This window comes from Sinohyriopsis cumingii, chromosome 10 (assembly GCF_028554795.1).
Source record: "Sinohyriopsis cumingii isolate HCF-2022 chromosome 10, ASM2855479v2, whole genome shotgun sequence".
Taxonomy (NCBI): Eukaryota; Metazoa; Mollusca; class Bivalvia; order Unionida; family Unionidae; genus Sinohyriopsis; species Sinohyriopsis cumingii.
The window spans coordinates 17,808,902-17,953,080 of record NC_142970.1 but is presented as its reverse complement, the minus strand read 5'-3'; the positions used below and the strand labels follow the sequence as shown (position 1 = coordinate 17,953,080).

The following is a 144,179-nucleotide window of genomic DNA, read 5'->3' as shown; positions in this document are numbered from 1 at the left end:
GTCAGTTTACGTCTGCCAATACAACTCCACCTAATCCTTCAATAGCCTAATGTCAGTTTACGTCTGCCAATACAACTCCACCTAATCCTTCAATAACCTAATGTCAGTTTACTTCTTCCAATACAACTCCACCTAATCCTTCACTAGCCTAATGTCAGTTTACTTCTGCCAATACAACTCCACCTAATCCTTCAATAGCCTAATGTCAGTTTACGTCTTCCAATACAACTCCACCTAATCCTTCAATAACCTAATGTCAGTTTACGTCTGCTAATACAACTCCACCTAATCCTTCAATAGCCTAATGTCAGTTTACGTCTGCCAATAAAACTCCACCTAATCCTTCAATAACCTAATGTCAGTTTACGGCTGCCAATACAACTCCACCTAATCCTTCGATAGCCTAATGTCAGTTTACTTCTGCCAATAAAACTCCACCTAAACCTTGAATGGCCTAATGTCAGTTTGCTTCTGCCAATACAACTCCACCTAATCCTTAAATAACCTAATGTCAGTTTACTTTTGCCAATACAACTCCACCTAATCCTTGAATAGCCTAATGTCAGTTTACTTCTGCCAATAAAACTCCACCTAATCCTTGAATAGCCTAATGTCAGTTTACGTCTGCCAATACAACTCCACCTAATCCTTAAATAACCTAATGTCAGTTTACTTCTGCCAATACAACTCCACCTAATCCTTCAATAGCCTAATGTCAGTTTACGTCTGCCAATACAACTCCACCTAATCCTTAAATAACCTAATGTCAGTTTACTTCTGCCAATACAACTCCACCTAATCCTTCAATAGCCTAATGTCAGTTTACTTCTGCCAACACAACTCCACCTAATCCTTCAATAGCCTAATGTCAGTTTACGTCTGCCAATACAACTCCACCTAATCCTTCAATAGCCTAATGTCAGTTTTCTTCTGCCAATACAACTCCACCTAATCCTTCAATAGCCTAATGTCAGTTTACGTCTGCCAATACAACTCCACCTAATCCTTAAATAACCTAATGTCAGTTTACTTCTGCCAATACAACTCCACCTAATCCTTCAATAGCCTAATGTCAGTTTACTTCTGCCAATACAACTCCACCTAAGCCTTCAATAGCCTAATGCCAGTTTACTTCTGCCAATAAAACTCCACCTAATCCTTCAATAGCCTAATGTCAGTTTACGTCTGCCAATACAACTCCACCTAATCCTTCAATAACCTAATGTCAGTTTACTTCTGCCAATACAACTCCACCTAATCCTTCAATAGCCTAATGTCAGTTTACTTCTGCCAATACAACTCCACCTAATCCTTCAATAGCCTAATGTCAGTTTACTTCTGCCAATAAAACTCCACCTAATCCTTCAATAGCCTAATGTCAGTTTACGTCTGCCAATAAAACTCCACCTAATCCTTCAATAACCTAATGTCAGTTTACTTCTGCCAATACAACTCCACCTAATCCTTCAATAGCCTAATGTCAGTTTACTTCTGCCAATACAACTCCACCTAATCCTTCAATAACCTAATGTCAGTTTACTTCTGCCAATACAACTCCACCTAATCCTTCAATAGCCTAATGTCAGTTTACTTCTGCCAATACAACTCCACCTAATCCTTCAATAGCCTAATGTCAGTTTACTTCTGCCAATACAACTCCACCTAATCCTTCAATAGCCTAATGTCAGTTTACGTCTGCCAATACAACTCCACCTAATCCTTCAATAGCCTAATGTCAGTTTACTTCTGCCAATAAAACTCCATCTAATCCTTCAATAGCCTAATGTCAGTTTACTTCTGCCAATACAACTCCACCTAATCCTTCAATAGCCTAATGTCAGTTTACTTCTGCCAATACAACTCCACCTAATCCTTCAATAGCCTAATGTCAGTTTGCTTTTGCCAATACAACTCCACCTAATCCTTCACTAGCCTAATGTCAGTTTACGTCTGCCAATACAACTCCACCTAATCCTTCAATAACCTAATGTCAGTTTACTTCTTACGTCTGGTCATGATATTCAGGGATGATCATCCCTACACAATTCGCCCAAGTTTTTAATGGATTGTAAAATCTGTATACGGTAACATCTAGTTGGGGTTGGGGGATGGTTGAGAGATATGAATTTTCATTTTGAACGTCTGGAGTTTTGTATATGTAATGATAAACAATGCTTAATCTCGTCGATTGTTCCTTTCAGCAAAGATGGCAAGAAGATAATATCACTGTCTCCCTGATTTTGATATTCCTTTTATCTTTATTTTCAAACGATAACTAATTCAGTGGATATGATTAAAACTATGGTGTAGCTTAATGCAATCCATTGTCACGAACAGAAAACTTGAACCAACAGATCCGTCGCCTTTAAGTGTAATATGAAAACAGTTCATATGTTATCTATCTATCTATCTATCTATCTATCTATCTATCTATCTATCTATCTATCTATCTATCTATCTATCTATCTATCTATCTATCTATCTGTCTGTCTGTCTGTCTGTCTGTCTGTCTATCTATCTATCTATCTATCTATCTATCTATCTATCTACCTATCTATCTATCTATCCACATATGCGTGTGTGTATGTGTGAAACGCTGTGTAAGAAATTCAGTTCCATATATATTACGATTATTTTCATCTTAAAATATTTCATATCGATTGGTTCATGTTCTAAGTGAACATTTGAATACATGCAAACTGGCTATATCGGTACATCAAGCTTTAAAGGGGAGATAATCTGTAAGAGTTGCTTCTCTTTGTGTGATGTATATATCAATGGAGACCTCAAGTCTTTGGGACGGTTAGATTGCAAAGGTAGAAGTAATTTCTAAAATAAGTGTGACTGGGTAAGTAATTTTGTAGAAACAAGTTAACTACAAATATGTATTACTTATATGTAAGAGGATTGCTGATCACATCTTATTCTTAAGGGAAAATAGAATACGTGAGTAGCCATTAACTGATAATTGTTTTTGTTATTCTTGAAAGGTACCACTATAATAATTATATGCATTTGCAAAATAATGCTTTTATGTAAAATGTACGCACAGCAGTACTGAAATATGCATGGTCATGTTTTTTATTATTTTTTTTTTTTGGGGGGGGGGTCTCATTGACAGCCTGCCCCAATACGCCCAATTCGCCATGTTAGTGGCTACTAAGATCCAATGTATCAGCAACTCTACCAAACAGGTATGGACAACTAATCTAGCTGCAGAGCAGTAGATACCCCAGTACACCTTTCCCCAACCAACTATTCCGCCAGGTAAGTGTCTAAGTGTATAACATTTATTACGCTGTATTTAACCGATGTATTTCATGCAGATAACTATGAAAACCATTATCAACATGTAGCCTACAAACTAATCTGCTGGCACCCGATAAACTGTTTGCAGTGTTTGTGCGTACTAATCACAGGAACTTATGGTGTTTGATTTTTTCACATACGAAGTCCAATATGGTCACCATTACTAAATATAGAATACAATTTAAACAGTTCATTCTCCAAAACTGCCGAATAGAATTGGACCAAACTTGACAGACAGCATCCTGGCACGAAGACCTTTTAGTTTTGAACCACGAAAAATGACAGTCTGGCATAAAATATGGCCAACGTTACTATGACAAGAAAAACTTTTGAACACACTCATAGAATTTGAGCAGAATTGAGAGAAACTCTCCTGTCATGGAGGACGTAAAACCATATACTAATGAGGCTGATGCACCTCTAAGAATGCTTGTCATTACTAAAAAAGAAAACCATGAATTTCCCTCTTCCCAAAAATTGTTGATTAAATTTTGCGACAACAATCCATGCATGGTTTAATTAAATTGTATGGCAATCTGATATGAGATCTTTCTAGTTGCGAAAAATAGAATACTTTAATAACTTTTGATAAAATCTTCAGAATTTGACCAAAGGTTTGAAATAGCATAATGGCATAAAAGTCTTTAAGAATTTTTTCAAATTATGCCAATCAACTTTCGAATACGGCCTCTTAAGATTTTGCACACAGATTTTTATATCTTTTACAATTTCCAGTGACTATCAAGTTTTATTTCATAAATTTGTACCTTTGGTAGTTTTGATTATTCCAAGGTGAAACTTAGTTCATGGAAACATATCTGAGAACAACAATGGTCTGTACCAATTATGTCTCTTTTGCCTCATTGGCTTCAATCGCTCCGGTGGCCTAATGGTTGGAGCGTCCGCCTCGGATGTGCAAAGTCGTGGGTTCAATCACCGGCCGAATTATACCAAAGACTTATAAAAATGGTACTAACAGCTTCCTCGCTTGGCGCTCTGCATTAAGAGGTTAGTGTTAGGACAGGTCAGCCTGGTATCAGGGTAAAGTGACTGTGCGGGACATGATGCTCATGTCTGCTGCATGATGCCCCAGTGCCAGACATTACTAGAAACTGCCACAATGCAGATACCGTAGCGATATGACTGAAAAATTGTTAAAGCTACGTTGAAAATCCAAATTACACACATACACAGACACACACCTCATTGGCTTCTGGGATTCAAGTGATCTGGTTCTTCATCCGATACCTATATTCTATTTCATGTTTTTTGTGGGTTTTTTTTTAATTTTTGTCCCTCAGGCCATTATTTTTCAATAAATACAGTGGTTTCCATTGAAAAACTGCCCTACCCTTATGTAATGAAAATCTGACGCTATAGCAAAAACTGCCTGACGTAAAGTGAACATATTGGTAAAACTATATCATTTTGGATATTAGGCAAGTGGCCCTGGTCAGGGGTGGTGTCCTTTGAGTTTGGCATCTTATGATGGAAACCAGTATATAAAGCTTTATACGACTGAAAGTCATGTTTATAAAGTATTAATAACAAACGCAAGATCACATACATGTAGTTTTTCACTTCCATATAATAGAATGTATTGCTGTAAATATATGTGTACATGAACACTTTATGAACCATGTTAATTTACGGTTCATATCTCCATCATTGTAACATTGTCCATAGATATTATAATATAATTTTATTACAATCCCCCCACCGTCTTATAAGGTCATCTCTTCTGCAGCAGAAAGTGGTATTATAACAGAGGTGGTCCTTCTTGAGGGGTATCAAATAGGTATTAGTAATTACTTAAAAAGTTAAAAATATATAACTGATTTTTAAATATTGAATGTTTAAAAATCACGTGTATGTTATGGAGTTTTTAATAAACGTCAATTAATATTATTTTAAACAATTATGTACAACCATCAATTGAAGCACAGAACTGTTCGACATCCTTGTCAGTTAATAATGATACAAACATCTGTTTGATCTATCTATTGACTGCTGCAGAATTTACCATATATAAAAGATGTTAATTTTAATCTTGCTTCAAATCAATTTTCTCAAAAGTATCAAAGATCGCCCATAGCCAACCAAGTTTACTTAGCCATAAGGAAACAGTGCAGACCCGGAAAAATGACAAAATGCTTCACTAAACAATGTTCAAATTCATGTGGTCTTCTCAGATCACATTGGGCAGTACACATGAACAATTTGACGTTTATTTATTATATACCCTAATTAGAAATATAAACTTGGTTCCTACTCCATCAAAAGGCTTTGAAAATCCTCCAACAGATCAAACAATTAACAACATATTTAGTAAGTCTAGAGATAATCTGCTTCCGCAGAGAGATTATTAATGGTCATTCTGGAGTGAGTGTAGAGATAACCTGTTCAATATAGGGGTAATATCAGTAATGAGTATAGAAAGAATCTGCTCCTGGAGAGGTAGTATTAGTGGTCATTTTGAGTGCGTGTAGAGATAAACTGCTCATATAGGGGTAATATCAGTAATCATTCTGTAGTGAGTGTAGAGAGAATCTGCTCACATACAGGTAGTGGTAGAAAACATAAACCAGGAGGGGTTTGAGTATTGCTGCAATAAAATTGATGATATGAGGTGAAAATACATAATTGGTAACCTGGGTTACCGGGATGAATTCGAAATGGTGGTGATTCAGCTCATCACTCTAAAATGAAGACTGTAAGCAAAGAAAAATATATTACGGTGCAAGATTATAATTAAACTAATAACTTGTCAATTTCATCAAGAAGACCTTAAAGCAAAATATTATATTTAAAATTACTGACTGCTTGTCAAAGATCAATTTTTCATAGCATAAATAAGATGTTCATTTAATTTTAAACTATTGTATAACTAATTTTTCTTATAACATACATGCACACACATTCTCTCTCTCAAATCGTCAGTCTATTAATTTTCGATCATATGATCCTGCAGCTGAATATAAATATGGAGCATTGTTTTAAAGTGGACTATGGAGATGATGCAAAAGCCTGCATTGGTCATATAGGTTAATCTTCTTGGCAGTCAGTGCAAAGCTCAGCGTTTGTGATGTAGGGATTTGCATGGCAGGTAGTGGAAGCATAAATGACGCTTTGGTCATGGGTTAAATTTTCGAGCAAATGGGCAGGATTAGCCCAATCGCTGGTGCTCAACTCCACAGAAAATTTGGCATGGCGACGAAGATGAAGTATGGCAAGGTCATGGTGGTAATAAGTGTGATGCAAGGCGCAGCATTGTAGCCCAGACAGAGGACTGCCATTACAGAACCTACCATGATGGGTCACCCTATCCTCTTCCACATGATTAGTCAACACTATCAATGCAGTAAGCCATACAGATGACCTTTATCGTTTCAAAAGCAAGTCAGCTCCTTTGACGTGATTATCACCTTAGCACCATCTCTTTTATTTCTTGTATGGGTTGATGTCTGCTGCTGGGCTTCCAGATTGATAATGTTAGTCTCATTGGCACCCATCGGTAGCTGCATGCTGTTCTAGGTGATATGTTCTGAAGAAAACGTGCGTTGGTTGTTGTCTGGGAGATCCGTAGTAGATGTTGGATAGGTTATAACAGTCCAGGTTGCGTGACGGTGTAATCTCGAGGTTGTGTCCATGACGTGCCTTGATTGGCATTGGAAAGTTGTCATCTTACGCCAGCTTCTTCGAGCTCACCATCTGCATTGTCCATGAGCAATCTCCTCGGTGTCGAAAGTTGAGTCATAGTACTTGTTGTGAATTTTTTAAATCAGCACATCGAATTTGGTCTGAACAAGATAGTGTCTTTCAGCAGTTGCTGACAGATGGCTCTGGCCACATTGACCATGTCACGGGTTTTGTTGCCTGGTAACCCCCATTAGCATTTTTAGGTAGCTGGTCAGCTCGTTTTCTCATTGTATTCTCTGCAGGGCCAGATGCACAGGAAGCCATTTTCCCATGTTAGTGCTTAAATTAGGTTCTTCTCTTAACTCTCCAGAACGCTTTCACCATGTATTAGGCTTAGTGTAGCGTGAGACCTCAACCCATGCAAGAAATATAGGAGAGGGTGCCAAGGTGAGAATCACATCAAAGGAGTTGACTTGCTTCTGTAACGATACAGGTCATGTCTGTGGCCTACTGCATTGAAAGTGTTGACTCAGCATGTGCAATCTGCCGGGTGATATAGCCTCCTGAAAACCATGGCATTTTGGACTAATGGCTAGGAAGCACACAAGGTCCTTGAACCTTGTGCCTGGTGGCTATTGTGGCTTCCATGAACTAATCAAGATTTTGGCATATTGCCTGTCTTTTACAGCAGGATTTATGCCTCATCCACGTTGGCTTGCTTTCAAGAGGCGTCTTTTGTGTAATCTGCCAGTTTCCTTCAGATTACGTTTTGTTTCATGTTTGTTGTCAGCTGCAGGTATCTCAAGGTGTCTTCCCATTGATATAATTGGAAATATTCTCTGCAAAATGTTTTAGATTTGTGGTTATTTTTATCTTGCGCACAGTAAAGGTGGGGATAGCAGAGTGACTCTGTTTATTTTGTGCAGCATCCTAAGCGGCATTAGTTCCTCCTTCTTGGCTGTTCGGCTTCCTTGCATCCTACTCTATAGGCTGCCACTCGCTCCAAACATCCCAACAGACTCCCTCAGTGAGTCTGACTGGCTTTATTACTTTTTAAGTATAGACTAACCCTCATAGGCTATTTGCATTGCTCCTCAGAAGAGGACACCTATGTTGGCGCTATGTTGGATCAGTTTTAAGATGTAAGCGTAGCACTGAATGATAGGTGAGCTACCCACATCAGTGATATTCTTCATTGCTCTAGTATCATTTGTCATTGTGTAATGAGTCTGACTGGCTTTATTACTGTGTAATTATAGTCTAACCCTCATAGCATTGGTCCTCGGAAGAAGACACCCATGTTAGCGCTTTGTTGAATCAGTTTTAAGATGCAAGCGTAGCACTGCATGATAGGTGAGCTACCCACATCAGGGTTATTCTTCATTGCTCTAGTATCATTTGTCATTGACTAAGATATTTTTCGTCCCATCCAGGTCGTCCTGTCAGACCGGCTCTAAAATAACTGTACTTTAACTGATTCAGGGAGTTATAACATTTCTGCCAATCCATGCTGTAGAAGATTCGTCAGCAACTGTATGCATATATGCTTGGGGACAGTGTACGGATGCGATCCGGCAGCTGGTCTCGTTGTGTATGTGGTCTTTTGGCTTTCTTGTGAATGAGAAGTTAATAACATTGATATTATTGGAGTCCCGGATCACTGGCGCCTTCCGGGCCATATTTTAAGGCAAACACACTACCACTCTGACCCACAAGAACACAACTGACAATGCCATCTACAGCAATAACACCATGTCTGCATGCAAGATCACAACCATGAAGAGTACCGACTTGATGCAGGCTATGGCGATGACACTAGTGACAAAATGTGGCATATTCAACTTTATCCTTCAAGTCTTTAACAAGCAGAGAGTAGATGGCAGGTGAATCTCCTGGCTTCTCTGCACCTTGCCAGATCCTTGTCGCAACAACCATGAATGCAACTCAATGAGGTACAACAAACTCAATATCACTGATGTGACTCAGAACCTCAAAGGCAATATGGAGCAGGCCGAGGAAACCAAATACAATTTGGCCTGCAGTTACCACCAAATCCAGAGCTACATGAGTCATGACCTAGATATAGCATCCAGCACAGGCAGAAGGACTTCACTTTACCAGAGCCACTTATTCAACCTGGAACACATTAACCTGGTCATGGAGTTTGTTGAGGACCTGATCTTTAAAGACCATATTACGAGGATGAATTGCTGGGCCAGTGTCTTCATCCCCACGTTGAATATATATGCTGGATGCCATGTCTTAATGTAGAAGTATATAATGCTGTGACTATCTCTGGTTGTCCATACGTATTTCACTTTTCTACATGATAACCAAAGCACGTACCTTTACCAACCATTCCAGGTAAGTTCTTGACGAATAAATGATTCAGAGGATGTTAAAGTCTAAAGGTTAAAATCCAAGGTCACTGACTGAAAACAAATGTTTCCACAGACATAGCACGCATGACTATATACCTTCATCAAGATATGCAGGTCATCGCATGCCTGGTTTGGAGTGTGTTACATACTTGGCCAGTTGCCTGAAGTGTCCAGTGGATCAGTTTAATCACTTGGCTACCTAGACAGGTATATGCCATTGTAGAGGGGTAATTTATAACCTGAAAATCGGCAATCAACCTTACAGACATATAATGGAAATATGTGGAAGTTCCAGGTAACGTTATGATACATTATGAACCTGTCGATACCTTTAAGACGGGGCAATCCATTTCCATAAGTACTAGAGATAGGCAAAGGTTTCCGTTACATTTTACTCTGGATTATAAACTCATCGATTGTGGTGGGGAGTCCTCCCATTATGAGAATTGGCAATCCAACTGAATATGCAATGAATATTCTATGCATATTTTATGCTAACTGTGTATTAAGTATTCGCTTATCAATACTCATGTGCACAGTCAAACTTGTCGTGAAGGCTCTTGTACAAGTAGTTACTTGTACCAGGTACAATTAATAGGACCCCATTTCCTTGTCACACAACACTTCAATAATGTACAGTCAAACCTAACTTAAAGACCCTCGTACAAAAACACTTTGTTAGCTACTGTGGTGCGTGGCAATTGTGTCTGTTTGTACTTCGGTACAATAAAATATCAGAACACACTTAATATATCACCCCATGCATCTAAGATCTCGCAAGCTTCTTTAATTTTTGTCTAGAAGAATGGAAGGAATATTGTGACTGATATTTGTACAGAAAAATGATATTGCTTATTGTGAGTAATGCCAGAAAAGTAATAACTTCAAAGTGAATACACATTTTGATGAATGGACAATTTGTGAAAGATGATGCATGATCTCTGAACAAAGTCATCTTATCTTGATAACCGTATCACATTATTAGAGATTCCTAAAGTTATCAAGTCAGTTTTATCCATACAATAAAGCAACACAGCCTAATGACATCACCCATACAATAAGGCAACACAGCCTAATGACATCACCCATACCGTAAGGCAACACAGCACAATGACACCACCCATGCAATAAGGCAACACAGCCTAATGACATCACCCATACAATAAAGCAACACAGCCCAATGACATCACCCATACAATCAAACAACACAGCCTAATGACATCACCCATACAATAAGGCAACACAGTCTAATGACATCACTCACACAATAAGGCAACACAGCCTAATGACATCACCCATACAATAAGGCAACACAGTCTAATGACATCACCCATACCGTAAGGCAACACAGCACAATGACACCACCCATACAATAAGGCAACACAGCCTAATGACATATGCAGCTCAATGACTTGATACTATCTCTCAACTTTATATAATTATTCTAAATGTTTTGGGCCAATTCAGATGACCACAATTATATCTCCCACCACGAGACATATTCATCTGATGTCCAATAAACATAATGTTGTCTCTTCGTGTTTTTATTCACAAGATTCTGCATATTCCTCTTTTTATTTCATCATTAAATTGCCTCGCCCGATTGACGCCATTTTTTAAAATATATATATAGTCAACAGCTGAATCAAGCAGACGCTTTGCATGGCAACATATGTGCAGTTTAAAGCGTCTGAGGTACTGCTGTTAATTTAGTCAGTTTCCCTGACTAATTCCACTAATTTTGATACGGAACCTGGATCCAAATCAAACACGGATGAACAAATTTGCCGGAGTTTTCGGCAACAATTGCTTGTCCATAGTATTTGCTTTTATTCGGTAAGTCCATATTTTAAGGGTCAGTTACATAAGCCTTAAGGCATAATTGTAAGGGTTGGCAGGTCTGCTACTATATGACTATCTTATGATGAATCAGAAGAATCTTTGTCATTGTAAAAAGAAACTTCATTTTGTATTTCAATGCATTGTTTTTTCCAGATGTGCTTCATTGAGATTTTTGATTATATTTTTTTACATATGGACATATAACGTATGGCCTTGAGTTAACATTTTTCTGAATAAATGCCTTAATTACTTACATGTGTGTACACTATCTGTTTCATTTGGAAACATCATTCACATTAAGAACTGTGATCATTTGTTTAAACAATCGTGGTATGACTATGGTTTGCATAATACTTATTTCTTTTGTAACTTTGGTATTTGTAATAATATTATGTCCATATCAGATGGGTTGCTGCAAAGACAAATCATGTGTTGACTGCTTATCTCTTGACTGTATGTATGTTTTTTTCTGCTTGGTTTTTGTTTGTCTAATACAACGTTGGTATGTCTACTACATCGTGTCTATTCTCGGTATGTCTATTACATCGTGTCTGGTCTCGGTATGTCTATTACATCGTGTCTGTTCTCGGTATGTCTATTACATCGTGCCTATTCTCGGTATGTCTATTACATCGTGTCTGGTCTCGTTATATTTCAGCAAGGTAAATATGTATGTTAGGTTTTTGATGTAATATGCAACAATTACTTACATAATTCTATGAATCAATGTTTTGGTCATTGATGGTTTATAGCATTGATAGAAGTTTGAAAATCAGGAGTGTTTGTGTCTCTTTTGACCAATTTGATGTATCAATATCAGCACTCATATCTAGATTTCAAACAAACTGACGTGTTAATATCAGCACTCATGTCTAGATTTCAAACAATTTGATGTATCTATATCAGCACTCTTGTCTAGATTTCAAACAAATTGATGTATTGACATCAGCACTCATGTCTAGATTTCAAACAAATTGATGTATCAATATCAACACTCATGTCTAGATTTCAAACCAATTCATGCAATTATATCAGCACTCATGTCTAGATTTCAACTAAGTTGATATATTATTATCAGAACTCATGTTATGATTTCAAACAAATTGATGTATCAATATCAGCACTCATGTCTAAATCTCAAACCAATTGATGCATTTATATCAGCATTCATCTCTAGATTTCAACTAAACTGATGTATTAATATCAACACTCATGTCTAGATTTCAAACAATTTGATGCATTGACATCAGCACTCATGTCTAGATTTCAAACAAATTGGTGTATTAACATCAGCACTCATGTCTAGATTTCAAACCAATTGATGCATTTATATCAGCACTCATGTCTAGATTTCAACTAAATTGATATATTAATATCAGAACTCATGTTATGATTTCAAACAAATTGATGTATTAACATAAACACTCATGTCTAGATTTCAAACAATTTGATTTATCTATATCAGCACTCATGTCTAGATTTCAAACAATTTGATTTATCTATATCAGCACTCATGTCTAGATTTGAAACAAGTTGATTTATTAATATCAGCACTCATGTCTATATTTCAAATAAATTGACGTATTAATATCAGCACGCATGTCTAGATTTCAAACAAATTGATGTATTAACGTCAGTACTCAGTTCTAGATTTCAAACAATTTGATCTATTAATATCAGCACTCATGTCTATATTTCAAATAAATTGATGCATTTATATCAGCACTCATGTCTAGATTTCAACTAAACTGATGTATTAATATCAGAACTCATGTTATGATTTCAAACAAATTGATGTATTAACATAAACACTCATGTCTAGATTTCAAACAAATTGGTGTATTAACATCAGTACTCATGTTTAGCTGTCAAACAATTTGATGTATCGATATCAGCACTGATGTCTAGATTTCAAACAAATTGATGTATTAATATCAGCACTCATGTCTATATTTCAAATAAATTGACGTATTAATATCAGCACGCATGTCTATATTTCAAACAAATTGATGTATTAACGTCAGTACTCAGTTCTAGATTTCAAACAATTTGATCTATTAATATCAGCACTCATGTCTATATTTCAAATAAATTGATGCATTTATATCAGCACTCATGTCTAGATTTCAACTAAACTGATGTATTAATATCAGAACTCATGTTATGATTTCAAACAAATTGACACATTAATATCAGCACTCATGTCTAGATTTCAAACAAATTGACGCATTAATATCAGCACTCATGTCTATATTTCAAACAAATTGGTGTATTAACATCAGTACTCATGTCTAAATTTCAAACAATTTGATGTATTAATATCAGCACTCATGTCTAGATTTCAAACCAATTGATGCATTTATATCAGCACTCATGTCTAGATTTCAACTAAATTGATATATTAATATGAGAACTCATGTCATGATTTCAAACAAATTGATGTATTAACATAAACACTCATGTCTAGATTTCAAACAATTTGATTTATCTATATCAGCACTCATGTCTAGATTTCAAACAAATTGATGTATTAACATCAGCACTCATGTCTAGATTTCAAACAAATTGGTGTATTAACATCAGTACTCATGTCTAAATTTCAAACAATTTGATGTATTAATATCAGCACTCATGTCTACATTTCAAACAAATTGATGTATTAACATCAGCACTCATGTCTAGATTTCAAACAAATTGGTGTATTAACATCAGTACTCATGTCTAGATTTCAAACAAATTGATGTATTAACATCAGTACTCATGTCTAAATTTCAAACAATTTGATGTATTAATATCAGCACTCATGTCTAAATTTCAAACAATTTGATGTATTAATATCAGCACTCATGTCTAAATTTCAAACCAGTTGATGCATTTATATCAGCACTCATGTCTAGATTTCAACTAAATTGATATATTAATATCAGAACTCATGTTATGATTTCAAACAAATTGATGTATTTAACATAAACACTCATGTCTAGATTTCAAACAAATTGGTGTATTAACATCAGTACTCATGTCTAAATTTCAAACAATTTGATGTATTAATATCAGCACTCATGTCTAGATTTCAAACAAATTGGTGTATTAACATCAGTACTCATGTCTAGATTTCAAACAAATTGATGTATTAAAATCAGCACTCATGTCTAGATTTCAAACAAATTGATGTATTAACATCAGTACTCATGTCTATATTTCAAACAAATTGATGTATTAATATCAGCACTCATGTCTAGATTTCAAACAAATTGATGTATTAACATCAGTACTCATGTCTATATTTCAAACAAATTGATGTATTAACGTCAACACTCAGTTCTAGATTTCAAACAATTTGATCTATTAATATCAGCACTCATGTCTAGATATCAAATAAATTTGCCACAATGTTTCTTCTTGAGTAAGCTCTGTACATCTTCTACCACATTATATATTTTTGCTATTAAAATCAGTAAGGGGTGGTACAAATAAAACGGAAATTTATGCAATAACTAATAGTAAAATGACATTTACATTAGTGTATAAAAGGTAATTACATAAGAGGGAACAGGACAATCAGTGGAAAAAGATTCTAGTTTTATTTGTTGAACAATTGTAGTTGTATTAGTGGGTAAATGTTAATTATATTAGTGGGCATAAAGGGAAACGAGAGAAATGGTTTAAATAATAGTGTGAAGAAAGGAGAGTCATGCCAATATATACTGTGAATGGAATTCGTATAATATATGATCTACAAGTCTACATCTAAATATCGTATTTAGCAAGCTGGCAGCAAATAGGTCCAATGAATAATGCTATTTGGGATGAATCTGTAAATGTTTGCATCTGTCGGTATGCATGAGTATGTTCTCTATGATCTGTAAAGGAGTTTACATATCATAAGCAATAGTATAGTACATTCTAATATATAAAAACTTCGCATGTGTCAGCAAGCAAGAATAAGGGCCATTCTAGTCATCTGTACAAGTTTGCATATGTCGGTATGCAAGAGAATGGCACATTCTAGTAATCTATAATAGTTTGCATCTGTCAGAACCCAAGATCATTGTACAGTCTAGCAATCTGTAAAAGTTTACATCTCTCAGTATGCAATAGTATGGTACATTCCAGTAATATGTAAATGTTTGCATCTGTCAGTACCCCATATTTTTATAAATTCTAGTAATCCATACAAGTTTGCATTTGTCAGTACCCAATATATTTATACATTCTAGTAATCTATACCAGTTTGCATCTGTCAATACCCAAATGTTTTGTACATTCTAGTAATCTATACAAGTCTGCATTTGTTAGTACCCAAGAATATGCATCTTCTATTCCTTTATAAACGTTTGGTTCTGTCCGCAAGCAAGTGTATTGAATATTCTCTTTGATTTTATTTGATAACTTTGTTTGGTACAGTAGCAAAAAGCAATGATGGAGGGTATAAATCTCAATTAACAATGGAAAGTTGGCACTAGCAAATGGAGACCTTCCAATGTTAACTTGACATTTTACCTTCTATTAGTGTGCAATGGTAAATAATTGATATTGAGGCATCCATTTGTCTGACCATTCCGTGTTGCTTTTTTAATATTAATTGTAGGCAGGGTTTGAACCATATTTAGCAGTATGGCTGTCTTACTATAGTTCAATAAAATTTGTGTTCAAGCAAGAGCTAAAACTGTATGCACCTAATTTTAGGGAAAGTGCATTATGTTATGACAATGTATGTCCATTACATTTCCTTTTCCACACAATAGCTTGATTTCTGCAGCAGGAACTATTACCAAATGTTTTGTTTATTAATCTAACTATGGAGTCCTAATGACTCCATGAGACTAGGATCATATCATTGAGTAGAAATACAATTTTGCGTAATAAATGCTGTACAGATGTTTTGGATAATGCCAACCAATTGTCTTTCAATATTCTTCAATAATGCAGATATTCTATATAAGGACCACATAAGCAGCATGATACAGTGAGTATTATTAGCCATTATTAAAACATTTATTAATTCCAGTTTCTTGAGGACAGAATGTCTAATTATGATGATAATGATACTGGTCAGGACCTATTACAGCAAGATCTTTTTTGTACTAAAGACAGCTGATATTACCAAAAGGACTGGAACTATTGACAACGTCAAATGTAAACACTTGTAAAAAAAATGATGAATAGAAACTCTGAATATCAGTACTTTATGAAATTGACATACCGCATATAAAGTTGTTATTTTTGCTGTATTTTTGACTGCATTTCATAAACTTGATGACTTAATGTTTCACTTCGTATTAATTTGGGGCCTAATGAATAAGAAAACAAATTTAACATACGTATATTTTTTAGAGAGTACCTTTATCAATATGTTTTAAATAGGTTTTTGTTTGAGAAAGATCAACACATAATACGGTAGATATCAGAATGTCATGGCGCATCGCAAAATAACCCTCCCTCTTTGACTCTCATTGCACAACATGCTACGCATGTCTGGAACTTTCCAAAACGTTGCGCAAAATTATAAGGGACTTGCCCTAAGGTTACGTAAAATTATAAGGGAAACTTACACAATCAAATCTACGTAATTCTTGTTAGTGAAACCCTGTAATCAAGGAGAAAGCTCAGCGTGAACCTTGAGCTTGCAACAGATCTTCCAGAACTAACGGGTTCATAACGAAAATATAACAATGGGATATTTATATTTTCAATGTGATTTTTCTACCGGGCTAAATGACACAGATGATATAAAGTTTAATACCCTGTACAGACGCGATGTTGGGTTTGGATTTTACGTTTGTCAATAAGGTCACAGGGAAACCTAAGCAATAGCAATAATAAAAGTATATGGAAGTAATTATTAAGAAAATAAAGTACAGGTGTAAGAAAATCTTAATCAACGTGTAACAAAATGAAAACTAATGGCTAAAATAAACACAAGCTACAAGGGAATCCAAAGTTATATTTTAACCAGGACACCCCCATATTTTAAGTCATCTTACATGCAAAGGCAGAAACAATGATGGATATAAGGCAAACTCGACCTCAAAGGCAGGTGCATCTAAAAAAGGGACACATGTCCCTCTCTGCCGCTGTAAGATATCAATATTTCCCCCTCCATATTTAAGCAAATAGAATGAACGCAACAGAAAAGTGACAGTGTTTTCATTCACGTCCACGCACAAATCAAAACATCAAAATGACCCATATATATATATATATATATATATATATATATATATATATATATATATATATGACCTATCAAATCAGTACTCGCTCGAACTAAGCAACCTACATGTCATTACGTAACGTAACTTAAAGAAAACCTAGCAAAGCCTAAGCCAAAAATCAAAAGCAGTTTAGATAGTACTCTGATGGAGAATAGATGCACTTGTTTGATATTCCAATATTTTGAAAACTTACAATAATAATAAACATACCGCCAAAGTAAATTATACCTCCCGCACAACAGAATATAAATATTGCCACATGCACAAAGCTTTTTAAAAAAATAAGCAAATCCACAAACAAAAATCAAAATCAATTTAGATAATATTCTGATAAAGATTATATGCATATATTTCTTTTCCAATTCTTTTTGCATCTTTTAGTAATACATCCAAAGAAATTGTATATTACTTGGGGATCTTTTAACATGTTAAACAGAACACAATTTTTTTTATTCTTTAAATCGAAAGATCCCCCCAAAAGAAATTGAGATTGTAGCATCAGAGACAATATAGGCATTTTTATTTATTCCACACTTTTGACATATCATAATATTATCTAAGGATATGACTTCCCCCGCAACATGGAGTTTACAAAACACACAAATTAACTTGAGTGCAGTGGCACATGCCTGTAAAATGTTCTTAAAAAAGTTAAACATGAAAAGCATATGAAAAGCACGAGAAAGAATGAAAATGACCCAATAAGGAAAAGTAACCGAAAATGTGCATTCTAGTATCATGCTTGAAAATGCAACTGGTTTGAAAATTACTTATGACATATCTGGGCAAACGCCCTAGGCAATATTACTAGTGTTCTTTTCGAACATGTTTTTCATTTTTCGTTCCATTTTTCAGTTTCATTCATTTCATCATATAACATTTTTGTATCAAGAGACACCAATAGACACCAGTAGTCCAACATAACTCAACATTCGGGTATTCAGCCATCTCTATCCCGCTGTAGAATAGTGCACACTTTCAGATCCCTCCCACAACCACCACCAGCAACACTACCATCAGTATGCACTTCTAAATCCGGTATGAAATCAAATACAAGTCAGCGTAGATGATATCAGCAAGGTAAAGAATCAAACAACGATTTACACGTGACGAAAAACGAGAATACGGAACACTCTTTTGGTAAATGATTCTTAAACCGTGTCAACAAATACGGTGTATAGAACAAGTGAAGACATACAACAGCCATCTTTGTAATCCAGATTAAACTTGATTGAATGTTACGCGCTTGGAATGAAAGCGACACCTGGACGATAAAATGTACAAAAGGTAGTCTTCATCTAGTCGTTAATACATTTTGTCTATAAAAGTTGTAATAATTTTAAATAATATTGAATGGAAATATTATAAATAGTAAAAATAAATGTAGACCACTTAACAATATGGGAGTGAATACTATTTATTTATCTCTAACTTCATGTCAGCATTATAACTGTGCATGACGAAACTGTCATGTTGACATTTCCTTTTATAAATTAAAAATAAAATCTTTGAGATTTGTCAATAAATTAAGTTTATAATTTTATTCATGACGTCATTAAAAGTTTTAATGTCGATAAAATATAACAAATATGAATTACCGTGATAATCGGGACGGAAAACAATAATGTCATGACTCCCATGGCATGTGACCTACGTCCATGGTCCGAAAATATGGCATAGGGTAACATCCATGATGGAATTCCATGTGAAAATGGAGACAAGTTGGCATGAAGCTGCAAGTTGATAAATACAGGGATCATCATGGAATCATCATGAAATCCAACGTTACATGCGAAAATATTCCCGTCTATTTATAATGATTGATTTCGGCCATTGTTGACGTTTTTGATGGTTGTAACTATATTTACAATGACTGGGATTCAAAATGTGGAATCCATAGACAACTATCAGGGGATTCATAACCAACATTACACGAGATAATAAATAATGTCTTTTGATGTCACTGAACTAGTGTATCCTTTACAGATCGGGTGAATCGTGTCAACATGTCCGTCTTCAAGTGACACGATGCACCAGTACATCGTGCTCTGTGTTACACCACTGATAACAAGATTATTCATGAATCTGACAACACCATAATATTCATCCAATACTTCCTGTAGACGTAAAATCCTTGCCATTGTAAAAACAAGTGACATCCTGGCCATTGTAGAAACAAGTGACATGTCTCTAGAAAATGGACATCATTTATATCAGACGTTCGCCATCACATTTTCATATCGGCCCTCAGACACATGTCGCGTGGTTCTGACTTCAGTATGTCTGACGTGACCAGGAATTTTCCGTCATGGAGTCGATGAATCTAGACATTAGACGCATGCAAGTCTAAAACGACGATCTTGTCTTGGCAGACGATAATACATCTGAAGCAGGGGGACTCGTTGTCTGTGAAAAAACTGATTTAAACTTTAAACAAGGAACCCAAAAATATTAAACATATATGTCTATATTAAAATATGAAGAAAAAATCTAGTCTTATGTTCGGCCAATGTGTGTATGTGAGAAAACTTGCCCGTAGTTTCATGTGGGTCGGTGGTTCTTTCCTGGGATTTTCCGGGTTCTTCCTCCACCATTAATACTTGCCGCCATGTACAACCAATCGTACGTTAAACCGACAATAACAACAAAGACAACGATATTAGCCCAGCTACACGATGGGAGGGGAAGAGAGATACACACTGAAATAAAACTGTCCTAGCACAAGATCCTTATCATGCGTCGAAGTGGCTCGCTCGTCTGTGTCGTTCAGTAACAATTCGTACGTGTCAGAAATGCATTAATAATTTATCATCATTAATAAATAGTAATTTGTCAGTTTTCTTGTATTTCTATATTATTTCCAATAGCCTCATTAAAGAACTAATGAATGCAGTAGTGCATATAAATTTCGATAAGAAACCAGCTATGTACTATTTATATCGCACATGCAAGATTAAGAACATTAGAATATTAATATATCCATGTCATAATTAATTTCTAAGTTTATGCTACAAGAATAAACATGTCGTCATATATTAAAATAAAACAAAAACACTAACTAAACTACGAACATTTATTTTATCTGCACTTTTATTCTTAAACTTTGAAAATATCATTGATTATGAGAGAGGTACGGCATTTATTTTAGAGTCACGGAATTATGCACTCTGTATTGCCTGTGTCACTCTATTAGTCACCATTCATGCCATGAACAAAATGATTTAAATAAAGAATACCAAGTTATTTCTCTCATTTGTTCCATGAAATCTACATGCATGGCCTGGCACTGGCATAAGGAGTCATGCTTTGAAGTCAGCCTATCGCCTGTTCCTGTAGCTTCCGGCATCAAACCAGCATTAAGTCAGGAGAGTTAGTACAAGTACAACTACTGTTCACTGTCGCTCGTGGAAATTTCAAGATGTACAATGAAAGAAAATATCACAGAACCACACACCTTGAAACTAAACAAATGTTAGTACAAAAATGGACTGAGAAACGCACCTTATGTTAAACTTATCATATCGCGTAAAACTGGTCTCTAGCATTATATGAAAAAACTAAATATCAGGGATGGGAGAAGTACACACGCACACACTTAGTCACTTGCCACTTGAAGTTTCACCATCCTTTTATTTTTGTGCACGTTTGTTGTGTATTATGCACACTTTGAGTAATTAGACACTTGTCCATTAGTGATCTTTCGAGGAAAGTCGATGCTCTTATTAAATATTGGACCCCACCGGCAACATTTGACCTCATCGGGCCCTGACTATAATTATTGTTCATTTTCTCAGAGACTAGCGAGGCAACTAGATACATGTATGACCATTTGTATTTCTTTGGTATGACTCGGCCAGGGTTCGAACCCGCAACCACCCGCATCCGAGGTGGACGTTCTAACCATTAATCTATTGGAGACATCACTTGTGTTTAATACCAAACAAGTTAAACAACGGGGTGGAACGATGGAGGGGTGTATGCAAGAATTATGAAGGAGAAAATAAATTCCACTTAAACCAACGCGACGTACAGAATTATGGAGGGGGATTAACGCCATAATTATATGCGTGTATTTCCCAATCTATGATGCATTATTGTAAGTGGCTGCTTGCAAGTGCTACTTTCATAATTCTGTCAATGTATTTTGTATTTTCATTGATGCAAATTGTACGTGCAGTGTGCAAGTGCTACTTTCCTTCTTCATTATTGTAAATGACTATTTGCAAGTGCTACATTCATAATTCTAGTCATGAATTTTCTATTTTTCATTGATCAAAGCTATAAATTGTTGCTTGAAAGTTTGTTTCGACCTACTTTCCTGCTGCGTCATTGTATCTTGTGATTTGCCAACTACTGAATTGATTCTGTAGTTTGTCGTATGACAAACGCTATGTCAAATATTACAAGCTTTGTATATTCTGTTTATAAACTTTACAATTACATCATTCCATCTGTTGCTTTCATACAGATTTGATCTTGCGACAGTGTAAATACTAAGTTGTATCAGTATCGTCTTAGTCGTCCAACTTGTGTCGCCATCTGTTGTCATAATGGCATACTAGAGATGAGCATGGCATTATGACAACAGACGGTGGTGAGAAATAATCAATGCTCTCTACGGAGCTTTACGGCATTCATTTTGTGTCGATAACTCTTTCAGTCCTTTTTTTAAGGTGTACGTTAGCAACACAGTTGGAATCGTCTCTAAAACCATATTTGTTCTCGAAGATCTAAATAATGTATAACACCTTACCTACGAAAACAAAAACGCATACACTTCAGCAGGGTGGTCCATCTTTTTCAACCCCAATTTTGACGCATTTAAGTAATTACCTTTACCGTTTAAGAAATCTACTTCTTAGTGATATCTCTCATTACTTTGGAGACATTAGTTAATTTAGTATGGATCAGAAATGACAACGGTATATTCCCTGGCACTCTTATTAACCAGCTTTCATCAGACAAACCCTGGTTGTAGGGATTGTGTTGTACGTCATCCATTTTGATGCACCTCACAGGCATCTATCTTTCCTGTGATACTCTTGTACATAAGCTACGCGAAATAAAATATTTTAGAGCAACATCAATAGTACATAAAAAATGTTCATAGGTAAAATGATATAAAAAATTAAGCATTGCATAAAGGTGTTCTTATTCTTATCACGATCTTCATTTTGTAACATATTTTGCCGCAAAAGCGGAAATAATGAAACTATGGAAAATCATGTTCGTGTCATGATACAAATGTTTACTTGCAATTAGAAGTATTAGATTAGTGTACGGATGTTTCCAATACTTAATTTGCATTGTTTATGTACAGAACCTCAAACTTTGTATATATTTATATTTAAAAAACCCACAACGGCTTTAAAACCGAGTTGCATCCTTTAAAACTTTTGTCTCTAAAAGTGAAAATAATCAGAGACAAAAGATGTTACAGGAGATTTTACTTGTATTTACTGTAATTCTTACCATTATCAAACCAATTAGAATTAATAATTTGATTCAAGAATTTTCAAAATATAAAAATAGCACCCTTAGGTTCTAATTATTCAGCTGAACTTTGTCACATTACAGATTTACAATAAGCTTTAAAACACTTTTGAAATATGAATGTAGTGACGCATGATTCTGACTTGTTAATTGTGCTGTTCTTTGCAATATGAAAGTGGTTTGGTGAATTATATATGATCAAAGAAAGATATAAAGAAAGAGAGATAATGCACCAAAACTGCATATTTCATTACGTTATTGTAATTGTATAAGTGTATCCTGGGTCGATGAATGTGTTTTTGGACAGTCTTCAGCAAATTATCAAGGAAACAATAATCTCTACTGATCTTACTTGATAATTATTCAAAGCAGGATTTTACTGATCACTGTCTTTTTTAAGGTTTGATGCAATATAATGGTATCCATGTATCCCGGGTAGGTGAGAGTGTTTTTGGACAGTTTTGAATTAGCCCAATAACTTTCAGTGTGACAAAAAAAAATTAAACTGTTGGATGTCTATTTGATTCATACGGTGCTGGAAATAATCAAACATAATATTTGCTGGATAGATTAGGGACAAACACGTGTTAAGAACATTGTCTAAACTTTTAGAACAGTTTTCGCATTAATATTCTTCAAAGGAATAGACTAGATAAATCTCGAGTACGCACACATTATCGTCAAAAATTACTGGTTGCTTGACTTGTTAGGCAAAGAACCGACAGTCGACCATTTTTTCTGTTAAATGACTTGTCCAATGGTCAAATGCAGGAATACATTGTAGATGTGCCTTAGATATCTTCTGATTGGGATTTCCTACCATTTGACGAGCGTGACAAGATCTATGGTATTTATAAACATCACTTTTAATTTTCGGCAAATAAAAATGATTGAGAATATTGTGATCAGTCTTATTGACACTAAAATGACCAGCTTAAGGAGTTTTATTGGCTAGACTATGCATTTCCTGTCTATATGACTTAGGAACAACAATCTGATTGTTCACTGACCACTTATCAATAGCAGGTACATCATGTGTCTTCATTTTCACGTAAGGACCCCGCTTTTCACAAAGTAACAAACTGGTACTTGTGTGGCTCTAATTTCTAAAACCCAGTCTTGTGTCTTCTCTCCGGAATAGTACTTGGGGCCTATAACTAAAATTAAAATGACTTGCATGCTTATCAAGTAGCTGTTACTTTCTGCTCAGATATCTTACAACTACAGTCAGAAATTGGCTAGCGGTTTCTATTATTCTGTGAAGAAACTAATTTACTTATGAATCTCTCTCTCTCTGTCTCTCTCTCTCTCTGCTGAGAGATTAAGACATTTAAACTATGGAATTTACCTTATCCATTGTTCCAAGGGACATACATTAGGGATAAGAGGCCAAATTTAAAATTTCATCTCGGGTTTGTAAATATAATAATTTTGTGAAGGTCAAAATATCAGAGATAACAAATTAGCGAATAAAATACAATCCATTTCATGTGTTTTGTTCATAGCAAATGCTAACAACTTTTCGTACTACCCGCAAAATAAATTTTCCAAAAAGTGAGAATTTTTTTTACAGTGTATATATTGAATACAGATCCAGTAATGAAATGTTTTGGGGAAATAATTCTTGAAACAGACACTAGGGAACATAACCTGACTGTTCTTGATTCATAATTTACAAATATGTGTGGTAAACAAAAGGTAATGTGTCTTGGCCAATCGAAAATTTGCAGTTTTATTTCCTCAGAATTTGCAATGATGAGCGTATGTCCAATCCAAAAGCCAGATTGCGTGAAAAGTTCGTCTTCATCCATCTTTTATTCATGTGAAAGTGAAAAACAAAAAGGATGGGCAAATAAATCTATAAGAATGTAACAAGACAATCCAGGTATTTGTTCCTTATAATTGCTTACCTGTATGATAATTTTTGTTTCAGACTAATTCATCTAACAATATTGTTTTTATGAATGCCGGTTTAAATTAAACTTTTCTTTATGTTATATTTCCTATGAATTTGGTTTTAAATCATAAACACATGTAGTTTCATGTTTGATATCTATCGAAATAAAGCATATCATAATTGTATGGAATTGTTCTTTATGTTTACATATGTAAAATATCTTTTATACTCTTAGAATTTCTTTTCTTATATAATAAAATTAGTTCATATTTTGCTGCATATATGCTTTGTATGTGATGTCTTTGTTTCAATTCATTTGCCTCTTGCTATTGTATTGGAATTTGAGATTTAAAATGAAATTGGAGATATGACATACTTGTCACAGACAACTAGTGACAATACCTGCTGGCTATTGCATAATCATCCATGCCCTACATATACAAGAATTCTGTATAATTTGACTATTTACCTTACTTCTTGTTATAAATATATATATATATATATATATATATATATATATATATATATATATATATATATATATAATAAAACTGCCACTGCAGATTAACTGTAAAATGTAATTACATAGGGTTGAGAGAATAAACAATCCTCATCTCTCTAATTTACTCTCTCTCTCTCTCTCTCTCTGTCTCTCTCTCTCTGTCTCTCTCTCTCTCTCTCTCTCTCTCGTGAATAAAGAAGAAATGAAAGTATGGCATCGAGGTGCAATTATCTGCAATTTGCTCAAACTTTATGAGGTCTTTACTGCTACAAAAAACAGAATTCGCACTGCACTCTAAAATAATAAATATGCTCTATGTTAATAACATGGTGAGTGAGAATATATAAACAAGTTAGGGCCTTAAATCTTGCTTGTAAGCGGCTACACTATTCTGCCACCGTGCGGCAACGGTAAACTAAACAGACACAATTGTTCAAATAAAATGGGGTGGAAAGGGTCAGCGGAAATACAACGTTGTGTAAATACATCTAACTGTATACAATTTGATATATTTAATTTGTTTTGTGCTACTTGCAGATCACCTCTCTTCCGAATGTTAATGCTCTGAGACATCAGCTGCTGTAATTTAATTCGAATGATATTTTAAATAAGAAGCCCAAGTCAGGGGAGTAGTCGTATTGTAAGAAATTGACGTGTCACAGCGCCATCTGTTGTCCTAATGAGGCATTATTTTATGCTACCTTCCTTGATTCAAACTTGCAACGTGCTTGATGCTACGTTACAGTCATGATCTTGGAAAGTGCAAGTTATGTAACTTATGATATAGCAAGTTTATAAATAGAATGTCAAAACTTTAATAACTAACAGGATTTGCCATACGACAAAAACTAGAGATTCAGTTCAGTAGTTGGCAAATTGCAAGATACAATGACGCAGAAGGAAAATAGATCTAGGCACTTTCAAGCAGCCATTTACAGCTTGCATCAATGAAGAATAGAAAATTCATGACTAGAATTATGAATGTAACACTTGCAAGAAGCCATTGAAAATAATGCAGGAGGAAAGTAGCACTAGCAAACTGCCACGTACAAGCTGCGTCAATTAAAATACAATATACATTGATATAATTATGAAAGTAGCACTAGCAAACTGCCACGTACAAGCTGCGTCAATTAAAATACAATATACATTAATAAAATTATGAAAGTAGCACTTGCAAGCAGCTATTTACAATAATGCATCAAGTTTGGTTAGAAAATACATGCATATAATTATGGCGTTAATCCACTTTCCTAAAGAATTGGGGGTAATCGTATCAACTGCAGATACCAATTTCGCAACTAAATTTGCACAATAGCAGTTATTGTTGCTGAATTGTAAAATATGGTGTGATGGATGCTTGGAGAAATTAACTTCTGTAACATGGCGACAAGATTTACGAAGAAGAAGAAATTCCAGTTAGATAAAGCTTAAAAAGGTAGATATTTGTTTTACTGTAAGTTCAATCGTATCTAACGTAGATACCCATTTCACAACTAAGTTTGCATTATATTATGCATTTGCGTTGAATTGCAAAAGATCTGATGTACATGTATGCACTGAAGAAACTAATCGCTACTGCAATAATTTCGATCTACCTCAGTTTTCATCTGCATTAACTGAAAATAATACATGCAAGGTTATTTCCTAATGAAGATACTGAAGTCATTTAACTTACTCACACCTTTCCCACATCCATATCGTAATACATGTAGCGGCTATATGGGAGAAATAATAAAGTTATGTCTCTGTGGATTCTTGTACTGTAATCAGACTTGATGATGTCCAACTAAATCACCAGAACAAGAAGACGAAAAAGAACACCTTCAAGATATACACATGAAATAGATATATAATTAAATGTTAACGAATCTATCAAACACGGATAATTCACAAAATGATAAGGAGCATAATAATGATATACCCGGGATCCTGGCCCACAAGGGGGCCATGCCTGAACAACACTTTTTAATTTTTATAAAAGAAACATTTTGTTTTTAATAAGAACTAGGAGAGGCTCGGGTGTTTCTTACGTCAGGGTCTTTGATCGCTCTCTACGGCCCTGCACCAAAATACTAAACGCACACAAAAAATAAAACTAATAAACAGCGGTTTACATAATATTACATGAGAACTCCTTAGATAACCCAACCAGCTATTGTAAGTAAATTTATTAAGCTATTGTGTATAGAATGTGGCATCACGTGTCTCGTTGAACCGGCTTAAAAACAATAGGTAAATTGGAAAAGTAAATACGTCTCTAGTTTCTGAGAAATGGTTACGCACGGACGCATTTATATGGGTTGCATGTACTAAACAGTCTGGCCTAGCAGTAGCCGCATACTGGATAGCACTGTATATATTTCTTTGTGTGGGAACATGTCAAAACGATTGCTAGAGTCAAACCAGGGAAGACATACGCTGTTTTGTTTCTTCTTTCTTTCTTTCTTTCTTTCTTTCTTTCTTCCTCTATTTTCCTTAAAGCAAAATCTCTCTCATACCGCTCCGGTGGCCTGGTGGTTAGAGTGTCCGCATCGGATACGGGAGGTCGTGTATTCGATCCCCGGCAGTGTTATAGCAAATACTTATAAAAATGGTACTTACAGTTGCCTCTCCTGGCGCTCAGCATTCAGAGGTAGTGGTAAAACTGGTTGGCCTGGTGTCAAGATAATGTGATTTAGTGGGACATCATGCTACATGTCTGCGGCATGATGCCCCAGCACTAGACATCAATATAATTTTCCACACTGTAGACATCGTAGCGATATGACTGAAAATTGTTAAAGCTACGTTAAAAATCTAAACCGCACATGCACACACACAAACATACACTCTCGCTGATATTATTAAAATTACTATAACAATTTGTATATGTTGTCAAACATCTAAACTGTCCCCATATTCTTTGTTCGGAAAATCTGTAATCTCTGATAAATGGCATTGTGTACAACGTTAAAAGAGGAACCTGCACTATGTACTGCAATCGCTGTAGTGGATGCATTGTAGTCCATTTGCTACGACGTCTGAGTCAATATGGGGCCCCGAGTGGCCGACTGGTCTAAAGCGCTCACAGCTACGGATCACTGCTATCTCATTTCTGTCTGTCCGGGTTCTACTCTCGGGCTCGGCCAATGTGGATAAGTGGAAAGCTTGCCGGTAGAAGCTCGTTGGTTTCTTCCTGCATCATTTATACTGGCCGCCAGGTATAGCCTATCTTGTGCTAAAAAATGGCGTTGAACCCTATAAGAACAAAACCAACAACTGAGGTTATACAACTTTACCCGCAACAAGCCACAGCGTGGTCAATCCACGACGATCACGAAGATCTTACCGTGACGGACACATCATGAAACTAATTAAGGGCCACAGTGGGAACGTGGACTTTCCAAAACACGTGTATGTATGTAGGTTTGTAGATAGCTATGTAGGTAGGTAGCTAAGTGTGATTGCAAAGATGTAACTCAGTATTAAGAGGTGACACATGATGACAGTGGTTTTGTCATACGCTCGAATGCCACAGTAATAGGCATGACGCGGTAATAAGCAATGGGAGGTGATATGACGTCCTAGTATCAGCCACATCAGCTTTCATCCTTACCTGCAGTTTCTGAGTTACGGGACGGATGTTAAACATTCGCGTTCAGCTGACGCCAATGATAAAATCTGTTTGCTTAGCAGTAAATATCCTTCGCTGTTTTGAGTGCTTAGAACAGGCTTCTTCCTAATTATTAGAATAAGATTTGTTCACGAAGTCCTAAAAATTCCTTGGAAACAATGGAAATACTATGAGTCAATTACAAGAAATGATTAAATATATACAATAGCCAACCAATACCTTCCAAGATTCATTGTGTATACCTCAATTTAATGACACAATATGGCTTCAGTCTTAATTGTCAGCCCAATGGTTTTGGTTGACGATAGATTACGATTGTGTCTTCAGAGCTCATTTTCAGCCCTAGGATTTTGATTTTAGACAAATCACAATAATGGCTTAGAGATAATTACCAGCCCATGGACCTTTAGTTCAGACATGATATAAATGTGGCTTGCAACTCTCTTGTCAATACCTGTACCTTTGGTCATGATATGTCATGATTATAGCTTCTAATTAAGTGACCTTTTGTCATATGTTATCATTAAGGGTTCTTACATATCCCAGATAATCCCCGGCCGAGTCATACCAGAGACTTAAAAAATGGTACTAACAGCTGCCTCGCTTGGCGTTCAGCATTAAGAGGTTAGTGTTAGGACTGGTCGGCCTGGTGTCAGGATAATGTGACTGGGTGGGACATCATGCTACATGTCTGCGGCATGATGCCCCAGTGCTAGACATCACTATAAACTGCCACAAGCGACGTTAAAAATCAAAATCACGTCACATCACATCACATATCCCAGATATCTTGTGATGGTAACATCTAACTTATTTTTCGGCACTTGGACCCTTGATCTAAATTTTTCGTGTTTAAGGTTTGCGTCTTAAATGTGAGACGTTTGATCTTTAGCTCAGATATTCTTATGTGTTCTGTATTGCTGATTATATCAATGTAATATAAGGAAAGGAGTGTATATTGTTATGACCCTTGTTCAATGTAGGAGAGGCATTGTTAATTCACAAAACTGTGAACTCGGTCGCTTCTACATGTGGTATTACATTTCAACCAAATCGTTAATGAAGATTCATCTCAGCAATGTTTAATAATGATCACATTATAAATATATATGTAAACATCTTTCCATGGCAGCATTGTGACCATTACTTATTCCAAGCTTATTACTTTGTTTTGGATATATTTTATGTTCTACATTGGCAGGAAAATTCCTTCGAACTCGAAATGACATTAAGTTGTATACAAGTTCAGATTTTGCAACAAATCCTCTTTTTCACGTGTTATCCATTGGACATTAGCAATATCAGTGGCAACGTATTTAAACATTAAATAACAAAGATGTGTTATCCACTGGACATTAGCAATGCCATTGGCAAGTTATTTGAGCATTGGATAAAAAATGGGTGTTACTCAACGGAACATTAGCAAAGTCAGTGGTAACATATTTTAAGATTCAATTTACTAAGAATTTTAAAACTAGAATACTAGTCATAATTAGGTGATTCTCTCATACCTTATATTTCGTTTCTGCCGGACATATTTTGTATGGTTCTTTTATTTAAAGTCTTGCTCTTTATACTCCTTTACAGTGGATAATCATGAATCTGACATATATACACCTTGTTAAATCAATATGGAAGATGTAGAAGATGGGACTTATAAATCGAAATAACCTATTTCTTTAAACTCCAATGAAAAGGTCCATATGTATAAACATAATTATTTCCTACCTATCTCTTAAAACTCCAATTTAACAGGTCGAAATGTAAAAACATAAATCTGACCTACCTATGTAAGTTCACTACTATATAAATGTTTTAGGTAAGATTTGGCAATATGCTTGTATCTGTCATAATCACTAAATTCTGGTATCAAAACAGTTGTGAGCTGTACCTGTGGTATAACATATCCGACATCATGAGTGAATTACAGAGAGAGAATGAGAGCGAGAATACACAAGTAGTTATGAAGGGTCTGAGAAATAAGCCAGTGGAGAATTACAGAGAGAGAGAGAGAGAGAGAGAGAGAGAGAGAGAGAAAGAGAAAGAGAGAGAGGTTCTGATACGGGTTACAATATTGCTCCAGTGGTTGATGTCAGTTGGTATTGATCTCACAATGGTTATATTATACTAACACATCATTGTTTCTTAGTTGCTGAAAGTTGTATGGAACCATATTCCAAATCTCACAGAAAAATATGACTGACATAAGGAAAAAGATGTTTTGTAATTTGGATTGATGCTTTATTCAAGTATTCAAGAGTGTCGTTTCATTAAGTCTTAAAAATTATTTTCATTCAAAATAGCTTTTTCATCAATGATTAGCTAAACAGACCATTAGGTCAAAGGAGCTTATATCATGGCCCAGCATGGGTTGTCGTTTATCAATGACTTGGAACATAAACTTGTATCATTTCAGACAAATTTAAGAATGAACACAATCCTTACATATTGTTGAGGTAATATTTAATGTAATGCCCAAACGTGTTGCCAATCTTTCTAATTTAATATTGTCACGATCTGACATAAATTGAATAATGAGCAAGTGGGAGGTATAGTTACGAGAAGATATTGCATTTCATTGAACGAGCTTGATATAATTCAGTAAACCCTAATTTTCTAATCTGGTTTTGTTCATACTTGGAATAGTGACTTGTATTCTCATGACCCAGACAATATTGATAAATGAGCAAAATCTACACATTTTAATATTGTACATGACCTGCTGAGTTCCTTACCAATTTTGCCCAGCGGAATCCAATTTGAAATATACACTTAAAACATCCCTATAAATATTCCACCCAAGGATGAAGAACGAGCAAGAATTTTTCTGTCAAAGCCCCAAAGAAGGAAAATGATAATATTGTTTACTGGATTCATATTATTGTACTCTCATATGAGAGGGGAATTACTTTTCCTCCAGATGTCCTGCTTACAAATAAACAAAGACAAACAACAATTTCGTTGCCAGATTGGCACAAAACTGGAAATAAGTAGGATTCTATTTTACAAGTAGCAGCAATTGATTCATCTCACTGTAAACAAATGTGAAAATAATGATGCCGTTATCACGCCAGGTCTCCATTTCATCATCTCTATGTCTTGCCAAGAACAGTTCAAAATACTAACAGACGGGCCTTAAATTGTAACTTATCTAGTTACCCAGCTGTTGATTGTTCCTTAATGCAACGTTTGACAACTGCCCAATAGCTGTATATCACATATATGGGTATGCTATTCCCATGGAAAGAGTGATTTGTGTTATTAAGTGATAGTAGTGAAAGTGAATGTGTTACATGATCTCATAAAATAAAGCTAACATTCATGCTGATATCAGCTGTCCAAAAAATTAAATTTGGTTTATGATTTAAGATGAATTGTATGTTACAGAAGCGTTTAAATGATACGGAATTTCTGTTAAGCTTTTAAATGATAAGGAATTTCTGTTGTTTTTTTTCATTTTCTTTTGGGTATCTTAAAATACAAATGTTTGTAACAAATACATAATTATCAAAGTAATTCAGTATATTTATATGAAAATTGCTTTGAGTATGACAGGCATATAATTGTCATAGTAATTCAGTATATTAAAATGAAAATTGATTTGCGTATGACAGGCATGTAATTGTCATATTAATTCAGTATATTTATATGAAAATTGATTTGAGTATGACAGGCATATAATTGTCATAGTAATTCAGTCTTGATTGCTAGATCAGGTCTTGCGATTAAAATCAGAATATCCATTTCGTAATGTTCTGGATTGTCCGATGCTAGCAACATGATGTTATCTAGCAATGAAGACCTTATTACTGTGATATATGTCACAAAGGCCGCCCCACGTACGTCTCATAATGAGATCCATTTATATTAACTAGGTCATTATGTGTTTGATTACCAAATTTTGTAAACACTCTGATGACTGTGTGGTGACCTAATCTTGTAAACAATAAAATGACTGCATTTGATTATCCAAGCTTGCAAACACTCTAATGACTTTATGTGATTACCTAAATTTATTAACTCTCTAACAACTTCATTTTCCTTCCCAAGCCGGTAAAAAATATCATGCCTCTTCTTTTAGTCAGGCTATAACAAAAGTTGCTAAATAGTAATGTATTGTCATGATATCCGATAAGTTTGATTCCAATAAAATCAATACTTATTTCCAATGTTATCTTTTCCTAATTGACTGGGATTGGCACAAATCTTTAGACTGAATTGCATTGGATTTTCCACGTACTTGTTACATAAATCATCATGTATTTTACCAGTTTTACAACGAGTCAAGTCTGACCATGATCGTGAGTTGATCGTATGGCAGAAAATGTTACTTTATTTACATGTTTTGTTTCTTATTTCTTTCTTGTAAAACTTAGTTATTGGGTTTTATAATATCAAGATTGTAGATGACATTAAGACGAACCTGATTTACTGCATGGAAAGAATTCAAAGTGTAGGCTTATTAGTACCTGTTGTGTAAAGTTGTGTTGATTAGAAACATATTACAACTGTTTAAACTAGGTAGCGATATTAAGACCATACGGGCGTCTTTGATATAAATGAAGAGCAAATTTGAATGGGAAAATCGACTGGTTATTATTGATTTTATCAGGACCAATGAAATTTTGGTTGGATCAGTAAAAAGATCGGATATTTAAAATAAATCCTTATTTATTATTATTTTATTTTGCAGTGTTTTTAAGTATTATGATCTTTTCGTGAGATCATCAGATACTTGTAATGTTCCGAAAATTATTTCGGGTGTAATTTAAAAAATAAGTGTTTGCTATTAGCAATACTGACGTAGAACTGGAAAGCTTCAGAAGCATTGGTATCAGTTCCTGCATGAATAACACACCGTGAATAACAAAAATAAAAAAATAATTAAAAACAAAACAAATTAAAAATTTGTCCTGTAGAATCTAGCTGTGAGAAAAAGGTATTATTATTATTATAATTATTGTGCCACGTTAGCTTATTTTACAATTTATGTTGTACTTTGAGTGTAACAATGGATTAATAAGATTGTCTGATACACATATGGTAAATGCCGTGCTCCACCAATGAAGACGTTTTACAAATAAAAACAAAATTGTTCCATTGATTGATTGTTTCCTCTGCATTTTAAAATTTTAAATACATAACATGGCAGAACTTTGCAAACTCTCTTGACCAAACGAAAATGATACTACAGAAAATATACGTAACAATGTAAATAAATTCTATGCAAAATTCAGATGTAGAATCATTGTACAATTTTACCTGAACTTGTCATAGGTGAGAAGATTATATGAAACTGCTTGTTGTCCAACTGTCGATCATCCATCCGGTAGTAAAATATTGTTATTATTACTGCTTCTCCTATTTCGAGACTTGCCCTTAAACTCTGTAAACATATTCAAATCAAAGTCTAGCTGGTCCAAAATGAAATTAAGCCATACTGTACACATATTCATCTGAAATTTCGGTTGGTCCTAAATGAAATTAAGGCAGGCTGTACACAGGTTCAACTGAAGGTCTAGCTGGTCCTACATGAAATTAAGCCATGTTGTACACATTTTCAACTGAAAATCTGGCTGGTTCTAAATGAAAATAAACCATACTGTACACATATTGAACTGAACGTCTAACTGGTCCTAAATGTAATTAAGCCATACTGTACACATATTAATCTGAAATTCTAGTTGATCCTAAATGAAACTTGGTCATTTTGCTACATATATGCAAAACTAATGACTCTGTCACTAGCCTGAATATACAAGTACACAGCTACGAACTTTAGTTCAATTCTGATTGCATTTATACTGTATGGGACTGGTAATTTAATTTATAATTCTTTACAAATGTGATATGTTTAATTCCTTCATTCATCACAAGATCTTGCAGTATTTTTCTGAAAAGCTTGTTTATATTTTCCCATACAAATACAGTAAGCAATAAATCCGTGCATTATGATACGCTAAATGTCTTCTATCCAGGATATCAAGTTCAAGGTCAAGCTATATATTTATACCGCACTTACATATATATTGCGAACATGTTAAATCAAACACACAATACTAAGTTCGATATATTGAAGAAGTTGAATAATAACAGAAATAGATTCAATATTCGACACAAAAATAAATTTAACAAAGCTGTCTTAATATCAGGGAAGTTGCTGTAGTTTTAGTAGAGCATCATTACTTTCGAGGGACACGATAAAGTAAATACAATACATAAAACAAAACAAAATTAATGACTCTTGATATTACTCGATGAGGAATGATCAGCATTGGTTGTCCAAGGTGTGCTACACATAAGTAACACAAACGCTAAATTAGAAGCATTCTTGATACATATAATATCACCATAAAATCTAAATTATAGGTACGCCAGATACACATAAGTCGTCACAAAATCTAAATTACAAGTATGCTAGATGCACACAATATCACAATAAAGCCTAAGTTACAGGCATGCTAGACGCACACATATAAAAAATAAAGTCTAAATTACAGGCATGATCGACGCACAGAATATCACAATCATGTTTTAAATTACAGGCATGCTAGACGCACAAAATATCACAATAAAGTCTAAATTACAGGCATGCTAGACGCACACAATATCACAATAAAGTCTAAATTACAGGCATGATAGACGCACACATTATCACAAGAAAGTCTAAATTACTGGCATCCTAGACGCACAGAATATCATAATAAAGTCTAAATTACTTGCATACTAGACGCACACATTATCACAATCAAGTCTAAATTACTGGCATGCTAGACGCACACAATATCACAATAAAGTCTAAATTACAGGCATGCTAGACGCACACATTATCACAGTCAAGTCTAAATTACTGGCATGCTTGACGCACACAATATCACAATCAAGTATAAATTACAGGCATGCTAGACGCACACAATGTCAAAATCAAGTATAAATTACAGGCATGCTAGACGCACACAGTATCACCATAAAATCTTAATTATAGGCATGCTAGACGACACACAGTATAACAATAAAGTCTAAATTACAGGCATGCTAGACGACACACAATATCACAATAAGGTCTAAATTACTGACATGCTAGACGCACACATTATCACAAAAACGTCTAAATAACTGGCATGCTAGACGCACACAATATCACAATAATGTCTGAATTACAGGCATGCAAGACGCACATAATATCACAATACAGTCTAAATTACTGGCATTCTAGACGCACACAATATCACAATCAAGTCTAAATTACTGGCATGCTAGACGCACACAATATCAAAATCAAGTATAAATTACAGGCATCCTAGACGCACACAATATCACCATAAAATCTTAATTATAGGCATGCTAGACGACACACAATATAACAATAAAGTCTAAATTACAGGCATGCTAGACGCACACAATATCACAATAAAGTCTAAATTACTGGCATGCTAGAAGCACACATTATCACAATCAAGTCTAAATTACTGGCATCCTAGACGCACACAATATCACAATAAAGTCTAAATTACAGGCATGCTAGACGCACACAATATCACAATAAAGTCTAAAGTACTGGCATGCTAGACGCACACATTATCACAATCAAGTCTAAATTACTTGCATGCTAGACGCACACATTATCATAATAAAGTCTAAATTACTGGCATGCTAGAGGCACAGAATATCACAATACAGTCAAAATTAAGGCATGGTAGACGCACACAATATCAAAATAAAGTCGAAATTACTGACATACAAGACGCACAGAATGTCACAATACAGTCTAAATTACAGGCATGCTAGACGCACACATTATCACAATAAAGTCTAAATTACTGGCATCCTAGACGCACAGAATATCATAATAAAGTCTAAATTACTGGCATGCTAGACGCACACAATATCACAATCAAATCTAAATTACAGGCATGATAGACGCACACAATATCACAATAAAGTATAAATTACAGGCTTGCTAGACGCACACAGTATTACCATAAAATCTTAGTTACAGGCATGACAGACGCACACAATATCACATTAAAGTCTAAATTACAGGCATGCAAGACGCACATATTATCACAATCAAGTCTAAATTACTGGCTTGCTAGACGCACACAATATCACAATAAAGTCTAAATTACCGGCATGCAAGACGCACAGAATATGACAATAAGGTCTAAATTACTGGCATGGAAGACGCACAGAATATCACAATTAAGTCTAAATTACAGGCATGCTAGACGCACACAATATCACAATAAAGTCTGAATTACTGGATTGCTAGAGGCACACAATATCACAATAAAGTCTAAGTTACAGGTATGCTAGACACACACAATATAATAAAGTCTAAATTACAGGCATGGTAGACGCACACAGCATCACCGTAAAGTCTAAATTACCGGCTTGCTAGACGCACACAATATCACAATAAAGTCTAAATTACTGGCATGCAAGACGCACACAATATTACAATAAAGTCTACGTTACAGACATGCTAGACGCACACAATATCACAATCAAGTCTAAATTACTGGCATGCAAGACGCACACCATATCACAATAAAGTCTAAATTACAGGCATGCAAGAAGCACACAATATCACAATAATGTCTAAATTACAGGCATGCTAGATGAGATAAAAAGAAAAGTGTAACCATAGTCTTACACATATTATCAAAGGAAACTATACTTAGCCTAATTACAGACGATCTAGATTTGAGATAAAACTAAGTTTGTCAGGGTAACAACGTCAGCATAAAATAATGCCGTAAACAAAAAATACCTAATTCGACTCTAAAAAGAAAGACAAACATGAGATAATATAATACTCAAAGTTATGTAGATGAAAAAATGATAAACAATCCGAGTGGGTGGGGGTACGCTGTCATGACATTCGAAATTTTCCTAACAAATTACATTGTATATGTACATTATACCTTAAAACATTTTAAACATCTAGAATGGTCAGTATGAGCGAAATATTTGGATGCAACTGAACAGTGGTGCATTTTTTTACCCATATTTAAGTCAAGCTGTGGACCTAGACTTAGAGAGGCATTTTTGCCTTGTCGATGAAAGTGTGAGCTAAATGAACAACTTCGTGTAAGGAGTCAACATTCTTGTAACTTGTAATTGCAGGGTTTTTTAAAGTAACATTTGAGAAAATTATAAATACAAGACCAAAGGTTGTTTTATGTAATCAATTTAAATGGGTTAATTACAAATACGAAGTGGATAATTCCGCCTACACCAAGTGAGTAATTCCGACCAAAACAAGTAAGCAATTCCGACCAAAACAAGTAAGCATTTCCGCCAAAACAAGTGGGTACTTGCAATACATACATTGATGAAGCAGTTCTGTGTATTTTAATTTTCCTTTCAGTTTAGTGACAGTTATTTTAGTTAATACACAGTCCAAGTAGATGAGAAAAAGAGGGTTGAACGGGTGCATGGGACACACACTAAATATATTAAGAATGAAATTTCACATTAATTCATGAGAAATCAAATGACTTTTCAAATTATTTTTTTCCATCTGAAATTAATCATTGTTTCTCATTAGTGTTCCTATCTGGCCGGAATTACCTAGCTAGTCAATACAGCCAGGGACATAGTCAACCTCAGCTGAAATCGTGAAAACATTGTTTTAGTTGTCTGTTCCGTTTTATTTCGCATACTTATAGAAGTTTATATCTGATGATTGTATGCACACATCATATAAGGCACGGGCTAAACTGCCTTTAAAACTTGTTTTCATAAAATTACACCATCATCCTAGGTAAGTGACGATATCAGAAAAGGAAATGATGATACGATGACGAAATCTGAACCCTGGGAATGCCCTCTGTTTGAATTGTCGTACAGATCAGGGTCTGAGGTACTCGGACATCTAAGCCATTTATAAAGTGTATCTGCAAATATTTCTGATACACATGTTATGACACTTTAGAAAGAAGTTATAGCATGTTCTACACTTATAATCGGAAGTGTTTGCAGTCTTTGTCAGAATTGTTCACGCAATTATCACCCCATCGCATTCATATTCTCGGCGTCATAGCCAGACGGTTTCTGGTGAAAGCGGACATGAGGTCGTGCAACATAGGATATATATTCATGCAAAAAGAAACAAGTCATATTACATGAACATATTAAGCAATAAGTGATCTCAGGAACAATTATTGAACCAGTTGTCGGATATATATACTTCTGGTCGAGATTTGACTATATCATCCTATCGATAAGCTGATAAAGCAGAGGAGTTAAACAGGAACCAGTTGAATGGAACTGTGGTGTTTAAAACTAGATTATTCAAGAACAAAGCTAAGGTTCACTAATTTCGAGTGAACAGCATTGCCTTGCAAAACATCTCACTCACACACACACACACACACACACACACACACGTGCGCGCACACACACATACACACAGACACACACACATATGGGCATTTGAGAATGCTTGCCGGTAATATTTCATAACACGATAATGTGGCTAGAAAGGGCGTTCTAAAAGTTCTCTGTTTCGTCTTGGCCTCGGTCAGCAAACATTATCCAGTACAACTGCTGTTTCAACGGGTCATCTACGGTCTTTTAAACATTACACTAGCGTGCATCATTTTGTAACACTTCGTACCTGATTTGATTATACAATTTAACTCTCTAGTGTCGTTTTCCAGCAGAGCGTATTTGGAGTAATTTTGTGTTACTCAACTAACTGATTGTAAAGATATAATTATTTTATAAAGTTGTGACCCAAAATGTGGAGTTCATGTTTGCGGTCCTTCCACATTTGTATATAATAACTTTTTTATTTCACATTATTTTCCGTCTATATGTAAACAGAGGTTAAATATTTGTATTTACTGCTGATGACTCCATTCGTTTGTTGATCAATCATGACAAAGTAAACATTTAATTTTCTTCACTTTGTATCATCAGTCTTCATAATCTTAGATACAGAGAATGAATTTCCATGGCACACATATATATACATAATGATGACATTTCTTTCAAAACTAATAGCCTTAATTCACTGTTTTAATTACCTGCAAAATATTTGTTGCTGCTTGATTTAATGGTCCACACAACGCCTGCTAACTTACTTGCAAAACAAAAAACCTTTGGCAACTATATTTGTTATACTAAGCTTTAATGTTCAAATTTACCCTTTGCGATCCGGTCAAAATATGCTACATGGACGAATATAAGTGACACCCAATTTAATTATTCCACCACAATCTTTGTATTTAAGTATTGTTCTTGCTCCTGCTTTATATTTTTGTACTCTCCTCGACATGTGCTTTATTTCAATATAAAGACAGTTTTCATAGCTGGTCACGTTTTTGGTCTTTGAAACCTTGATAACGCAGACAGGAAATGGCATCTCCACTAGACGCGCAACGTCTTTTCCATAAGGACCAGGCGAGACGATTATTTTGAACTATGCACATGTATACACTTTTGAGAGGGGCGATATGATACACTATGTTTGATAAATCGTTAAACAAAGCTAGAGACACCCACGGCTAAGGAAGAATCTACAAAGCTCGGTCTTCGTCAGTTTCGGTAGTACTATTGTGTTTACAGTCTTGGTGGTGGTTTGTCTCTGTCAAAATATACAGAACTGGTTGTGTATGCTTTTAGAGTCTTGGTGGTTGTGTGTCTCATGCAGGATATACATCACTGATTGTGTATGATTTTAGTCTTCGTAGTGCTGTGCATCTGTCATGATATACAGCACTGGCTGTGTATGCTTTTAAAGTCTTGGTGGTGGAGTGTCTCATGCAGGATATACAATTTTTGATTCTGCATGCATGTACGGTCTTAGTAGCGCTTAATCACGGCCAGGATATACAGCTCTGGTTCTGTATGAATTTACAATCTAGATAATTTCAGGCGGGATAATCATGTTTGACTTTTCGGTTCTGTACTGACATTGCCTGATACTAAATCTCTTAATTTCAAGATTCAGTTCAGAATTAATGAGAATCTTATAGGTGTGAATCTGATATTCTGATTGATCAGCCGATACATATGTAAATAATTTTGCAAACTAATATTCTTTTTCAAACAAAAGCCTTGAGCAATAGCGTCTACTTTAACATTTGAAAAGATTCACCATTGACAGTGTTTTTGTCCAGGTAAAATAATATTTCTTAGGATCATTACTAGTTCGCTAATAATTTGCATCTAAAGCCTGGTGCCTGTATTGTGTTATGAAGTTACGTCATGTCAGTATCGCTGTTACAGACTGTATTGTGCTATGAAGTTACGTCATGTCAGAGTCACTGTTACAGACTGTATTGTGTTATGAAGTTACGTCATGTCAGAATCACTGTTACAGACTGTATTGTGTTATGAAGTTACGTCATGTCAGAATCACTGTTACAGACTGTATTGTGTTATGAAGTCAATTCATGTCAGTATCACTGTTACATACGGTATTGTGTTATGAAGTTACGTCATGTCAGAATCACTGTTACAGACTGTATTGTGTTATGAAGTCAATTCATGTCAGTATCACTGTTACAGACTGTATTGTGTTATGAAGTTACGTCATGTCAGAATCACTGTTACAGACTGTATTGTGTTATGAAGCCACGTCATGTCAGTATCACTGTTATAGACTGTATTGTTTTATTAAGTCACGTCATGTCAGTATCACTGTTATAGACTGTCTTGGTTATGAAGTTACGTCATGTCAGAATCACTGTTACTGAATAAAAGTGAAAACAATTGTCCTGGAAGAGCAGCAGAATAGCAGCCTGAACAGCAGCTGCAGCTATGGCAGATGATGACATTAAACTTGTCAGACTTGGCAATCTGGAACCAGCAGGTAGTGTAACAGATTATTCGCTTATTTAATCAATAATATGTTTCACATTTATTTTAACGATCTCCTTAGGTGGCTAGAGAACAACACGTGTTATCCTTATTATCAATAGTTTGACTTGTGATGGTTTAAATGATAGATTTATGTTACATTGTGATTAATTACTAATAATTCTCCTGGAAAGCCAATACTAATATAATTGATATATTGAATATGACAAAGTTCGTGATAATTATAACAATGATGAGGATAATAATAATAATAATTATACTACTACTACTAATGGTAATAATAATAACAATAATAATAATAATATTAATAATAATAATAATAATAATAATAATAAGAATAAGAAAACGAAGAAAACGAAGAAGGAGAATAAAGTCCGTAATATCTAGAACAGAACTTTAACTTTCATCGACTTAAGAGCATCAACGGACTGAATAACTAACTGAAAGGCAGACAGATGAAATTGTCGCCATATTAAAAACCTGTTATGATAATACCACAACAACCTCAAATTTAGACATTATGAAAGGCAGACAGATGAAAGTGTCTCCATATTAAAAACCTGTTATGATAATACCACAACAACCACTAAATTAGACATTGTGAAAGACAGACAGATGAAAGTGTCGCCATATTAAAAACCTGTTATGATAATATGACAACAACCACTAAACTAGACATTATGAAAGGCAGACAGATGAAAGTGTCGCCATATTAAAATCCTCTTATGATAATACCACAACAGCCACTAAATTAGACATTATGAAAGGCAAACAGACGAAGGTGTCACCATATTAAAAAACTGTTATGAGAATCCCACAACAACCACTGAATTAGACCTTGTGAAAGGCAGACAGATGAAAGTGTCGCCATATTAAAGACCTGTTATGATAATACCACAACAACTACTAAATTAGACATTATGAAAGGCAGACAGATGAAAGTGTCGCCATATTAAAAACCTGTTATGATAATATGACAACAACCACTAAACTAGACATTATGAAAGGCAGACAGATGAAAGTGTCGCCATATTAAAATCCTCTTATAATAATACCACAACAGCCACTAAATTAGACATTATGAAAGGCAAACAGACGAAGGTGTCACCATATTAAAAAACTGTTATGAGAATCCCACAACAACCACTAAATTAGACCTTGTGAAAGGCAGACAGATGAAAGTGTCGCCATATTAAAAACCTGTTATGATAATATGACAACAACCACTGAACTAGACATTATGAAAGGCTGACAGATGAAAGTGTCGCCATATTAAAATCCTGTTATGATAATACCACAACAGCCACTAAATTAGACTTTATGAATGGCAGACAGATGAAAGTGTCACCATATTAAAAACCTGTTATGATAATAACACAATAACCATTAAATTAGACATTATGAATGGCAGACAGATGAAAGCGTTGCCATATTAAAAACTTGTTATGATAATACCACAACAACCACTAAATTAGACATTATGAAAGGCAAACAGATGAAAGTGTCACCATATCAAAAACCTGTTATGATAATACCACAACAACCACTACATTAGACCTTATGCAAAGCAGACTGATGAAAGTGTCACCATATTAAAAACCTGTTATGATAATACCACAACAACCACTAAATTAGACATTATGAATGGCAGACAGCTGAGGGTGTCACCATTTAAAACCCATGTTATGATAATACCTCAACAACCACTAAATTAGACCTTATGAATGGCAGACGGATGAAAGCGTCGCCATATTAAAAACTTGTTATGATAATACCACAACAACCACTAAATTAGACATTATGAAAGGTAAACAGATGAAAGTGTCACCATATCAAAAACCTGTTATGATAATACCAAAACAATCACTAAATTAGAGCTTATAAAAGGCAGACAGATGAAAGCGTCGCCATATTAAAAAATTATTATGATAATTCCACAACAACCACTAAATTAGACATCATGAAAGGCAAACAGATGAAGGTGTCACCATATTAAAAACCTGTTATGATAATACCACAACAACCACTACATTAGACCTTATGCAAAGCAGACTGATGAAAGTGTCACCATATTAAAATCCTGTTATGATAATACCACAACAACCACTAAATTGGAGATTATGAAGAAAACGTTTTCTACTCGACTTGCTCAGTTTAAATTCTGTTATTAGCTTTGAGCCTTGTTTGTATAAAATAAATAGTTTCCACTAGTCTTCCTCAATTTAAATAGTGTTATTAATCCTAACCTCAGTTTAAAGATACATGAACAGGCAAGTGGATTACATTTGAGATAAATATGGGTTAAAACAATTGTTTCTAGTACATTCGTTATCAACTTAACACCTCTTTTAAGCTTTATAGTCATCCGGTCGGTTCTGTTTCATATTCATACCGGATAGCACAATCAGGTATGTAGGTTTAATGATAGGGAAGTAGAACTTTTGAAAACATAAGGTATGACCTTTGAGATAGAGTGACGAAATTAATATTGTTCCAGATTTTGGGGAATTTAAAATTTTCATTTTCGATAAATCATTGATGAGCAGGAAGATGAAGCGCGATTTATACTTGTGATTGTTCTTATCTATGCATATGTGTGCATTGTTTGCTTGATCGTGTTATACGAGCTATATGTCTTATATATGCATATGTGTGCATTGTTGCCTTAATCATGTATACGAGCTATATTTCTTATCTATGCATATGTGGGCAGTATATTCATACGCGTGAAAATTGAAAGCTTGTGCCATTTTGAATATTTTTGTTTTTTCTCTGTGTATTAATTTCTGTAAATGTAGTAGCAAATGTTTGGAATATGCATTACTTACCAAACCTTCTTTCAAACATATGTTAAAAGCCTGACTTAAATATAATAATGTATATTTGTCATATTTTAATTTTGTATTATTCTTCCAATTGCACACTACAGCGAATTCCTATGTGTAGATCATATTTCGTTATAAAGTGTACGATTAAGAGCTCTTGTTTCATCGGTACCATTGATGGTGGTGAGGTTCGATGTGTTCCTGCACTGTAGAGTTATTTGGCACATACAAACTTTTTTACTCATTGTATTTATCATAGACATTAGGTCAGGGTGCTAAATCAGTTTCCATAGTAAACCTAAATAACTCCATGATATTCAAAATGTAATAACTTTACATTTCTGACTTCTCATCATCAAACCTATATTCGTCAGTGTAGACGAAACCTGGATTACAGATTCTGTGTAGAGAAAATGATGAGTCGTGGCATTTTATTACGGACATGTGTTTGAAATATTTGCATTTAATTTCGCACAATAGAGTCATATACTAATTTCAGTAACCATTACCGCTCCGGTGCCCTAGTGGTTAGAGCGTCCGCCTCGGATGAGGGAGGTCGTGGGTTCGATCCCCGACCGAGTCATACCAGAGACTTATAAAATGGTACTAACAACTACCTCGCTTGGCGTTCAGCATTAAGAGGTTAGTGTTAGGACTGGTCTGCCTGGTGTCAGGATAATGTGACTGGGTGGGACATCATGCTACATGTCTGCGGCATGATGCCCCAGTGCTAGACATCACTATAAACTGCCACATTGCAGACATCGTAGCGATATGACTGAAAAAATGTTAAAGCTACGTTAAAAATCAAAATCACATCACACACATCAGTAACCAGGGTTCCAAACTCAAGACTGTTCAAGGACTGATATTCCATCACGAAAACAATGTCTATTTCTTTTAAGCTACTACTAGGATAATCTCTCAAAATATTATTTTTCCTACAAATAACTTTCATTATCAGCCAATCCTAGCCACCTATTCCCATATATAAAATATTTCATGGTCACCAATTTCCACGCTAGTTCCAATATTTCCTTACAATACCGCGTGTCCATATGAAGTAGTGAGGCATATTATATATATATATCGTCCAATTTAGTATGAATAGCAATTACACCAGTCGAAATGACTCACAATGTATAGCTTTGTTCTTATTATGCAGTGCATAAGAAACCACACATATGATAAAATGTATCTCACTTCATCCCCTAGGTGGCCATGCTCAGCCCTGGTACACTGCCATAATTTGTTTATCCTGCAACCGTCTTTTGTTGATAGACAGCCATGATACTGCATATAATGTACGCATGTATCACCGTGATACTGGAATTTTGATTGCTATATCCGAAAAACTGCGGGCAAGACCCTGGGATGTCTGTGTATTGGATGGGAACGAATCTGAATTTGCCGTGTCATTAGATGATGGAACTGTTCAAATAATGTATGTTGAATCAACCGAATCATCGACTGTCATTAAACCGGGGAGGAGAATACAAACAAAGCTGGAAGAATGTTATGGAATGCGATCCCTACTATCTCAATGTAATCTTGTACTAAGCGGTGTATACCAGCAGATGTTTTGCTGGTGTCTTCTCTCTGTTTTAGACGGAGAGGTTGGGACCATACGAAGGGTATGCGAATACAAAGGTTTTGGTGGTTTCTTGTGTACAAGTAATGATCAGTGTGATGTTTACATATCTTGTTATGCTGGTCTGAATACCGGAGTGTACGGATATCAAACGAAGACTGGGAAACACAAGTTTACCTATACCCATAGTGACCTAGCTAACCCCAGGGGGCTTTGTGTGGACAGCAAGGGCTACATATATGTTTGCAATTGCGGTTACCCTGCCTGTATTCACCTAGTGTCACAAGAAGGAGAACCAGTAATTGTGTTTAAAGAAGGGATTTCCCCATTTCCTCTTGCTATTTATTTGGAAGGAAATCAAGATGAATTCATCGTAACAAGCTTCAAAAGCAATGACCTCTCGAGATTCCGCATAGAGTGGAGGGATACACAAGGTAATCAACAGTTTTTACTTAATGTTTAACATTGACACGCAGAAAGATAAATACAAATGTATACTTGTTTCCAATTACCTCGCTGACCTCATGAAAAGGAAACTAGAAATAACAACTCGTGAGCGTTGTTACTCATGTTCGCTGAGTTCATTCTTTCGAAGTCTTTTAATTGACAGAAGCAATAGCACAATCCTTCCATAAAGTTATTTATTTTTACTTTATGGTGTGGCTGATCTAGAATTTTATGTATAAATGTAGGCTATGCTGTTCTTGTTAAACAGAACAATACGGTATTTTTCATATGCATGTGCATTTGGGGTATAGGGTTTTTGTAGTATTAATTGGATCCCAAAAATACGTTATCGGTTGATTTAAACGTTTGTTTAAAACTACTGCTAAGATTATTTTCACAAACATGACCAAATAATCGTCTGTTTGAAAAGTGACACGAGGTATTATATATTGCATATATTTATTCGTATAGTTTATCGTTTCTTTGAATCCTACGCGTGAAAACTTTAGTGAATACACATGCATTGCAACATTATATTTAAGGTGTTGTGGCACTTACATTAACTGGCTTGGCTTTTTGTATAAACGCCTACTGAATGGAGACGTAAAGAAGGTACATCATTACAATCCAACATACTATCGATTATAATTGTAGGAATCTTGACATTTAAAAACGGTTGACCTAAGTGGATACCCGCCAAAATCTTTATTGGCAAGACAATACAAAACCTTAATTAAACTGCGGTTGTAGAGTTTACGACAAATGAGGTATATAAGAACCTAACATGAATTTAGCGTGTGATGTAACAGCATAATTATTATAGGTATTACAAAATACGGAAAATATACTGAAAACATGAAATTTGTCAAGGGTTTGTTACATGTACTAATGAATTGATAGCGTTTATGTATATTAATCGCGGAAAAGTAATTACATTCATCAAAAAAATAGCAACACGGCAAGAATCATAATTAAGGTACACTTAAATTTGATTTGATGAGCAGTTAAAATGAATATTTCTAGTAATTTTGTATTGAATAAAATACGAATTATGAAAAAGATGGATCCGGATGTTGTGAAAATCATGAAGGTGTATATGTTACAATTTTCTGCAAACAAAGCATACTAGCATATAAACTGAACAGCAAATACTACAAAAAAAACGTACAAATTGAAATAATGAGAAGTATTAAATGCGTCCTTTATAGCTTTATCTTCAAAGGGTCAGATTAGTTAAGGCATGGTTTCAGAACTTGTAAATTTATAAATAATAATAATATTATTATTATTATTATTATTATTAGTAGTAGTAGTAGTAGTAGTTAACGCAAATAACATCAATGAAGACAATGTTACAAATGCAAATACGGTAATTTAACACATAAAAACAAGCTGTAAATAATGAATGGTAAAGACGCATTGCTAAATCTGTTCCTAGAGCCAAAAGAGGTAAAGTTTTAGAACACTATTGTATGGGATCACTCTGTCACTATGTCCAAGTTCAATGGACACTTCGTTCCAGGACGTTGGACCCTGGTATTTTAAACAAAGTTATCCATATGATTTCGATCGTGCAAATAATGAGTATAATGAGATTACAATTGTGAGGAAAGGGACATAGTTATCTAGAAGGGTGATGTCAAACAGGTATTTTGTACTAGAGGCAGTCAGCGAACGGTAAGATGCAAAAAATAATGTTGTTAACCGTCATAGCTATAGAATCATGTGAACTCGATTCGAGTCAGACGCCATGGCTGCTTGAGTGCTTAGAGTCAATATTTCCTCGTCTAACCTCTGTTATCAATACTTCTCTCTCATATGGGTAATGCCCATAATTTTACAAAAGTTTTGCATTTGATACTGAAAATGTTACAATCCTCACCCTCGTGAAATTGTCTGCGGCATTGTACGTAATATATCATTATATATTCCTTCACTACCGTCTTCAGTATATGTTTGATATCCACGAAACAGCCTTATTATGGTTCAAATCCTACGTAGTGAACAAAAACCACAACGTGTATGCGTTAAAGGAAAACTTTCTAGCTCAGCTGATCTGTGTTTTGTGTTTCCTCAAGTCTTTGTTCTCGTTCCATTTCTCTTCATTACAAACACCTAGCCGCTCTCAAGTGGCAGAAAGCGACCTCCAGAGTCTCACGGATGATACTCAAATACACAAATCGTGCTGTCCAACTGAAGCTGAGGCTACCATATAATGCGTTTCTGACATGAAGTCATGGTCTACATGTAACAAACTGAAAATGAATGATGATCACCACGCACAGACTTTCATATCCTTTACCTCAAATAGTAGTCATCAGCAATACTAACATTCAATTTGCACAGTCAGTAAAAAACTTTGATGTCACTCTTGACAGTAGGTTCTCATTACACAAACATATAATGGACATATACAAGGTTGCATGCCTTTAGTTGAAACGCGTCAGCTCCATTCCGTTCCAAATTTTCATTGGGCTTATGCCATTAAAACAAATGCATGCCTTTAGCACTTTCAGGACTAAACTATTGTAATTCACTTATATCTGGTTCGTCTCAACATCAACTACAAAAACTTCATAATTTTAAAATGCGGCTACTCGAGTCATCATTTAGGCACGAATAACTGAGAATCGCGACCCTTTCTGTATCTTTCACTGACTACCAATTCGACCCAGACTCAACGAAAATTCTGGCTCCGATCCATTTTAATTTCCTAATGAACACCCCATCTAGAGACTCGCCTTCCTTTTCGAACACTCAACATTTAATCACTAACACTATTTATGCGAAATCATACTGACAGCGTTATTTTGCGTACTAAGTCTCAGCTCTTTGGACCGAATTGCCCGTAGGACTTAGATAGAAGTGCACTATGATCTCATTCAAGAGTGTTCTTATAACCTCACTATTTTGAAAACAAAATCAAACTTAAAGACTTAATATATTTTTCTTCCTTCCTTATTATTGGCATTTGTTGTTCCGTAATTTTATTATATATATTTTGTGTATTCTTATCGGTATGAATGTTTTCATGTGTTATTTAATACTGCTTAGAGCTTCTAAAGATAATGCGCTGTACTGAGTCCAGAATATTATTATTATTATTATTGATGTTTTTGTTTTTGTTGTCGAAAACGTATATAAAAAATTATATGACATTTTTCTCTTTCCATGTTTTGTTAAATCATTGTACCAGTAAAAGTATAAACATGTATACAATTAAATCATCGTTTTCTCTGTCTCATAAGTAATGCAAAAGAACATAATGTACGCATAAGAAGACATATTATTCACGGTCTTTCTGTGGTAACTACCAATGTATTTTTGATATCCTTTGGCATCACAATAATAAAAGCAGGAGATCACCAGTGTAGAACAAAAGACACACAAATACATCTAATATGTGTCTTTGGTCTGTAATTTTAATGTAGCTTTACTAATTTGTTTCGGTCTTATCGCTACGATATATGCAGTTTAGCAGTTTAAAGCGATGTCTAGCACTGGGACATTTTGTCTCAGAGATATATCATAGTGTCCTCTCCAGTTACATCATCCTTAGACAAGGCCGACCAATCCTAACACTGACCTCTTAATGCTAAGCGCCAAGAGAGGCAGTGGCTAGTACTACTTTTATATCTCTTTGCTATGATTCGGCCGGGGTTCTAACACGCCCCTTCCCGCTCTAGCAGACACACGTAAATACGTAAGTCACCAACAAGCCAACCCATTTCCAAGCCTAACTCAAAGTAAATCTAAACCACATTACATATGTAGCGTATGTGTGAGATTATAAATGCTACGCTTGTGATAATTAGGTTCATACCATGTACCTTGCAAATTAGGGGGTGTCAAAGTACGAAACTATCCAGTGAGACCTTATGTGATGACTCTGATACCAGTTCAAACAATGTTTCTCTTTTAGACACTGCAGCGATCCCAGTAGAAATTTTGAGAATGGACGCCCGATCAATTCGTTTGTTCAAAGAGGCGCTGAAAGATGGGGAAGTAAGAGTCTACAATATTCGCATAATGGTTGTGGGGCACTTGGGTGTGGGTAAAACAACCCTGATTAAGCGTATCTTAGGGGAGGAGGTCAACATCACAGACAGAAGAAGTACCGAGGGCATTATAGTCCATGTTCATTGCTGCAGGGTATCACGGGATACATTTAAATGGAGTTTAAATAAAGGAGGTATGCCTTTTCAATTTGAGTCCGATACCTTATTTTCATGTATGAAGATTTGTAATATTTTATATTTACCTCTTGGTCTTTCTGTATGTCAATCTGTATGTTCCTAATCGCTCAAACCACTTGGTTTAAAGTAAATAAAAGTTATTTTCCCCATCTATAAAATATCATTTTTGGCTATCTTATCTCGTATAGTGGGTGGGGGAGAGCTAAGGTCAAATCCACTAAAGTTATACGATAGCAAATTGTGTATTCTTTGTTTCTTAAACACATTTTTAGTCTATTTAGGCATACGTTAATACACAGTTGTTTTGGTTTTAATCCCCTCGACAACTATCTTGATGTGAGAGTATGATTATTAAAATAGAGGGCTGGTTATGTTATTATGTATTTTTCCAAAATTCCGCTTTTGTTGAAAAAGGACGGAATGTTCACCTTTAGATAAAGTTGCATCCTTTGGAATTCTTCATATAATTTGAACAACTCTAAATATCGTAACCCAGGTGAGCATTTATATAGTCATCATACAATAAACGATTCCTGCAAGAGAGAGAGACAGGTAATTATAATACATTCGAAACATTTACAACCTGCGTGGGGTGTAGGTCAACGGTAAGGGTGAGATAATGGAGTGGGTTTGTTATGTAGTCCTGATAACGAGCATTATTCTTCCTACAGAGATCCAAATAACTATAACGCATTCAGTGCAATTGTAATTGTGGTTCATTTTATACTCACTGCACATTATATCAAGTGTTTGGTGTTTACTATTGCGTCGTGTCAGGTGGTATAGCTTCTGTCTTAATTAAATCATTTTGCATTTGGTTGCTTGTTCTTTAAATATTTGTCTCTCGGCTGATAGTTTTATGTTTTATATCTTCCTAGATAAGTTATACTTTTGTAAGCCTTGCCACTGGTGACAGGACGATGCTCTTTCATAATAACACCTTCACCATGAACTTGATGCTGTCACACTGACTACAAAACTTTGCAACCAATATGTATCTGAATGTGATGGATCATTACCATAATCTACGCGTAACAAGTTTTTGAAAATCTTTTGTTTCAGTTAAATCACTAATTAATTAGGAGACTTAAAAATAGCATGTTTCATTAACAATTACTTTGCTCAGTTAATATATTATTGTCATCTGCTATTGCTAGTTATCTCAACAATTTCATCAGAAATTATGTAATTTTCAAAAATTAATAATATTTTCCTTCATCTATTCGGCTTTCCCAAAGGATGATTTAATTATCTATTTATACATTTATAAAGTTGCAGTGTGCTGGAATTTAGCATATCTCTTATTTAGTGTTCAAATGTCTTTTATTTCACAGCTTCTAGCAAATGGTTCAGATAACGAATTCATTCTTTGTAAATGTGAAAAAAAGATTATCTGTGTTGTGTTGAAGTAAACAAGAGAACTATATAGTTCTGTTTTTTGCTCGCCCATTTATATTGTTGTGACTGGATGTTGAAATAAATGTTATTTTATCACCTTGAGAACAGTCAAGTATTCGCCTATAAAACTCTTTTATCATTTATTTAATCCTAGAAAATAAGTGACTATATCTCGAAAGAGACTTAATTTAATTGATGTCGGAAAGCATTCGACTTGATTGTATTTACCTTTCACTCTGATGTCATCGATACAAGCGTATTTGAACACTAGGCTGCCGTAGTAGTTCTGTGTTCTAGTATCTCATATATGTTACATGCATATTTGGAAGTTAGTAAACCAGATTCAAGAATGTAAACAGGGCAATTAACCGTCGTTAAGGTATCAATACCGAATTAGGACTTTGTTGGGGAAAACCACATTTCATTTTGAGTGATTTTATTAATTTACTTCTTTCTTTTTAACAAGCGATATTCATGAAGCTTTAGACTGCTGCCAGAATGAATTGGGTCTCTCTCTCTCTCTCTGTCAAAGAAAACAATTATATGATGTTTATTTTGTATTTAATAGGAAAAGAACTGCCAATTGTGTTTTCTTCTGCCAGCAGATACTACTACTAGTACTTCTACTACTACTACTAATCTTTTCATAATTATATTATTTCACACTATTCACAACGGCACTTACAGTAGTAACAAAAAGGACAGATAATAAGGTAGGAAAAATAAAAGTCAGAACTATTTAATTTTATTAATAATATGCAACAACTTTAGATACGTATTTATTTGTATGCACATGTATAAAAGAAGCAACCTCTGATATTACCTCTCTACACATATATCTCCAACAAGAAGCAACCTCTGATATTACCTCTCTACACACATATCTCCAACATACTATAGCTTATTAAAGAATACTTTGTTTTATTGTCATTTGTAAATACGTTTGGTATACATGTATAGGGCCAGAGTCGATATACAGTATCCTTGGATTGAATAGAATAATTCAATATCGTGTGGCAAATTGAAAATCACCAAGAAAACCACCACGATAGGCATATGGTGTTTTATCGATGCAATCGATGTAGAGTCCCAATCCAATAACACTGTTTGACATATTATGGACACATATTTATTTTATTCCTGCAATCAATGTAATCATTGTAAAGCTCTATCAAAGCACATACCAAATGAACGATGCTTACATACCAAGTTTGGCTGATCAGATACTCGAACTCGGAAACATTGTTGAGATGTGTGAGTGAGTTGTTCAGGCTATCGCCTTAGATACACGGCCACTAGCCCTCCACAGAAAGGAACTGAAATTTAGCCACTAGCCCTCCACAGAAAGAACTGAAATTTAGCCACTAGCTCTCCACAGAAAGGAACTGAAATTTAGCCACTAGCCCTCCACAGAAAGGAACTGAAATTTAGCCACTAGCCCTCCACAGAAAGGAACTGAAATTTAGCCACTAGCCCTCCACAAAAGGAACTGAAATTTAGCCACTAGCCCTCCACAAAAGGAACTGAAATTTAGCCACTAGCCCTCCACAGAAAGGAACTGAAATTTAGCTGATTTACTCAACATTCAGTATTGATCTTGTTTAAAATTGATATTAATGGCATCGATCACAAATTTGCTTTTGAAACAAAAGGTGAAACAAACATGTCACGTAGGACTCAAAAAAAGGTAGAGATACCTTTTCATTTAGCTAGAAATTAAGAAGTGAATGAAGTCTAGGGTAAATTGTATCAGGAAATATTAAGTTGATTTGATGGAGACGTGAGTGATCGTGAAGGAAGAGAGAAGCTAGGATAGTGAACGCCTGGGAGAAAGCAAGTGAGGGAAATTGGTTTGGAGTGAAGTCTGTACATTTGAAGAAGATATGAGTTAACTTGAAGGAGAAGACAGCGAGAAGTAATTAATTCGTGTACGTGTAATTGTGATATGACTTATATATAATACATCATGTATTTAACGTGTCAGCCCCAAATTATTGCACGATCTACTCGTGTTCTGACGTCAAATATTGGTGTGTGATCCTGTAAATTTATTAATAATGTATTTTAAAGAAAAAGAAACCTTTGGAAAGGTGTATTGGAGATACTGTTGACAAACGGTAATAATCAAAGCAATACATATGCATATTTTGTGTAGAATTTTCAAATATCGATTATTTACAGAATCTTTGAAAAATATATACACAGTTATTTATTGATATATTTATTTACTTGTTTGCAGTCTTGTTACTTAATACTTTTGTATAATTCCGGATTTGAATGTGATTCATGGTTGTGCAATAGGGAATATAAAAAAAAAATCATATTTATTCGGGAAAGTGTGATTAAAATCTTTGCATAAACTTCAAACGGATTGTATGATTCTAAAATATGTATAGGTAATACACAAAGAAGATAATACAGCAAAGCATAATTTGTATCAATTTGCCTTCCACAGAAACATATAGTTTTGTCAAGTGCTCTCTGGTGAAAGGTAGAAGGCTGTTCGAAGCAATAATTGTGTCAATGTTCCTTACAGAGAAATTCATGCCGCTAGCAGAAGCATTAAATATGTCACAGAGAAAGACATGCGACTGGCCAAATCATTGAGTCCATGTACTTGACTCAAAAGGCATATGAGTGCCTAAGCAATAATTTTTTGGCTGAAGTATTATTTGTGTCAATGTGTCTTTATCATATTCAAACATCTGAAGAAACTACATGTTCAAACTATTTTAAATAGTTATACATATAACATCATATTAGAGTTTCTTTTAAGCGTCCGTCTTTATCCCCTCTTACATGTACACATTATATTTTCTGATAACATTATTTTGAATGCTTTATCATATACAAGCTTAGCAAGCAAATCTTCTTAATAAAATATTAAGCAAGCCTTAAACTGTCATCATGAACTGCTGATGAAACATATACTCAAATTTATACATACAACATATTTTATTTGAAGTCAATATTGATTCGGTTCGGTGCTTGATTAATTTCAGATTCAGAGCAGAACTTGCGGCTAAAGCGTCTGGCTGATGTCATGAATGATAAATTACAGAAACTGAACTCGATGGACAAAAGTGAGGAAGCGGTTGCAGGCAATTTACATCGGGATGTAACTTGTGAAATTGATAAAAAGCCCCATTGGCAGGATGTTGGTCAAGATATTCCATCTGGTTCTACTTCAGATAAACTCACTTCAATTAAAAGCAAGAATCAGACTAAGGTGGAAGAGCCCGACTCACTAATAAGTGAGGTAGAAGATGAGCCAGCAGTGGAACTTTTGAAATTATTGCGAGATAAGGCTGATAAATTGAAGCAAGAAACAGATGAAAATGTGCCTGTCACAATAGCCGACTTCGCTGGTCATTACTCATTCTACACAACACATCAGACATTTCTAACAGAACGGGCAATATACCTGCTGGTTTCGGATATCAGTCAGCAAGTTACTGATCCAGTGATAGATGAATACTATTTTGATATTGAGGGGACAAAATTATGTAAAGTGTACGGTAAGTTTAACCATATACAATATTAGGAAATGAACACATAGAATGTATTTCATCCATCTGACTCACGATGGGAATGTTATTATGTTCTCCCCTCAATATGTTTAATGTAAGTGCATATCGAAATGTATTGAACCACCTGAGCTCTTGACAGCTTTCTGCCTTGTGTTTGCCATTTCATACGAGTGCATATCGAAATAGTATTTAACTACCTAAGCTCTTGACAGCTTTCTGCCATGGGTTTGCTTTAACGTCCACGCTTATAATTATATTAGAACCAGATTAGATTTCAACTAAATTAGTTTTGAACTATTAAACTAAGCAAAGGCGTGAACAGATTTGATAACACCCATTTTTGCTGATTTCTTAGAGCTTTGGATTCTGATTATCTTAGTATAGGCATGGTTCATGCAAAACATTTTTCACAAAGATAAATATGTATAGTATAACTCGACTTAAATGTTTATGAATCGTCATCACATAAATAGCTTGGAAGTGGTCAGTTATTAGCATGATACCCACAAATTACGCTCTTTGAAGCATAATTACAGCTAATACACTAGCGTCAGTACACACTAAATTCGATATATATGGACAAGCCAACGTTAGTTGCAAGGAGAACATAGCAGTCACTTTTTCAGTGTAGTAGTTTACATAAACCGGAATAAGACATATCATTCACTTTCCTAGTGGAGACATTGACATCAACTGTTTATTAACGTCCATGTCTTATCGATACACATTTTCTAATGCGTTTTCATTTTCAAACCAGCACCATTGAATCGTATCGTTCACCTCTGATGCAAGAAAGTTGCATCTGCGGCACCTGTATAGCACCCCAAAAGGATCACAGAAAATAAAAAAATGAAACCATTGCTATTCTAAACTGATTGAATGATGGTTAACCCGGTTTAATGAGAAGACCGCACTGATGAGCAAAGCAAGCAGGAGCTTTGAATTTCATTTGCAGTCATATATGTCTTAATGATTTTGATTAGCTTGGGTACACTTCTAGAGAACATGGTCAACCTCAGAAAAAGAAAACATGGAAGTGATGAAATATTCAAGAAGAAACGTTACGTTTATTTTCAACGAAACGGTAGATGAAGGTAATTCTTCTTGAACTAAATTTCTAAAATAAATTCTAAAGCGGAATGGTTATTAAATTATGAAATAATCAAGAAAATATTACTATGAATAGGACAAGAAATTGTTATGTTATCATAAGAGATGGTATGAATCATCATATATAGGACAGGAAATTGTTATGTTATCATAAGAGATGGTATGAATCATCATGAATAAGACAAGAAATTGTTATCATAAGAGATGGTATGAATCATCGTGGATAGGACAAGAAATTGTTATATTATCATAAGAGATGGTATTAATCATCGTGGATAGGACAAGAAATTGTTATATTATCATAAGAGATGGTATGAATCATCGTGGATAGGACAAGAAATTGTTATATTATCATAAGAGATGGTATGAATCATCGTGGATAGGACAAGAAATTGTTATATTATCATAAGAGATGGTATGAATCATCTTGGATAGGACAAGAAATTGTTGTATTATCATAAGAGATGGTATGAATCATCATGGATAGGACAAGAAATTGTTATGTTATCATAAGAGATGGTATGAATCATCATGGATAGGACAAGAAATTGTTATATTATCATAAGAGATGGTATGAAACATCGTGGATAGGACAAGAAATTGTTATGTTATCATAATAGATGGTATGAATCATCATGGATAGGACAAGAAATTGTTATGTTATCATAAGAGATGGTATGAATCATCATAGATAGGACAAGAAATTGTTATGTTATCATAAGAGATGGTATGAATCATCGTGGATAGGACAAGAAATTGTTATATTATCATAAGAGATGGTATTAATCATCGTGGATAGGACAAGAAATTGTTATATTATCATAAGAGATGGTATGAATCATCTTGGATAGGACAAGAAATTGTTGTATTATCATAAGAGATGGTATGAATCATCATGGATAGGACAAGAAATTGTTATGTTATCATAAGAGATGGTATGAATCATCATGGATAGGACAAGAAATTGTTATATTATCATAAGAGATGGTATGAAACATCGTGGATAGGACAAGAAATTGTTATGTTATCATAATAGATGGTATGAATCATCATGGATAGGACAAGAAATTGTTATGTTATCATAAGAGATGGTATGAATCATCATAGATAGGACAAGAAATTGTTATGTTATCATAAGAGATGGTATGAATCATCGTGGATAGGACAAGAAATTGTTATATTATCATAAGAGATGGTATTAATCATCGTGGATAGGACAAGAAATTGTTATATTATCATAAGAGATGGTATGAATCATCGTGGATAGGACAAGAAATTGTTATGTTATCATAAGAGATGGTATGAATCATCGTGGATAGGACAAGAAAGTGTTATGTTATCATAAGAGATGGTATGAATCATCGTGGATAGGACAAGAAATTGTTATATTATCATAAGAGATGGTATGAATCATCGTGGATAGGACAAGAAATTGTTATGTTATCATAAGAGATGGTATGAATCATCGTGGATAGGACAAGAAATTGTTATATTATCATAAGAGATGGTATGAATCATCTTGGATAGGACAAGAAATTGTTGTATTATCATAAGAGATGGTATGAATCATCATGGATAGGACAAGAAATTGTTATGTTATCATAAGAGATGGTATGAATCATCATGGATAGGACAAGAAATTGTTATGTTATCATAAGAGATGGTATGAATCATCATAGATAGGACAAGAAATTGTTATGTTATCATGGTATGAATCATCATGGAGCTATGGTAATTCATTCCACATAGCTCAGGTTTTGACAGCCATATACAATGTTTCTTTCTGGCTTCATCAAAGTACTTCTTTGAAGATTAGGTGTTAAAAATATATATTGGCATATGTTTCATAAACCATTTTATGTATTTTTCTCAAACGTAAGCTGAATCTTTAAGGAGTTATGCCAATTTTATTCGGCAGGATCATTTCTGGAATCTTTGATATCGGGAGAAATGTCGAAGTCACATGAACACACCCATTAAAGTTTCGATAACATATGTTCTTCCTTTTTATTTGCATGTATGTCCTGTACCTCTAGACGGATTTCCTTTACACTTAAAATGAAAGAATTATAAAACTATACAATTCATGTTTTGCACATGTTATTGCCTTTTTAATCTTAGGGTAGCAGTCCAGGTTTTATATCAATGTTTTGATGATAGGTTTTACATGCAGGGTTTAATCGCTTGTTATGAAATCCCTTAACATACGTTCACCTGTGAATATACCCTGCTTAATGTACATATACTCTGTCCAATGTACATAATAAGTGTCCTTCGTCGACTCATAACAACCTCGGATACCTCGGAGTTGTCAACAATACAGAGGATCACCATTTCTTTCTTCATTAGAAGCAAACTGATTTTGTAGCTAGACCTAAGCATGTCTCGTTTGATAACAAAATTGATCCGGTTTGAATATTTCAATGACATAAGTAAATGACTCTGGAAACCTACCATTGTATTGCTTGGGTTTATTTGTATGAGTGATTAATCTTCATATTTAGCAAGAAGGTATACTTTTACTTAGGAATTCGTTTTAATTGACTCTCTATAATATTCAGTCCCTAGTGCTAACACCTTAGTGCTGTGAACAAGGACTATAGAGGCAAATTCTAGCTTTGTGGATGTTTGTCCTTTTTGCATTTTAGAAATAATATTTTAGGGACACCACATAATGGGTGTTAATCTTCTATTTTGTTTAAATATGCTGCAGTCTTAACTTAAAATAATGTTATATACTGAGCACATGCATACGTTAATGGATGCATACTGCTAGTGCATATATGTTACACCACACTTTTAAATATATATTACATTATAAGACTTTATAGACAACATGCCAGAATTAATTCCTTTAATCTCAAAGAGCTGTGCAACGTCCAACATTCGCTCGACATGCGCCAATAATTGCTGCTTGCAACTTATCAAACATCCCTAGACCAATTTGATCGACACTTGACACAGTCCATCATCCAATAAAGGGTCTTTCAAGTTTAAATACATATTGCCGATCTGAAACCAATTATGACCGAGGTTACCAAAAATAGATAAAACATAAATTCCAAAAACCGCTGGTCTTTACTTGATTCACTTATACAGAATTATTATTGCAATAAGGCCTTTAAAATGTTCATATATATGATGGCAAAATAGTTCTTCTTGTGAATACAATATGTCAGTGATGCAATAAGAGACAGTAATTATTTGCATTCTCTTACTAATAACATTTTTCTTGCTTATCCTCCTTCTTTAGAACTTGTTGAAGTGTGGATGAACTCCATACATTCTTGTGCATCATCACCCGAGGCAGATACTCCCCCTGTGATTCTGGTGGGAACTCATGTGGATAAAATTCAACAGGTATGTCTGGTGATATATAATCCCAAACAGTTACAGTGCAATTATGGTTAGAATTCATGTAGATACAATTCAACAGGTATCTCAGGTGATACATACTCGCAAATAGTTACACTTTAATTATGTTGCGATCTCATACAGATAACATTCAACATGAATGTCTGGTGATACATACATGTAGTTACAGTATACTAATGGTTGGAACTCATGAAGATAAAATTCAACAGTTATATCTGGTGATAAATAATCTCAAATAGTTACAAAATAACTATGGTGGGAACTGATATAGTTAAAATTCAGCAAGTATGTTTGGTGATACGTAATCCCAAATAGTTACACTATAATTATGGTGGGAACTCATGTAGATAAAATTCAACAGATATGCCAAGTGATAAATAATCCCAAATATTTACATGATAACTATGGTGGGAACTGATATAGGCAACATTCAACAGGTATGTTTGTGACACATAATCCCAAATAGTTACACCATAATTATGGTGGGAACTCATGTAGATAAAATTCAGTAGGTATGTCTTGTGATAGATAATACCAAATAGTTACACCATACTTATGGTGGGAACTCATATAGCTACCATTCAACAGGGATATGTGCGACACATAATCCCAAATAGTTACAATATACTGGTGTTAACTCGCTATGAAAATGAGATGGCCGCTATCGCTTAACCACCTTGAAGCAGCTGTTCCGTTTTTATGGCCGCTTTAACAATATTTGTGCTTGTTGCCTGTTTTCATCTTCGTTATTGTGTTCATTATGTATTGGCTGTTAAATTCGTATGTTTTTCTTCATCTCCTTGTTTTGAAAACGAAAATAATTGGACTTTTTCTCAGCTGTCTTGCTGTCACACTACATTGTGCTCTAGACTAAACGAACTGGGACTACATTCATCATTACCTAATGTAAACAGAAGCACAAAAGAAACGTTGTTTCAAAGCTGGCCGGCGTAGAACAGGAAGAAGAATTCCAGTTATCTTCCTTATTTTGACGCAACCACTTTACAAAATTTCGACCGTTAATTTAGGTAACCTAATTCAAATCCCAATTAATTCGACAACCTTTATGTCAACTATCCAAGAAATGCTTATTCAATGCTCAGTCAGTAGGACCACCGGAAAAGCGCACATATTGACATATTATTCTTGACATAAACATGGCTAAAAACATCAGGCGATGACCCCAAGTGTGTGGATCTAACACCCACTGGTTACCCAATCAAGTCGTTCCCCCGTAATTCTCGCGGAGGTGGAATTGCTGTCATCTCAAAGAACTCCATGATAAAACGTCTGAACTACACCACAACATTCGATTTCGACCACACATCGTTTGAACTAGTCCAAACCACAGTCACACTGGAGCAAAACTCAGACCATTTGTTCTGCCTATACCGGCCTCCTCCTAGTGGAAAAAACAAGTTGGCTGACTCTCTGTTTTTGGAGCAGTTTCCGAATCTCCTGGACTATGGAAATTCGATAGGTGGCAACCTGATTATTCTTGGAGATTTCAACTTTCACCTCTACTGTCCCGGAAACACAAATGCATCAAAACTCATAGATTCCATTAATGTTGTCAACCTGAAACAGTCAGTTAACCAACCCACCCATAAACATGGTCACATTTTAGACTGGATACTTCATAGACCTAATGATAACATTCTACGGTCCTCAGTGGTATCCCATGACCTTGCATCCGATCACCTCTGTATTATATGCCATCCTGACGTATCAGCCCTTAACCCTCCACTTTTATTTGCTACTAAGAAAAACCTCCGTATGATAAATAGAACCAAATTAATGTACGACATCCAAGCTAAGATAACAACTGGCTTACATCCTACCGCAGAAGAACTCGATAACTTCTGCGTTCATTGCTTGACAAACATGCCTTAGCTACCAAATGCAGAGAATCAATTAAAAAAGTGTTCTCCATAGTATAGCGGTGTTAGGGACCAGCTTCGCACTGCTAAATGAGACAGCCGTAAAGCTGAGAGGCTCTGGCTTTCCACCTGACTCACTACTCATAAGCCAATCTATGAAGTCTCTAAGAAGAATGTCACAAATATAGTCCATGCAGCGAAATCAGCACAGTACACTACTAAGATCATGGAAAGTTCCAGCTGCAAAGAGCTCTTCGGGATTACAAACAAGCTAATGTCAAAGAACAAATCAACACCACTTTTAACTACCTTCTCTCCAGTCGATCTTCTGGACATGTTTGCAAATTTTTACTGTAACAAAGTAAAAACCATTAGAGATAAGCTTGACACCACAAGTTCAATTGACTTGTCGTCACCATACAGTTGGGATACAGAATTTGAGCGGCAACCACAGCATTTGAACCTGTCTCTGTGGATTTCGTACGTACAATCGTGATGAAGTGTGCACCAAAGTCATCGGAACTGATCCAATTCCAACATCACTGCTGCTTGAATGATTAGATCCAGTATTGCCTTCTCTAACTTATGTTATTAATACCTCTCTCTCATCTGGGGAATTTCCATCATTTTTGAAAACTGCCTTTGTAAAGCCTCAGCTTAAGAAACCAACACTAGACCATAAGGATTTAAAGAACTAACACCCAGTTTCTACTCTCCCATTCATTTTAATAATCTTAGAAAAGGTTGTTCTAACCCAGCCTGTATCTCATCTAAATTCGAACAGTCTTTTTAGCAATGTACAATCTGCATCTCTCCCTTGCCACAGTACTGAAACTACTCTTCTAAAAGTAGTTAATGACATTATTTCTGCATTGGATAGCGCACAAATTACAGTCCTCACCCTCCTTGATTTGTATGCAGCATTGGACACAATAGACCATCATATATTACTTCACCGTCTCCAGCCTTACTGTGGTTCAAGTCCTACTTGGTCAACAGGACACAAATTGTATATGCAAATGGAATACACTCTAATCCAGTTGATCTATGTTGTGGTGTTCCACAGTGGTCTGTTCTTGGACCTTTTCTCTTTATTCTATACACTCAGTCGCTCTCAAGTGTCATAGATCATCATCCAGTGTATTATCAATTGTGCGCTGATGACACGTAAATATACAAATCTAGCCACCCAACTAAAGTTGATGCTACCATCTAAGGTGTAGAGAGGTGCATTTCTGATGTGAAAGCATGGATGACATGTAACAAGCTGCAGATGAATGATGATAGAACTGAGGCCATTCTGATCACAACACAAAGACTTTCTCATTCACATCCTTTACCTAAAACACTATATATCAGCAACGCCAACATCAAATTCACACAATCAGTACGAGACCTAGGTGTTACTTTGGACAATATTCTCACATTGCACCAACATGTCGTGAACATATGCAAGGCTGCACATCTTGAGCTGAGACGCATCAGCTCCATTCGCAAATATCTTTCAGTTGATTCCACTAAAACACTTTTGTGTTCAATAGTACTTTCAAAACTGGACAATTGTAACTCAGTTCTGTCTGGTTCAACTCAATATCTACTCCAGAAGCTTCAGAAAGTTCAAAACACAGCTGCTCGGATCATACTAAGAGTACCACGATCAGAGCACACCTCCCCGCTATTCTGTACCCTACACTGGCTATCAATTCGATCCAGAATCAAACACACAAATGGTTCTCTGTGCTACGTTTCACTGTCGGACTCTAGTCCAACATACCTCTCTGACCTCACGCATGTGTACACACCAGCAAGATACTTACGCTCCTCTTCTGACAATCGTATACTCATTATTCCAAGTATGTAAACAAAGTCATATGGACAGCGTTATTTTACATACCAGGGCCCAGCAACGTGGAATGAATTGCCCACTGTACTTAGACACAAAGACACAGTGATCACATTTAAGAGGCCTCTCAAAACTCACTTATCTTGACAGCAAGAACAAATTTAAAGACCTAATAATGTTTCCTACCTGAAATATTTTCAGCATGTTTTTATTTTTTTTATTTTTTAATGTTTTTCTAATTTCACGTCTTTTTTTGTAATAATATTATTATGTTTCTTATCTTATAGGTGTTGTCTAAAGTTGTAAAGCGCTTAGAGCTGCTAAAGATTAGGCGCTATACAAAGTCCTCATTATTATTAGTATTACTTATTATGGAAACTGAACTCACGTAGCTAAGATCCAACGACTTGGCAGGGTTATATATAAGTCCAACTAGTTATACCGTTTTTCTGGTGTTATCTCGTTATGTCATGTGACACACACGCCCAAATAGTTACACCGTACTCCTGAAACATACACATTTCTGGTGATTATGGTAAGTCCCTATGCGGATAAGGGTTGGATATCAACCACTAATTCAACTTTAGTAGATTATACTGCTAACGTTTATCTAAACATATCATCCTTGTATTGGTAAAATTGGCAAAGCAAGCTTTCATATTTATCCATTAGGACAAAATTGAAAGTGATGAAACTTATGTGCTGCGTGCCTCGTATTTGAGAAAAATTCTTTCGTAAATGCCCATTATAAAATTTTATCCGATGGTATTCGTTCCGGCTACATTCAGTAGAAAATGTGTGGTGAAAGTAGCAATAAATGTTTTAAGATTCAAGCATACTAATATGCACAGAGTTATGTTCTTGTGAATAATACATTAATCAATTTCATGATAATTATTTACAGCTATTAAGAGATGTTTATTCCTTAAATGCATAGTTTAATATACTACGACATATATACTTGACTGTGATCCAAATTCAAATTGTACTTGCATAATAATAATCTTATTCAAAGTACCATTCCTTACAACCAGCACACTGTCATTTTGTACCTCAATTACCAATTTGCTTTCAATATAGAAACCCGTTGTAATAAACATTGAGAATATATTCTACTTCGACACTAACCTACACATTTTAAAAGAAGTATTTTGGATATGCATAAGAAATATGTAGTGCTTGCCTAAAGTGAATACATTTCCACGTATATTGCAGCAGGACTGTAATAAAGGAATCATTATTTAAGCTCTTAGACGATTCGATATAGTTGATATTATTGTGTTAATGAAATAATGTTTGATGGTCAGCGAGAGTCGATACATGTAACAGGTAGCGTTTGCCTGTCTTATTTCAAAGGGTATGCATGACAAATGTTTATTTGAAAGGAGGGTGTGCACAGCGACGATTCCAATTGCAAGGGGAAGCAAACCTTATAACTTACTAATTTTGCATAACACTTTAGCGTCCTTGAGAGACCTAGCTGTTAAGTATCGGAAGTAAAATAAATTGTTAGTTAAACAATCTTTTTTAATATCAAAGAAAGACGTTTCATCGATAGATTATACTACTGTATTTTTCTAGGACAATACTTATCAATAATCAAATAAAAAAAAATTAGCTATTGAAAGAAAATAATTGAGAAAAAACAAAACAAATCAACTGTCAGGTTATAGAAGCAAATTCCCAAGCGTAATGAATATGATCATGTAGGAAAGTTTCATGGACTTTGTATAATATTGGTAGATGTACCCTTTTTGAAAAACGGGACCAATTCAATTCTTGTAGATAAATATCAGTTCAAAGTCTTAAAACAGTCTAATAAGCTATTAGTGGGTGTTTGGGTGCTTGTTAATACGTTTTGTTTTTGTTTTCTTTAAATGACCGATAACACTGTGATGAGTGGGTTGTGTGAATGCTATCATGACTCACATTTGTTATCTCTGTCGTAAACGTCCACATTCTATTAATGACCTAAAAACATAAACACTGACAATCATGTATCATATGCAGTGTGTTTTCCGCATTTTGTTAAATGCCCCTGTAAGTGCTCACACTAAAATCCAAACTTGTGGTGTCTCTTGCCAACGTCTAGTAGTATCTTTGGGACGACAGCAATGGAAAGAAAACCATTTTATGGTTAAGGGCACAACTTGATAAAATGTTCCTACAGATAGGCTTCTCGTGAATTCCACGCTAACTTATTCAGTAATTATATTTCAGGCAATCAACGATCATATTTCTTTGAAACAGGGTATTTAACATACCGTAATGAAAATGCTGACCCTGTAGCCATAATTAATTAGGTGTCTGCTACCATAAATACAATATTTACTTGCATTACGATAATGCTATCCATGCGTAATATGTTCATTATCTCAGGACTCAAGAAAAGAGGTGTGTGAAAAATACTTCCGGAACATTAGATGTGAATATCTTGGTATAAAGCCAACCATAGTTCACCTTGCTGATGAGGACTTTGCTCTGGACAATACCGTGATTGACCCAAAGTTGGATGATTTAAAAAAGAAAATTGTACAGCTTGCATCTAACCAGCCATATTGGGGAGAAAAAATTCCAGCGAGGTGGCTTCTGTTGGAGGAGCGTCTGATGAGACTTAAGCATGCAGGAGTCAAGGTATATATGATGACCGCATACATGATATCAACTTTTTATTTAATCATTCAACTTGTAATACAAATGAAAGAAAGTAATAATTTCAACTAACGTGCATAGTACAAACAGAAGAAAAAACAAGAAAAGAGGAAAATGGATATCGGCAATGAAACAATGTCATTATAATCACCATTATATTATGACATGATTGAGGCATAGGTACTCTTACATTATGTCTTCCAGCCACTGATACACTATTACAATACTGACGCGATCAAGGATGACAGGACAATTGCAATCTGTGATTATAGCCACTGATAAGGCATTATATTGGTGACAGTGATAGGATGACAGGATAATTATAGTCTGTCATTATACCCACTGAAGTGTTATTGTAATACGGACGTAGTTAGGTGTGCAGATAGTTGCACGTTGTCATTATTGCAACTAACATATTGACAACAGACCATTCTTTCCTTTCACATTTCTTGCAACTCACGATTTCTCCCACATATGCATGTATTATGGTAGTAAGGATGTATCTATGTATGTAAGTGAGTATGTATGTATGTATGTATGTATGTATGTATGTATGTACGGACCACATGTGTTATCATTAGTACTGGTATATGTCATATATATTAGATAATAATATCCATTACATATTTTAAATAGATTCTGTAGCTTTGCGATAGGCTAACCATTGTTCTAATATTATTGGTAATAATAATGCTAATAATACATGGATACATTCTTCATACTCTCGACCTGACCGTTGGGATATGTATCTCAAATGAATAAGTACCTTGCATCCATCCAGCCATAATCCATGCGAAATGTTCGTCTTAAATTTACTAGAATCCAGCAATAGTCCATATAAAATGTTCGTCTAAATTTACTAGAACTGCAACCAACTTGTTATAATTTACTTTTGTTTACCTATTCTTAAAATAAAAATCTGGTGAAAGAGTTTCTAGATCTGTTTTAAAATGACAAACATTGTTTCCACTTTTAGGTCTAGTTGTCATAGACCGCGGCTGTTTATCGAACGCCTTGTTGTCCGTCGTCTGTCAGTACGTTATATTTTAAGTTTGTTATCAGGGGTCCTGTCTTCTTCATATCTGAGATAAGTGGATAGTTAATATTCACTGTATCACAAAATATTTCTAAACGAAACGTTTGCCAGAATGTTGTGTAAGTTGGGAACCTGGCTTACAATAGGAAACGCATCAAACTTTCTAATGTACTATGTAGCTCAAAACCATGTTTCAACTTGTATACCATCTTGTGACATTATTCGGTTGGCAAAATGTCACCGAATATGCTTGATACAGCAGACATTAGTAAACACGTTCTCTCGTATCTTTCTGATGTAATCGTACATTAATAAGTGGTAGCGAAGTAATGTTTGTGTCCCAGAACTTTCAAGACATATGTGAATAGTAATTTAAGGAATGTTTGTCTTCTCATATACAGGTGATTGCATACAGTCTCCTAGAGAAGATAAACCATGAAGGAGCCGTGAAAATAGAGTCGAGAGAGGAATTGAATCTGTTTCTAAGGTTTCAGCATGATATTGGAAATATCCTTTATTTTGGGTAAGATAAATCATTTCTTGAAGGAGAGATGTATGTGTCTGATGCTTCAAATTCAGACAGCTTCATAACTATGTGGTGGCTGGAGGCGTAAATAGTCCAATACAGGCACGAAATACGTAAATTCAACGCAGAGGTTTGCCAAATTGTAAAGAAGATTATGGTAATGAGGGGCTCTTGGATTGCAACTTGGATTAGTATTGAACTGGAATAATGTATTAAAAGTGTTGTCTAGCTTAGAAAACATTACTCTCAAGTCATTGCTAAAGTTATTGTGGGTGCATATTGATATGCAATCTTCCGGGTTTTGCAAATGTTATTGCTATCAAACTAGAAATAAAATAGTCAGATAGATCATATTTGCAGTCGCCGGGTGGCTGAGGGATTTAAAGCAATCGCTTTTACCGATGACTATTATTTCACCTTCGTCCCATTTAGTTCGAGGCTCTGGTTCGGCCAATGATGGTATGTGAACAAATTGTCAGCAATATCCCGTGGGTCGGTGGTTCTTACCAATGTTGTTCCTGTTTTTTACTCCATCAAGTACACTGGTAACTATGCATCATGTGTAAAATGACTTTAAAACCAAACAACTGCAACAACAACAACCTCATATGTAGCCCCACGTGACCATTGGTAAAACGTTAATGAAGTCAAACACCTTTTGTAATTTTGTGCAGCAGTATTGCTTGTAATGAGGAGCTGTAGAAATCATTTTGATTTGCTCGCCATAAAAAATTGTCTTTCCTTTTTCTATTATGTTATCCATATGTAGTACTCCAGGGCATTACAGTTGTCATATAAATGCTCTATTGGTAGAAACTTCATGGAGTTAGACTGTGATCATTCAAATGTTCTACGAATCAAGACGCGTAAGGTAACATTGAAAACCACTGGCAGAGGAATGAAGCAGTGCAAACATATGAATGGGCTTGACTCGGACATTTATAGATAGGAATCGTTAGTTCAATTTAGGGTTATATTTCAACGCCTAGATCAATGTAATAAATATGTGTTCTTCAGTTAGAACAATGCATTTAATATTCATATAAATTATACATATGTATATTAGCTTTATTTGTGTCACTGGGTCTTAATATTCATTAAATAAATATTCGTGTATGAGAAAGAGTTTATAATTCCTATGTATCAACAAATGTTGAGAGTACAAGTCTCAACTCCACAAATATTTAGTGATTACAAAAACTTTACTTTATGTCACCTTCTCAGATTTGTTTCTTGCCTGCTGTCGACTTTAAGGATCATTTTCATCGCGAATTATTGAGTGATTCGTGTACATTTATTATTCTTTGAAGTTAAGAAAATGTCCTTCATTAATCATTGTGGGGAAAAACAACAGACACTAGAAAGATATATTGTTAGAAGTTGGGAATGATGTAAATTCCTGTAGTGGTCACCTTTTATGGCTTTTATAGACATCAATATTTAACCTTATGCAATTTGTCAAAGGCTCAAATTAGGGCAGGTAGTCGAAATGGCTAGGCATGGCATACGTTTCCAAATAGATGAGCTTATAAAATATATTAATCCTATTATGGACATTTTGATTTTCTATGCATTATAGAGGATAAAGTGTTTCATTCTATTTCATTCATTTGTATGTTTTCTCATCAATCATTCTCTTTTTTCCATGTAATGAATTAGGATGATGGCCATGATAAGTTATCAAACTGTATCGATAGTTGGGGTTTGAAAGAAGAATCGAAGTAATTGATTTTGAGGCCCAAATATAAAAGTCAAAGTTACCGTGACTGGCAGGAGATATTGAGTTCTGTGAGATAGCTTATCCTTTATACATTATACATCCGATAACTTTGATGGTTGACTTCCACTTATGGTGAAGAGGGCAAATGTTAAAGTCACTCAGAGCTTCAAATACATCATGAACTACTTCAGAAAGAAGTCTATTGATTTGCAGATATCAAGATCAAATGTCAGGATCATAGTATAATAAACATCATGAGGGATTTCTGCACAATAACTTTATTGAAAGATTTAGCATCTAACAGATTTCATGGCTTACACATATAGGTAAGAAAGAAGCCTATCGATATGCATAAATAACGTATAGTTTACAATGATTCAGATAATGAAAACATGACTATCACACAGTACGCTTCGTACTTTAATGATTAGGGATTGAAATAAGCTACATCCGGTGAGATAAACAGCTGGACAACTTAATTATATGGGATGGAGATAGGCTACAACTGGTGGGGTAAAACGCTGAACAACTTAATCATAAGGGATGGAGATAAGCTACAACTGGTGGGGTAAACAGCTGGACAAGTTAATTATTAGGGATGGGGATCAGATACAACTGGTGGGGTAAACAGCTGGACAACCTAATTATAAGGGATGGAGATAAGCTACAAACAGAGGGTTAAATGGATGGACAGCTTAATTATAAGGGATGGAGCTGAGCTACAACTGTGGGGTAAACAGCTTATCTCTTAATTATACGGGATGGAGCTAAGCTACAACAGCGGGGTAAACAGCTGTACAACTTAATTATAAGGGATGGAGATAAGCGACAACCGGTGGGGAAAAACAGCTTACAAGTTAATAATAAGGGATGGAGGTAAGATACTACCGGTGGGGTAAACAGCTGGACAAGTTAATTATAAGGGATGGAGATAAGCTACAAACGGTCGGTTAAATAGCTGTACAACTTATTTATAAGGAATATAGATAAGCTGCAACCGATGGGGTAAACAGCTGGACAACTTAATTATAAGCGATGGAGATAAGCTACAACTGGTGGGGTAAGCAGCTCACAACTTAATTATAAGTGATGGAAATAAGTTACAAACAGCGGGTTCAAAAGATGGACAACATCATTATAAGGGGTTCAGATAAGCTACAAACAGCGGGTTACACAGCTGGACAAATTAATTATAATGGATGGAGATAAGTTACAACCGGTTGGGTAAATAGCTTACAACTTAATTATAAGGAATGGAGATAAGCTACAAACGATCGGTTAAACAGCTGTACAACTTAATTTTAAGGGATGGAGATAAGCTATAACTGGCGGGGTAAAAAGATGGACAACTTAATTATAATGGATGGAGATAAGCTCCAACCGGTTGGGTAAACAGCTGTACAACTTAATTATAAGGGATGGAGATAAGCGACAACCGGTGGGGAAAAACAGCTTACAAGTTAATTATAAGGGATGGCGGTAAGATACTACCGGTGGGGTAAACAGATGGACAACTAAATTATAAGGGATGGAGATAAGCTACAACTGGTGGGGTAAGCAGCTCACAACTTAATTATAAGTGATGGAAATAAGTTACAAACAGCGGGTTCAAAAGATGGACAACATCATTATAAGGGGTTCAGATAAGCTACAAACAGCGGGTTACACAGCTGGACAAATTAGTTATAATGGATGGAGATAAGCTACACCCGGTGGGGTAAACAGCTTACAACTTAATTATAAGGGATGGAGATAAGCTACAAACGATCGGTTAAACAGCTGTACAACTTAATTTTAAGGGATGGAGATAAGCTATAACTGGTGGGGTAAAAAGATGGACAACTTAATTATAATGGATGGAGATAAGCTCCAACCGGTTGGGTAAACAGCTGTACAACTTAATTATAAGGGATGGAGATAAGCGACAACCGGTGGGGAAAAACAGCTTACAAGTTATTTATAAGGGATGGAGGTAAGATACTACCGGTGGGGTAAACAGCTGGACAAGTTAATTATAAGGGATGGAGATAAGCTACAAACGGTTGGGTAAATAGCTTACAACTTAATTATAAGGAATGGAGATAAGCTACAAACGATCGGTTAAACAGCTGTACAACTTCATTATAAGGAATGGAGATAAGCTACACCCGGTGGGGTAAACAGCTTACAACTTAATTATAAGGGATGGAGATAAGCTACAAACGAGCGGTTAAACAGCTGTACAACTTAATTTTAAGGGATGGAGATAAGCTATAACTGGCGGGGTAAAAAGATGGACAACTTATTTATAATGGATGGAGATAAGCTCCAACCGGTTGGGTAAACAGCTGTACAACTTAATTATAAGGGATGGAGATAAGCGACAACCGGTGGGGAAAAACAGCTTACAAGTTATTTATAAGGGATGGCGGTAAGATACTACCGGTGGGGTAAACAGCTGGACAACTTAATTATAAGGGATGGAGAGAAGCTCCAACCGGTGGGGTAAACATCTTACAATTTTATTATAAGGGATGGAGATAAGATACAAACGGTCGGTTAAACAGCTGGACAATTTAATTATAAGGGATGGAGATAAGACACAACCGGTGGGTAAACAGCTGGACAACTTATTTGTAAGGAATGGAGATAAGCTACAACGGGTAGGGTTAACAGCTGGGCAACTCAATTATAAGGGTGTAGATAAGCTACAACAGGTTGGGTAAACAGCTGGACAACTTAATTTTAAGTAATGGAGATCAGCTATAAACAGCGGTTAAACAGATGGACAATTTAAATTAATGGGAACTAGATATGCTACAAAAGGTGGTTTACACAGATAACAACTTAATGTTAAGGGATATAGATCAGCTACGGATGGTGGGATGGTGAACTGATAATTTAATGTTAATGGTTGGACATAGGCTACTGATGGTGGGATAGAGAGCTGACAATGTAATGCTATGAGATGGCGACAAGCAGCAGACGACTGGTTAGGTAGCCGACAATTTAATGCTATGAGATGGAGATAAGGTACAGACGACGGGTTAGGCAGATAACAATTTAGTGCTATGAGATGGAGACAAGCTGCTGATGGTGGGTTATACAGCTTACACCTTAATGTTAAGGTATCGATATTAGCTAAAGGTGTCGGGATCGACATCTGACACCTAACAGATAAGGGGTTAAAATAACCTACTGAGGATGGGTTAGACAGGATGACAACTAAATGATGAAGGATTAAAAGAGCTACAGATGGCGAACTAGACAACTTAACAACTAAATGATAAGCGATTTAAACAGGCTACCGATAGTGGGTTAGACAGATTGACAACTAAATAATAAAGGATTAAAAGAGCTACCGATGGCGAATTAGACAACTTGACAACTAAATGATAAGTGATTAAAACAGGCTACCGATGGTAGGTTAGACAGCTTGACAACTTAGCAATAAGAGATGGAAATAAGCTGCATTTGGTGGGTTAGACAGACATTCTCAGAAACACAAATAAAAACAACAGGTGTCATGGACAGTACTGTTTAGATTTAGCCATGCCCTGCTACTATCTACATACAAATGCATTAAACACAAAAGAGGCATATTCTATATTGGTTATAATACCTCATTGAAATAGAAAGGCGTGTTGCATGTAATTATACATATTTCAGCAGATGTGTATTTTTAATGTATACCCGTGTCTATATTTATGCAAATTAGCTAGCAATGTAACAGTTACAACTAAGCTGATATCTAGAAGAAAAACATTCATCCATATATTGAACTGATAGAACCGTACAACTAACTATAAGAATACAATATTTTCAAGATGTCGACTATTTGAGTAAATAATTAACATCATATGTTCTAAAGTTTAAAATATTCTTACAAAATTTCTTTTTAGTGGATGTCAGAGCTCTTTTTATTAGAATAAGTGACAAGCTGAAGTACTTCAACGATCAGGAAAAATAATGAATCATTCGTTTAGACTCATGTGGTATGTGTTGAGTACAGTAACTAATCCGCATACTCGGTCATGTGTTATGTGCTGGGTACAGTAATTAATCCGCATACTTGGTCATGTGTTATATGTTGGGTACAGTAATTAATCCGCATACTTGGTCATGTGTTATATGTTGAGCACTGTAATGAATCCGCATACTCGGTCATGTGTTATGTGTTGGGTACAGGAATTAGTCCGCATACTTGGCCAAGTGTTATGTGTTGGGTACAGTAATTGATCCTCATACTTGGCCATGTGTCATGTGTTGGGTACATTAATTAATCAGCATACTTGGTCATACGTTATGTGTTGAGTACAGTAATTAATCCGCATACTTGGCCATGTGTCATGTGTTGGGTGCAGTAATTAATCAGCATACTTGGTCATGTGTTATGTGTTGGGTACTCGGTCTTGCTGTTTAGTTTCCCAAAGCTATAGCACCAGACGGATGTATGCTGTGAATAGTTACATAATCAAGTGTCATGCTAACCTATAATTGTCCATGTGAGATCATCATTATAACTACTTCTCTTCTCAGTGGGGTTATATTATAATAAACTGAGTTAGGGCGGTCATAAGAGGGCATTTCTGGAATTAAAGTTGGAGAGGGAGTATGCTAATTTATAAGTGAATGCAGTAACAATAATGGGAAAGATTTATAGATTTAGGAAGGATATTCAAAGTCAGGTAATTTTAAAAAATAATACATGGTACAGGTCTTAATTGTTACTAAAATTATGTGTTGATATATGCGTTGAAAGTTGGATAAATGGTGGGTCTTCTAAGACATTGCATTTACATTTACCAACTAGATGCACTTCTAGTGTACATTGACATCAATGTAAAGGTCTTATCAACTATAAGCTTCATTAGTTCTAAACTTTGGTTACGTTGGCATAAATATTGAAGTATACCAAGGACTATTATTTTGAGTCTCACATACTCCATTGTTTCATTATATATTTAGTAAAACCTAACGTATTTATTTAAAAGGTGTTCAATGATGTTCAATTATTGGTGTCAATTTCAGGACAGAAGAGCTGAAGAAACAGATCATCCTTGACTCGCAATGGGTGATATATGCCTTGAGAACCCTTATCACGGCTGAGGATTTCATCCTGAAGAAAACAAAAAAGCCCAAGGTCGTTCAAATGTGGCGTGACTTCAGGAAAACCGGAAAGCTCAAGCAAGACTTGATTGGTAATTTGATCAGCCAGAAGTTAAAATGGGGTTCAATACAAACATTTTATATAATAATTACAAACCATTTCGTTTGTAGGCTTATACGCTATATTTCCGTTAATTCTGCATTCAATTTATGTTTCCGTTTATGTATCGTGTCATAATTTAATGTTTCCATTTTCGAGCTTCGAAATGCATTCATATTTGCATTTAATGTTTTTATAGATTGTTCGCTTTATTTTCGCTCTGTTGAAACAACTTGGAAAATAATGGAACAAAAAAAGTCGGATTTTCCACAAACGAGATTTAGTTGTAAAAGGAGAGAACTATAGTTTTGATTTCTTTCCTTATTACAAGTGCACGTTTTGACTGTCAATTGCTTCAAATGGTAAAAACAGGATCGAACTTGTTTCAGACCAATAAGAACAGGAACTAAAAACATGTAAATATAACTGAGTATTTGAGAGCATATTTCTGTCAGCATGTTGAGTCTTTGTGAGCACATAGAGTAATTGACAGCACATTTTTGTCAGTGTGTTGTGCATTTGTTAGCACATATAGCATATATGAGCGCAGATAGGGTACTTTTGACGACGTTTATATCAGTGTCTTGAGTAAATATCAGTACACAGAGTATTTTTCAGAATAGTTGTGCCAGTATGTTGGGTGTGTATCAGCGCATACAGTATATGACAGCATAGTTGTGTCAGTATGTTGGGTGTGTATCAGCGCATACAGTATAAGACAGCATAGTTGTGTCAGTATGTTGAGTGTGTATCAGCGCATACAGTATATGACAGCATAGTTGTGTCAGTATGTTGGGTGCGTATCAGCGCATACAGTATAAGACAGCATAGTTGTGTCAGTATGTTGAGTGTGTATCAGCGCATACAGTATAAGACAGCATAGTTGTGTCAGTATGTTGAGTGTGTATCAGCGCACACAGTATATGACAGCATAGTTGTGTCAGTATGTTGGGTGCGTATCAGCGCATACAGTATAAGACAGCATAGTTGTGTCAGTATGTTGAGTGTGTATCAGCGCATACAGTATAAGACAGCATAGTTGTGTCAGTATGTTGAGTGTGTATCAGCGCACACAGTATATGACAGCATAGTTGTGTCAGTATGTTGGGTGCGTATCAGCGCATACAGTATAAGACAGCATAGTTGTGTCAGTATGTTGAGTGTGTATCAGCGCATACAGTATAAGACAGCATAGTTGTGTCAGTATGTTGAGTGTGTATCAGCGCATACAGTATATGACAGCATAGTTGTGTCAGTATGTTGGGTGCGTATCAGCGCATACAGTATAAGACAGCATAGTTGTGTCAGTATGTTGAGTGTGTATCAGCGCATACAGTATATATCAGCACATGGACTATTTGTAATGACATGGATTATATGTCGGTGCATATAGTATTTGACTGCTCATTTTTTGTCAGTATGCTGAATGTTTTAACTTTAATAGTACAGATCGAATTACCAGCGATAATATCGAGGTATTTCTACGAAGACTGAACTAGCAGTGATAATATAATCATATCGATAGTTTTTATATGCAGATATAACTTTAAGTTATAATGTCGCCATATCGATATCTCCTTACAGACACCCAAACCATTGATAAAGTCGTTACATCGATATTTCTATACCGTTGCAACTACCAATCATCATATTTTCACACTAATATTTATATGCATATACAAATGCAAGTTCTAATATTGTAACATCAATATTTTTACACAGACACCCCTACCAACAATAACGTCCTTATATCGATATTGTATCGCTGCATATACATCTACCAGTTATAATGTCGTCACTTAAATAATTGTATGCAGATACAACTACTAGAACAATGTCACATCAATATGTATATTCAATTATCAGTGATAGACTAGTCACATCTATATTTTATATTCAGATACAACTACCAGAAATAATGTGGCCAATAGATCTTTACAGAGACAAGTAACATATAGTGTCACATCCTTATGTCTATACAGGTACAACTACGGCTGATAATAATGTCACATCACCATTTATATACAGATACAAATACTGTCAATAGAGATACGGCTAACAGTGATAATATTGTCACATCAACATTTATATACAGATACAAATACTGTCAATAGAGATACGGCTAACAGTGATAATAATGTCACATCAACATTTATATACAGATACAAATACTGTCAATAGAGATACGGCTAACAGTGATAATAATGTCACATCAACATTTATATACAGATACAAATACTGTCAATAGAGATACGGCTAACAGTGATAATATTGCCACATCAATATTTCATTACAGATACACCCTATCAATGATGTCACATGGATGTTTTATATGCAGACACAACTACCAGTTAAAATGTTGTCACTTAAATAATTATATGCAGATGCAACTGCTAGTGATAATGTTACATCACTATTTATATGCAGTACAAATACCAGTAATACTGTTGTAATATTATTGTTTATGCACATATACAACTACTAGTAATAATATTGTAGCATTCTTATTTATACATAGATGCAACTACCAGCGATAATGTAGTCACATCAATCTTTACATACAGACACAATTACCAGCGATAATATAGTCACATCAATCTTTACATACAGATACAATTACCAGCGATAATGTAGTCACATCAATCTTTACATACAGACACAATTACCAGCGATAATGTAGTCACATCAATCTTTACATGCAGATAAAATTACCAGCGATAATATAGTCACATCAATCTTTACATGCAGATACAATTACCAGTGATAATATAGTCACATCAATCTTTACATACAGATACAATTACCAGCGATAATGTAGTCACATCAATCTTTACATACAGATACAACTACCAGCGATAATATAGTCACATTAATCTTTACATACAGATACAATTACCAGCGATAATATAGTCACATCAATCTTTACATACAGATACAATTACCAGTGATAATTTAGTCACATCAATCTTTACATACAGATACAATTACCAGCGATAATATAGTCACATCAATCTTTACATACAGACACAATTACCAGCGATAATGTAGTCACATCAATCTTTACATACAGATACAATTACCAGCGATAATGTAGTCACATCAATCTTTACATACAGATACAATTACCAGCGATAATATAGTCACATCAATCTTTACATACAGACACAATTACCAGTGATAATTTAGTCACATTAATATTACTGTCCCGAAGAGAACAATACTACGATTTGCAAGGGGTGAAACAAAGTATGATTCAAGAGTGTTATGAACAAAGGATCTTCTTAAGCCTAATCGATTTTAAAATCAATTTACGGAAATCGGCGCTGTCCGATGCATCATTTATTGGTATGCGTTTTGCGGTTGTGTTAGCTGTTTCATCAAAACGCATTCGTTTTGTATTACCTCTTTCGCATTAATTATGCATTCATTTATTTATTTTTTTTGCATTACTGGACAAGTCGCTAATTTCAGCGTCTGCATAATAGGCAAATTTCGTTGGATACAAGTGTAATAAGTTATATAGATCGCTATATTTAGCCTAATTGTTGTAATGATAAAAATAGGAACCAATGTTTTTTACATGACAATTTGCATTTTTCTCCATCTTTAAAAATTAAAATAATTCGCGTTGTGTGCAAGAAAGAACCATGTGTTTACAGGTTACACATTAATTGTCAATGTTGTTCTTATTAATAATCGATGCTGTTCAGTGACATACATGTCCTATACATGCTAAACTACAGGAACAAAAACTATTATACGTGGGACAAGTGTATATCTACCATTCATTGCATCATTTATAATGTTAAACACGCTAATTGCTTCCGTTATCAATAGGCGTCTTCTTTCTAAGGTCTCTTTTATCGATCGAGACACCTTCATAACATTTACAAAATATGTGCATTTCTCTTGCAGAGAATAATAATATTGCAGTGAGCGGGACCTTGTCAGACAGTGTAGTAATTTAACATGTTACAGAACTCATAGTGATTCGTAATGTAGCAGACATCAAGAGTGGAATAGATTCTATACACTGATAGTATTGAAGTCAGCGGGACTGAGATAGACTGATTTATGAGCGATATAAAGTATACGACTGATGCATATATGGAGAATAATGTGGTGAGGAGGGATGTTACTATTTAAAACTAACCAGCAATGTATTCTTTAGGCAGAAAATGTTTACATGTTATTTTCTAAGATAAGTCTTGTTCAGAAAATATAACTTAAGCAATGACATATTCTACTTCTAGATGCCGTCTGGACAAAAGAAAATAATTCTGATTTTCACGACAACAAGGACCTGCTCTTACTGTTGATGGAAAAGTTGAATATAATTACCAGGTCAAGGGAAATCATTAAGGTTGGAGATGAGGTCAAGGTAACATTATGAAATTATCTGAATTTGCAAAGTCTCAGTCGTAAGGGTCTTTTTTTAAATGGATTATAGGGCATTGATCTATGTCATGTACAACGAGGACGTTTTACATTTTTTCTTCGGTCTGAATATTTACTAATTTCTTGATAAATATAAAAGCAATACCAATATTTGAAGTAGAGTAAGAAATTGGCAAGAAAGATTATGGTCGGAAGATTTAAATGTGTGAATGCAAGTAAAATAAAGGAAATTGTAACTTAGACCTTTCACTAGGCCAATACGTCCTAATTTGTGCATTATCATTACGCATGATTAAAACGATTTCTGGGAAGAACTATCAAATGAATTTGACAATATAGCACTGCCGTTTCTGTCAAATAATATCTTGAATTATTTAGAAGTGATGTTAGTATTCCATCCCAGAGGACTACGCTGCATAGACTATATCAATAAAATCCTCCTCATAATTGCTTGCAAAATGTAATCATGACCGTTACACTACCCTTATCTTTAACGCAAATTAAATAGAAAACATCCAAACTGAAGGACTTTGTTTTATAATGTTTTCTATTTATGACACATATGGCTTCCATTGATAAAAACATAAATATAGTTCGTATATATCGGTTGGGGATACTTTAGCAGTACAGGTTATGCTCCAATTCTGGGATTTAGGCTAGTTATGCTTATGTGCTTCTTCAAGTCTCCAAAGCTCATAGGCACTAGCTCCAGTATGGTTTAACGAGTCGAATATGGGGGTCGGCAGCTAAAGGCTACGTCTGCTTTGGCAAATCTACAATTGGTGTCATTATCTGTAGGGAACGCACGTGACAGTGTACTGCCGTTGTATATAAATTTATCCGCTTTCTGGAGGATTCTGCCATTCACTGTGATGGTAGGCTCTACATTAGATTGTTCTAGTGCTAGCTGGTTCATTACTCCTGTCTCATAATAATATAAACGGAAGAGAACTGGTATGTACTCTATTGTGTGTCAGACACATATCTGGCATCCAGGAAACAGTCGTCAGCGGAGCATGATCATAAACATTCACTTCATGGAAGCGCGTCTCCACAATTAGTCGCATTATATTGACAGGATTGTTATCAATATGGTATCTTCTTTAGTTTCCAGAGTGATAATCATGGAAGGCATAAGTAAGTATGACGTAGATCATCATAGTAAAGAGGGATTAAGTCAGGACGCAACTCTTTTGGTGTCGAGGAAATGTTCAGATGACTCGACGTCGTTTATGACCCACGTGAGCATGCCATCATAGATTTGTTGAATCAGTATGATACATTTATTGGGATAACCAAATATTGTCATGATATTCCAGTCACCCTTATGACCGACTGAGTCAATACCTTTTGCAAGGTCAATGAATGTCATGTACAGGATGGAGATGTGCTTTTGGAAATTCTTATGCATCTGCCGAGGCGCAAACATCTTGATTGTGGTCCCTCGTACTTTCATGTAGCCATACATGTCCTCAGGACTGAGCCGTTGTACCATGTGATGCACAACAATTAAATTGCTGCCTTTTTAACAGCACGGAAATCGTTGGTTGTCGCATGGTTGTCATTTTGCTATATACATATATACTTGGACTACTGATCGATTACCATATTCCTGGGGTATAGTTGTTTCAGTCCATACTGACTGGCAGGGTGCGGTCCTTTCGTGTGCCTCGTGCAAGCCTACGGCTCTGTAGACAAATGCTAGCATATATTCTGCTTTGGATGATTTGCTTATCTACAACATAACAATTGTATTTCAAAGTTAAATCTTCATCGGAGGCCAGCATAACTATATATTGACTTCAGCATGGTACAAATGTTCTTAACCGATATATGATTGTTGATTGACGATGCAGTTGAAATGTTCTTCCAGTTTTGTAGTACTTTGAGTGTTAATTGAAGATGGCTTTCGTTCATTATTTAATTTGTCATCTAAGCATGGTTTAGATCTGATGTTTCTCGTTCAGTACACTTTGTATGTCAGAATCATTTTCGTCAAGACAATCGCGATCTTTGCTTCTGGAGGGACAGGGAGTATTGTATGCAATTGGATATATAGAGATTATGAAGGAGGCCTAGTTTTCGTTGACGTTCTCGGAGTTCACATCACTTGCATTAGTTAGCTGGACAGTTCAAACGTCAATGCATGTTTCACCTTCTGCTATTTTCGTCAAGACAATCTCGATGTTTGCTTCTGGAGGTACAGGGAGTATTGTATGTAATTGGGTATATAGAGACTATGAAGGATGCCTTGTATTCGTCGACGTTCTCGGAGTTCATATCACTTGCATTAGTTAGCTGGACAGTTCAAACGTCAATGCATATTTCACTCTCAGCTATTTCAATTTCGATATACGGAACTTAGTGGATGAAACCGGATATTGCCTTAGAGACAATGTGATTATAATAAGGACACCATATTGCATTTGTCATGGCATTAGTAATTCAAAACATTCACCTGTGTCTGACCCTGACGATCCAATAGTCGATCAGATCCCGCATTTGGAACGCAAGCGAATCAATGACGTCCTGTTTCCACCTGTTAGGAGGTAGACTTTGTTAGTGACTAAGATGCTGTTTTCTTCGCTACTTCAGATTTGTCCATTTCCAATTCAAAGATGAAGGCTGAAAGTTTGAAAATAAAGTGTTTGCTCTGAAATTATGGTGATAGTTTATAACCATAAACGCCATATCTAATATTGCTATGTTTGGAGTTTATACTGTACATCCACACATAATAATGGGAACGAATAAGGAAACGCATTGATATATACCCATCAGAAACCAATATTATATTCATTGAACGTGTCTAGGTTATTACTAGTTACATTACTGAAGTACGAAGAAACTGCTCGTACGATATATTCAGTTGCTGATTGTAAATGGCAACCTTGTATGAGGATGCCATAACGAATCATACATAAAACTGTTGAAACAACATCAAAATAAGAGTGTAACTATTTATACGTTTTTCTTCAGTGTGTCAGTTATTCGATATGAAAATATGCAAACCAGAAGGACGTTTTAAGTGCACATTTCTTACATGTTCATAAACGGATATTTTATATTCACTGTTTCCTCTTTCCACAATGTCGGCAGTTTGTAGAATGAAGTCATTGAACTACATTATCTCAATCCACAATGGAACCTGCTGAACAGAATAGGATTTTACTACAGTTGAACGATTGCAATTTTTCATGAAGACCTCGTTTAACTATTAATGATATTATACACGCTACTGACCATGTATACAATTTTTGTATTGTCTCTTGCATAATGCTATTTGTTTGATGCGAATATGGTGTGTGACATCAAGTAAATGTTTGCGTCTTATTCTCCATCTAAATATATTTCATTAGACTACACAGCATCTCAAAGTATCTTTCTCAGATTAAAACACTTATATAGCAACATTATGATTGTAATACCCTAGCATAATGCTAATCTTGTCTCGTTTTTCTTTATACGTTTAGGTTGAGAATTGCTTCATTGTACCGTGCATGCTTAGCGAAAAAACACCAATACAGATTATCTCCCCTGAACGCCATCCTGAAATGGAGAGCTCGTCAGTCCTTTGCTACGTCTTCACTGGAAAATACTTGCCGTCTCCAATTTTCCATAGGCTCCTTGCTGCTTGTGTGTCCCAATGGCCTATTGCTAAGAAGAAATCAGAGAATCTGATCTTCTGTGGATGCTGCGTTTTTGAAGTCGACCCTTGTCATAAACTAACTTTACACTTGAAGGACTATGTTATTTTCGTAAGATTGACAAGGATGAGTAAAATCTGCAAGCTTCCATCATCCGATGTTTGCATTCAAATTAAGAAATTCATTGATGCTAATTTGGCAACATTCATTGGATACATGTGCCAAAACCTGACGTTTGAGATGTATATACAGTGCCCCCAATCCCCAGCAGAATGTTTGGAAGCCATGATCCCCGTTTTGCGACTGCAAGAGAGTGAAGAGCTGACCTGCTCTTCCCATGAAAATGAACACACAATTGCATCATATGACTTATTGAAGTTCTGGTTCCAATTTAAGGTGGGTGATTCTGGTGTACCCAGCAACAAAATGATAGGATTATATAGTGATATATTTGCCTTTTGGTCAATATCTTTGTACACAAATAATTCACGCCTTCGCTAAAATTTGACCATAGGTCATTATAGAAATCATAGGTGGGTCTCTATGATCCATTGAAAGGTTTAAATTGATGGAGGGGTAACTTTGCTATATGCATATGTTGATAAAGTTCCACATTCCTCACACTGTAACCATGATGACATATGTAGTGAATATTTCGAAAACATAAAGTACTAGATTTTTCTAACGGATCGTATGTAATTGATACTTGGTACAAATGAGGACCTACCATAACCATGATTTTCACATTGTACTCCCATTAAGTATTAGAGTCTAAATATACGGTATTTTGGACTATGTAACTACATAGGAGAATTGTAAGATTTTTCTCACAAATAAATCATTCTTTAAAAAACTTTTCATCCTCATGAGTAAGAATTTACTAAACGGTTTCATTTCTGAATAATGTATTTGATAAATGTTACGTCCTTAAAATAAAGGTAAAATAATGTATGATTTTAATTCATAAAATATCAGTGAATATTGATTTAGGTATGCTATTGGTTAGAAACATACACTCATGTTTATCGGTTTCATCTAATTAGGGTCATTTCTTGTGAATGATCTCTTCTCAGAAAGTATGTACTGTAAAACATTTGTACTTTTAAAGATCACAATATCAATAGATTATCCCATAATGTAAATGAAAATGTTTGTGACTAAACATTTTGTGAATGATAACAATCTTTAATGTAAACGTATGTTGCTCTGATAATGTGTGAATAGACTTTAATGAATTCTGGAAACCATAATAATTCCTCTCTATAAACTGGAATTACAACTAAGTATAGTAAAATAAAGTAAAATATCTGGCAAGCATTGAAACGAAAAGGAGAGGGATAAGTAGATTACAAACCAATCGAGTGGGATAAATACATAAAATAGCAGTCGAGTGGGATAAATGTATTGAAGAGCAATCGAGTGGGATAAATATATTGGAGATCAATCGAATGGGATCAATATATTAAAGAGTAATCGAGTGGGATAAATAGATTAAAGAGCAATCGAGTGGGATAAATAGATTAAATAGCAATCGAGTAAGATAAATAGATTAAAGAGCAATCGAGTGGGATAAATATATTAAAGTGCAATCGAGAATAGTTGTAAAAGGTTTGAAACACTAGATCAGCTAAAATATAAAATTCATTGTCAGGTGCAACAATATTAGGTATAATATCTCTGATTTGGCCAACTTCTTCCAGCTCGCGACTTCAGCAAATATCATCAACAAAAATCGAATTATGTTGACATATAATGTACCAGTTTTGGTATTAAGTAGTAGTTTAATAACATTTAATTACATTATCCTAAGACTAAAACCGAGCATGTTCTAGTCAACCATGTCCTAATTACAGTATAAGGTAATATACATTAGATATTAAAATATATAACTGGTATTCATCCAAGATCTATTCATGATTGTCAAAATTATAATTTTACTGTCATTGTTGCGGTTCTTAGATGGGATCGAGATAGATTCTACAGCTCTACTGCACAAGGAAAACATTTTTATTTAATTACTTTTTACATTAAGGCAGTGTTCTGTTTTTTCCAATCTGGAAAATATCTGCATGAATTTCATTCTAATGCTTTCAGTTCATAAACGTGCTAAGTGAATAACAACTTTTCGAGGACCATTTTGTATATACGTTTATATTCTGTTCGAATTTTGCACTTAAATAGTGAAATATTTCTTGAACGTTACCTTCAGTTTTTTTTACGTTACTTATTTCCTAAAGTTATATTCTACTAGGGCAATATGCAAATGATTCATGACAGTCTACCAGAGTGTCTCGTTTGAGATTAATAGAACGACCAGTTAAGTGAACGAACATACATTTGATACTCAGTTTATTTCAATAAGGATGGTGCAACATTTTACAAAAGTAAACTATGCAAACTATATTCACTAGCATGTCCAAAAACAAGTGTTTTACCTTTCCTATAATAATTCCTTCATTAGGTTTATACTTAATTCGTTTCATCTATTTTGTACTTGGAGTTTAACTTTTAATCTCCTCTCAGGAATTACACCAATAGCTTTACTATGCAATTGTAATACTTTTTAATTAATTCGAAGATTCGGAGAAAAAGCATCCGTAATTTAACAATTAGTTTAATCTTTTCAGAAGTAATCTGCACTACTAATACTGCTGCTAACATTAGATCTACAACCTCCACAAGTTATTGATGTTTTTTCTACTAATGTTTTCACTACTACTGCTACCACTACTACCACTAATATTACTATAACTAATACTAGAGTTACCACATCCATAGTTGTCAATATTATTATAATAATCATTTCACTATTACTGCTGCCAGTAGAGTTATACCTCCACATCTTGTCAATATTATTCTAATAATGATTTCACTCTTGCTGCTACCAATTCAATCACTAACATGTATTACTAGCATTGTAATTGGTTCAATTACTACTGATAGCACTAACACTGCTATCTCTGCAAGTTATTACTATTAGTATAATAATGTTTCCACTACTATTGATACCACTAGCACTGCTATCTCTACAAGTTATTATTAGTCTAATGATGTTTCCACTACTACATATAGCGCAAAGCACTGATATCCCTACTAATTACTGATATTAGTCTAATGATGTTTCCACTACCACATATAGCATTAGCGCATGCTGTCTCTGAACGTTATTATTAGTCTAATGATGTTTCCACTTCTACATATAGCACCAGCAATGCTATCTCTACAAGTTTTTAATAGTAGTCTAATGATGTTTTCACTACTACTGATACCACTATTTCTACAAGTTATTAATGTTAACTTAATGATGTTTCCATCACTACTGATCCACTAGTAGTGCTATTAACATAAGTTATTAATATTTGTTGAGTGATGTTTCCACTAATACAGATAGCACTAGAACAGTAATCTCTCCACATTACTAATATTAGTCTGATGATGTTGCCACTACTACTGATACCACTATCACTGCTATCTCTACAAGTTATTAATATTAATCTAATGATGTTGCCACTACTTATGATACCACTAGCACTGACATCTCCACAAGTTATTAATATTAATCTAATGTTGCCACTACCACTGATACCACTAGCACTGCTATCTCTACACGTTACTAATAGTAGTCTAATGTTGTTGCCACTACTACTGATACCACTAGCACTGCGATCTCTACAAGTTCTTGATATTAGTCTAGTGATGTTTCCTCTGCTAATGATACCACTAGCACTGCTATCTCTACAAGTTATTAATATTATTCTGACGATGTTTTCACTACTGCTACATACATTAGATATACTACCTTCAACTGTTATTAATATAATTATAACAATGCTTCCACTACTACTGTTACTATACACATAATTTATTAATGTAATGTTTCCACTATTGTTGTTACCGCTAGAACCATTACCTCCACAATGTATATATTTAATTATTAATGTAATGTTTCCACTATACTCTTACCGCTTGAGCTTATACTAGCTAAAGTTATCAATATTATTCTAATAGAGTTTCCACTACTACTGTTACTACTTGGGCTAATACTTGTGAAAATTATCAGTATTATTCTAACTGAGTTTCCAGCACTACTGTTACTTCTGGAGCACTTTCTACACACGTTTATAATGTTCTTTTAATGCTATTTTCACTGCCACTGCTGACACTGCAGCTACTAGTTCCAAATGTTATTATTAATCATATTCTAATTGTTTTGTTAATCATGAATGTTACATATACGATATTGCTGGTATATGATACATCTAAATGAGAATTATGCTAAAATAACCTCCCAAAATGTAAAGAATTATAATGTGACCTCACAAAATGTAGACCGCTCCGGTGGCCTAGTGGTTAGAGCGTCCGCCTCGGATGCGGGAGGTCGTGGGTTCGATTCCCGGCCGGGTCATACCAAAGACTTACAAAAATGGTACTAACAGCTGCCTCGCTTGGCGCTCAGCATTAAGAGGTTAGTGTTAGGACTGGTCGGCCCGGTGTCAGGATAATGTGACTGGGTGGGACATCATGTTACCTGTCTGCGGCATGATGCCCCAGTGCTAGACATCACTATAAACTGCCACATTGCAGACATCGTAGTGATATGACTGAAAAATTGTTAAAGCTACGTTAAAGATCCAAATCACAAATTACAAAATGTAACGTATGTAGCAAACGCTGTGTGTCCGGAATGGATATCCAGATCTAAGTTTTGAAACTACTTCTTTCATGCAGGAAATGGTTGTTTCTGTACAACCTCTAAAATGCTTGATTTATGACCATCTCAAAAATCTTCATACCATTACAACCTCTAAAAGAACGGTCGTCTCGTCATAAAGGGGTCATTAAGATTCTCTAGGCGCTGATAAAAGCTCTCGTCTGCCCTCCAAACTAAAACCATAGACAAAAAGAAAACCTTGTGTTCACCAGTCTTTTTGATTTAATGTCTATGTGCCATTCTTACTATTTTTACAATTCAGTATAAATAATCTATCAAATGTTATCAAAAAGGACACAATATTTTTTAAACAAAATATAAATGAAATAAACAATTATATATAACATTTAGGTGTAATTAAACAACTGCCATTGTACGATGCAATTTCTAATTTAGTTTTCGAAAAATTACATACCATTTACAAAGTCCGGATGACATACGTTTTATTTACATTTAACTACCCCCACCCCGTAAGAAAAAAAAACAAGTTGCTATACATTTTAGGTTGCCTATCCATAATATCATGTGGTTTGAATGGAATGAAGATACCTGTGTCCGTGATTCCATGATACATATTATGGCTTGTGTGATGATAATACTGAAATGTCTTTACTTTGTAATTCTCTGAAAACGTTTTATAAGCTACAAGTTAATAAATTGCCTCATCGCCTGATCAACGATTTGAAACTTTATGTAATTACAATACTGTATGCTACATACTCTCATCTGTTGGATTTATTATAATGTATAGTTTTTACTGTGCTCATTGGACGTTATATGGCCAAAACCCATGGTTTACTGGTACAAATTCACAATAAAATACACTTGGCCTTTAATACAGAATAGTTTATGTGATTACTGTAATCCATTGTACGTCATCCGAAAGCATACCTTTGTTATCACTAGTCTTCGTAAGTTTATTTAGTGGGTTACGTTGAATTGATCGCACTAACATGTATCCTATTGCCTATTTGTGTCCTAAATCAAAATGATGCCTCTCAGATCTCTGCCACGGCGGTCTCGTTCACATGTGTGTTCAAGGAACTTCTCCTGAACGGAAAGCCATATCGACTTTATTTCACCAGACGACTGTTTGTCTTAGGAACATGGTGTTAATATGGCGTCCATTATGGCTGCTATGGCTACACCACCTCAACAGAAGCCACATCACATGGAGACTTTCACCTGAATGCTTATTATTGTGCATATGTCTTTGCTACACCACCTAACATAATTCACATGAAATGGAGGCATTCACCTAAGTATTATTATTGTGTCTTGTTCTCACTGAATGAAAATAGTGATATCTGATATCCAATACGGTCACTAGGAAGATCAGTTTCAAACATTATTATTGTTATTTCTGCTAACTAGGTATCATACAGACGTTTCAGTTCACCAGAATAATTCTTATGCATTTGGTCTTAATTGAAATTGTGCCGATTGCATATTTGATTTAGCGGAAATATTGACAACATTGTTACATCTGAAGTGCATTGAGGATAGATTCAAAACTCAAGAATTAAGAAGATGAAAAGGATTTTACCTTTGATTCCTTGAAACGTTATTTGGTCAGAACACAGCATTATTATTGAAGGAGTATTATTTTTGCTTTCTTTGTAGCAAGCGATGGAACCAGCTCAGCAAGACCGGACATATTCTGGACAAACAGACCTGATCACAGCTGAAAAATGCCAAGCATCTTTATGGAGAAGATCTTTGCCACCAGGAAAGAAGTATCATGTCTTTTTCAGTTATTCTAGTTCAGACATACATTGGGTAAAAGAAACTGTCGAAAGTCTGGAAAAAGACTACGGATTTGTTTGTTGTGAGTATGATCGAGATAATGCTCCAGGAACACCGTTGTTGCCATTTGCTGAGAATAGCATCAAATACGCGTGTAGAACTGTTGTAGTAATGAGCACGGAGGCGTTTAAAAGCGGTTTTGTTTTGCACGAAATTCAAATGGCTTTAATTCAGGGTTTCGACGAAGGGAAAAAATGTGTTGTTCCATTATTATTGAAGGACTGTGAAGTTCCAGGTCACCTGAGTGTCCTAAACTATATTGATGCTCGGAATCCCAACAAGAGAGACATTTGGTGGCCAAAGTTATTAATGGAGCTGGAAACCCAAGGTAATCACTACTGGTTCGAATTGAAGTAAGAGAAAATAATATCTTTATTGACTGTTGATGAGTTGGCTTGATACAATGATATGCTTTGCAATGCTCTTAGACAAAAAGGATCCGAAGTAATTTCACAAATATCATCAAATTCTTTCAGATGTTTAAAACACTTTCCATCATATTTAAATTGATATGGAGCAAACTATGGAAAGGTTTATTGCATAAAATGAAATTGCATGGCAAATATAATCATGCATATAGGCTTATGGCAAGACGATGAATTTCAAATATTAGACTTTCAGATAAAACTGAAAGTACCTCCTCAGAAACCATTAATGATAACCGAATCGAAGTTCATAATCAGCATCAGAGCATCAAGACCTGTCATGTCCGTATATTAAACATTTGTTTCTGAATTATGTATGTACTAATCAGTAGAACTTGAAAATAAACTCTGTAGCATTCCTGCATCAAGACCTTTTAGGCCTGTATATTTTAATTTGTACTTAATCATAGGAACATAAAGATATTGAGATACTGTTACAGTCACCTAAAAACGACAGAAAATGCAGCTTAGACAATCCTGAAAAGACAGACCCAATTTCAACATCAGCAAACCAATGAATCAAAGTTGTAGGATCTGGAAACTGAACATTCCTTACGTAAATTTCGAACCTAAACATTATGATCTGGGTCTTCAGTAGTTATATTCGCTGGGTTCGTCACGCAACCTTGCACCCATTGCAGTTATAACAAGCCATGATAATATATGCAAGGTAATATGACGCACATTTTGATCAATGTTTAATATTTTAAATAATACAACAAATTGGGAATTTTATTTAAAACCCATTGAATTAAATGCACCTTCCACACAATTAAATGCACCTCCCATACAATTAAATGCACCTCCCAAACCTTTCTTCTTCAGTTTGTGAGGACAAAGTGTCTGAGGCGATACCAACAGAAGACATGAACCATTCAGCTGAAGAAAGCAAGACCTTGGTCAAAACAAAGAAAGAGTTTGTATGTTGTACTCTCCGTATAGCTGATTACCATCCTTCTATAAATAGTCAATCACTCTAACACAAATTAAAGTGTATGCGTTAGCAAAATAAAACTGATGGGAAATTACCTCAGATCGGAAGGAATGACGAATAGTGCGAATGATGATTCGGAATTAAAAAGTGAGAATATTATTGTTTCATTCAATGCGCAGGGGAACATTTTGGGTAGTTATGTCATTGTTATTGTTGCTGATATTGTCGATTGGCTTTATTTGACGAAACACGTTGGTCATTCATTGTATGCTCACTCCCTGCGGACTCAAGGATGTAGAATATATCCAATGTACTTTCCCTGTACTCCATGTGGACTCAATCATGTAGAATACACCGATGGTACCTACTGAACTTTCAGAAGAACTTTTAGAAGACACCTAACGTACCTTCCTGTAATGGGTTCAGATTCAGGGATGTATACTACACTCACTGTACCCTTCTGCACTCCCTAAGAACTCGTGGATGCTGTATGCGCCCAAAGCGTGTCGCAAGAGTTGACTAATGGAGGCAGTAGCTAAGTGGTGAGCGAGCTTTACCAGTAACTGAATGTACGGATTCAAACCTTACAATCAGATGTACAGGTTCAAACCTTACAATCAGATGTACAGGTTCAAACCTTACAATCAGATATACAGGTTCAAACCTTACAATCAGATAAGTCTGGATAGTTGATGTTGGTGTGTACATAGGCTCGGCGATTTACTCAAATTGCATGCTTTAGCATGCACTATGCAAGTCATCATATCCTACATCATTTATAAGAGACTCTTTCGAACTTGAAAGATGACTGGAGAGTACCTTGACTATATGCAAGGCAGTTTCTTATGATCATTTTATATCATTATAGGATCTTTCAAAACTAAAATGACTGTCAATTTGATTTAATACAAGCTTTTTGAATGTAGACCTTAAAATTTATCTAAATATCGGTATTATTATTATTGCAACCATTGCTTCATCAGACTTCCATTTTCCTAGTTACATAGCGTAGGTTAGATGAATAGTTAAAATTGGAAAATATGATTTAATTTGTTTTCTTCCATTCAAAATACTTCCTAGATTTATGTTTATAATGTATATCGAAAGATCATATGTAACGCATGTAAGTGAACTCGAGCTAACACTTGCCGCTTGAGTATAGATATATAGTTGGTTTAACTGCTTTCGACATACGTCACCAGCAGAGTGCTTATCGTTATACGTATGTTCCACTCAGTATCTAGGAACAAACTCCAGATGGCGGGACGTCAGTATTAATCAGGTACTGCTCATCTGTGATGGCCGTCATATGTTGTCTTTACATCTGAGACAGAGCCAACTAGACGCTCTCTCTCTCTCTCTGTCTCTCTCTGTCTCTGTCTCTCTCTCTCTGTCTCTCTCTCTCTCTCTCTGCGGCCCTGTCCATTGCTTGGACAGCTGTCTGCCGTGCCCTTCCTTTTATTCTCAATACATACTATTCATAAATAAAATTCATGGTAACTACTTTTGAATTACCTTGTAATGATTATTAACCCTATAATAAACACGATTGAACAAATAAATGTGCATGCGGATGTTAGTTTGGGATCAGGAAATTCTGTATTTATATCATCTAGGTAGACAAGACACAACCTAATTCTGAAACAGAGCGGCTTCCATTAGTAGAGATGTCCAAGGACCCTGGTAATCCTGAAGTCAGAAAACTAGATAACATTGCCAGTTCTGGAATAGACACGCTTCCATCTGTAGATGTTTCCGAGGACACCGTGGAATACAAAGTCAACACACAAGTTAACACTAGTTAGTTACAAAATAACGTGGTCGCCGAATATAAAATCACATCTTCCCAGCCAATTGCATATTTTGTGCAAACTGAAATGCATTACATTTTATGAAATATTTGCCACAATTTGTTATAAACATTATCCACTATAGCATCGGTATATTTATACTCAAATTTTGATTTGAGAAGAAATCAATCTTAAACTCACCACTGATATTTTAATGTCTAAAGTGACCTACTGGTGTACAATATAAGTATTAAAGACATTTTCCTATTGAATGGCCAATCAATGAACAAGATAAACGTCATATTATTAAACTTGTTTCTATAACGTGAGCAATTGGTGTAAAGCACAAACGTTGAATGTTTACACTGTTTATATTAGGTTACCTGCTAATGAATATAATAAATGTAAACATTTACACCTTCTATTAAGTGACATATTTTTGTACTTTATATACGTTACAATTTTACACTGGTTTCTAATAAGTGGCTCTGATTTAAAAGTACAGTTTTATTTTGTCTCAGTGTATAGTTGAACAAATTGGCAGTGCCAAACTCTTAGTTGCCAAAGCACACAGCAAATATGGGGTTAATGACAAAGTGAAGTACAAGTATATGATATAGTAACACAGTTCATATCAGACGAATACATGCATTTTAGGACACAAGGGTTAATTTGCGATCTTGGGAAATGTTTATTCAATATCAATCATGTTGTCACTTTCATTTTTGCGTAATAAACATCCACATAGGATGACCTATTTGATGTTTTTAAGTTGTGTATTATTGATACCGTACACCATTAGACTTATGAAACTTTAACAAAACGGATGTCACTTCAGTGCTTTAAGAACATTTAACATACTTAGTCAGTCTGTGTACCTATGGAAATTTAAAAATGTGTATCGATACTTGGCAATATACGAATTTAAAAATGACAAGAATAAGCTGGCATAGCTCTCGATAGAAATATTATTAAATTACTCAAACATTTTATGCAAGCAGAACAATATTAACAATATTTCATATTTTCCAAATAAGGAATGCACTTTCCGAAAATCTAGTGCGATAGGCATGTTTTTCTTGGTTTATTTTCTGTTTTACCCTGTTACAGCTAGTACAATGCATTGTTGTATATCTAAGCCGAGATGCAGATTCTTCCCATGAATGTTGCAATACCATCCGTACTAGAAGCTATTGAATAGTAAATGCAATAAACCAGCCTTCTTCAATCCAAGATTGTCGAGGATATAGGTTGGATGCGCGGTAGCCCCATCTCTTATCACATGTTATCTTAACGTTTATATCATCAGAAATAAATATAAAGGAGAAAACAAATTTTCGTAATAAATTATGTTTCTCTGAAAATACTTTAACACCCTTAATACTTCCCCCATCGTTCCAGCTTACCCGTTTATCCATAGCTCAGGTTAAATCTAAAGACATCTTTCGGAGGCAAAGGGGAGTATTGGCAGTGGTTATTGCCCTTTATCTGTTTGATAGGAGTTCTTCGTCTTTTTGGATGGTAGTACATTGTATCTCTATTGCTAATGTGACCGGGTACATATATTTGAAGAAACGTAATTCATTTAGAACATATGCTTTCTCAATATTTCTAAGAAGATTTATTGAATGTTGCTGGTATCTTGTTATAACACATTTCCCCATAACATGTTAGTTGTCGAGACTAAGTTTATATACTTTCAGACTTTCTGCGATCCTGCCATGACATGTCCATCTTTGCCAGTTTTCGTTATGGGGTCTTTGGGAAAAATACGCGTTAGTTTTCTTTTGGTGGTGTTTGTTTGTGAAAGTAATGGGGTTAGGTTAAAACAATAACCTTTTTCATAACGTTTGGCGGTAATGTACTTAAGATTGTGGAAGTAGCTTTGAAAGTCAGTTGTAAGGATCTTGCTAAGTCTAGTAAGAAAATACAGGTTTCTAAACTATAAGTGAAGTTCAAGACTGCAGACTTTGACTAAATATCCTGGTCATTTAGACCTGTTACTAAATAATATCCAAAATCTACCATGCCCTGATGAGATCTACATAAAGGTTGATTAAATACTTGGCGGACACATGATGTAACGTGCAAGGTACTATTATCTACACGACCACCATGGCGAAATGCTAAGTACTGATATATTGCTACATATTCAAACAATGAAAATATTACAGATATCTGCTGTTTCTAAAATGACTATCCTCATTCTTTAGTGACACCCCCAGAGATCATGTGGATGGATGAAAATGCTCAAAGGTTGTATACAGAGGCACTAACAGCAGGATCAGAGAGGGTCTATAACATACAACTTATGATAATGGGACTTAAATGTGTTGGAAAGAAATCCCTCGCCCGACAACTGCTCGGAGAGGAAGTCAAAGAAAAAGGAAATGAATCAACAGAAGACATCGAGATTCAAGATATGTGTTGTCAAATAGATCCTGGCACAAGAGAATGGAGAAAAAAGACAGGTACGTTTGTTGTCTTAAATTAAATGTGTTGTAAATATATCTTCATTACCTTAGCTAATTGTGTTGCTCTTGTCATTTAATTTATGACAGATAGCTGATTTAAATTTACTATCTGACTTGTTACTTTGCTTTGTGTATATATATATATATACAAAGCAAAGTAACAAGTAACAAATATATATATATATATATATATATATATATATATATATATATATATATATATATATATATATATATATTATCAGAATGAGGGCATATTTTCATCTATACGTCAACATATTTGCAAGTAACAGTAAATCTGTCTACCGTTAGATGCAGTGGACACATTTGAACTACTTTTATTAACTGCAAGACTGATTTAGACCAAATTGATTTATTGAATTCATTTAAAAGATCATACTTTCTCACCACATGACGCAATTATCACCGTTATAGAACCAAAAATCAAATAATTTCTCAAATAAACTTTCATTAGTTGAACAAATAGCAATATAAACAATACAAATATGCTTCCTTTTTTATTCCTTGACGTTGATTGTGAGAAATCTAGACGTAATAGTTAGGTTCGCGATTTCAACCATGGTTAACCTAATAATGTCCTTAGATAGTACACGACAGATTTGACCACATACTTTCATTTATTTTCAAAAACGTTATTTTCATTAATGCCATCAATAAGTATGGTGCATTCGTATTCGATATTTATCTCTCAAAATGTAGTATTGTTCTGTAGAAAGCTTTTGTTTCTAATGTAACATGTATTGCATCTTCATGTTTGTTACTGAGTGTTGTGCATTTTGTTAACTGTATTGTGTATTTTTGTTTGATACATACCCCTGGAAAGGAAATCTGTCCTGTGCAAAATTTATTTTGCAATAATGTTTGACACTTACCTCTCAAAACGTTTTCCATAGTGTGTACAAGGTATTGAGTAGTGTCTAGAATGTATTGTGTATTTAGCAAACATTATCGTGCATATGTATGGATTACTGTGTAGTGTGTTAAATTGAGTATGTATTTTGTACAAAAATGTGTTTTGTGTAGGAAGTAAATGTAGCATATGTAAACTGTATCGTGTATGGTGTAAAACGTATTATATATTCATACTTCATATTTGTCAGATACACGTCCATCAAATGGTCATCGAACAGCTGAAGCCGTTATGAAGCACGTAAATGATTCAACTAGTCTGGATACAGAGATCAGTAAGAGACCGGAAGCTAATAAAATGACGACTTCTTATGAGATCAGTCAATTGGTAGTATCGGACACTGGCATGGGGACACTAGTGCAGCCAGACAGAATGACTAATGATGCCGGTATAATACCTAGCAAAACAATAAAAATCTCATTACATGAACAAAATACACAATCTTCTAACCTTGAGGAAAAGTCCTCCAGCAGAAAACTAAATTCAGAAAAGTATTCCTCGAACGAGGCACGAGACATATTGGCTACTGATGCCAATATATCTCCGAGCAGAACACACCTACCTTCATTACGTGGGGAACAATCACAACCTTACGTAGCTGAGGTACAGAGCTCATCCCGTGCGAAGGAAAAAAGTCTTTATTATAAAATCGACAAAGGCATCCAGAATGCAGATAGTGATAAACAATGCTCTTATTTAGATTTAACAAATCAGAAACAATGCCAGCACGTGAATAGTATGCAAGGGGAAATTACGAAGCATGTTCAAATCAAAAAGCCTTTCCCCACCTCCATGAAAACAACATGTAACATTACTTTGCTGGATTCTGCTGGTGAGGTTTTGTCTTACATAACCCAGCATGCCTTCATGTCTAGAAGAATGATGTACATCATTTTGACCAACTTGAGCTTGTCCTTATCTGATACAGTTAATGATGACATTTTGAAGATACTTGCTGAAAGAGATGAGATCTGCACTATAAAAGGTATGGTCTTGTAATGATATATATACATATTACAACACATTAAAAAACATGGCTTTTAAGTTCTTGTAATTATATATATATATATATATATATATATATATATATATATATATATATATATATATATATATGTTACTACACATTTAAAAAACATGGTTTTTGAGGTCTTGTAATTATATATATATATATATATATATATATATATATATATATATATATATATATATATATATATATATATATATATATATTACCACACATTAAAAACATGGCTTTTAAGGTCCAGTTACAAAGCAACTGATATAATAATAATATTGTTGGTATATCAAGTTGAGATACATGGCGCATTACCACCCATTTCCAGTGTTTGAGGTGTAGGCTATCGCTTCTACTCTCTACATCGATGAAGACTTTCCACCGTTAAATCATTAGCGACTTCAGAAAAAAAACCAGACAAGCTATTAATAACCACCGTTTTCAAAATAATTAAAACATGTTTTTTTCTCTCTATATCATGCACACGTGTAAAATATGTGGAAATCCGTGTACTGAGAGAAAAAAAAGAATTTGTACCTAATGAAGCAATTGAAATTGAACTTAAATCAGGTAACCTACGTTGTTTAGATAGTCCTAACGGTCAGGTGCACACGTTTCATTCGATTTAGATACATTGTTCATAATAGAAACGAAGTAAAGTCGCAATAACCGGTCGAGCCTGTACTGCAAATTGCTTGGTTAGGAGGCACAAACTTACTGTACTATATGGCTGTCATTATTATTATAATATTATACATATATTTAATGATAAAATGTCCGAAACCCACCAACACCTTTATATCTTACTGTGTTGCTTTGTACGGCAGCAGACTAATCGACCTACAAAGACACATCAGAATGGATACTTGACACTAATCCTATATGGTATGCCTTCCACGACCAAGCCACCGCCACATCTCCCTCTCGTTCTCTCTCTTATTTGATGTGTCGTCATATCATATTTACTGCTGTCCCTCCCTACCTTCCTCCCTCCTTCTCTCTGTCTCTGTCTCTGTCTCTCTCTCTCTCTCTCTCTCTCTCAACTGAGGATAATTCTGGAACTATGATGATGGTACATTTTACAGTCATACGGACCAACGGAAAGGTGCAAGGTAGAATTGGAGTACAGAAACAATTGTATGGTCAGTAGCAACGTTAATTAAATCATCCTAATGACTTAAATCAGCTGTAAATACATTTCAATGTTTGAATTACATCTTGTTGGTTCGTCATTTAGCTTAGTCTGTATTTCCCACTCTTTTCATTATGCCTCCAGGAAGGAAATGAATGGCTTCGAGTTCAGAGTTGAAGAATGTAACCATATTGTGTTTTTAATGCTCTACTGTCTTCATTTAAGCCATATATTATCTCGCAGTCATAAGTGTGTCTTCTATTTATTTAATCAAAAGGAATGAAAAATAAAAGTTCAGAAAAGAAAAGAAGCAACTTATCAGTATTGCAGTGAGGACTATCATAGCCGCAAATGGTAAAACATATATTTTTATAGGACGTACTGCGCAAAGTTCATTCTCTATGTAAAAAAAAATTACCTCTAGTCTATCGTAACTCCGGTTTAATACTAATATGTGTATTAGTGTATGATACAAATAAAATATATGTACATTAGATACGCTGTATCAGCGACATACATACATACATACATACATACATACATACATACATACATACATACATACACACACATACATACATACATACATACATACATATATACATACATACATACATACACACACACATACATACATACATACATACATACATACATACATACATACATACATACATACATACATGCATACATACATACATACATATATACATTATATATATTCAGAGTACAGGACACAGTCTGGTTCCTGGTTTTATTTCTATTTTTATTAAAGAACTTTAATAATTTTAGTATTTTGCTCGCTATACCACTGGGTTGTGACATTACACGAATCCATATCACGAGATCACATAATTTCATCACGTGACGTGAAAAGAATAATAACAAATGCAAACTCTTAATTTTGTCTTTTCACATCTTTGATCGAAACTGAGCATTGATTTATAGTTTCTAATTCATTTTCTTCACTGTTTTTCTTTAACTATTGTTAATAATGTTAATATTTGTAGTCATTGTATTCATTAGTTGTTTTAGTAGTAATAATATCAGTAGTACTTATATTAGTAACAGTAGACGCAGTTGTATTAGTAATATTAGTCAAACAGAAAGTTAATTCTATCTTGTTTGTGTTCTTTCAGAACGCCTAGTTTACTGGTTCAATTCAATTTTTTCTCGCCTCTTCGTGTCTTCTGATTACAAGTCACATATGGAAGTCAACGAGAAGAAACAAAGGCAAAGTAGTGAAAGAGACCAGGACAATACCAGGTCTTGTCCACCCATTATTCTTGTTGGAACACATGTGGACAAAATTCATCAGGTATACAAGTTTGTTGTTATCGAGCACAACAATGGTGATACTGGACAATAGGTTTAAGATTCAATCCAATCCATCATCAACTATGTTAGTAGCGTTAATCACGTCCATTCACTAATAAGTTCACAGATGTTATATAGTCCATCTACTGTTTAGTTAGCAGACTGGTTCCAGTTTATTCATTTGTAAGTTATCCGATATTATCCAATCCGTTCACTGTTAAGTAGGCATCCTTAGATTCGGTGTGTTAATAATTTAAATATTTTTAATATGTAGCTGGAATTAGTGCGCTATTTGATATATCGAATGCAAGTTTGTATTTTGCAAAATGTTTCTAACACGCAACATAATTTCTTGTTTTCTTATTGACTAAAATGGGTTTTAATGATTTTCTAACATTTTGTAGGAATCAATAAACAAGCAGAAAGAATCTTATTTTCAAGAAATAAGAAAAACGATAAAAGACGAGCCAATTAGTCGTTATCTGGTTGACGAAGACTTTGCCATCAACAATCTAGCATCCGATTCCACAATAAATAAGTTTAAATCCAAAATATTTGAAGTGGTCCAAAAACAAGAGTACTGGGGAGAAGAAATTCCAACTCGCTGGATACGCCTTGAAAGAGAATTGAAGCTGTTAAAAAAGACAGAAAAACAGGTAGTGTATACGCTTTAAGAAACTTCAGCTGATTTGTGCTGTATGCATAATATATGTCATTATATATAAGTAAATCGTGTATAGAGAGTTATCATATTGAAATGCTATCTAAATCACGATACTAAACAACTGAACTTGTCATGCCAACGACGAAAGTGATTTTACTTTTCTCTAGGTTATGTTATTTGACGTAGTTTTAGAAAAGATATTTAAATAAGGCAACATTTATACATTTGCTTTCCTTAAAAATGCCAAATCTTTGTAATGAATCTATCTATCATTATTATTATTTTTGCGATGATATCAATTTATCGCATTTTTGAAGATGTGTCTTAGGAAACTTCAGACTAAACTTTTAGATTGTATTACTAGTTATTCCTGACTATTGCATTCAAACAAGAACATTTTACTTTAGCACATCGTTACATGTAGCGTACCATATCATTTATTACATGACATTTTGCACCACATACATAACATGCCATTGTAAGTACATTCGTGCCATGTAATATTTAGTAAATCCAAACCGTATTAGTTTGGCACATATCTACGATGTCATTTTTATTGATGTGATTATTATGATGGGCAGGTCATCGAATACGCTGATGTAGAGATGCTTAACGATTCCCTCCAAAACAGAATTGAGCGTCCAGAGGAACTCGAGCTATTTCTAAAATTCGAACATGATATTGGGAATATCGTATTCTTCAAGTAAGGAAGATTATGTCTCACACCTGGACATTTCTATTGTATCTTGTCTTTGCTCTCGTTTGATTTCAGAAACAAAATGATTACGAGACGCATGATAATGGATGTAATATATGATTGTCTTTGTTAAAATCAAAACAATGTGGAGCGCAAATCCTATAATGAAATGCATGTTCATATACCAAACTTAAGATTAAACTTTGGAAAATACTTTTATGAAACCACAATTAAACGTCATATTAAAAATTATAAAACACCTTTTTGTGTTTAACCTGTTTCATTTACATTTTCTTTGTTTTATTGGCTTTTGTTTTATTTTGTGCAGCACGGAGCGTCTCCGACACAAACTTGTTCTTGATCCTGAACTCTTGATTAGTGGACTGACCACTTTCATTACATCTGAAAAGTTCATTAAGACACGTCAAGAGTTGGCAGACAAGTGGTCTGAGTTTAAGAGAAATGGGCGACTTGCAAGAAGATTCATAGGTATTAATACATGATTTATGTACCAGGCGTCTTGCAAGAAGATTCATAGGTATTAATACATTAGTTGTATACCAGAAGATTAACAAGAACATTCATAGGCATTAATATATTAGTTGTTAACCAACGTCAAACACTGGCGCGATTCCAGCTAGAAGTCATATGTTTACCCCAATCAATGCAAGACTTCAGATTTCACACTCTGCCCAATATGTATGAACCGCACATCTGCATGGTTTCTCTTCATTATTTATCCGTACCGACAGCAGTGTACTCCGTAGAAACTATACAACTATCCCTTAACACATGGTACCATTTTAACTAAGCCACCTTAGGCCAGTAAAAATATGGTTCCCAGGTACATTTTAAGACCTGCCAACCCTGACGAGACCGTCTCAGTAAGGCAGTTGATTTTGTTCCCGTACTATTGACGAGTTTTCAGTAAGATGTATGAAAATATCAATAAGTGCGATTGTAAAGCTGTAAAACGTAATTAAAAGTTCGACGCATCAACGATAAACATTATGTTTAACCGAAAAGTTTGTAAAGTACGTGTAGACTTTATTTACCACTAGTACAGTTGCACAAACTCTAGTTCCAAACCCTATGCAGTTCAATGGCTTGTTGCTATCTCTCAACTTGACATAATTCTTGGAAATTCATTTCCATTTCACATGATGACAGCAATCATCTCTCCCGCCGCGAGACATACTTAAATTGGCACGTGATGTCTAACAAACGTATGTGTGTCCTATCCAGCTTTTATTCACAAGAATCTGAATAACTCTTCCATTAGTTCCGTGTTGATTATTAACACTTTTCAAGAAGCTTATTGTCCCCATAACATGCACAAAATTCTGAACGCCATTTTAAAAAATTCTGCAATCAACAGTTTGATCATGCAGACGCTTCGCATGAACAAATATATGCAGTTTAAAGCGTCTAGTTGCCGCTGTTAAATTAGTCTGATCCCCTGACTAATTTCCCGAAGTCTAAGATGAAACCCGGATCCAAATAAAGCGTGGAAGAACCTATTTTCCGGATTTTTCGGCTTAGATATTTTTTCCGTAGTTCTTGCTAGTATGCCATAATCCGTATTTTAAGGATAATTTTCGTAAGACTTACGGCAAAATCGTAGGAGTTGGCAGGTCTGCATTTCGCACATTAATAGGGACTTTGTTATTCGAGGGTCTCTCATTCGGTTTAGACCTAAATTCACTACCAGTGAACCATGGCATCATGGAAACTTATTAACCCGTTACTCCATGACGTTTGCTCCTAGTAATTGGCTAATTATTTCCGGCAGAGGAATATTAATATTGCACGGAATTCCAATAATTAGGCAATTAATCAAAAATCCTAAGAATTCTTTAAAGCGGTGCGTTATAACCAAATGCGCATACTCCAAATGTATTACCATTGTTATTAATACACTAGTTCACTACCAGTCTTGCTATGAATGTCTAGTTTGCGTTAAAACTGATTATTCAAACAGATCTAGCGACCTTACTACATGGAACTAACAAAAATGTAAATGTTCATTTAAATACAATCTTGATATAAAATATATATGACAAAGTAATACAAGGTCTAGTTTAGCCATTTTGGAGACAAAGCATATGTCCTTGATCTGTCAACACCAATGGAACCTGTTTCGCTCATTCCTTGCAGCTAGATTATTTTGGTAATTCAATTAAGTTTTGAATTCTAATGTAGGTGTTTATTATATCTTACCATCTCACTTAAAATGATAATGTTAGAGTAAGTCATTAAGTAATCATCGATGTTTCTGTTACATTAAAGAAGGTGTTCTGGCAAGTTGTTATAAACGTAATTTTGTGATTGTATTTTTCTAGCTTATTGTTCATTAGCGACCAAGAAACATAAGCCAACAAAATAAGTTATAGTTAGGCCCCCTTAGTATTAGTAGACAATCGGCCAACAACACAGTTTTAAGGTGAGACACATTTAGCAGATAAACGGCCAACAACACAGTTGTAAGGTGAAACACGCTTAGCAGAAAATGAGCCAACAAAGCAGTTTTATAGTTAGGCTCTTTATATTAGTAAACAATCGGTCAACAGCACAGTTTTAAGGTGAGACACAGTAGACAATCGGCCAACAATATAATTTTAAGTGAGACACACTTAGTAGACAATAGGCCAACAACACAGTTCTAACGTAAGACACGCTTAGCAGACAATGAGTCAACAAAACAGTTTAATAGTTAGGCACATTTAGTATTAGTAGACAATCGGCCAACAACACAGCTTTAAGGTGAGACACACTTACTAGAAAATGAGCCAACAACATAGTTTATAGTTATACCCAACTTAGTGTTGGTAGACAATCGGCCAACAACAGTTTTAAGGTGAGACACACTTAGTAGACAATCGGCCAAAAACACAGCTTCAGGGTGAAACACACTTAATAGATAATCGGCCAAAACAACAGTGTTAGGGTGAAACACACTAGGTAGACAATTGGCCAACAAGACAGTTTTAAGGTGAGACAAACTTACAAGACTATGATACAACAACACAGTTTTATAGTCACGCACACTTAGCATTAGTAGATAATCGGCCAACAAAACATTTTTAAGGTGAAACACACTTAGTATACATCTGGCCAATAAAAACAGTTTTATAGTTAGGCTCATTTAGTATTAGTAGACAATCGGCCAACAAAACATTTTTAAGGTGAAACACACGTAGTATACATCTAGCCAATAAAAACAGTTTTATAGTCAGGCACACTTAGTATTAGTAGACAATCGGCCAACAAAACATTTTTAAGGTGAAACACACGTAGTATACATCTAGCCAATAAAAGCAGTTTTATAGCTAGGAACACTTAGTATTAGTAGACAATTGGCCAACAAATCATTTTTAAGGTGAAACACACGTAGTATACATCTAGCCAATAAAAACAGTTTTATAGTTAGGCTCATTTAGTATTAGTAGACAATTGGCTAACAACACAGTTCTAAGGTGAGACACGCTTAGCAGACAATTAGCCAACAAAGCAGTTTTATAGTTAAGCTCTTAGTATTTGAAAACAATCGGCCAACAACACAGTTTTAAGGTGAGACACAGTAGACAATCGGCCAACAACACAATTTTAAGGTGAGACACACTTAGTAGACCATAATCCAACAACACAGTTCTAAGGTAAGACACGCTCAGCAGACAAGGAGCCAACAAAACTGTTTAATAGTTAGGCACACTTGTTATTATTAAGGTGAGACACACTTACTAGAAAATGAGCCAACAATATAGTTTATAGTTATACCCAACTTAGTGTTGGTAGGCAATCGGCCAGCAACAGTTTTAAGGTGAGACACACTTAGTAGACAATCGGCCAACAACATAGTTTCAGGGTGAGACACACGTAGTAGACAATTGGCCAACAACACAGTTTTAAGGTGAGACACACTTACTAGACAATGAGACAACATCACAGTTTTATAGTCAGGCACACTTAGTATTAGTAGACAATCGGCCATCAAAACATTTTTAAGGTGAATCACACTTAGTAGACAAAGAGCCAATAAAAACAGTTTTATAGCTAGGCACACTTAGTTTTAGTAGACAATCGGCCAACAAAACATTTTAAGGTGAAACACACATAGTATACATCTAGCCGATAAAAACAGTTTTATAGTTAGGCTCATTTAGTATTAGTAGACAATTGGTAAACAACACAGTTCTAAGGTGAGACACGCTTAGCAGACAACGAGCTAACAAAACAGCTTTATAGTTAAGCACACTTAGTATTAGTAGACAATCGGCCAACAAAACAGTTTTAAGGTGAAGCACACTTAGTAGACAATCGGCCAACAACACAGTTTTAAGGTGAGACACCATTAGTAGTAAATGAGTCAGCGACATAGATTATAGTTAGGCCCAACTTAGCATTAGTAGACAATCGGCTAACAACACAGTTTTAACTTGAGACATACTTAGTAGACAATCGGCCGACAACACAGTTTTAAGATGAGACACTTAGTAGATAATCGGCCAACACCAAAGTGTTAAGGTGAGACACATTTAGTAGAAAATGAGCCAACAACACAGTTTTAAGGTGATACACACTTAGTAGATAATCGGCCAGCAACACAGTTTAAGGTGAGACGCAGTAGACAACGAGCCAACAAAACATTTTCATAGATAAGCACACTTAGTATTAGTAGACAATCGGCCAACAACACAGTTTTAAGGTGGGACACACCTAGTAGAAAATGAGCCAACAACATAGTTTTAAGGTGAGATACACTTAGTAGACAATCGGCCAGCAACACAGTTTTAAGGTGAAACACACATAGCATACATCTAGCCAATAAAAACAGTTTTATAGTTAGGCTCACTTAGTATTATTAGACAACGGGCTTACAACAGTTTTATAAAATAAAACAGTTTTATAGTGAGACATACTTAGTAGACAATAAGCCAGCAACACAGGTTTTTAGTTAGGCACAATTAGTATAAGTAGACATTCAGCCAACAACAGTTTTATAGTTAGACGCATTTATTAGTAGTGGAAAATCAGCGAACAATACAGTTGTATAGTGAGTCACGTTTAGCATTAATATACATTTGGACAACACAATAGTTTTATACTTAGGCATGTGTATCATTATTAGACATGAGCGAACAGCACATTTTTATAGTGAGACACACTTAGTATTTGTAGACAATCAGACAACAACACGGTTTAATAGTGAGACATATTTAGTATTATTAGACGATCAACCAGCAACACTGTTTTACAATTAGACCCACTTAGTATTTGTAGACAATCAGCCAACAACACAGTTGTATAGTTAGTCACACTTGATATCAGCAGACAATCAGAACAACACGGTTGTATAGTTAAGCAAACTTATTATTAGCGGACTATCAGCCAACAAGACAGTTGTATAGTGAGACATACTTAGCATTTGTAAACAGTCAGCCAACAACAAAATTTTATAGCTAGACGTACATTGTATTCCAGTCGTGTTTATGGAATAAATCATATACAACCCGTGTTCCACAGCAGCCAAATGAAAGTCGTAATAAACACAGATCATTTCATAACTTTCAGTCAGCGGGAGGAGTCCTAGTTGTTTTTATTTTGATAGGCATTCAAGATATCATACTCACCTTAGGGGCTTTACATTAAATTTCAGATATTTCATGCTTACACTACATGGAGTAATTCAAATACAAATTAGCAGTTATTAAGTTATGAACTCGGCTAATCATCCGCAGGTGAGGACGGTACACGATCAGGTAAGCATGAATACTTCTTCAATAATCGACTGATATGGTATATTGTCAACGAGAGTCGCACACCGTGCACACACGTTTTGATGTTAGAGGTTTCACACAGTGGATTGTACATTCAATAGACTGCAGAAACACTTCAGTTATCCAAATATCTAGATTTTCTTCTGTATGATGAGTTTTCGTGCACATCTTGCCGTTTAACAATAACAGTTGGTCGTAACATATTATATTGAAAACCTACTGCAAGTTCACGCAAAAATGGTTCTAATGATCACTATAATTATCTTTATTGTGGAAAATGTGTTTAATTAATGATATAATGCTTATTGCCCATCTGTTACCATGCCAACAGGAGAGTTCCAATGAAAGCTTCTTCATATTCATATATAATGTATCAACCAACCAAAGACTATACATATACATATATAATGTACCAAATAACGATTATTCACATACATATGCAATATACCAAAGAAAGGATATTTGTTTACATATATAATGTGCCAAATAACGAGTATTCACATACATATATAATATACCAAAGAAAGGATATTTGTTTGCCGAAATAATGTACCAATTAAAGACTATTCGTATACATATTGAATGTATCAAATAGCGACTATTCGTATACATATATTATGTATCAAAGAAAGACTAAATCCTCAGAAAGTAATACTTATTACAGATTTGCTGTGGTCACATCACCCTGGTCTTCATGAACATCGAGAGCACCTATTGAAGGTAATGGAAAGGATTAATATCATTGCAGGACCTCTATGGGATGAGGAGAACAAAGAAGTAAGCAACCTCTCTCAACGACGTATTCTAGGTCTTGAATAGGAAAAGTCTTCACTCAACAAATTACTAATATCAGTTTACTTGTTTATATGAACAGTCTGCTAGAGTGGTTTAGTTCACGTTTTACTTTTCGTAAACATACATCGCAGTCGGCAATTGATGAGAACATTTTGACATATAGATTTACTTTATGGATGCAAGACGTAACCTTAAATTCTGGTAAATCGTTGTTAGAGTTTTTAAACAATCACTTTACGCATTTTAAGCGGGGAAATCGATGTTTTCTATAAATTATCCTTTTGATGCAGGACTATTACTGGGTCCCCTGTATGATCCACGAGAAAGTACCTGATGACATAAAAAGTGTCTGGGAGAGTGGAGATACAACCAAGACACCCACGTTATGCTTCCAATCCATGACTAATTTCATACATGCAGCTGTATTCTTCAGTCTCATTGCCTTGTGCTTATCTAAATGGCCTCCAGGAATGGAAGGACAGAAATATCTCCTCTTTAGTGGTCTTTGTGTCTTTGAGCTGGATGAATGCCACAGCCTCATGTTGGCTTTGAACGACAGTGTTATCCATGCTGCTGTGATACGATACACCAAAAAGAGACGGGTCCCTGATCTGTCTGTTTGTATTACAGTACGGAACTACCTGCAAACTTCATTATCTGAGATTGCAGACCGACTGTGTCCTAGCGCTGTGTTTGAAACTTGCATCAAATGCAATGAATCGTCGCTCCTGACAAACGAAGGTCTACACAAGCTAAGTTCTCTGCGCAAACACGATGAAATGCGGTGCAACTCGCACAAAGGTATCCATTCTATTGATTCACAGGAACTGCTGAGTTTCTGGGAGGTAATTTCAATCTTTTACTGATTGCTATATGGTATGTGTATGGAGAAAGAATAATCTTAAAACGAAACTGTCTCGTTTATATTCACATTGCGGCATCCAACTTTCCAATATTATTTGTCTTCTAGCAATCTATGTGTCTTCATAAAATTTAGAAAAATAGTAAAAACCGTCAAATTAAATGTAGATTAATATGGTTATGATTTGGACAACACATGAAATCATGTACATGGCACGAATACTATACCATATTAAGAAAACTTTGCCAGAGAATATGTGTTCAAGTAGCGGTTATTCTGTTATTGTTTAGCAAAGTAATTTCATATTTGTCAATGAGTTGCAAAACACCGTATGTGAGAGAAGTCACCACTTGATTATTGCATTTCTCAAGTCCAAATATTTACCCAACACAAGACAATAATCTTTTGCCGACCACTACAAATGGGTACCTTTTGCTCTAGTTCATAATTAGTTTTGTAATCAGTGCTGTGCTTAGATATTTTTCAGGTATGTGCAATCTCGTTTATGGGCATTATTTGGATAACTCATATTAGGTCAAACAGTACTGACTAGGCACATTGAACCACCTACAACCATTATTAGACATTGTCATCCTCTGATTTTCTTGTCGGAATATAACCATGGATACACCTGTCTTCCACCGAAGATCTTGTCTGAATGAAACCATCATTAGACACTGTCAACCACCGACGCTTTTGTCAGAATTTAACCATAATTCAATAACGTCATAACCTCCCTATTGGATTTTAATTTTGATTTATTTTTTATTAAATGATAATTTATGTATTTCTTGTATATCTAATAGTAATCAGCTTTTAGTAATTTGTCTTGTGTTCATTTTAATTCCAGGATACTGACAAAAAGAGTAAGTAATTAAATATTCCATTTTCATGAATCTGTTTGGCAGTTTGTCAAAGTACCAAGGAGAAAAAGAAACAAAATTTAATATCAGAATTTTGTATATATCTTCTAATAAATACAATAGCAGCATGGACTTCACAAACAGTTATATTGATTTTTTAATCCAATGGTTACCTTTTGACATATCATACAATTTTAACCATCTTTTTTATTGCGGATTGTTGTATGTAACCTGTCTATATTATCTTATGGGAAAAGTATTAAGGATAAATGTCTCCAAATATTATATAATGTATAAGTACTATTCGATTTCACTGCTTAAAGTTCATCTCCAAAACTCAAATAATTGTATGCCCAGAATAGACATAAAATAATGTCAAATGATGTGTATGTATGCATATTTTTTCACTACCTTTCACTTAAATTATTTTAAAAGTATATGGAATAAGGCAAGGAATCAGCCATTGTGCATTTCCGATTACTCCTTGCACTAAGTTGACTTTCGACATATAATGAAAAAATATATGGACACATCATATATGACTGTCCGTGCATGCTTCAATGATTACAAGCATTGGTTGTAATTTACTGTCGGTGTATATTCTAATGAGTAAATGTATCGGTCATGATGCACTGCATGTGTATGTTCAAATGAGTACATGCATAGACTATAACTTTCTGTACGTGTATGTTCTAATGAGTGCATGCATTGGCTATAATGCACTGTACGTGTACGTTCTAATGAGTACATGCATTGGCTATAATGCACTGTGCGTGTATGTTCTAATGAGTACAAGTATTGGCTATAATTCAGTGTACATGCATGGTCAAATGAGTACATTATATTGGATATAATTCACTGTACGTGTATGTTCTAATGAGTACATGTATCAGTTATAATGCACTGTACGTGTATGTTCTAATGAATACAGGTATTGACTATAATTCACTACACCTGTATGTTCATATGAGTACATGTATCGGTTATAATGCACTGTACGTGTATGTTCTAATGAGTGCATGTATTGGCTATAATACACTGTACGTGTACGTTCTAATGAGTACATGCATTGAATATATAATGCACTGTGCGTGTATGTTCTAATGAGTACATGTATTGGTTATAATTCAGTGTACGTGTATGGTCAAATGAGTACATTCTATGGTATAACTCACTGTACGCGGATGTTCTAATAAGTACATGCATCAGTTATAATGCACTGTACGTGTATGTTCTAATGAGTACACGCATTGGTTATAATGCACTATACGTGTATGGTCTAATGATTACATGACTTGTAATAATGCACTGTACGTGTGTCCTAATGTGCACATGTATTGGATATAATCAACTCTACGTGTATGTTGTAATGAGTACTTGCATTGGTTATACTAGACTGTTCTTCATTAGATATAAAATCAAGAATCTAAACTTTGAATAAGATTCAGAGTTTGTTTCAAACCTGTATACTTAGCACACACCACCACCCGAAAACACATTCCACTAGACTGCGAAGCAAAAAGCGAAGTTTAACAAATGGGCTTCAATCTGTACGTCAGTGAACGTATAAATAATGTTGCAAAAGCCTTTCGTAGTTTTAAAATAATTCAGCATTTCAGATTTGCCTATTTTCATAAAGACAAAGAAATATTATGTAAGAGAAATGTGTAATATTTCAGTCCCTGCCAATGTGATATCTACTATTGCAACAAAAGCGAAGATCAATTCTTGAGAATTTATTGTTGGTGGATGACACGGGATCCAAAGTACTCAGATGGATTTTACATTTCCACACCATCACTCCAAGCTGCACTCTGGATCAGTGTCGGAAGAACCCCGATGGCTTGTACATTTGTTTGACATCACGCCAAGCTGCAGACTGGATCAGTGTCTGACAAACTCAGATGGCTTTTACATTCGTATGATATCACTCCATGATACAGACTGGATCAGTGTCGGAAGAACTCAGATGGCTTTACATTTGTATGACATCACGCCAAGATGCAGACTGTATCAGTGTCGGAAGAACTTTCGTCGGAGCCGAAGTATTCAGATGACTTTTATATTTATACACGATCACTCCAAGATGCAGACTGGATCCTATGATTTATGGGCAGGAAATTCTTACCCTTCTCAGCTGAATCTCATATTTCCTTTCACTAGAAACACGGGTGTGAAACGTTGTGACATTGGTTTACCTCAGCTCTTCTTCTTCGCTATTGACCAGAGAAAGGAACATAATGGACCTGCATATAGAGGAAAAATAAACTTTGTGTTAAATCAACCAAGATTCCAAAGAGTGATATGTATTTGAGGTGGAAAAATATCACAGCCACATTGGCAGACCCTGTCAAGATCTATAATGCTGCTTGTGTTAAGACGGAGATTCGGGAAGAAATTAACGAAATTCAACACTCTGGATCTGATGACCTACTTTTTAAGCTTGAAAAGGTTAAAAAAGGACCGGATGCGGTAACTGAAATCTGAAATAAATTATGACAGGGATAATTTGTATTTAATAAAATGGTTCACATTTATATACCTGCATTTAATTAATTTTCAGACTAGAAACAAATGTCAATCAGAAGTAGAAGTTAAAAACTGTTATGGTATATCACTAACAATGACTGGCATTGATTTACAATACATGCATCTTCTCAGTCATAAAATGTATTGTTTTATTAGTGTAGTTTACTGGCAATCATGTGTTCATATAATGATGTTGCATATTTCATATTTATTCAGATTTGTATGTCAAATGTATTGTATGTCTTCTGATATTTATTTCAAATGTTTTATCTTTGTTTAGACATATAGGTCAACTTTCTTATAGTGTTAATACATTTATATTCAATGATTAGATGTATTCGGATAGGTATGGTTTACTGTTATATGTGTACACATATTATGGTTAATCATCATATGTGCACATATATGTATGGTTAATCATTGAATGTGTACAGATATGTATGGTCAATCATTATATGTATTCAGCTATGTATGGTCAATCATTATATGTGTTCGGATATTTATGGTTAGTCATTATATGTGTTCGGATATTCATGGTTAGTCATTATATGTGTTCGGATATGTATGGTTAATCATTATATTTGTTCGGATAGGTGTGGTTAATCATTATATCTGTACATATATATGTATGGTTAATCTTTATATGTGTTCGGATGTGTATTGTTAGTCATTATTTGTGTTCGGATTTGTGTGGTAAATCATTATATGTGTACACATATATGTATGGTTAATCATTATATGTGTACACATATATGAATGGTTAATCCTTATATGTGTTCGGATATGTATGGTTAGTTATTATATGTGTTCGGATATGTGTGGTTAGTCAATACACGTGTTCGGATATGTATGGTTAATTATTATATTTGTTTGAATAGTTATGCTAATATGTTTTGTGTTCAGATATTTGTACAACATGATTTATTTGTGTGTGTGACTTGGATTTTTAACGTAGCTTTTACAATTTTTCAGTCATATCGCTCCGACGACTGCAATGTGGCAATTTATTGTAAAGTTTAGCACTGGGGCATCATGCCGCAGACATGCCCACCCAGTCACATTATCCTGACACCAGGCCGACCAGTCCTAACACTAAACTTGTAATGCTGAGGACCAAGCGAGGCAGCTGTTAGTATCATTTTTGTAACTCTTTGATATGACTCGGCCGGGGATCGAACCTTCGACCACCTGCATCCGAGGCGGACGCTCTAACCACTAGGCCACGGGAGCGTTCAAAATGATATGTGTTCACGTATATATGTTAAATGTGTTATATGTGTTCACATGTTTATGTCAGATAGATATATTTGTTAGACTATTTATGTTACAATTTTTATATTAGTCCAGATGTGTACGATAAATATATTTAACGTATTCACGTAGTTATGGTAAATATGTTATATCTATTCATATACTTGTGATATATATGTTATATATATTCATATATTTATGTTAAACATGTTATATGTGTTCACACATGTGCGTTAAATATATTGTATATGTTCATATATTTAAGTTTAATGGTTAAGTTAGTTTAGATATTTATGTTGAATTAGTGTATTATGCAAGTAAGTGTTAACATATTGTCAGCTAATATACATGTCTTCCATAGTTCAAGTAGACGCCCATTCATTGACGTGTGAAAGGCTGGTTACTTTTACCATGTATATATAGATAGATAGATATATATATAGATAGATAGATAGATAGATAGATAGATAGATAGATAGATAGATAGATAGATAGATAGATAGATAGGGATATGATGCAGAAATATAATGCAAAAATGTCACTTATTGATTATAAAATTAATAACCCATTAACACGTCAATTAATGGGCGTCTATTTGCACTATATATACATATACATATAAATATATATACATATAAATATATATGCATAAACAAAGATATACATATACATATACATATATACACATATACATACATATATACATATATATAAATAGAATACGGAATTTATATATGGACATAACTGTTTTGCAGTATAATAGGAAACAGTCATACATCGTATTTGTTTTTAAGTTATCGCTTAAAACCGTGTTCTTAAGTTTTGAGTTTCCAAGCTTGCAATAGTGTAGAGAACCAGCGGTAAGTTGTGTTGTCGGTATATAAACTTGTTTTTATTTATGCTAAAAAATTCCATTGTAGAGGCAGTTAACGGTACACAATTCATGTTGCTTTATCAGGAAATGGGTGATTGAAAAGCTGTGCCACTTTAGTCTATTATCCTGAACGTCTGATTATGAACTGACAGTACATTTTATCATTGGTAGTACAATGTTTTGAAGTGTTTTACGTTTATGTGCATTTAATAGTACATATGGAAAAGCAAAGTGTTTTCTTTTGAGATGAAACGAATACCAATCTATCTCGAAGATTCGGTGCATGTATTGGGTCATGATTCGAATATCCGTCAACTATGACAAAGCAATAACATGGTCTGTGTTTGTTTCATATTATCTCCTTAGTCCATCTTCGTTTTTACTGAAAGTACCTTCATCCCTCTTCACTTCTTCTGCCAATCTGTATGATACCACTGTTAACTCGACTATCTAAATTTAAGGCAGGTACGAAATGCCGGGAATAGCTGTAATAAGTTTTACCTCTTCCTTTTGAAGTAACTTGATCAATGTGGACGTAATGCATACGCAACCAATATATACGTTATTGCTTCACTTTTGTATCTAATGTAGACTGAATTATAGGACTGTATGCATTTAATCCAATACCATTCAACTTCCTAATTTATGATAGGCTTAATTATGTATGACCTTTTCTTCATGAGGTGTCAAATTGCAATTTATTTTGTTCCTACTAGGACTTTCCCAAACTTGTCCCAAGTTATTCACTAACCAGTGGGCAACAACTTATGATGGATCGGTAGGCAGAATATAAACCATTGGCTGGACGCATTCTGTCACATGGGACATATATTCGACGATCCTGTTATATTCCATATATTCTTATGTCACGCAGTACATAATCACTTTAAGTTCTGATTGCTTTTGAAATTCAAACTAATCCACTCAAGTCAAGGATAAAGTCAAACTAATCAACTTAAGTTTAGGATACATTCAAGCTAATCGACTAAAGTCTTTGCTAAACAACACCACCAATCTGAATAAAAACAGACACTTCACAGCTAATGTACTGCCTGACATAATTGTAATGTCTACCCATAAATGTGTATCCAAGTAACCTGACTGCATCGCTTAAAAGTGTCGATATAATCATCAGTAAAGTACTTACTAGTAAATGGTCCATGGTGAAGAAGCCTAAAATGTCTCATTTAAGCCGACAGGGAAAACAATCACTTGAATTCAATAATCTGAAGAAAAATAAAAATTCAGCCCCAAACTGGACACAATATAAAACAAACTTAACGTTTCATGTGTTAAGGAACAACCGATAGCATTCGTAGCATAACATCAGCTATAAGACTAACTAAAACGCAAAACACATTCTGGGATGGGGGTCAAAAGTTCATCCTTCTAGAAAGATAGAAGTTTATTTACGAATTAACACGTACATCACGTCATGTAGCCCAGGTATGACCTTGACTTAACTTACTGATTCTTACTTTGAGACATGTAAAAAATTTTTTTTTACTAAAACTGTCACTTATGTGAAGATCACCAACTATATATAAAATTTCTATTATTAGGTATTTATATCAATGAAATCAAAAATGAATGTCATTCAAGTCAAACAGAACTGAAATTAGTTCTGAAAAAATAAATATACATAACAACTTTATTATCGATATTCAAATGGAAGGTCATTATGTACACTCCCCGATAAACATATACGGCAATACTTAATGTTAAAGTACGTGTGCATATTTGGAAGAGGTCAATCTAAAGGTGTTATCCATTTCAAACCGCTATAATGACACAATGAACACTTCATTCCACCTTATAATGTGACAATTAGACCCAAAGTCATACTACCTTGTGATGTGACAATTAGACCCGACTTAATACTACCTTATGATGTGACAATTAGACCCGACGTCTTACTACATTATAATGTGACAATTAGACCTAGCGTCATACTACCTTATAATGTGACAATTAAACCCGATGTCATACTACCTTATAATGTCACCACTGGGCCCGACGTCATACTACCCTATAATGTGGCAATTAGACCCGACGTCATACTACCTTATAATGTGACATTTAGACCCCGATGTCGTACTACCTTATAATGTGACAATTAGACCGGACGTCACCTTTTTATCAACCCAGTTTAGTACCTAGCCAACACTGTAAATGCACATAGCATCAAACAATTTTTTCTAGACATGTCTTTATAACAGTTACGATGCAAAGCATTCACTAATCAGGACTGAATAGACATAGTTTAAACTATACTAGTAAGAAATGTTAGAACAACATGTATTATTTCATTGTATGACCACATTAACATACACTATTGCACAATGAACTGCTGAGTCTGGTGCTTGGTATTAGTACTGACTTGGCAAACATATATGAACACATATTTTCTGTTCATAATGACAGTTAAATAGAAATAGCACAACACATTGTGAGATGGACTAAATTGAAGATTAATATATGCTGAAAGTGAAATGAAATGTGCAAGTACATCATACATACACACATGCAAAATACCTACTTACATATAAGTATATCATACATACACATATGCATAATACACACTTACATATAAGTACCTCATACATACACACATGCATAATACATACTTACATATACGTACATATTACATACACACATGCATAATACATAATTACATATAAATACATCATACATACACACATGCATAATACATACTTAGATATCTGTGTGATCCTTCAGATATTTTCTTCAAATTGCTTAACTTCTCAAAACTTTAATTATCAATTCAATATTTTGAAATCTTTAATTGTCAATAGCCATGTATTCTAATTTTAATCAACCAATGCCCATGTATTAAAAATTCTACTTACCACCGTCCTCTGCATTAAAATTTCTCCTTACCAATTCCCATGTATTAAAAATTCTCCTTACCAATTCCCATGTATTAAAAATTATACTTACCAATTCCAATGTATTACAAACTGTATTTACCAATTCCCATGTATTACAAACTGTGTTTACCAATTCCCATGTATTAAAACATTGTATTTACCAATTGCCATGTATTACAAACTTTATTCACCAACGCAAATATATTATATATTAAAAATGTATTTACCAATTTCCTTGAAGCTGAAACTGTATTTACCAATGCCTATGTATTACTCATTAATTTAGCAATGCCAGTTTATTAAAAATATTTTTACCAATGCTTATGTACAACAAACGTTATTGAACAGTGCCGTTGTTTTACAAATTGTATTTACCAATGCCATTGTATTAGAAACTTACTTAACAATGTATATGTTTTGCAAGCTGTATTTAACAATGCCCATACATACAAAATGTATTTGCCAATTCCGATGTATTACAAATTGTATTTACCAATGGTCATGTATTAGGAAAATTATTTACCAGTGACCATGTATTAAAAATGCATTTTCTCTAATACCCATGAATTATAAAGTTTATGTATCAATGGCCATGTATTGATAGCATATACATTGCTATCAACAATAATGTTATGCACACTCTCATAAAATAATTTTATATATCTTCCCATGCTATATGGTCTTCTCTTTTCTATCCTAATGCGAAAATAAAGATAAAAGAGAGACACTCGTAACACACAGATGAATCTTCTCTTCTATACCCTTATGCGAAAACAAGAAACATAAAAGAGACACCCTTAACACACAGTTGAATCTTCTCTCTTGTATTATGATGCGAAAACAAAACGAAACATAAAAGAAAGACACTATTAACACACATTTGAATCTTCTCTTCTCTATCAGAATGCGAAAACAAAACATAAAAGAGAGACACTCGTAACACACATTTGAATCTTCACTTCTCTATCAGGATGCGAAAACAAGAAACATAAAAGAGAGACACTATTAACACACAAAGAACGTAAAAAAGAGACATTCTTAAAACAGATGAATCTTCTCTTCTCTATCATGTTGCGAAAACAAAACATAACAGAGAGACCCTAACACACAGTTGAATCTTCTCTTCTGTATCATGATGCAAAAGCAAACAAAAAAAAAACAAAACAGAGACACCCTTAACACAGTTGAATCTTCTCTTCTCTAGCATGATGCGAAAAGAAAAAACCTAAAAGAGAGACACTTAACACACAGTTGAAAATTTTCTTCTCTATCATGATGCGAAAACAAGAAACATAAAATAGAGACACTCTTAACACACACAAAACATAAGAGACACGCTTAAGAGACATTTGAATCTTCTCTTCTGTATCATGATGCGAAAACAAAAACAACATAAAAGAGAGACACCCTTACCACACAGTTGAATCTTCCCTTCTGTATATTGATGCGAAAAAAAAATCATAAAAGAGACACCTCGAACACAATTGAATCTTCTCTTCTTTATCAAGATGTGAAAACAACATAAAGGAGAGACACTCTTAACACACAGCTGAATCTTCTCATCTAAATCATAATATGTAAACAAAACAAAACATTAAAGAGAGGCACCCTTAAAACACAGTTAAATCGTCTCTTCTCTATCATGATGCGAAAACAACAACAACAAAAAAAAAAACAATATAAAAGAGATACCGTTAACACAGCTGAGTCATGTCTTTTCTATAATGATTCGAAAACATAAAAGAGAGACACTTAAGACACAGTTGAATCTCCTCTTCACTATCCTAATGTGAAAACAAACAAAAACATAAGAGAGACACTCGTAACACACCGTTGAATCGTCTCTTCTGTATCATGATGCGAAAACAAAAAAAAAAAACATAAAAGAGACACCCTTAACACAGTTGAATCTTCTCTTGTCTATCATGATGCGAAAACAACATAAAAGAGACACACTCAACACATAATGAATCTTCTCTTCTCTTTAATAATAAGAAAACAAAAACAAAAGAGAGACACTCTTAACACAGCTGATCTTGTCTTCTATATCATGATGTGAAAGCAAAAAACATAAAAGATAGACACTCTTAACATGCAGTTGAATATTCCGTTCTCTATCCTATTGAGAAAACACGAAATATAAAAGAGAGACACTCTTAACAAGCAAACAAAATAAATGAGAGACACTTTTAACACACACAAAAATAAAATAGTGACAATCTTAACACAGTTCAATCTTCTCTTCTCTATTGTGATGCAAAAACAAGAAACATAAAAAGTGACACTCTTAACACACACACACACACAACATAAAAGAGAGACACGATTAAGACACAGTTGAATCGTTCCCTCTCTGTCCTAATGCGAAAACAAAACACATAAATTCGAGACACCCTTAACACAACACACAGCTGAATCTTCTCTTCTGTATCATGATGCGAGAAAAATAAAACAAAACAGAGAGGCACCCTTAACACACAGTTGTATCTTCTCTTTTCTATCATGGTGAGAAAACAAAAAACATACAAGAGAGATACACTTAACACACAAATGAATCTTCTCTTCTCTATCATGATGAAAAAAACAAAATGTAAAAGAGAGATAATCTTAACAAACGGTTGAATCTTCTCTACTATATCATGATGGGAAAACAAAAAACATAAAAGAGACACTCGTAACACACAAAAAACAAAAAAGAGAGAGACTCTTAACACAGTTGAATCTTCCCTTCTCTATCCTAATGCGACAACAAGAAACATAAAAGAAAGTGACCCTTAACAAACAGTTGAATCGTCCATTCTCTATCCTAATGCGAAAACAAAAAACATAAAAGAGATACACGCTTAACACACAGTTGAATCTTCTTTGCTATATCATGATGCGAAACAAATCATAAAAGAGACACTCTTAACACAGTTGGATCTTCTCTTCTCTATCATGATGCGAAAACAAGAAACAAAGGAGGGACAATCTCAACAAACAAAATACAGAGAGACACTCTTCACAAAGTTGAATCTTCTCTTCTTTATCATAATGCAAAAACAAGAAACATAAAATTGAGACACTCTTAACACACAGTTGAATCTTCTCTTCTCTATTATAATGCTAATAACGAAACATAAAAGAGAGTGACACTTAACAAACAGTTGAATCGTCCATTCTCTATCCTAATGCGAAAACAAAAAACATAAAAGAGATACACGCTTAACACACAGTTGAATCTTCATTTCTCTATTATGATGCGAAAACAAACAATATAAAAGAGAGACACTCTTAACACACAGTTGAATCTTCTCTTCTATATCATGATGCGAAAACAAACAACGTAAAAGAGAGACACTCTTAACACACAGTTGAATCTTCTCTTCTATATCATGATGCGAAAACAAGAAACATAAAAGAGAGACACTCTTAAATCAGTTGAAAATTATATTTTCTATATTAATGCGAAAAAAAAAACAAAAGAGAAACACTCTTAACACACAGTTGAATCTTCTCTTCTATATCATGATGCGAAAACAAACAACGTAAAAGAGAGACACTCTTAACACACAGTTGAATCTTCTCTTCTATATCATGATGCGAAAACAAGAAACATAAAAGAGAGACACTCTTAAATCAGTTGAAAATTATATTTTCTATATTAATGCGAAAAAAAAAAACAAAAGAGAAACACTCTTAACACACAGTTGAATCTTCTCTTCTATATCATCATGTGAAAACAAGAAACATAAAAGAGAGACACTCTTAAATCAGTTGAAAATTATATTTTCTATATTAATGCGAAAAAAAAAAAACAAAAGAGAAACACTCTTAACACACAGTTGAATCTTCTCTTCTATATCATGACGCGAAAACAAACAACGTAAAAGAGAGACACTCTTAACACACAGTTGAATCTTCTCTTCTATATCATGATGCGAAAACAAGAAACATAAAAGAGAGACACTCTTAAATCAGTTGAAAATTCTATTTTCTATATTAATGCGAAAAACAAAAAACAAAAGAGAAACACTCTTAACACACAGTTGAATCTTCTCTTCTATATCATGATGTGAAAACAAGAAACATAAAAGAGAGACACTCTTAAATCAGTTGAACATTCTATTTTCTATATTAATGCGAAAACAAGAAACATAAAATAGAGACACTCTTAAATCAGTTGAACATTCTATTTTCTATTTTAATGCGAAAACAAGAAACATGAAAGAGAGACACTCTTAAATCAGTTGAACATTTTATTTTCTATATTAATGCGAAAAAAAAAACCACAAAAGAGATACACACGTAGCACACAGTTGAATCTTCTCTTCTCTATCAAAATGCGAAAACAAAAAAAACATAAAAGAGAGACACTCTTAACACACAAAATCAAAAGAGAGACACTCTTAACACTGTTGAATCTTCTCTTCTCCATCATGATGCGAAACAAGACAGTTGAATCTTCCCTTCTCTATCCTTATGCGAAAACAAAAACATAAAAGAGACACCTTTAACACAGCTGAAGCGTCTCTTGTCTATCGTGATGCGAAAACATCACAGTGAATCTTCTTTTCTCTTTCATAATACGAAAACAAAAAAACATAAAAAGAGACAGTCTGAACACACAGTTGGATCTTCTCTTTTATATCATGATGCAAAAACAAGAAACATAACAGAGATATACTCTCAACACACAGTTGAATATTCCCTTCTCTATCCTTATACGAAAACAAAACAACATAAACTAAAGATACTCTTAACACACAGTTGAATCTTCTCTTCAATGTCTTAATGCGAAAACAAAAAGATATAAAAGAGAGAAACTCTTAACACACAGTTCAATCTTCTCTTCATTATCATAATGCGAAAACAAATAAAAAAATAAAAGAGAGACACTCTTAACACACATTTGAATCTTCTCTTCAATATCCTAATGCGAAAACAAAAAGACAAAAGAGAGACACTTAACACAGTTGAATTCAGATTATGCATGACATTCAATCAATAAAAGGGAAAATGTAATAGAAATAATAATGGCATATTACAACATGATGCATACATTATTGCATACATTAATACATGCGTAAATAAGCTCGTCATGAGTCCTTCCCAATCTATATAATACATCTCCCCGCAGTATGCATACAGATGACATTAAAACCAACTCTATTTCTATGATCATGTTTTCCAGTGTGGAACACCAATTCGGGATTTTTTATCCTACACCAATGTATATAATTGATTAAATTTGTCGCAGAATGGAAACCGAGTGGGTTTTGGACTAAATGAATAAGACAAACACAATGTGTGAAAGATGGAAATTTGTTACATGAATTAATAAAGAAAAATATATGGTGTATAAATACAATGATTCTCTTACGCTCTCAACATACGATTGACCCAATCACTCTACACAAACATTCACACATTGAAAATAAACCAAAAGTATGAATTCAATATGAAATACCGATCCAAGAAACCTCATGGACTGCAGATACGTTTCAAATAATATTATACACTACAAGAGAAATTCACATAATCTCAAGTAAGGACTCCGATTAAGATTCAAAATAATCTTATGATATTCATATGTGTTTCAAAAATGTTATAAACTATAAGAGAGATTCACATAATCTTAAGGTATTCAAATGTGTTTCAAATAATGTTATAACCTGTAAGAGAGATTCACATAATCTCTTGGAACACAACTAAGATTCAAAATAATCTTATGAACACAACTAAGATTCAGAATAATCTTATGAACATAAAAATGCACCCAACTGACACAACAATTGGACCAAACATATCCTTCTAGACCATTGTACAGTCGTACGATTCCTACTCTAATGAACCGCACAGTTTCTCCGCGTCCATGGGTTGGCCCACACTTCAATTGACCGCTCGCCCCTTCCCGGATCCACCACATGTACAGTCATACGTATACACACGTACAGAGAGCATACAGCACCCTCTAATTAGTTACGTCTACGTCCATGGCTACAGCATGTGTACAGACATACGTAGATACACACATACGTATCGACAGCACGCAGCCTTAAATATTCTGGAAACTCCAGACAGCTCTAAACAGCTATAGTCAGCTCTTCTCACAGTCACAGTCAGCTACAATAAAACCAAACTGGTCATAATAATGGTTTCTGTAAAATCTCTAGATATCTGGTAATACAGTAACCTCTAATAGTGACCTGTAATTCAAAGTTCAAATCTGTGTTGTAATAAATGCATTATCACACGATGAGACATTACAAACCGAATAAGCTTCTCATATGAAATGAAATATGAATGTAACGCTTACCCCTATGGCTGGAGAACAAGGGAGAGCGTACACTCCTTTGCGAGATCCAATCCATTGGAGAGCGAGCAATAATCAGGGTAAAATACCCATGCATATCATGCTTTTTATGTGCCTCATCGCAAGTAATTTCCGGCGAGGTACATGTTAGTACAGTCGCTTACCTGAATAAAACTTATTCACACTAGATAACGTTGTACGCTTGTACAACGAACAATAGTAAAATAGTTATAACAGGCGAAACCAAGTTATTTTTCTTTTCTAATTCTGTGACACAATTAATGTCGCTTATCCACAACATGCTATGTGTTGTTTGAAGCATATAAGAGATCATGTTAATGTCGTTTGTCTATAATTGGATATGTAGTGTTAGAAGAATACAACGGATCATGTTAATGTTCTTTATCTACAACTGACTATGTAGTGTTAGAGGCATATACCTGCTCCTGTTAATGTCTTTTATCTACAATTGGATATGTATTGTTAGAAGCATACAACGGATCATGTTAATCCTTTATCTACAATTAGATATGTAGTGTTGTAAGCATATTACTGATCTTCTTAATGTCTTTTATCTACAACTGGCTATGTAGTGTTAGAATCATATGACACTGTCATTATGTGTCATTGTTACGCTGAATTAATATGACATAAGCATGCAAGTAAATAAAAATATATGTATATACATGTACAGTGAAAGAGAAACGGCGAAAGTCCGAATGTAGTCAAAGTGAGATACCACATTTAGCCTTTCTCTCAACCATCCATCCATCCATAACACATCTGCAAAGATTTGCTACTTCTTATAATGAATGACGTTTCTCATGACACTGCTTACAAATATAAACTGTTTACTTCCCCACCTCCCTCAATAAAACATACTATCTACGATAAGTTTATAGCGTGGTGTTTAACACATCTCCATGGTACATAGACATACAATTTCCCAGTCTACAAATATGGTAATTATGCACATATATCGTCAAGATGATACATCTTGAAAAAGTCAATTAGAGATAACTCAAAAATGCTTCGATCCAACAGAGGAGAGTTGATGCTCTTGTTATTCTATAACAACTCCATGGTACATAAATATAATATTTCCCTGACAAAAAATATATTTATTATGCACATAAACCGTCAACATAATCATTAATTTTATGCAAATTGCTAACACTCAAAGGTTATGCATAAATCCCCATTTTTTCTTTCTTCCCCCCATTCAATCTGAATAACGAAAACATTTTTGTTGTGTGATAAAAAACGGACAGAACTTAGTCAAATCATTCACTGATTAATAATTTCTAACCTGAGACCAGAGCATTTAGAATACTAGCCACTATGTTTACTTTAAAATATACATTGAAAATATCTTTGAGGGAGGATTAGGAAACGTAACATTGATAGCATATATGAAGTTGTTCCCATTTTGGTTAGAATCTCACGAACATCTAAATTTCAGTCCTAATATCAACCTTTTGCATGTTCTTAGTATGTTTGTGACTGCAGTGATGACTACTAAAACATACGGTAATCAAGATGCATTGGTGTCTTAAAATACACATTGTTCAAATCAGCCTGACACTTGGTCCAAATGAATCTGCAATCAGGTTTAAATCAGACTGTCACTTGGCCCAAATGAACCAGCAATCTGGTTCAAAACAGCCTGACACTTGGTCCAAATGAACCTGCAATCCGGTTCAAATCAGACTGGCACTTGGTCCAAACCAACCTGCAATCAGGTTCAAATCCGAATGACACTAGGTCCAAATGAACCTGCAATCAGATTCAAATCAGTCTGACACTTGGTCCAAATGAACCTGCAATCTGGTTCAAATCAGACTGGCACTTGGTCCAAATCAACCTGCAATCAGGCTTAAATCAGACAGATACTTGGTCCACATCAACCTGCAATCAGGTTCAAATCCGAATGACACTTGGTCCAAATGAACCTGCAAACAGGTTCAAATCAGTCTGACACTTGATCCAAATGAACCTGCAATCTGGTTCAAATCAGTCTGAGTCTTGGTCCAAATGAACCTGCAGTCAGGCTTAAATCAGTCTGGCATTTGGTCCAATGAACCTGCAATCTGGTTCAAATCAGACTGACACTTGGTCCAAACGAACTAGCACTATGGTTCAAATTAGCCTGACACTTGGTCCTAATGAACCTGCAATCAGGTTCAAATAAGACTAACACTTGGTCCAAATGGACCTGCAATCTGGTTCAAATCAGTCTGACACTTGGTCCAAATGAACCTGCAATCAGGTTTAACACAGACTGACACGTGGTCCAAATGAACTAGCATTCTGGTTCAAATCAGACTGACACTTGGTCCAAATGGACGTGCAATCAGGTTCAAATCAGAATGACACTTGGTCCAAATGAATCTGCAATCAGGTTCAAATCAGACTGACACATGATCCAAATGAACCTCCAATCTGGTTCAAATCAGTCTGATCCTTGGTCCAAAGGAACCTGCAATCAGGTTTAAATCAGGATGTGACACTTGATCCAAATGAACCTATAATATGGTTCTGATCAGCCTGACACTTGGTCCAAATGAACCTACAATCAGGTTCAAATCAGTCTGAGTCTTGGTCCAAATGAACCTGCAGTCAGGCTTAAATCAGTCTGGCATTTGGTCCAATGAACCTGCAATCTGGTTCAAATCAGACTGACACTTGGTCCAAATGAACCTGCAATCAGGTTTAACACAGACTGACACTTGGTCCAAATGAACTAGCATTCTGGTTCAAATCAGACTGACACTTGGTCCAAATGAACCTGCAATCTGGTTCAAATCAGCCTGACACTTGGTCCAAATGGACGTGCAATCAGGTTCAAATCAGAATGATACTTGGTCCAAATGAATCTGCAATCAGGTTCAGATCAGACTGACACATGATCCAAATGAACCTCCAATCTGGTTCAAATCAGTCTGATTCTTGGTCCAAAGGAACCTGCAATCAGGTTTAAATCAGGATGTGACACTTGATCCAAATGAACCTATAATATGGTTCTGATCAGCCTGACACTTGGTCCAAATGAACCTACAATCAGGTTCAAATCAGACTAACACTTGCTCCAAATGAACCTACAATCTGGTTCAAATCAGTCTGACACTTGGTCCAAATGAAAATGTAATCAGGTTTAAATCAGTCTGACACTTCGTCCAAATGAACCTGCAATCAGGCTTAAATCAGACTGACACTTGGTCCAAATATACCTGCAAAATGGTTTCAATCAGCCTGACACTTGATCCAAATGAACCTGCAATCTGGTTCAAATCAGTCTGACATTTGGCCCAATGAACCTGCAATATGGTTCAAATCAGACTGACACTTGGTCCAAATGAACTAGCATTCTGGTTCAAATTAGCATGACACATGGTCCTAATGAACCTGCAATCAGGCTCAAATAAGACTGACACTTGGTCCAAATGGACCTGCAATCAGGTTTAACTCTGACTGACACGTGGTCCAAATGAACTAGCAATCTGGTTCAAATCAGACTGACACTTGGTCCAAATATACCTGCAATCTGGTTCATATCAGCCTGACACTTGGTCCAAATGGACGTGCAATCAGGTTCAAATCGGAATGACACTTGGTCCAAATGAATCTGCAATCAGGTTCAAAACAGACTGACACTTGATCCAAATGAACCCGCAATCTGGTTCAAATCAGTCTGATTCTTTGTCCAAATGAACCTGCAATCAGGTTTAAATTAGAATGTGACACTACGTCCAAATGAAACTGCAATCTGGTTCTGATCAGCCTGACACTTGGTCCAAATGAACCTACAATCAGGTTCAAATCAGTCTGACACTTGGTCCAAATGAAAATGTAATCAGGTTTAAATCAGTCTGACACTTGATCCAAATGAATATGCAATCTGGTTCAAATCGGAATCACACTTGGTCGACATGAACTATTATTCTGGTTCAGATCAGCATGACACTTGGTCCAAATGAACCTACAATCAGATCCAAATCAGCCTGACACTTGATCCGAATGAACCTGCAATCAGGTTCAAATCAGTCTAACACTTGGTCCAAATGGACCCGCAATCTGGTTCAAATCAGTCTGACACTTGGTCCAAATGAACCTGCAATCAGGTTTAACACAGACTGACACGTCGTCCAAATGAACTAGCATTCTGGTTCAAATCAGACTGACACTTGGTCCAAATGAACCTGCAATCTGGTTCAAATCAGCCTGACACTTGGTCCAAATGGACGTGCAATCAGGTTCAAATCAGAATGACACTTGGTCCAAATGAATCTGCAATCAGGTTCAGATCAGACTGACACATGATCCAAATGAACCTCCAATCTGGTTCAAATCAGTCTGTTCTTGGTCCAAAGGAACCTGCAATTAGGTTTAAATCAGGATGTGACACTTGGTCCAAATGAACCTATAATATGGTCCTGATCAGCCTGACACTTGGTCCAAATGAACCTACAATCAGGTTCAAATCAGACTAACACTTGGTCCAAATGAACCTACAATCTGGTTCAAATCAGTCTGACACTTGGTCCAAATGAAAATGTAATCAGGTTTAAATCAGTCTGACACTTGGTCCAAATGAACCTGCAATCAGGCTTAAATCAGACTGACACTTGGTCCAAATATACCTGCAAAATGGTTTCAATCAGCCTGACACTTGATCCAAATGAACCTGCAATCTGGTTCAAATCAGTCTGACATTTGGTCCAATGAACCTGCAATATGGTTCAAATCAGACTGACACTTGGTCCAAATGAACTAGCATTCTGGTTCAAATTAGCCTGACACATGGTCCTAATGAACCTGCAATCAGGTTCAAATAAGACTGACACTTGGTCCAAATGGACCTGCAATCAGGTTTAACTCTGACTGACACGTGGTCCAAATGAACTAGCAATCTGGTTCAAATAAGACTGACACTTGGTCCAAATATACCTGCAATCTGGTTCATATCAGCCTGACACTTGGTCCAAATGGACGTGCAATCAGGTTCAAATCGGAATGACACTTGGTCCAAATGAATCTGCGATCAGGTTCAAAACAGACTGACACTTGATCCAAATGAACCTGCAATCTGGTTCAAATCAGTCTGATTCTTTGTCCAGATGAACCTGCAATCAGGTTTAAATTAGAATGTGACACTACGTCCAAATGAACCTGCAATCTGGTTCAGATCAGCCTGACACTTGGTCCAAATGAACCTACAATCAGGTTCAAATCAGTCTGACACTTGGTCCAAATGAAAATGTAATCAGGTTTAAATCAGTCTGACACTTGATCCAAATGAATATGCAATCTGGTTCAAATCGGAATGACACTTGGTCGACATGAACTATTATTCTGGTTCAGATCAGCATGACACTTGGTCCAAATGAACCTACAATCAGATCCAAATCAGCCTGACACTTGATCCGAATGAACCTGCAATCTGGTTCAAATCAGTCTAACACTTGGTCCAAATGAACCTGCAATCAGGTTTAAATCAGACTGAAATTTTTCCAAAGGAACTAGCACTCTGGTTCAACTCAGACTGACACTTGGTCCAAATGAACTATTATTCTTTTTCAGATCAGTCTGACACTTGGTCCAAATGAACCTACAATTAGATCCAAATCAGCCTGACGCATGGTTCAGATGAACCTGCAATCTGGTTCAAATCAGTCTAACACTTGGTCCAAATGAACCTGCAATCATGTTTAAATCAGACTAACACTTGGTCCAAATGAATTACCAATCTGGTTCAACTCAGACTGACACTTGGTCCAAATGAACCTTCAATCTGGTTCAAATCAGCCTGAGACTTGGTCCAAATGAACCTGCAATCTAGCTTAAATCAGCCTGACACGTGGTCTAAAAGAAATAGGAATCTGGTTCAAATCAGCCTGACACTTGGTCCAAATGAACCTGCAATCTGGTTTAAATCAGCCTGACAGTTGGTACAAATGGATGTGCAATCAGGTTCAAATCGTAATGACACTTGGTCCAAAAGATCCTGCAATCAGGTTCAAATCAGCCTGACACTTGATCCAAACCAACCTGCAATCTGGTTCAAATCAGTCTGAGTCTTGGTCCAAACGAACCTGCAATCAGGATTAAATCAGACTGACGCATGGTCAAAATGAACCTGCAATCGACTTCAAATCAGCCAAACACTTGATCCAAATGAACCTACAATCTGGTTCAAATCAGTCTCACACTTGGTCCTAATGAACCTGCAATCTGGTTCAAATCAGTCTGACACTTAGTCCAAATGAACCTGCAATCAGGTTTGAATCAGCCTGTCACTTGGTCTAAAAGAACTAGGAATCTGATTCAAAACAGCCTGACCCTTCGACCAAATCAACCTGCAATCTTATTCAAATCAGCCTGAGACGTGGTTCAAATGAGCCTGCAATCTAGTTCAAATCAGACCCACACATGGTCCAAATCAACCTGCAATCTGGTTCAAATCAGTCTGACATTTGGTCCAAATGGATGTGCATTCAGGTTCAAATCAGTCTGACACTTGGTCCAAAGGAACCTGCAGTCTGGTTCAAATCAGACTGACACTTGGTCCAAATGAACCTTCAATCTGGTTCAAATCAGCCTGAGACTTGGTCCAAATGTAGCTGTAATCTATTTCAAATCGGACTGACACTTGGTCCAAATGAACCTGCCATCTGGTTCTAATCAGCCTGACACTTGGTCCAAATGAACCTGCAATCAAGTTCAAATCAGCCCGACACATGTTCTAAATGAACCTACAATCTGGTTCAAAACAGTCTGACACTTGGTCCAAAGGAACCTGCAGTCTGGTTCAAATCAGACTGACACTTGGTCCGAATGAACTATTATTCTGGTTCAAATCAGCCTCACACTAGGTCCAAATGAATCTACAATCAGGTTTAAATCAGCCTGGTATCAGATCCAAATGAACCTGCAATCTGGTTAAAATCAGTCTGAAACTTGGTTCAAATGAACCTGCAATTAGTTTTAAATCAGACTGACACTTGGTCCAAATGAACTAGCAATCTGGTACAAATCAGCCTGACACTTGGTCCAAACGAAAATGCAATCTGGTTCAAATCAGTCTGAGACGTGGTCCAAACGAACCTGCAATCTTGTTCAAATCAGACAGACACTTGGAACTAATGAACCTGCAATCTAAAACTCAGACTGACACATGTTCCAAATGAACCTGCAATCTGGTTCAAATCTGCCTGACACTTGGTCCAAATGAATCTGCAATCAGGTTCATATCAGCCCGACACTTTGTCCAAATGAACTAGCAATCTGGTTCAAATCAGATTGACTCTAGGTCCAAATGGACCTGCAATCTGGTTCAAATCAGCCTGACACTTGGTCCAAATGAACCTGCAGTCTGGTTCAAATCAATCTGACACTTGATCCAAATGAACCTGGAATCAGGTTTAAATCAGCCTGACACTTGATCTAAATGAACCTGCAATCAGGTTCAAATCAGACTGACACTTGGTCCAAATGAACTACCATTCTGGTTCAAATCAGCCTGACACTTGGTCCTAATGAACCTGCAATCAGGTTCAAATCAATCTGACACTTGGTCCAAATGAACCTGCAGTCAGGTCTAAATCAGACTGACAATAGGTCCAAATGAACCTGCATTCTGGTTAAAATCAGCCTGACACTTTGTTCAAACGGACCTGCAATCTGGTTTAAATCACACTGACATTTGGTCCAAATGAACCTGCAATCTGGTTCAAATCAGCCAGACACTTGGTCCAAATGAACTAGCAATCTGGTTCAAATCAGATTGACTCTAGGTCCAAATGGACCTGCAATCTGGTTCAAATCAGCCTGACACTTGGTCCAAATGAACCTGCAGTCTGGTTCAAATCAATCTGACACTTGATCCAAATGAACCTGGAATCAGGTTTAAATCAGCCTGACACTTGATCTAAATGAAACTGCAATCAGGTTCAAATCAGACTGACACTTGGTCCAAATGAACTACCATTCTGGTTCAAATCAGCCTGACACTTGGTCCTAATGAACCTGCAATCAGGTTCAAATCAATCTGACACTTGGTCCAAATGAACCTGCAGTCAGGTCTAAATCAGACTGACAATAGGTCCAAATGAACCTGCATTCTGGTTAAAATCAGCCTGACACTTTGTTCAAACGGACCTGCAATCTGGTTTAAATCACACTGACACTTGGTCCAAATGAACCTGCAATCTGGTTCAAATCAGACTGACACTTGGTCCAAATGGACTAACATTCTGGTTCAAATCAGCCTGACACTTGGTCCTAACGAACCTGCAATGAATCATTCTCCAGGTGTTTTCAAAAGCAGAATAAGTATTCAGGAGTCCAACTAATTGAATTGTGTCTGAAGAATATCTCGAGCAGGTACGTTGTTTTTCATCTCCTATTTGTAATTTACCTTTCATATTCAACGCATATCAACCTCATTCATTTGTATATGGACTATATCTTGCGTATAGGAACAAGGTTAACTTTTACATGGACGATATCGTGCGTATATCAACAGGGTTAACTCTTACATGGACGATATCGTGCGTATAGCAACAAGGATAACTCTTACATGGACGATATCGTGCGTATATCAACAAGGATAACACTTACATGGACGATATCGAGCGTATATCAACAGGGATAACTCTTTTGTGCACGACTTCGTGCAAAGGTTTTCGATATCTTGAGAATATACCCTCTCTCTCTCTATCTCTCTCTCTCTCTCGTGACTACAATGACGACCCCACATACCGGTAATTTAGATCAAACCGATAAACGTCAACGAAAGGAAAGTATATCCAGGTAAAAGAAGTCATTTCAATCGTTGCGTAACCAAGTCATAAGCAATGAGATTAAAGACAATTGAAAACTAGTATCTGGAAATTCGATTCGTCAAGGGCTAATTCAAAAGTAACATACATGAACAGTTAATGACAGTTAAATCGTCTTGCTCGTTCAGGTTTGAAACTGAATTGCATTTTATTGCTAGGTTTAATTCCTTTCCCTCGGCGAAGTTTCAAATGAGGGTAAGAAGGTAACTGATTAAAGGCTTAAGGGGTCGTGTTTTTATTGTTCTTCAAACTTAACATTGCAAATACGTAATGTTTAGTCAGATAATTGTCAATTTATCTATCTTTAGAATATTTCAATTGTTCAATAATGGTCCCTTTAACTTTTGAATTCTTTATTCAAGGCCTAATATCAGGTTTAATGGCCAAAGTAAAACAAATGGTTCAACTGTATTATGTGTTCAATTTAAAAAAAAAATAGTCAAATGCACTGAACTAATTTTTTTGATAATCAGACAGTCAACAATAAAAGATTAAATTTTATATCATATATGACACATACTGGATAATTACATTTCTCAGATTTTATAAATTATCGCAGGCTTTTTTCTCTTCTATGGTAACATCCCCGTATACGGGAGGTCGTGGGTACGAATCCCGGGTGAGTCAGGCAAAATACTTATAAAAATGGTAGAACTGCCTCGAAAGGTTCAGCATTAAGAGGTTAGTGTTCGGACTTGGCGGCCTGATGTCAGGATAATGTGACTGGGCGTCTGCGGCTTGATCCCTCTGTGATATAAATCACTATAAACTGCTACACTGCAGACATCGTAGCGATATGACTGAAACATTGTTAAAGTTACGTTAAAAATCAAAATCACACACACACACACACACGCACACACACACACACACTATGGTAACATAAGGAATTAACCAACACGGTAGCGTACATAATTAAAACCATCAGGTTAACGTAAATAATTAATCTGCTAGGTACAAGAGAATATCTGTCCTAGTTTTTTAATTAACTCATCATGCTTGCAATTAAACGAGTGATGTACCCTGACCCACCGGAAAAACACAAAGTCCCACATCTCATCTCCATACACATCCCAATTATTTTGATGTTATCCACCTGTATATTATGTGTTAACAACAATGACTTGTCAGTTTGATCCTTAATTATTATCGCTTTTAAGAGTAAGTCTACCTGCGACATACGTATGATGGTGTGTATGCATTGACTTTGTTATTATGGCATGGTTTACCGGAGTGTTCATTAATAGGGTCTCGTGCTACTGGATACTTATTAGTATGGCATGGTCTGCAATAGTCTTTATTATTACAGTTAGGTCTACCTGACATGCATATTATGGTATTATTTTCCTTATTGTTAGGGATCGGTACACCTTAGTAATTATAATTAAGGCTTGGCCTACCTGAGTCATGAGTATTGAGGCCTGGTTTACCTGAATTCTTTTTTGTTTTAAACTAGTCTACCAGATTACTTATTATTAGGGATTGTTCTACCTAAGTCATTAGACTGAAGCAAACAGGATATTTACGTAAATTTGTAACAAACAAAACCATAAAGAGCTATCTACTTGATTGTACAACACAAGAACTAGAGAGAAAAAAGTGCACGAAGGAAAGAAATCAAAAATTATCTTAGGTCAATATATTAAGAAAAATGAAATATTGGCTTTTGAAATCATGGATGAATGAAACCAAAGGGAATAGCAAATAATAGTCGCTTGAGTGTGGTGAGCAAAGAATTCCATATCTCGGTGATGAACCCTTCTGCTTTCTCCAACGGTACGTTGACTTGAAATCTTTAAACTTCACCCTGTAAGTGTAAGCCGTGGTAAAAAAAAAAAATTCTAGAGGAGCGCTTTTCCGTCTCTCGAATGTGGCAATACTTTGCGGGTGATACTTGTGGACTTTGGTTTGGAGTGGGTTCTCTATGTCTAGTCGCAGACGTGGAAGGTATTGGGTCAGGTTCGCTCATGTCTTCTATTTGAGCGGATACTTCTTTTCGTGTGTGAGGCGATACGTCACTTCGCTGCCTCTTCTTCTCTCTCACTGTAATCGTGCGATCGTTTCAACTCGATTGCTGATTCAGAAATGATTTAACCAAGTCCATTTTCTCCATATATACCCTCTCTACCTCTTGTTGTCACAATGACTTGGTATATTTCACAAGGGCAAGTGAAAGCCAAGCCGATTGGAACCCAACGACAACCGTGCGTCTTAAACACCTCATGCATTTTGACGGCCCTTCGATTCAAACCCTACCACGAAAGAAAAAAGTTGCAAGAAAAAGAACCAGACACCAAGCCTTCAAGAGAGCTAGAGACGGTGGCACTGTGTCGCTGGGACACGTATGTACTCCAGAAACTACGCCATTTGACAACGATGTCTCCTTCTCTCAGTCACTTCTACTTTGTAGCTGACTACGATTCTACCAACCCTGTTTTAACAAACGTTTTTCTTCATCTGATATTAAAAAAATATACTAAACTCATTTGTAAAGAACTACCCTTTTTCGACAGCAGTGACGGCGTCTCCTCCTGCTGTTACCATTGTTGCTGCACACTGGCGATCTATCCTTAAGATCAAAATGTGAGACAGAGCAAGTAAGTTGTGAAGTTGAGCGGAGGTGTCCAAACAACAAGTGTCAAGCCCCTATGTTCCATTTCTGTTTGTGATAATACCTTGTGATACTTCACATTTTCTAAAGTGGAAATCTTTACAAACCGTACACAAGTTATATGACTTCGGCTTCTGACAGTTGCACAGACTCTTCACTTTATAGGTGTCAATTGAAAATTGTGCATCCAATTTTTACCATTTTCCAAAACACGCACACCTTTGCAACGTGACCAGAAATCTGTACTTCTTTATTTGTGGATATCCCACAGACCCGTCCCAGCGTATAAAGCTGGTTAAGAACTGTAGGAATATCACCTCATTGTTTCAGAAACATATCAAAGCTTTTATGTGCATCTTCCCTGTTCCACCCTTTATTAGTGCTTATGTATGTTCCCTAAAGACACAAACACTATTACGATCCCGACAACATGCATACCGAGCAACGAGAAGTTTTCTACGCTTGGTACCAGGCTCACGCCTCGGACCCTTTTGATTTTCAGGAAGAAATGCTAAAGTATTGTCGTTCCGACGTGGACATTTTACGGCGTTGCTGTGGACAATTTCGAGAACTGTTCATGGACCACGGAGGGGTCGATCCTTTGAAAGAAGCTTGCACCATTGCCAAAGCATGTTCCTTAGTCTACCGAAAACGATTCATACCTGAAAACACCGTGGCTGTCATCAGTCCTCAAACGACCATCTATGTCAAACGTTAATACTCGGTCAAAGCCCTACGCTGGTTACATTACTTGTGCGACAAGGAAGACAAATGAATTCAGCATGCCCGCAACGGAGGGCGAAAAGACCATCGGAACGTATTCGGTCGATGGTTGGGACTTAGAAAATCCCAAGATTGTGTAAGAGTTTAACGGTTGCTTATTTCACAGATGTCCCGTCTGTTACCCTGTCCTTGACACTAAAATCATTTTTTACAACGAACCATGGAAGACTTGTACCAGGACACTTGTCAGCGACGCCTAAAGTTAGAAGAGCAAGGACACCAAGTGGTGGAAATGAGGGAACACGAATACGATCACCGTTTGAAAATCGATCCCGAGTTTAAACGCATCGTGGAAAGTTACCAGTTTATGGACCCCCTGAACCCGAGGGATAGTTTGTACGGATGAAAAACCAATGCCACTTGTTTGCTGTACCAAGCCGATGAAGACAAAGGAGGAGAAATTAAAATACTTGGACGTGTGTTCGCTGTATCCCTACGTGTGCAAATATTGTCGCTTTCCTGTAGGGCCCCCGCAATTGTTGACGGAACATATCCACCTGGACAACATTCGACAACACGAAGGTCTGATCAAGGGCAAAGTTTTGCCTCCCACGGACTTGTACCATCCCGTGTTACCTCACCATTGTCAAGGGAAACTGATGTTTCCCTTGTGCCGTACTTGTGCCGAAACGTGCAACCAAGACAAGCCTTGTCAGCACGCCCAGGAAGAACGCGCCTTGACGGGGACTTGGGTTAGCAAGGAATTGTTCAAAGCTCTGGACATGCGATACCAACTGATAGAAGTGTACGAAAATTGCCACTTTCTCATGACACAACAGCACCACAAGGGTGACCTCAGTCAGAAAGGCATTTTCGCAGACTACGTGGATGCCTTTTTGAAACTGAAACAAGAGGCCAGTGGCTATCCTTCTTGGTGTCAAATTCCCGAAGACCAAAAGACATTCAAAGAGAAATACTGGGCACAAGAAGGCATCCCTTTAGACCACGTCGAGAAAAACGAAGGCAGGCGATCGTTTGCCAAAGTGATGTCAAATTGCTCTTGGGGCAAAATTGCATAACGACCGTGTTTACCCAAGACGGAGTATTCGACAGAACCTTTCCGCTACTTCCAGATGATTCACGACAAAACCAAATTCATGAAACACGTGGACGTCGTTTGTGAGGATTTGATCTTAGTCAATTACGAAGAAGATCTGAACTTTGTACAAGCCGATGCATTTGGAAATATAATCATTGCGGTTGAATTGACAACCCATGCTCGCTCAGAATTGTACAAAGCTTTAGAACTGTTAGGGGATCGTGTCTTGTACTTTGACACGGATTGTTGCATCTACATCGATCGACCGGGTCAGCAACACCCAACTTCGAAGGAGACCGTTTAGGAGCCTGGACAAACGAACACCCCGACGACAAGTTTCTAAGTTTCACACGTGGCGGTCCTAAAAATGACGGCCACCAATACCGGGACAAACAAGGATAAGTGCACACCGAGTACAAAGTGAAAGGACTGACTCTGAATTATCGTATCAGTCGAGTGGTCAACTTTGGGGTATTGAAAGAAGCCTTGCAATCTGGAGAGGATGGAAACTTTAAAGTGACCTCTCACCAACCGAACAAGATTGTACGTTTACCCACTCACCAAATCGTCAGTCGATCCATGGAAAAAGACTATCAAAGTGTGTACCAGAAGCGAGTGAGACTTCCCAATCACTTTACGTTGCCGTACGGTCACATCGATATTGGTCAGCATATAAAAAGGGACAGCTACCAAGAAGGACACTTTATTGCGAGGACAAGCGACGAGAAAGATGAATAACTCTACGCAGAAGACAAAAGAGAAGGAACAAACATCATTGACCTCTTTCACCACCATACCGCCACAGCAAAGTGCGTTCAAGAAGGGAAAGGATTCAATAGACCTAAAGGAGTATTTTAGCATCCAAATGACTCAGACAGAGACCTCGAGAAAATTTAGAACATCAACTTACACCTACTCAGTGAAATTTAAAGAATTCGCGTCTGACGTTCCAGCCGAGGAAGTATCAGGTTTCGTTACGGATCTACTTGACTCACTGTTAGAGGAACTCAAATGTCATTGCCAAGTCAAAGATCGAGGTCGTTTGAGCCTATCTATGTATCACGACAGTTTGTATGTCTCAGATTTAGCACACCTGCATAAATAACTTCCTACAAACTTTTGAGGGCTATTGACGACGTGCAGTCGATGGGAGAAAGATTTGACATCACCGATGGAAAAGTGACTATTCATATGGCATATGTTGTACCTCCATGGGAAGAAGACGATGACTGCTCTTGATCTGCTTACCGATAAATGTACATAGCACGATGGACGTAACAGCAGATTTACGACTGAAAGGGAGTATGTGATGAGAAACATCTATGCTGGTACACAAGTGGTAGCTGACCAGATTTTAAAGAACGTGTGTGACGGATAGAGAGACAACAATGAACTTTCTCTTATTTGATTGCTTGTTACTTGTTTTGTTTTAGCTTTGTCTTATAAACGAACATTTAATGTACATTTGTTGCATGTGAAGTGATTTTCGAAAAGAGTGAACATTAATTTTAAACATTAGTTTACTAGAGTCGATAACTAAACTCGTAAATAGGTTTGTTTTATGTCCAAATGTTTATGTATTAAATGGATAGTGCTTAGATCAAAGCACAGGCCAGAGAGCCCATGTATATACTTGAATAAATATTTTGAACCCATGCAAGAGACTTTTCTTTTTAGAGTCTCTATTCTATCTGTGAGTCTTTCTTCAAAATATTTATGTCCTCTTTTTCTGTGTATTTGGATGTGTATTTGTTTGTTTCTGTATGTCAATGTTTGTCCCTATCAACCCTTTGTCCCTCCAAATACATTTCACCCAATAAAAAGTTTTGACCCTATAAACCTATGATATCACCAATGTTTAATTCCCATTGATCCCCAGGTGACATTCCCATGTTCAATTCCCAGTGACGCCAAAGTGCAAGCCCCATATGTTAACGTTAAAGTCCCATTGACGCTAAAGTACCGGTCCTGTTGAATTTCCATGTTCATTTCCCCAAGACGCTCTACAGTTCCATCCATGTTAAATTTCCCTTGACGCTATACAGCCCCACCATGTTCAATTTCCCTTGATGCTACACAGTCCCACAATCTATTTCAATGTTAAATTCCCATTGTCCCAAGGGTACAAACTCTGTGCTCCCATGTTAAATTTACATAGTCCCCAGGGTACAACCCAGCTTTTTAATATTAAATTCCCTTTGACGCTAGGGTGGCCCCATAGACTACTGTTATGTCTGTTATGTAAGGTTAGAAACGATTTTTATTTGCATCCCATATAAAGGGTGGCTAAACCCCCTGTCATATGTTTCACGTCCAAATTATTCCTATACTTTTGTACAGGTATATGAATGATATATTTCAGGTATAAAATTCCGATTTTTTTATTTTTGAATTGTTTTTCAAAACAACGGCGTTTTCTTGTTATTTAATTTGCATTCAAAGTAACTGTATAACGTCCAGATTTTCCATTGAAATATATACAAAAATAAGATATAACATTCAGATTTTCCATTGAAATTTATACAAAAATAAGATATAGCATTTAGATTTTCCATTGACATTTATACACAAATAAGATATAACATTCAGATTTTCCATTGAAATTTATACAAAAATAAGATATAACATTCAGATTTTCCATTGAAATATATACAAAAATAAGATATATCAATCAGATTTTCCATTGAAATATATACAAAAATAAGATATAACATTCAGATTTTCCATTGAAATTTATACAAAAATAAGATATAACATTCAGATTTTCCATTGAAATTTATACAAAAATAAGATATAACATTCAGATTTTCCATTGAAATTTGTACAAAAATAAGATATAACATTCAGATTTTCCATTGAAATTTGTACAAAAATTAGATATAGCATTCAGATTTTCCATTGAAATTTATACAGAAATAAGATATAACATTCAAATTTTCCATTGAAATTTATACAAAAATAAGATGTAACTTTCAGATTTTCCATTGAAATTTATACAAAAATAAGATATAACTTTCAGATTTTCCATTGAAATTTATGCAAAAATAAGATATAACATTCAGATTTTCCATTGAAATTTATACAAAAATAAGATATAACATTCAGATTTTCCATTGAAATTTATACAAAAATAAGATATAACATTCAGATTTTCCATTGAAATTTATACAAAATAAGATATAACATTCAGATTTTCCATTGCAATTTATACAAAAATAAGATATAATATTCAGATTTTCCTTGCAATATTTATAGAGTATAAGGATATAACATTCAGATTTTCCGTTGAATACACTTAATCCTTATACGAAAGTACGGTTTTACATTCAGACGTTATAATGTTCTGGAGATTGGATTAACATCCTGCGCTGAAAAAATATTGACATACTTCCCTGACTGATGATTTATAATAGCACATTTCAGACTTATAGCATGGTGTTTTTGAGTCAAGTAAACGTCTTAAACGTATATAGAAATTTCATGACTTGAAAAGGATTTGTAACAAAAAGTATCTAATGAGTTTATATGTTTGAGGTATCTTTCTAAAAGGGTATGTATTAATATGTGCAGTGTATATTTCTTATTATTAGCACACCCTCCACAAACGTAATAATTTAATCACTGGTTTAAACGTTTCCTCAGCAACACGGTCGATATATGTGCATGTTCTAGTATATGTTCTTAAACAACAACTGTAACGTACCTTTGATAATCTCAAAATTTCTGTGGATTATGAAGTCACACGTCGAGCACATATAAACAAGTGTTCCTCCTTATTTCTTCAAGTTTTTTCAGAAATATTAAACCCAGATAACTTGACGGATTGTTTACATAGAGAGGTTACGTTTGTATTGAATAAATTGACAGTGATAGGGATTGGTTGGCGACAGTCGGGTTAAAACCTTTAAATCAGTGAATGACTACGAGATGTGCATTTATGTATATCCTAAAGAATATACCTTTTACTATTGGGGTACAAACAAACAGGGAGACTACTCTAGTCTTTGAGATAAACAAACATTAGTGCGCAGACTGCTAAACAGCATTTAGTAACTCAATGGCTACTTCCAACACCCTTCTTATTTCTCTGTATTTTCATGCTCAAAATAATAACAACTGTAATCTGTCTAAATATCTATATATCCATCCATATATCTCTCTATCTATATACTTTACTAAATTTATATATAGTTTCCAAACGTTGGATAAGTCAACAGCATTAATATAGACGTATAATGTAACTTTTATGAAACTTCCTAACACACCGTGTTTTTCACATAGGATCAATACCACTCAATGTTAAAAAGCTGTACCGTATGTCTCACTAAGAGTTAACAGGAATCAAGGCCAGTAAGCCGTGCAGTATACCTTACTAAGAATCAAAATTAATCAATGTAAGTAAGCCTTACCGTACATCTCACTAAGAATTATCCTGAATATATGTTACCATGTTGTCTGTCCAAATTACGCGATTTTCTTTCACACCGCCGACATAATACATATCAAAAGAACGGCACAGACGCTGGCGTGACTCACGTCTAAAGTAGTAACTGAATACATAACAAAGTCGCTTGCATCACTCACATGTCAAAGTATGGTAGTAGTTTGGGGCCATAACACAGCTAATGACATCATTTGCATGTCACTTGCTTGGTAGCACTTCAGTACCATAGCATAGCCTCTGACACCTCGTACATGTTACATGTATGGTATTACTTGATGCGATGGCCGATACTCTGGTACGATTGAAATGTATGGTAGTACTTCAGTGTTACAAGGCAGTCACTGCCATCATGTACATTTATATATGATAGTACTTTTTGCCATGACATTATTGATATACATTTGAACTTGATGGTATTTCCATCTTTAGAAGGTCTTTTTTATGGTAGGCGGTGCCTTTTTATGTGGTTTTCTAGTATGCAGATTACAGACAGAAATACAATTATCATGTAGCTGTATGACATTCTTATCCACTACAATATAACACAACAACTTTCAAAGTTAGTAAATTTTCATTGTTATTGATTTTGTACAGCATTTTAGGCTGTTTAAGGCTTCTAAGTTTCGTACAATGCATACATCAATTTAGCCACCAGACAGAAAAAAATTTGACCCATTAAACGTCTTTACTGCTTAATTTGATTTCATTCTTATTTATTCAATTTAACAACTCCCCGATATGGATATATCGCTTTGTAGCACACGATCCCGAGGGACTAAAATTGCATTCTACTTTTAAATTGTTTGAAATTTAATTTCTAACTAGCCTACGCGCTTTGAAATTGTATTAAGTCTTTGTCAGATGGAACATTACGAAACACAGACAAATAAAACAAACAACAAACGCAAAAGAAAATACTGAATTTTTCGCAAAAATACATGATGATGGTTCCAATGGAATATTAATTTAAGATTGATGATATCGTGCTTTATTGGATTGATCTCCAAAGTGCATGGAAAATGTTTCATTTTGCAGAAGCTATTATCAATATCCAATATCTCAGCACATGTTTCCGAAGAATTTAGTTAACAGATTTTCCTAAACAACTCACCGCCTAAAGTAATGGGGCCCATCGTCAGGAGCTATTTTTTACACTCTTAGTATACTTAGCGGCGATAGTACAGTCTGATCTGTGTCGTCAGTAAACGACGCTGAAATTATCCCTGATTTTGGAACTTCGATGTCAATGAATCATGTGTTTCCGTATACAGTGATGATTCTGCTTTCTTGCTGAATCCAAATAACGGGTCAGAAAAATAAACGCAACTCATGCGTCATTAACGTTCCAAGGCGAAAACTCAAAGTATGTCCTGTGAGGTCGAATCATACCCATTAACCCTGCCACCAATAGGAGTTTGCATAATTGCATTAAAATATTGTTACGTAGACAAAAAAGCGTGAAAGGGGTATACGGAAAATCATGTACAAGCAAGCTGATGTCGATCAGAAGTGAAGTAGACAATGCCGTTGGCTGCATAAGACAACGATATATATAGCTTGAACGTATCCAGTATTATTTGATTTATAATTAGCAATGTGCGAAAGGTTGTTAATTTAATCTGGGAGATTTCTTGCTTGAAGTTTACAGGTATAAATCATTGAGTCATAACTGAGTACCTGCAATATATAAAAGACAGCAAAAACAAGGTTCGCCGTTCTTAACTTTAAAATGAAATTGTTGTATGTTAAATAACATTATAATCTCATTCATATCATATCATGTGTGTGATATGTTTATACTGTCTATTATGTAAGATTTGACATCTAACACAAAAATTTGATATGACATGTATTTCTATCAGTATTGAACAATATTGCAATACACATTTGCGTTTTTGCATACAAGACCTTATTTACCACAGAAGAATGCGAATTACATCATCAGTTCCCTGTGCTAATGTGATATCAAAGTCACAGGCATGCATATATACTTTTAATTCGATTCATTTTGAACTCAATATTTTTACATGTATGACATAAACAGAATAAAACATTGGAGTTGTAAAAGGAATATTGTAAGAAGAAACAATATATAAGTGACTGCTTGCTGGTATGTCGTATCTCGTTGGAAGCCGTGATATTATGCCTGAATTAGGCTTTCGGCAGCTACTTTTGTTACAGTACAACTCATGCGACTTTGAATGACAATCTTTAGCTAACCCAAAATGGGATGAGGGTGTTGAGCGGGGATGCGTCGGTGGGTAATCATGTTCCTATGTAATCCAAGTTCTGAACATTTCGCATTAATATTACAAATTAACATGCCAATTGCTGGTTGTTTATTGTCCCGTGATGCTGGAGCAATTTGCATTGCGATGACAATTAATTCAGACGTACCAAGTGTAAAGCTGTCACCAGGATGAGGCAGTATACTCATGTCTTCATTACGCGGTCTGAATCGAGACTTGTACCATCTCAGCTCTTTTATAACACGCATTCATCAGAAGACGCCAGAAATTCAGAGCCAGTTTTGCTTATTTCACTCATAGTGACGGATAACCAGTTAAACGCCAAAATCATTCAATACCATATGTTACGTTAGAGTTGCTTCGAGGATGATATGTACGTTCCATTCTACAAGTAACCGTCATGATTCCATGAAATTACTTTTTTAATTTGCTTCAGCATCGAATATTAGTTTTTTTAAGCGTTTTCTTAATTTGCAATACATGTTGTCTTGTTTATTAAACATAAAAAATAAATGCTTGGATGTGGAATAAAATTACAGATTTGGTCAAATGTAAGAACAATATTAATCATATATTTTGTATTATTGTCTACTGTAATAGCTTTATTTCAACTCTGCCGTGTTTCTGTTAGAATTCTCGTCAGTAATGTCGTTAAATCACGTTTAAATCGATGTACCCCTAACTGTATAATTTAACTTCCTTGTTTTATCTTGAATCACCCAGAGTACGTATTTTCTAAATAGAGTGAAAATTAGTGGCCGGTGGCTTTATATATATGCCGCTACAACTTGGCGAATATTGTTTCTAGAATTACATATATGTACTGTTGGATGAAAAGATAGGAGAAGAAACAAGCTTAAGGTCTGAGACAATGACTTCACACTTGCCTAGCGCCCACCTTTATCTGGAAATATGTGCTTATTATGCGATGTGCATACTGTATTGGAAAATATATATGTGGAGACCGATGATCGGAATGATGCAATATAATATTTGTATTGCAAGAAATGTCTCCATTATCTTTATATGAGATCGTGGGTGTAAATGCGTGATAGTTTGATGTCTGGATCAAATCAGTAAC

The 144,179-nt window shown here is 35.3% G+C and overlaps 3 protein-coding genes and 1 non-coding gene across 5 annotated transcripts; all 4 read left to right on the top strand.

The window, feature by feature from the left end:
- Positions 1-41,671: 41,671 nt before the first annotated feature.
- Positions 41,672-96,901, top strand: LOC149789664 (uncharacterized). Its single transcript, XM_089973089.1, has 16 exons — positions 41,672-41,723; positions 45,772-46,581; positions 50,517-50,786; positions 55,191-55,706; positions 60,082-60,188; positions 66,306-66,560; positions 68,016-68,137; positions 74,871-75,040; positions 79,302-79,429; positions 82,920-83,489; positions 89,428-89,938; positions 90,861-90,955; positions 92,586-92,769; positions 94,973-95,230; positions 96,355-96,783; positions 96,879-96,901. The coding sequence occupies exons 1-16, from the start codon at positions 41,672-41,674 to the stop codon at positions 96,899-96,901; spliced, it is 4,500 nt and encodes a 1,499-aa protein (XP_089829215.1).
- Trnap-cgg (transfer RNA proline (anticodon CGG)) lies at positions 87,422-87,498 on the top strand. Its single transcript has one exon. It is a non-coding gene; the product is annotated as a tRNA-Pro (tRNA).
- Positions 96,902-96,991: 90 nt separating the features above from the next.
- On the top strand, positions 96,992-107,676 carry LOC149789663 (putative serine/threonine-protein kinase pats1). The gene is made up of 6 exons (XM_089971678.1): positions 96,992-97,149; positions 99,457-99,635; positions 100,039-100,290; positions 100,880-101,001; positions 101,324-101,484; positions 107,437-107,676. The coding sequence occupies exons 1-6, from the start codon at positions 97,032-97,034 to the stop codon at positions 107,589-107,591; spliced, it is 987 nt and encodes a 328-aa protein (XP_089827804.1). The 5' UTR covers positions 96,992-97,031; the 3' UTR covers positions 107,592-107,676.
- A 110-nt stretch (positions 107,677-107,786) lies between these two features.
- Positions 107,787-113,195, top strand: LOC149789662 (uncharacterized). Of its 2 annotated transcripts, none has more exons than XM_089971680.1 (3): positions 107,787-108,412; positions 109,280-109,295; positions 112,794-113,195. In XM_089971680.1, the coding sequence occupies exons 1-3, from the start codon at positions 107,852-107,854 to the stop codon at positions 112,832-112,834; spliced, it is 618 nt and encodes a 205-aa protein (XP_089827806.1). In that variant the 5' UTR covers positions 107,787-107,851; the 3' UTR covers positions 112,835-113,195. The 2 variants fall into 2 exon arrangements, with proteins under 2 accessions (XP_089827806.1, XP_089827805.1); XM_089971679.1 differs by having other exon boundaries at positions 110,972-113,195.
- The last annotated feature ends 30,984 nt before the right edge of the window (positions 113,196-144,179 follow it).

Coding starts and splice junctions, on each gene's coding strand:
- LOC149789664 (XM_089973089.1), top strand. CDS start 41,672: ATGGCAGATGATGACATTAAACTTGTCAGACTTGGCAATCTGGAACCA. Junction 46,582..50,516: donor AGAGTGGAGGGATACACAAG/GTAATCAACAGT, acceptor TTTCTCTTTTAG/ACACTGCAGCGATCCCAGTA. Junction 55,707..60,081: donor AAAATTATGTAAAGTGTACG/GTAAGTTTAACC, acceptor CTCCTTCTTTAG/AACTTGTTGAAGTGTGGATG.
- LOC149789663 (XM_089971678.1), top strand. CDS start 97,032: ATGTCTAGAAGAATGATGTACATCATTTTGACCAACTTGAGCTTGTCC. Junction 97,150..99,456: donor TGAGATCTGCACTATAAAAG/GTATGGTCTTGT, acceptor GTGTTCTTTCAG/AACGCCTAGTTTACTGGTTC. Junction 101,485..107,436: donor ACTTGCAAGAAGATTCATAG/GTATTAATACAT, acceptor TACTTATTACAG/ATTTGCTGTGGTCACATCAC.
- LOC149789662 (XM_089971679.1), top strand. CDS start 107,852: ATGCAGGACTATTACTGGGTCCCCTGTATGATCCACGAGAAAGTACCT.